Raw genomic sequence first — 123,711 nt, forward strand, 5'->3', positions numbered from 1 at the left:
CAAAACCACCATTTCAAAGATTTACCTTTGAATTTCAGTAAGATTTGTAAAAATAAATAAATAAATACTACACTTTAAATAATTTATGATGAGTATTAGACAGACTAAAATGCATCTCAAGGGAGATCAGGAGTCTACAGAAAAAAAAACCTTGCAATATTAATGCTGTTTGAATTTCCTATCAGACACTTTTTCCTGCTTGGTTCGCCTAATTAGGCACGAGATTTAAAGAAACACCTTTGTTGTCTATAAAAAACAACCTACTCACGTTAAGTTCAAAACAGGACCCCATCCCACATTGAGTGAATTTTACTGTTTTATAACCTTGTCTGATTGTTTTGGCATGAGGCAATCAAGCTCCTCTGTTGATTTCTGTCTAAATCTGCCCCATAAAGGGATCTCTGCAGAGTTTTATGCCACATAAAGATGAGCCGTTAAAAATTGAGTACCTGAAGCTGTTTCATGAGCCAAAGCACTAAGTCTTATCATAAAAAAAACATGCGGTTTGCTACCGTGTCCCATCCAGCCAGAACGGCCACAGAGACGACATTTACAATTATGCAACTGCTGCACTGCTGAATTTTTACAGCGGTTCATGCGGGGCTTATGTGGCGCCTTCATTGGAAGGTCTGTGACTGCTCTTTAATCCAAATATGTGTGTGTGAGAAAGATGTCCGAACGACTCAGAGTAAGACTTGAGCTGTGTGTGTGTGTATGCGTGTACATGTTTGACTCCCAGCATCCTCTCTTTCTCAAAAGGTGCACTGAAGGTCTGTGTATGCTCATGGATGTGTCATCTCCATCTGTTAAGCGGGAAGGACGTGCCGTCTTTAAAGCGAGCGCCTGACGGGGAGAGTCATTACCGTGGGGTGAAGTAAAATCTCATTTAACTCGCCCTGACTGCGGAAAGCGTGAGATACGGCCCCTCTTGTGACTCTTGCGTCAAGAAGCGCAGATAAAAACACAGAACTGAATCCCAAACACACACACACACACACACACACACACACACTGCATCCTAATTCACAAATAGTCTGTCCTAAACAGTATGTGAGATTAGAATTAACACATAACAAGTTATAGTTCATTGAACAGTGTGCCAAAGGTGCCTGGATGAATTTCGAAGTGTGCATTGGTGCATGTTTTGTTTGGCTAACACCCACTGCAACCTCTTGCATGAAAAGAAGAGCTTGTGACAATGCTATTTTTTTTTTTTTTGGTAGAAAAATGGCAACAAATCCTATATGTGAATGTAATATATGACATAAATTGCCTTGTATTTAGAGTGATATTGCCATATGTTACCTATAAGACGATATATCATTTTCACACACAGTACATACAGTTGAAGTCAAACTGCAAAATGTTATTTATCTTACCAAAATAAGAGGGAACATACAAAATGCATGTTATTTGTATTTAGTACTGACCTGAATAAGATATTTCACATAAAAGATGTGTACATATAGTACACGAGAGAAAATAATAGTTGCATTTATAAAAGCTACCCTGTTCAAAAGTGTACATACATTTGATTCTTATTGCTGTGTGTTGTTAACTGAATGATCCACAGCTGTGTTTTTTGTTTAATGAAAGTTGTTCATGAGTCCCTTGTTTGTCCTGAACAGTTAAACCGCCTGCTGTTCTTCATAAAAATCCTTCAGGTCCCACAAATTCTTTGGTTTTTCAGCATTTTTGTGCATTTGAACCCTTTCCAACAATGACTGTGTGATTTTGAGATCCATCTTTTCACACTGAGGACAACTGAGGGACTCATATGCAGCAATTACAGAAGGTTCAAACACTCACTGATGCTCCAGAAGGAAACAAAATGCATTAAGAGCCAGGGGTGTAAACTTTTGAACAGAATGAAGATGTGTACATTTTTCTTATTTTGCCTAAATATCATATATTTTTTCTTTTAGCACTGCCCTTCAGAAGCTACAGAAGATACTTAGATGTTCCCCAGAAGAAAAAATAAGTTAAACTGATCTTTAAATTCAAAAAGTTTTCACCCCCCAGCTCTTAATGCATCATGTTTTCTTCTGAAGCATCAGTGAGCGTTTGAACCTTCTGTTGTAGTTGCATATGTAGTCCCTCAGTTGTCCTCAGTGTGAAAAGATGGATCTCAAAATCATACAGTCATTGTTGGAAAGGGTTCAAATACACAAAAACAAAGCTGAATACGCTGAAAAACAAAGAACAACTATAGACCATGTGCTCAAGTTTGTGTAAAAATGTCTTGTCAGTGCAAAGAGTCAAAAGATAATAAAATAGATCATCCAAGTACTATATACAAATGTGTATACTGTGCATAAAATAGGGGAGACCTGGGATGAAATAACACTTTTTGTTTGAGCATCAATAACTCAGTGGTTGTTTGTGCTAAATCAAACTCAAACTGTGATATATGGTAGCCACATTTGTCTACTACATATAAAACTCAATTGGACATGTACTGCATAATCACAGATTATGTGAGTTGAGTTCGGTTCTTACAACCTCCCCACTACAGGGGTCAATTGTAACTCAGGCTGGGGATTGATGTAACAGTGTGAAGTAATTTGCTGACCCACACTTCCAATTTATGCAAAAACTTGATTAAAGAACAAAGAATAATCTTTTTTTTTTTAATAAATGAACCATTTAAAGTGACAAAAACATTTTACTGTATTCATTTTAGGACTTTACATTTAGCTCAAAAACAATTGCTGTGTGTGTTTGTTTACTGTACTCAGTCACTAGCTGTGTTGCCATCTACCTATTTGTATGTGAATTTTGGAATATCCCATAAGGAAAATGCTGGATGGAAATGTCAAGATGCGCATAAATTCTAAACATGTGCAAAAAACAAACGTATGTCCTCATTTGAGGAGGATAGTGTTTTTATCCAATAAGAAGATGCGCATAAACTATGATGGAAACACATTTTACATAAATCCCTTGATGTGCAACAAAAACCTCACATGACTTTGCCTTAATAGAGGATGTGATTGGATAACTAGACTCATTGGAATCATCATAAGGAGTTGGTTGTAAATTTTTTAATGAACTGTTACAACTATCCCCACCCCAAACAGCCATAACCTAACAAACTGTTTTAGCATGTGGGTTTTAAATTAGCATGAATGTAAAGTATCAAATTAAACTAGAGAAACAGTTACTTCAGGCTGTGTAAGTCAAATAATTGTATCTATAAGACAATGATTGCTAGGCCAAAAATAATCTTAATGAAAATGAAAAAAAAAACAAAAACACTAGTAATACAATATAACTAGTTATCACTTTTGACGACAAGGTGGCACTGTCTTAAAACATTTTGAATACTTTCAGGTCATGGTCTCGATGTTACATACAAAGTTTTGTAATGGTACACCAATGCATGGTAAAAATGTAGCATTTTATATCACAATACTCTATTTTAGTCAATGGCAATTTCATGTTTTGTTCAAGTAGAGCGCCACCAAGAGGCACAATCCCACCAAATATTTTGTGTGTCCTTAGAGTGTGCCCATACATATGTGTGCCAAATTTGGTAAAAATATCTCATTTTGTTTTGGAGTTATAGACATTTTTCTATATGAGAAGAGAAAACATGACCGATGACTGACTTTGTTTGCATTTTTTTGCCACTTACTATCAAAATTTTGGCAAATGGGCACTAATATGTAGCATGCTGATGACTCATACCGACTTTTGTAACGATACATCAATGTGGCATGATGCAATGAACCTAAAAAGGGTTTGGTCTCAATACGCCAAACCGTTGCAGAGATATAGCCTTGCATCTATTTTTGCATGCTTTTTGTAGAATTTGTTTGCATGTTATTCAACAACGGTTTGACTAATCAACTTGAATTCCATAACTTTTTGCCAGCATGGTCTGAAGATGATCTGAGCCAATTTTGGTGAAAATCAGACAAACCGTTCTATGGGCTGTCATAGTCTCAATGGCGGAAGAAACGAAAGAAGAAGTGCTTCTTGAAGCGCTTGGCCCCTAAAAATGACTTTCTTTCCTGAAAATCAGTTTTCGGTCATAAAATCTCCAATGTTGCTCACATTCATATGCCACTTCTCCTGTAACATTCACATTTGTAATGTTACAGGAGAAGTGGCATGTGAATGTGAGGCCTTTCTGACTTGTCAAACGGACAGTGTTACAACTAACCCCATGTTACAACACTCCCCAGTTTCCCTATATGCTATTGTATATACTACAGAAATAGCAAGAGTATTATGTAAGCATACAATTGCAATCATAGCCAGCATATCATTACAGTACATACTAAAAAGCATATGTTTTACAATCATTAGTGAAGTACATACTTTCAGTGCGTAGCATAAGTATGCGAATTGGGACACGTCCACAGATTCATTCCTGTCACAAAGACTCGAATAAACACAAAGAATGTCCACAAACGACAGGTGTTTGGTGTCACAGACATCAAAGAAATTTCCAGAACTCGAGCATTGTGCTCACAATCTGCCTCATGATATTTTCATGATGTTTCTGACACATCAAACACATCTTAATGATCGACTGTGTAAAAATATCAGCGAAACAACAGGCTTTTCGTATGCAAAACATGGGCTAAATGGCTGTTTGAAACTGTCCCAAGCATATTTAAACAACAAAAACATGATAAATGGAAAGAGGTGGCTGTCGAACCTTTGTCCACGCTTCAGCGAGCAATCTGTAGACTGGAATAATCACTCGCGCTGATGCTGTGCCCCTCATCATACAGACGTAAAAAGGTCCGGTTAATGAAGATCCACTGTACCTCTGCTTTTGTTCCGCATGCGTTTCAGACTTTATTCCACATGTGTTTAATTAGAGGGTTGGCTACAGACAGCTGTCCCCACAGACACAGCCTATTGTCTAACACCTTTCTGTCATTTACAACAGCACAATGGGATAACTTCCTGTGAAATTGAAATGCACTTCATCGTTTTTGTATTTTTTAAATGAAATTTGAATTTCTATGAAATCTATTTGGGAAAATTCAATAAAGAAACATTGTGAATATAGACAGAGTGAACTGATGTGAACGCTTACAATATTGTATTCTGGTGGTACCACGGTACAGTGATGGAATAAGATGGTAAAATATAATACTTTGGTATACTATGTCACTTTATTCATAATGAAGAGAGCAGAACCCCTTAGATGTAAAATATTTTAATATTTTAAGTTAATTTTTCAATATTTTAACCACACGTTTGCATGTTCACAGTTCTCTCAAGGTGATAATAGTAATAGTAGTAGCAGCAGCAGTAATTATATAAATAATAGTAAAGTTAAAAATAATAATAATTATTATTATTATTATTATTATAACAATAATAACATAATAATAATTTAAATAAATTTTAATAAATTAAAGTTTTGCATTATTTTTATTATAACAATAATAATACTCATTTAAAACGTCAATTATTATTATTATTATTGTAATTTGTGGTGGTAGTATTATTTTAAATATATTACTGTCATAATAATAATAATAAAAACAATAATATTAATAATAACTATTATTATATTTTTAATATAACTATTATTATTATTATAACAATAATAACATAATAATTTAAAAAGTAAAGTATTATTATTATTATTATTGATGGTGGTAGTATTATGTTAACTCTAATAAAACAGAAATATATTACCGTCATAATTATTACTATTAATAATAATAATTTTTTATTATTATTATTATTATTATTATATCAATAATAATGTCATAATAATTAAAAAGTAAATAATAATAATTATAATTATTATTATTATTATTATTATTATTATTATTATTATTATTATTATTAGTTATGGTGGTGGTGGTTGTCACAGGGATGGTCGGAGACGAGCGGATCCATTTGCAGCATTTTATTCGTACAGACAAAGACACAGGGGCAGGCAGAAATTGTCGTCAAACACAGGCAGAAAGGTCGGGGCTGGCAGCAAGAACCAAACACGGGAGGGAGTCCAGGAATCAAAACACGGGAAAACAAAGCAGCCGGAGGAGTAGAGTCCAGAGGCGAAGGTGGGGCGACGACTGACCAGGGCGGAGCCGGAGGGATGATGGAGCCCGGTGGATCTGGTGGACCGACGGCGGAGATGAGGGAGCAGAGAGACGGGGTGGAGCCGCAGGGTCGGAGGGCCGAGGCGGAGTCCAGGACTCTGAGGCTGGAGGCAATGGTGAGGGATCCTCTAGCCAGGGCACCGATGGAGACTGGCAGTCCCACGGCAAGTCCTCTGCACTGAAGGTGGGTTGAGGGTGAGCAGAGGGACTGTCAGGAGACAGAGGTGGTGGGACTGGAGCAGTAGGGAGGGTGGGTGGGAAACTCAACAGTCCATACACGGCCTCCGTAGCTCGAATGGGGAAAATATACAGTCCATAAATGGCCTCCGTGGCCTGAACCGGGCAGACAGGAATCTCAGGACGGCTGGACGGAACCAGTGGAGGCTCTGGAAGGCTGGGCGGAACCAGCGGAGGCTCTGGAAGGCTGGACTGAACCAGCGGAGGCTCTGGAAGGCTGGACTGAACCAGCGGAGGCTCTGGAAGGCTGGACTGAACCAGCGGAGGCTCTGGAAGGCTGGGCGGAACCAGCGGAGGCTCTGGAAGGCTGGACTGAACCAGCGGAGGCTCTGGAAGGCTGGGCGGAACCAGCGGAGGCTCTGGAAGGCTGGGCGGAACCAGCGGAGGCTCTGGAAGGCTGGGCGGCACCAGCGGAGGCTCTGGAAGGCTGGGCTGAACCAGCGGAGGCTCTGGAAGGCTGGGCTGAACCAGCGGAGGCTCTGGAAGGCTGGGCGGCACCAGCGGAGGCTCTGGAAGGCTGGGCTGAACCAGCGGAGGCTCTGGAAGGCTGGGCTGAACCAGCGGAGGCTCTGGAAGGCTGGGCTGAACCAGCGGAGGCTCTGGAAGGCTGGGCGGCACCAGCGGAGGCTCTGGAAGGCTGGGCTGAACCAGCAGAGGCTCTGGAAGGCTGGGCTGAACCAGCGGAGGCTCTGGAAGGCTGGGCGGCACCAGCGGAGGCTCTGGAAGGCTGGGCTGAACCAGCGGAGGCTCTGGAAGGCTGGGCTGAACCAGAGGAGGCTCTGGAAGGCTGGACTGAACCAGCGGAGGCTCTGGAAGGCTGGACTGAACCAGCGGAGGCTCTGGAAGGCTGGACGGCACCAGCGGAGGCTCTGGAAGGCTGGACTGAACCAGCGGAGGCTCTGGAAGGCTGGACTGAACCAGCGGAGGCTCTGGAAGGCTAGACTGAACCAGCGGAGGCTCTGGAAGGCTAGACTGAACCAGCGGAGGCTCTGGAAGGCTGGACTGAACCAGCGGAGGCTCTGGAAGGCTGGACTGAACCAGCGGAGGCTCTGGAAGGCTGGACGGCACCAGCGGAGGCTCTGGAAGGCTGGGCTGAACCAGCGGAGGCTCTGGAAGGCTGGGCTGAACCAGCGGAGGCTCTGGAAGGCTGGACTGAACCAGCGGAGGCTCTGGAAGGCTGGACTGAACCAGCTGAGGCTCTGGAAGGCTGGGCTGAACCAGCGGAGGCTCTGGAAGGCTGGGCTGAACCAGCGGAGGCTCTGGAAGGCTGGGCTGAACCAGCGGAGGCTCTGGAAGGCTGGACTGAACCAGCGGAGGCTCTGGAAGGCTGGGCGGCACCAGCGGAGACTCTGGGAAGGCGGCCATCTTGCGAACAGGCTCTGGAACGGCGGCCATCTTGCGAACAGACTCTAGAAGGGAGGCCATCTTGCGTGTAGACTCTGGAAAGGCGGCCATCTTGTGAACTGACTCAGGAAGGGCGGCCATCTTGTGAACTGACTCAGGAAGGGTGTTTACTGTGGGAACATTGTTGTCTTCTTTGATTCCCACAGTAAAGGGAGAGCCACTCATTTGCAGAGCAATGTCCACGTAAGTTTGTAAAGTCCAGCTAGGTTCGAACGTGGGCATCAGTGAAGCCAATGGCTCTGAGAGTCCTCCACGGAAAAAAATCATCAGGCATACATCATCCATAGAAGTCTGCTTAGCCAATTCCACAAAGTCCATAGCATAATCCTCAATAGACCGCTCACCCTGCTTGAGACGCATGATCTGTACAGTGGGGTTCGTGCTGGAACCGGATGACACCATACTAGCTGCTGGATCCTTGTAGTGGCGAAGTCTTCTGTCACAGGGATGGTCGGAGACGAGCGGATCCATTTGCAGCATTTTATTCGTACAGACAAACACACAAGGGCAGGCAGAAATCGTCGTCAAACACAGGCAGAAAAGTCGGGGCTGGCAGCAAGAATCAAACACGGGAGGGAGTCCAGGAATCAAAACACGGGAAAACAAACACGGGAAGAAACGCTCAGAAATGCAGCCGGGGCAATACAAGACTTCGCCCAGAGCTAAGTGTGACAGTGGCTTATATGGTGTCTGTGTGATTAACTGCAGGTGTGTGTGTGTGTGTGTGTGTGTGTGTGTGTGTGTGTGTGTGTGTGTGTGTGCGTGTGCGTGCGTGTGTGTGTGTGTGTGTGTGAGAATGAGCTGCAGGTGTGAGCAGTGATGGGTGCAGTGGCTTGTGGGGGATGAAGTCCATGATGTATGGTGCAAGAGTTTGTGATCCCAGCGGGACTGAGGCTCAAATCATGACAGTAGTATTATATTTAACTCTATAAAAACTATGCCAGAAATATATTACTGTCATAATAATAATAATAATTATTATTATAACAATAATAATCATAATAATCATTACTGTCATAATATTATTTTAAAAATTTGGTTATTATAACATTAAAAACATTATAATTATTTTAAATATTAAATTATATTAATATATAACTGTTATAATAATATTAATAATACTACCCTCACCACTAATAATAATAATAATAATAATAATAATAAAACAACAATAATAAATATTATTATTATCAGTATTATTAGTGGTGGTAGTAGTTATATTATTTTTACTCTAATTATAAAAATGACGACAGGAATATTACTGTTGTAAATGACACTAGCACTGTGAAATAAAAAATGTATAATTATAATAATGAAATGCAACAGACTATACAGTTATTTAATTGATTTGCTAAACGCATTAGGATATATCGCAATTATCATGCCAATGCCATAACTACACCATCATCATGGCAAAAAGCCTTGTTTTACCAGTGCCTGATGCATTTAATTGTGATTTCTCTGGTTTGAAGGCATTTCTGACTCTCATGTTCATCAGTTTCATACCATAGTTTAATACAGCGTTAAATATGAGAATACACAGAGATGTCTTTGATATTTTGTCGTAACCAGATTATGGGATCATCTAAAAGATGTAAATATGCATTTGACAAGGGCAGAAATCAACTGAGAGGCTTAGCAATGGCCCCGTTAATGAGATTACAGCATTTCCATGACAACTGTGAACTGGAAATGCTGGATTTAGGAACAAAACAGCTGCATTTTTTCTTCGATCAATCAGGAATAAACACGCAAGTCCTCAGCATTCATGCAATTGCTTTAATCTGACATTTCACAGGTTTGTGTCCCCTGCACTGCTCCAAATGCTACTCCTAAAATTCCTTCAGAGGAATAAAAATAGACAAAGCGAGTCCATTTTTAAGTACATCAAGATTATAAAGCTGCAAAATGAATGTAGAGAGTGGAGAGCTCAGATCATTCCTCCAAATGGTTCAGATTGTATCTCTGATTGCAGACTAAGCAGAAGCGAAGCAAAAAGCTCTACAGAGAAGAATCAAATGCGATACCTTGGATTTTCCTTCCCGTGGGTCTCTCTTGAACGTTTTTGTTTTGTCAAACCAATTCTATTAAGATCAATCAGTGATCATCACGGCCTTTGTTCGCAAATGAAGTAAGGGCTCTTTTTAGCTCAATAATGCATGGCAGATGGGATACGGGGTCTCAAATTGTATTATGACATTCAAAGCAGCTTCTCTTGGGGTCTTAACCAGTCTACACCGAAGCGTAGACGGCCCTCCAACTCTGTTGTCTTGTTCCATTAGAGAAGGGCTAAAAAAAGCTTTATTAGTCTGTCATTCGGTCGACTCTCGTAAAATCAATTTCCCTTTTCGCCTTACAAAAGAGGAAAAAACTCTCAGAACAATATGCTGGCTTCTCATTTCAAACATAAGAGCCATGTAGGAAGGGATTTGAGTCCTGTGGAACCCGAGGATATAGGGAACGAGATAGCCTTCGCAAAAAAGCTTACAATAGGGGAGCAAATCACAGCATTCGTCACAGAGCTTCCTTCGTTCCCGGGTAGGGTGTCCATGCCATGTGTTCTCAGACGAGCCTAATATTGCAATATATGAGCGAGCCACCGAGTATGATCCTCTTGGGAGAAAGCTGGAGCAGTTTCAGGACGAATAAAGAATAGTTGTTTGTGCTTTTGTTTGCTTAAAGGAAAAACGTGCATGGGTAGAATTCGGATCATAAATGCTTGCGGTTGCCAATAATGGCCAATCACAACCTAGTCAGCGGCAAGCAGTTCTCGCTGTAGTTGTTTCTCTATGCTTTTGTTGTAGCAAACACACAAAAAAGCACTGATTACACAAAAGTGCTCTCTTATCTTTGTCCAAATTGAGCTTGATCCAACAATAATGTACTCGCCAGTTTTTTCAGACAAGCAAATTGGACACTGAGTCACAAGTTCACTCATGCATATGCAATATTTTGTTACAGGAAATGTTTGGTAACTATAATTGGGCTGTGATGATAAGAGGTCATGGGAGGGTTTAAAATGTACACTGGGGGTCAAAGGTTTAGATTAATGAGATTTTTAATGATTCAGTCACTAAGGCTGCGTTTGATCATTAAAATACAGTAAAAAAAAAAGTAATATTGTGAAATATTAATATTATTTAAAGTAAGAATTTTCTATTTAAATACATTTTAAAATAGAATTTATTCCTGTGATGCAGGGTCAGAAATGAACTTTTCCACTAAAGGGCAATATTTACATTTGTGAAAGCAATTTTTATAATTACCTTATTATTTTAAAAACCAAATGTTGTCTTTTTATTCAATATTTTAAACTGTTGTCAATAACAATAGACTGTTTAAAATTACACTACCAGTCAAAAGCAAAAACAGTAAAATTTTGAAATATTTTTACTATTTAAAATAACTGTTTTCTACTTGAATATATTTTGAAATGTAATTTATTCCTGTGATCAAAGCTAAATTTTCAGCATCATTACTCCAGTCTTCAGTGTCACATGATCCTTCAGAAATCTTTCTAATATGGTGATTTCCTGCTCAAGCAACATTTCTTCTTCTTATTATTATTATTATTATCAATATTTAAAACAGTTGAATACATTTTTTTAAGATTCTTTGATGAATAGAAAGTTTTCTAGAAATTACCATCTAAAATATAGAAATTAATACTTTTATTTAGCAAAGATGCTTTAAAATGATGAAACAGTGATGATAAAGACATTTATAATGTTACAAAAGATTTCTATTTCAGATAAATGTTGTTCTTCTGAACTTTCTATTCATCAAAGAAACCAGAAAAAATTCTACTCAGCTGTTTTCAACATAACAATAATAATAAATATAGCTGCAAGCAGCAATTATGGGGCCAAGTATTCAAAGGGGAAAATGAGGAGCTAAGGATGGCAGGAGCAGCAGACCAACTGCAACAATAAGTCAAAAGAAGCCATTTTAGGATGATTTTAGTCAAAATGACAGAAAAATTATGTAGAACGCCTACTGATATGATTTAATGGCTTATTAGGTTTGACCAACAGGTGGCGCTGTTATCAAATCGATGTGGTGTGTTTAGGGTGAGGTGACAAAGGCACACTCAAAGTTTGGTGTCTTTATATCAAAGATTTGCAGAGATAAAGCCTCAGAATCATTTTGGCATTAAGTCAAAATTTTTTAGAGGCACTGTACGAAAACGGTTTCATCTATCAACATGAAATCCACAACTTTTTGTCAGCACAGTCTGAAGATGATCTGACTTGATTTTGGTGAAAATCAGACGAACGGTCTAGGACTAGTTTGAAAAAGTAGGTTTTCAACATAAATCAAAATGGCGGACATGAAGATTGACCAACTGTGTCATAATTGGTATCTATGTTGTCAGCATGACCCAAGGAATATTTTGAGACTAATTTCATTACAATAGGCTAATGCTATCTAGAGTTATTAGCATTTTTGGACATCTTATAATTGATAGTTAATTAATGGTTTATTACTCTTGACCAATAGGTGGCGCTGTTACCAAATTGATGTGGTGTAATCACTGTGAGGTGACAATGCCACATACAAAATTTGGTGCAAATATCTCAAAGCTTTGCAGAGATACAGCTATAGATGTGCTCTGGCATCTTTTCAGCAAATTCGTTGATGTGTTGCGCTGCCACCAAACTTTTTGAGCACTGTCAGGGCTTGGTGCTGAAGACACATACCGAGTTTCGTAACGATATGTCAATGCGTTTGGAAAATATAGCAATTTATGACAAAATTCAAAATGGCTGACGCCCACAATGGCTGATATGGTCAGACTCAGTATGCTCCTCCGAATCTAACAAGACCAGTTTTGAAATTTTTGGCTAAACCATTGAGAAGTTATAAGCAAAAATAGACAATTTTCATATCTCCTGACCACTAGGTGGCACTGTGACGAAACACTGCAGGTAGCCTCAGGTCATGCTTGTTATGACGCAAACCAAGTTTGGTCTCAATACGACAAATCGTTGCGGAGATATGGCCTCACATCCATTTTTACACACTTTTCGTAGAATTCATTCGCGCGTTATTCGAGAACAGATTGTCCAATTAACTTGAATTCCATAACTTTTTGCCAGCATGGTCTGAAGATGATCTGAGCCAATTTTGGTGAAAATCAGACAAACCGTCTAGGACGAGTTCGAAAAAGTAGTTTTTTCAAACAATTATAATATATAGAAAAATTATAATTATAGAAAAAAAAACTAAACCTTACGATTTTTAAATTGTGGTATTCATTCGACTCGGCATGACCCAAGGAGTCAGGGAAAAAAGAATTTTGACTTTGTGGCTTACGGTTCAAAAGTTATTAGCAAAAAGAAAGTGCAACTTTGGATAAGTAGGTATTCCATATATATTCGATAGCAATCTCTCCTTTGAAAGCCACATTTCTAGCATTTGCAAAACCGCATTTTTCCATCTTAAAAATATATCAAAATTACGACATGCTATCAATGTCAAATGCTGAAACATTAATTCATGTGTTCATGACCTCAAGGGTAGATTATTGTAATGCTTTCTTGGGTGGTTGTTCTGCACGCTTAATAAACAAACTCCAGCTGGTCCAAAATGCAGCAGCTAGAGTTCTTACTAGAACTAGAAAGTATGACCATATTAGCCCGGTTCTGTCAGCACTGCATTGGCTCCCTATAAAGCATCGTATAGATTTTAAAATCTTGCTAATTACTTATAAAGCCCTCAATGGTTTAGCTCCTCAGTACTTGAGCGAGCTCCTATCGCATTATAGTCCCTCACGTCCGCTGCGTTATCAAAATTCTGGCAATTTGATAATACCTAGAATATCAAAATCAACTGCGGGCAGCAGATCATTTTCTTATCTAGCGCCTAAACTCTACCTAACACTGTTCGGGAGGCAGACACAATCTGTCAGTTTAAATCTAGATTAAAGACACATCTCTTTAACCTGGCTTACACATAAAACATTAACACATTCCTATAATTCAAATCCGTTAAAGGATTGTTAGGCTGCATTAATTAGGTCAACCGGAACCGAAAACACCTCCCATAACATCTGATGCAGTCGTTGCATCGTAAAAAGAATGGCATCTACACTAATATTAGTCTGTTACATTCTTATTCCGAGGTCACCGTAGCCTCCAGACCCAGCCTGTATCCAGATCAGATGGTCACTGCAGTCCCCCGGATCCAGTCCGTACCCAGCTTAGATCATGGATCACCACCTGGAGATGACTTCTATAGCCCTGAATGCCAGCCAGATGAGCTCCAGAGACGGATCATCAATGAAGACCTTGCCTACCTAGACGGCCATCGGTGCCACACCACGGGATCCTGACGAGTTCTCTACAATCAGACATTGTTACAAACTGCTGGTTTCGTCTGGCCAGAGGAGAACTGGTCCCCCGACTGAGTCTGGTTTCTCCCAAGGTTTTTTTCTCCATTTCTGTCACCTGTGGAGTTTTGGTTCTTTGCCGCTGTCGCCTCTGGCTTGCTTAGTTGGGGACACTTTCCAGCGATATCGTATACTATTTGAACTGAACTGGATGATGATATCACTGAATTCATTGATGAACTGCCTTTAACTGAAAATTGATTATTTACAATAATGCGTTACTTACACACTATGGTGCTGTTTAAATACTGTGCAGTTGACACAATCTGTATTGTTAAAAGCGCTATATAAATAAAGGTGACTTAACTTGACTTGACTTGACAAGTGGTGGCGCTAAAGAGTTTGAGTTAGAGACTCCAAATTGGCTATGGTGACATTTTAGACTGTCCTCTATCAGTGTGCCAAATTATACAACTTTCCCGCAAGTGGTTCTATGGGCTCCCATAGACTTCAAGAGCGGAAGAATAATAATAAGAAGAATTCTAACGGATACAATAGGTGCCTATGCACCTTCGGTGCTTGGCCCCTAATAAATGTTTTTCAGCAGCAGTGACTGAATTTTACAGTCTCTTTTATTTAATTCTTTGATGAATAGGAAGTTCAGAAGAAAAGCATTTATTTAAAATTAAAATTGTGTAACATTTGTAACATTGTCACTTTTGATCAACTGAATGCATCCTTGCTCAATAAAAGTATTTTTTTAAACATTTAAATGGTAGTGTATCACCGTTTCTACAAAAATATGAAGCGGCACAGCTGTTTTCATCGTTGATATAAATAAGAAATGTTTCTTGAGGAGCAAATCAGCATATTAGAATGATTTCTGAAGGATCAAGTGACACTGAAGACTGGAGTAATGATGCTGAAAATTTAGCTTTGATCACAGAAATACATTTTAAAATATATTCAAATAGAAAACAGTTATTCTAAATTGTAATAATACAAACCTTTGACTGCCAGTAAATACAATATTTTAAATATAAGTTAATTCAGTGATGTAAAATAAAATAGCACAGGGTTTTACAGCTCTGCATGTTTGGATTAGGATCACTGAATATGATTGTTGCTCAAAGTGAATATGATATGCAATAATCATTTTCCCCCACCATGGCAAGCATCGAGGGAGGCTGGCATTTCGAGATGCAGATGAAACATTTGTCGCCACAACACGTGGAGCTTTGTAATGCCTGCCCAGAGTCCATTTAGTCCAGTTGCAAATTATCCAAGCCTTCCCATTAAAATTCCACAAGCACAGAACACAGTATTAATGACTGGTACACGAACCTGCACAAACTATCAGAGCAACAAGATTTCAGCATTGAAAGTTTGGTAAAAACAACTGCATAGAATTAGACTTCACAGACTTCACAACTTCACAGAGGGAATAAAATCAGCCTAAATGCTTGCTGGATTTAAGACAAAGCAGAACTAATATTTAAAAGCCTATGGGATACCAGAGAGCTAGAGGCCGACAACATGATTAGCTGGTCTCTCTAATCCTCCTTGTCAATTAACGAGAGGTCTTGGCCTCTAGGCATTGAGATCCTGTCCATTTTAAAGCAGATTGGCTGGTATGGCGGGACAAACACAAATGTATAAAAGAATAAAAACTATACGGTTAATGTGAAAATCAGACAATTATACATAGTTGTCAAACTACCCGTACAATCAAAGAGAAATGACAGGTTGATGTATACCTAAAATTATTTGTAAAAAATAAAACTAAATGGCTGATTTGTTAAGCCTAGTTACAGAACCAAGGATGGTTGATGCAGAAATATGTTGCACTGAAATCACTGTTAGCGGAAGAAAATACACCTACAGTTTATACGAGGGCTGTGTCATTCAGAACTGAATTAAAAATACCTATTACATTCCAAATCAATTCTTGAATTTGAAATGAGGTTGCAAACAAGATGCAGAACTGCAATTGAAGATTGAATGTAAGGTAAGTACAATTAGCGGAAATTCAAAGAAATTCATATCAACTATTTAAAAAAAAAATTACACATATATAATCAAACTCATGGATGGAGAGAATGACAGAACAATAGACAGAACAATAAAATAGACAGACAGAATGAAACAGAATGACAGATAGAAAGACAGAACAATAGAAGGATAGATAAAATAGTAACAGAATAGTAGACAAATAATCTGATAGAGAGAACGAACAAACGAATGATAGATAGATGAAGAAATAATAATAAAAAGGATAGATAAAATGGTAGAAAGACAGAATGGTAGACAAACTGATAGAGAGAACAAATGAACAATAGACAGACAGACAGACAGACAGACAGACAGACAGACAGATAGAAAGAGATAAAACAACAGAACGACAGAATGACAGAAATAGATGGATACAATACAACAGATGGATAGATAAATTAGTAGATAGAATGGTAGACAGATAAACTGATAGATAGAGAGAACGAACAAAGGACAGACAGACAGAATGACTGAACGAACGAACGTTAGATAGATGAAGAAAGAAAAATAAAAGGATAGATAAAAGATATATTGACAGAATGAACGATAGATAGATAGATAGATAGATAGATAGATAGATAGATAGATAGATAGATAGATAGATAGATAGATAGATAGATAGATAGATAGATAGATAGATAGATAGATAGATGGGCACAGAATGGCAGACAGAGAAATAGATAGTAGATAGACTGAATGGTAGACAAACTGATAGAAAACAGAAAATTGTAGACAGAATGGTAGAGAAAGTAGAAAATGGTAGACAGAATGGTAGACATAAACTGATAGAAAGAACAGATGAAAGATAGATAGATGGTAGACAGAATGGTACAGTAGAATGGTAGACATGGTAGAAAATGGTAGACAGAATGGTAGATATGAACTGATAGAAAGAACAAATGAACGATAGATAGATGGTAGACAGAATGGTAGATATGGTAGAAAATGGTAGACAGAATGGTAGAGAAAGTAGAAAATGGTAGACAGAATGGTAGATATGAACTGATAGAAAGAACAAATGAACGATAGATAGATGGTAGACAGAATGGTAGATATGGTAGAAAATGGTAGACAGAATGGTAGACATGGTAGACAGAATGGTAGACATAAACTGATAGATAGAGAACGAACGAACAAACAAAAGATAGATAAATAGACAAACTGAACGAACGTTAGAGAATAGATTCTATTATTCTAAATTTTTCACAGCCTTGGTACCCACTCACTCACATATGTTTTAGATGAGTTCTCACCTCAAACAGCCGCAGGACATTGGCCACCATGATGGACACTGAGCTGCCTGATGCCCCGATCACACCCACCACTCGCTCAGGCTTGCGTATGATTGGTTGCTCGCCGTTGGAGCAGCGGATATCAGATGTGTCTTTCTGAATGAGAGCCTGGACAAAAGTCAGAGACTGCTCTAGAGCATAAGTGTCCCTGGAACACGTATCGAGGATCCGGGCCCCTAGTGTGATGTTGGGCAGCAGTTCTGGGTCACTGTTGATCTGGTCCAGTGCGTACAGCATGGCCTCCATCCGGTGGATTCCTTTCTCCTTCTTTATTTCTCCACACGGGATCCCTGCATGACCTCTGGCATGGACTGGGAAAAGGCCCCCCAAGGTGACGTCCCCTGGGATTTTGATGGAATGTGGGTGCGAGTGCTGGTGAACTGATGAACATGGGCTTAGCCATACCCACAGAATCCACAGGAGGCGTGACCATGTAGTAGAGTGACAGCTGCTCCAGCTTAAAACATGGAACATCCTGACCTGATGGTCCAATGGGAACAGAGGAGGATGTGACGTCATAATGGCCAGGAATCAAACACGTAAGTGTTCATCCACTATCTGAGGAACCTGTTAGAGATAAAGAAAAATATGTATATGAAAAAGAATAGGGGTGCAATTATTATTGATGATTTTTAAATGTATAAAATTAAATGAATAAAATTATTAGTAATCTTTTTTAAAACTTCTCAACAGTTTTTTTTTGTAATTTAATTAAATCGTGACTGCAGTTTAAAATGCTTTTTTTCTCTCTTTTTTGTTTTTTGGGCAGCACAATAAATATTTCTATTGTAATATTTCTATTATATTTAATATGTATTTCTAATATTGACTTAAAGTTACTTTTATTCAACCAGCAAGTTTTTTTGGATTAGAAATGACACAGACGTCTCCCAGAAGATAATAAGATGATGTACAAGAGGCATTATTGTGGAAAAAATTATTATTCATCTTTTATTTACATTAGAACAAAAAGTGACATGTCCAAAATTATTCATACCCTTCTCAATAATCAATAGAAAAGCCTTTATTGGCTATTACAGCAATCAAACTCTTCCTATGCTGATCAGATTTTTGCATGTCTCCACTTGTATTTTTGCCCATTCATCTTTAGCGATGAGCTCCAACTCTTTCAGGTTGGAGGGTCTCCTTGCCATCACCCTGATCTTTAGCTCCCTCCACAGATTCTCAATTGGATTTAAGTCAGGACTCTGGCTGGGCCACTGCAAAATGTTAATGTTTTTGTCTGCTAACCATTTCTTTACCACTTTTGCTGTGTGTTTTGGGTCGTTGATGCTGAAATGTCCACTGGTGCCCAAGGCCAAGTTTCTCTGCAGACTGCCTGATGTTGAGAATTTTGATGTATTGCTCCTTTTTCATGATGCCGTTTACTGTAATTAGGTTCCCTGGTCCACAGGCTGAAAAACACCCCCAAAACATTAGGTTCCCACCACCATGTTTGACAGTGGGGATGGTGTTCTTAGGGTTGAAGGCTTCTCCTTTTTTACACCAAATGAAGGCTACATCATTGTGGCCAAACAATTCAATTTTTGTTTTATCTGACCATAAAACAGAAGACCAGAAGTCTTCTTCTTTGTCCAGATGAGCATTTGCAAAGGCCAAGCGGTGGTGGAAGTGGTGTCCTCCTTGGTCTGCATCTGTGGAACCCAGCGGTGTGCAGTGTCCGTTGGACTGTCTGCCTTGAGATGTTGCCACCAGCAGAGCCCAGATTCAACAGGATGGCCTTGGTGGTGATCCTTGGATTCTTTTTTTACCTCTCTCACTATCGTCCTGGCCAGCACAGGTGTCACTTTTGGCTTCCGACCACATCCTCTGAGATTTTTCACAGTGCGGAACCTGAATCAGGGTAATTAGGATGCTTTAGAACAGCTTGGACTATTTGGAATGGTATAGAACTTTGGATTTTCCCATAGACTGTGACAGTTTGCAAAGGGTATGAATAATTTTGAACATGCCACTTTTTGTTTAAATGTAAATAAAAGCTGAGAAATATTTTTTTCCACAATGATGCCTCTTGTACATCGTCTTATTATCTTTTGGGAGAAGCCCATGTAATTTCCAATAAAAAAAAAATAAATAAAAAATAAAAATGCTGGTTGAATAAAAGTAACTTTAAGTCAGAATTTGCCAGGGGTATGAATAATTTCGGGCTTGACTGTATATATAATATTTAAGAAAACTAATATAATGCCTGTTTTTTACAAAACAATTATTACTATTATAAAATTACACTGTAATATACATTTTTCAATATATATATCTAAATATTAAATATAAATTAAATAAAAATATATATTCAAGAAAAATAATATAATAATACATTTTGTTTACAGAACAATTATTATTACCATTTTTAAATAAAATAATAAATATGACTATTATAAAATTCCACTGTAATACAAATTTGTGAATATATATCTAAATATTAAATATAAACATATTAAATACAATATATATTCAAGAAAAATAATACAACAACACTTTTTGATTTTAAAGTACAGCTGCAAAATTACAAATTTTTAATATCTAGTCTTAATATTTAATCTTAATTTCTTTATTGCAATTTTGGTTTTATTTCCAAAAATTATGCAGCCCTAATCCTAAATATTAAACTCTTGCACATATGTTTGCATTTACTTTATGTCTTGGGCCAGTAAATAACCGCCTAGCAACACATTAAAAATACATAAGAACACCTTAGTAACCATACAGAATCACCTCATGTCGGAAGAATGAAACTTTTTCGTTTTTGTTTTGTTTTTTTACTTTTGCAAACCTTTGAGTTTTAACTTCTTGGAATGCATATTTTCTACTGAATTCAGTGGATTCAAACGTTCTCATGACAATGATTCTACAATAGTGTTTTGTGGAAAAAGTGTTGGAACACTAAAAAACACTTTAAAAGAGTCATTTGAATTTCTAGCAGTCTCTAACTATTCATGCACAGTGGATAACACATCATAAACAAGACCAGATACAATGTGCTTTAAAGACGCAGGTTTCATTCTCAAAGCGTCTGCTGGGAACGGCGCCGCACTGAAACACTGTGAATGGAGAGTGATATAGGCTGGCGTGTGGTGAAGCTCCGGGGAATGGAGCCCAACTGCTCTGATGTGTCGTGATTGTAAGACCAGCTGTGGAATGAGTGGCTCTCTGAAGGGTTCAGGGGTCAATGAAAGACTGGATTTGTTCAGAAAGCACAGAGAGAAAAGATGGAACTGAGCTAAGAATGAGAGAGACCATAGCCAGCAGCTAAAACTTCAATACAAGAAAAGTTAACTTTGATGTCAAGAGTGTATAGAATAAGGCTCTCGACTATAGGATGATCACACGGCTATAGAGATGCAAAAAGAGATGCATTGGGGAAAGACAAAACAGACCTGTACATGAATAAAAAGACAGGATGAATCACCATGAGACTCAAGATGGAGTTGTTTCGATGTTTTTCAAATACTTTGTTCCTGTAGACATTCAGTGGTCATACATGCTTGTCTTCCAGAATCAACAAATGTCATATTTAGCATGAAACCAAAACCTTTACTTATTTGTTCACTTATCTGTATGCCAAATGTGACCCTGGACCACAAAACCAGCCATAAGGGTCAGTTTTTTGAAATTGAGATTTAATCCAACTGAAAGCTGAATAAATAAGCTTTCCATTGATATTTCAAAATCAAAATATTGAGAAAATCACCTTTAGGAGTTGTCCAAATTAAGTTCTTAGCAATGCATATTATAATCAAAAATTAAGTTTTGATATATTTACAGTAGGAAATTTACAAATTATCTTCATGGAACATGATCTTTACTTAATATCCTAATGATTTTTGGCATAAAAAAAAACGATAATTTTGAACCATACAATGTATTGTTGGCTATTGCGACAAATATACCCGTGCTACTTAAGACTGGTTTTGTGGTCCAGGGTCGCAAATATGTTGAAAACACAAACGTATCTGGTCACATTCAGTTAGGAATTACATAATTCACAACAATGATACCATATTTTTACTTATAGGAGACCTAATATTGCCCTTTTTACAATATGTAATGTAAGTCCCAGGTGTCCCCAAAAGACGTCTGTGAAGTTTCAGCTCAAAATACCCCCCAGATCATTTATTATATAATTGTGAAAATGCTCATTTTTAGTGGAAGCAGAAACACACCCTGTTCCAGAATAGGGCTGTGCCTTTACAGCTCATACCTCAGATACTCTGCCAGAAACATCTGTTTGGTTTTGATTATGATGTCTGTCGCACAGAAATCATGCGTTTTTTAAAGCCATATTGGTTTAAACTTTTGATATAGGGTTTTCTGAGCGCACACATCCGACGCATGCATACAGACGCATGCATACAGAAAGTACTTCTTTTTCATGTCGTATTGCGCTTAAACTGTCAAATACACAGAAGTTTATGTTAAAACTAAATGATGTGATTAATCAGTGCATTTTTTCTACGATACCATAACAGTACAATGTGAACATTTTGTTGTGCTTATCATTTTACCGAGAACTGCTTCTCTAATCTTGGCTTTTATATTCTATGACTTCTAATCCTCTTTATTTGAACCAACAAGTGTCTCCGAACCACAACCTATAAATATGATTGATACGTTATGTGTACATTTTCAAGTGAGTGCTCAAAATATCAAGGTTTTTGTGCTAATATGTGATGTATCCCTATTGCAGCTTTAGGTTTCCAAGTAAGCCATGATTTACTGTCTTACTGAAATATGTCTATGATAATTCTCTGTGAACCCACTATGTCCTAAGAATGTGTAGATTAATGTAGACTGCCGTTGTTCTAATTACTTAGTTTAATAATAAAGAATGTAACTTAGACATATTTGGTTTACAAACTGTGTTAACTTAGGCTAACTTATTCACCATTGTTTTATGTGTTACAGTTCATCAGCTAAACTTTAGCTGTGGGCACGATTCACTTGCATAAGTATTAAACAAAATGTTTTTATGTCATTATTTTAAAAATGAATTGGAGCACTATATTATTGTTTTATGTAAACGTGCAGGGTTGCCAGGTTTTCACAACAAAACCTGCCCAACAGCTATTCGAAACTAGCCCAATCACATTTTGAGGGATATCCCCATTAAAAATTGCGTCCTGGGGTGCAAAATACATGTTTTGTCGCTTCAACCCGCGGACATCAATAACTCAACACAGATGGTAGCACTCAGTAACTTGCTCAAGTACTTCTTTCTGTGCCAATCACAACAGGCTTGGCCATCAAACCAATCAGAGCAGAGTAGGCTTATGGAAGAGAAGGGTATACAGACATTGCGCTCAAAGCTGATTCAGACGAACCATTTCAAAATCACTGACAAATAACTCTATGTATAAATATATATAATGTAGGGGACTCCAACACAATATTAGGACACTTAAAAAAAACATATGACCTGCTCTTTAAGACAGCTGAGGCAGACCAGCCTAACAAACTTTTTTGAGGGGATGTCTATGGTGGTTATTTAAGTAAAAAATAGGCAGTACACGCTACATATTGTGCAGCATGCAGTCAACAGTATACAAGAATTCCATTCCGAACACAAGCCATGGTTTATGTACGAGACTGGAAGGATAAATCATTGGAGCTGCATCTGACAGCTTTCAGAACCTCTTAGTAGCCAGGCACTACATTTTGATGAAAATTTTACATCACACTCCAGAGCACACCGGCGTAGCGGCGGCATCTGCTTTTTGCTGCAGTTGCTCGAAACTGCAACATCTACTCAGTGACAGGTGTTCAGCAGCAACTTCAGATATTGAGCGCTGCTGTTCCAGTTCCTTATGAGCCCTGATTGCATTTACAGTAGGAACTGGATATTGAATTTGCTTCGAATGGCCTAATCAAATCCTAGACCATTCACACGCTCTTTTCGCCAGCTTCTCGGCCTGGCTGCCAAAGGGTTACCCTTTAAATTCATTCATCTAGCACAAATCAGATTGAATATCTAGTACAAAGAAATAAGTCTCCCTTACTGTTATCGACAGTTTTTTTTGTGCCTTATAAGATCTGGAGATGTGCGTGCTTGGGTGTACCAAAGCACCCCACTGCTATTTCTGAGATTAAAAGACTTATTTAATATTGCAAACTAATTGTTTTGAAAGTGGGTTCATTTCCTCAAGAGAAGTAATTTGATTCTGGGTTGGCACTAAAGTGGCAGTGGCACAACGTCAGATGTTAATCGAAGGAGACAAGCTCTTCCCTGCACTCTCTCTGGTAAATATCATTTTCACGGTGATAAAACATCATTTGAGGCTGTTAAACATAATGGGCTGTTTCAATAATCCATGGTGGCATCAACTAATCTCAGTAATCACTGTTTGTGAAGGGCTGTGTATGGATGGCGAGGGGTAATGTGGCATTAAAGTAAACGCGAGATCGCTTTGTGCATTCAGATGGTTTTCACAGGACACTTCCCAATGGTGATCCCAAACGAACCTGTAAACAAGCAATAAAAGCCACCAATGAAAAGCCCACCCCAAGCGAATGATAAAAAGCAGCATGTTTATGAGGCATTTCAAAGGGAGAGGAAAGCACTTTCTAAATCATTTGCACATCAGAGACAGCTAATATGCAGTCAATAAGAGCAGTCTGCAGACTATTATACTGGATTTCTGTCATTCACTGCAAGTTTCTTTGCTTTTCCTTCAATATAAGCAATTAACTTAAGTATTATATGACTCTACGGACTTGACTTAAAGTAGAAATCTAATTACTAGGATTGGCCTTTGCTACAAAAAAATCATTTCTTATCACAATTTCTTTAATCCCTCTGCCAAAAACATGATATTTTCATATCATGTTCAACCAAAATCCCAATTTCATTCCGTAGTCTGCGAACAGAGGCTCTGTTAATGCTTTTTAAAATTCATCAGCTGAAACTATTAATGCCCATTCGGGTGTCTGGGCTGGTGACAAATGGTGAGGTCATTCCCAGCGTGACATACTTACTCAAGATAATGTGATCACTCTTCAGAAATGAAGGACTGGAATAATGGATAATACAACAAATCATCGGGGGGCTTTTTTCCTTCGTATTAGACCTAAATCTTGCAGCTGATATCCATTAGGAGCCATTGGACAGAAGTTTGAGAGAACTCGTTCCGAAATGATAGACTAGATGGAGTCAAAGTGACCCGGCACAAAAAAGACTGTCACTGTACCTGGATTAAGATGGACCACTCTGCAACAATAAGGTCAGCGGTTCAGAAATAAGCGGCAATAGACTGTCCATAATAGTTGTAACGGACACAGGGAGTATTTTGAAACCCCATTCATCTTCTTGTTACCTGGATATGTGGATTCATTCAGGATACAATGGACACGAGGAGATTCAGCAAATCCGCATTGTGCAGCAAACAAGCAAGAGGCGCAGCAAAATACAGCCCAGTCTTAAACGCCACACACTTTGGTGACGTAATGGCGCATAAAATGGCAGGTAATAGTCTGCATCAGGCAAAAGAGCGCATTGAGGGGTGCTGCGGCCTTAAAGAGATCAGAATCACAAAATGGCAAATGAGCAGTGGATTCACTGACACATACAAAAGGCAACCTTCGTAAGAAATAAACATCAAGTGCGCAATTTGGGACATTGTCTATGTCAAGCAATTGATACATGCACAGCTTTTTGGTTGCAGAAAAATGTAATTCGTGAACCATGATAAAATTATAAGGATGTGTAATATTTAGGGTTTTCTGATTGCCACCTAGTCAGCATTAAGGAAAAGCAAAATATAGAGTGGTGCAGCAATTACATATTTGTGTAAGCCAACCCAGAAGTTACCATCACCCTGGTTCCCTAGACAAAAACTAGTTTTTAAGTAGCACAGGTATATTTGTAGCAAAAACACATTCACTGCAAAAAATGCTTTTCTAGCTTACATTTTTTGTCTTGTTTCCAGCCAAAATATCTAAAAACTCTTAAATCAAGAAGGATTAAGTCAAAATTAAGTGAGTTTTTGCTTAGAACAAGGACAATAATCTGCCAATGGGGTAAGCAAAAAAATCTTATTTCAAACAGAAAACAAGATTATTTTTCTTACCCCATTGGCAGATTATTTTGCTTGTTTCAAGCAAAAATACACTTAATTTTGACTTTTTTTCCTGAAAACAAGACAATAATTTTTACTCATCTAGAAAATCCTTCTTGTACATTTCCTACTGTAAATACATCAAAATGTAATTTTTGATTAGTAATATGCATTGCTAACCATGTTATTTGGACAACTATAAAGGTGATTTTTGTTTCAATTTTTTTTTTTTTTTTTTTTTGCACCCTCAGATTCCAGATTTTCAAATAGTTGTATCTCAGCCAAATACTGTCCTATCCTAACAAACCATACATCAATGGAAAGCTTATTTCAAATTTTAACTGACCCTTATGACTGTTTTTGTGGTCCAGGGTCACATTTAAAAACATTTTATTTGAAAGTTTGTGTTAGAATAGTTCACAAGAGCATGATTATAAGCACAATGAGGCTGTAAAAGGAGACTAGTAAATAGACTAATAGACTAACTTTTAATGTCTCTGACAGCCTCTTCCTTTTTCAAAACAGCTAAAAGCATTTTTTACAAAATGAAAAGGGGGTATTACTGATGTATTTTATAATGTTAAATAAAACATGACACTATTTTGAGCTTGTGTTAACCAGAGGCCTTATATCAGGCATTTACCTAACATTTACATGACTTCAGGACGATGGAACCAGAAGTGTTAAAATGCAAACTTGTTTCTTGTTTTGGCCTTCAAAAACACATCATCTCTTGCAGAACTCTATTACAGCCCAGGTTTGGCTAGTTAGCTTGGCCCAGTTAGCCCTATAGTTATACCGTTGGGCACAAAAATCATCTTTCTTCATTATAAATTTAAAAGTAGCTATGCATTCTGATAAAGTAATCTTTTGTAAGCCATGTATTAACTGCACTATAGGATATCAGATGTTTACCATTGGCTCTTAACAGCTTATAAGAAATTAAATGCTTTGTTGAATGCTATATGTTACTGTATATAATTGGAGGGTATACTTTTTTGGAGGCCAACTTACATTATCAAACTCTCTGGCAGCACTTTCTAGATTTCTTCAAGTCATCCTTTGCTGGGAGTTTGACTGACAGGCAATCTGACCAATCATAACACTGAATCTGCCATTTGTCCAACAAGCATATCAGACAGAAGAGTAGATTAACGTCAGCGCAAAAACTTAAAAAATGTTGCGTATAGATGTCTTTCATTCATGTTTATTTCATGCTATAACTAGTAATGAGTGCCACTTGAACTGAGGCACTACATTAAAGAGCTACAAAAATGGTATTTATTGTCTGAATTTCCTAAAAATTACTAAATTTGAGAACTGAGACTTTGTTTCATACCAAAAATAACCTGCTCTGTCTTTTGTCTGTTGGCGTGTTGTCAGTTACCTCTTTGCTCTGCGATGTATTTTTCACTGCATGAAAACGTGTGAGATGTCAATTGAGTTCTTACTGTAACTCTTTTTTACTACCTGACCTCATGACGAAAACATACCTGTGGAAACTTTTTCTCAAGATGTGAAATACCTACCAATAAGTACATATCACTGCAGTTTCCAACAGAAATGAACACTAGAGGCCGAACTGAGCGCCACACATTTGACATCGAATATGTCACCAAATGTACATGGCAGTATGTATTTTGCAATTAGCAAAAACGTTCCCACAGGTATGTTTTCGTCATGAGATCAGGTTTCAAAGATTTTCAAAGTTGGAAATAAAGATTAGTCTTTCTATTGTAAAATTTCATGATTAATTCAGTGTGTTGCTTGCTGTTTCTTTGTTATATTTGTGAATTTTACTAGCCATTTCTGAGCGAAATCAAAGTCATTTTTCAGTGTTTAATATCACATTTTGTAAAATATATACAAAATATAAACAAAAGCATTACATTTTCTCTTCTGCCTTATGTCATGATTCACTTTTGAGGAGACCATATGCATACTCCTTGTGCCATCCGCCAATCAGTGTTGTCATTACGTAATTTTCTTGCAGTTAAAGAGTAATTAGTCTCACCATATATGGCTTTTATGGCTCAGGTGAAAAAAAAATCTCCTGCATAGGGAACTAAGCACTTATGATGTGCAAAAAAAAATCACTTCCATCACAAAGGATTTCACATGAACACTTGCTGATTTTTCTAGGGCGATCTCACATTATCAGACGAAGATCACACACTGAGAATCCTTGACATTATGTGAGAGGGCACAGGGAACATCTACAACGCTTTTGCAAACATCCCTGACGACATGTGACATTGTTCACACAAACGGAAGACTTTTAAATGCTGACCTCTCGTGCACAGAAGCATGACACAGCCGACAGGGGGTTCAGTGTTGCAATGATAATTCAAAGAGACTCGACAGACCTCATAGCGTGGATTAAGAAACTAGGGATTCATCCTACAGGACATGGAAAGCAGATAAAAGGAGCTCCAAGACAAACGAACAAAAGAGCTCAAAAGTCATCTACACTGCAATGGGTGTCAAAGCCTTACAAGTGCTACTTAACTCCTCTTTTGTGTAATCACGATGGACATGTCAAGGCCTATATGATCATCTACATTATGCATTAATGTTAATGCAAACCTTTAATACTTCAAAACTACATTTTGTGTCAGTAGTACCCACTAGTTTTTGCATGATAGAGGCACATAAATTAAACTCAAGCCAAACAGGATTGAAAATGCATTAAATCACACATTATTAAATGACATAAAAAACACATTATTAAATGACATAAAAAAAACATATTCTCAATCCCAGGCTATCTTGAGATATATATATGCAAACAGTGTTACTTCAGCAGTATTTGACTGACAGTTTCATTTACAGTCACTATTAAGATAGGCGCATGTCACATTTCAGCATAAAATACATTTAAAACATGATGGGAATGACAAAAAAAATGAAAGCCGTTGAATAAAGGGTAAAACTTATTAACAATGACCATTAATCTCAACAGCCATTGTTACATTACATAATGCTCATCATCTTTGATTTATATTCAGATTTGGAAAAAAGGTCAACTTTGACTCATATTGATGCACCTTTACAAAAAAATACAATGATACAGTGATAATATATAACATTGTACTGAATGACTATCATATTCAAGGTATGTATATTGGACTTCAAAGAATACCATAGTATAACCTCAACATAAATATGTTGGTAAATATGGTGGTATCAGATGGCATTACCATAGTACTTTGATACACCATGATACTAAATACTTAGTACTATATATTCATTTAGCATTTACATTGTATTCCAAGGCTTTTAAGGATTACTATAGTATTATAATCACATTAGTGTCCAAAACCATGGTACAATGATATATACCATGGTACTGTATGATTAATATTCATCATAGTAGGCTACTGCATTTACAACGGGTTTTAAACATAAGATAAAACATGAAAATAAAAACACCGTAATACCATGGTACTTTTTGGTATAGATGTAGAAAAAAGGCTACAGAAAACCGTATAAACTTCGTGGAAACAAACGACACATTGTAAACACACTGCAAGACACAAATATAAATATTATACTCCGTTTTTTTACCTGTTCATCCTGATGTTGAACTTTCTCCAGGAGTCTGTCGAGATATCCACGACCTCTCCTCAAACCCTCGAAGACATTTCTACTCGTTCCAACCACCTGAGGCTTTTGCCAACAGTTTAGCCTACCTATGATCTATCGAGATAACCTATGACCTGCGTGAGATCACCTCTGACCTGTTTACAGAAAGCCCGGAGCTCTTCTTCGTCCTTTTCATTCATTCAGTCGCGCGTTCCGCAGTTCCGTCCGCGTCCACGGGCGCGCGCTCTGCCTTTTCACCATGAAATGAGATTCGTATCGAACATATAATATTTCTCAACACTGTGCCGCTTCTAATCTCTATCAAATCTCTTAAAAGCTCGATTCCCCTCCCCTCCCTCTTCTGTTCTAGCTCTGTCGCTCTCTCAACGTGTCTCTCTCTCTCTTTTCACTCCATGTGTGCTGTCATGCAGTTTGTGCTGGTCATTCTAGCCCTAATGCTCTGTTTGGGGTGTGCAGCTGTTTATTTTCATCTCTTTTGTTGTACTTTTCTACCATATATGTGACCCTGGACCACAAAACCAGCCATAAGGTTAAATTTTACAAAACTGAGATATATACATCATATGAAAGCTCAATAAATAAGCTTTCTATTGATGTATGGTTTGTTAGTATAGGACAATATTTGGCCGAAATACATCTATTTGAAAATCTGGAATTGGAGGGTGCAAAAAAAATCAAAATACTGAGAAAATCACCTTTAAAGTTGTCCAAAATAAGTTCCTAACAATGCATATTACTAATCAAAAATTACATTTTGATATGTTTACAGTGGGAATTTTACAAAAAATCTTCTTGGAACATGATCTTTACTTAATTTCCTAATGATTTTTGGCATAAAAGAAAAATCAATAATTTTGACCCATACAATGTATTTTTGGCTATTGCTACAAATATACCCCAGCAACTTAAGACTGGTTTTGTGGTCCAGGGTCACATATTTAGCTGGGGACCCCAAACACCATACCGTTATGGAGTCACATTTCTGAAAAGTGCAGAAGTAGGCTACTTTGTGGTAAAAAAAAAACAGTGGGGATGAAGCTGGGTTTTAATTAGCTCAGCCTCAGACAAGCCTATTGAAATATTTTTAATGGAAAAAGTCTAGTTTAAAACTTGCACTAAGGTCTTTAAAATGTACATTTGCATTTTTTGTACACTTTAGATTATGGAACACTATTCACTATTAACTAGTTGCTTATTAGCATGAGTATTACTAGCATATTGGCTGTTTATTTGTACTTATAAATCACATATTAACTAAACCCAATAAGAAATTAGGAGTTTATTGAGGGAAAACTAGTTAATATGTTCTCTAAACTTTTGCAAAATATGTCTTTTCACAACAGATCAAAATATATTTGCTATTCACTCATTTGCATCCTCTCTGCTGTATAATTTTTTTTGTCAAATTACAATAAAGTGGCATATACTTTGCATTTTAATGCATAGTATAGTGCATACACCTTACAGAATCTGCAAAGTGTTCATTAATTGACCAAAAGAAGAGAGTTCATACAAAATGCATTTTATTTTTTATTTAGTACTGACCAAGATATTTCACATAAAAAATGAGTTAAATGTATAAAAATGACCCTGTTCAACCCTGATTCTTAATATTATGTTGTTACCTGAATGAGAAACAGCTGTTTTTAGTTGTTAAAACTGCCTGCTGTTCTTTAAAAAAAATCCTTCAGGTTCACAAATTCTTTGGTTTTCCAACATTTTTGTGTATTTGAACCCTTTCCAACAATGACTGTATGATTTGAGATCCATTTTTTTTCACACTGAGGACAACTGAGCGACTCATATGCAACTATTACAAAAAGTTAAAATGCTCAGAAGGAAACACAATGCATTAAGAGCTGAGGGTGAAAACTTTTGAACTGAATGAAGATGGGTTAATTTTTCTTATTTTGCCTAATGATCTTTTTTTTCTTCATTTAGCACTGCCCTTCAGAAGCTACAGAAGATACTTACATGTTTCCCAGAAGGGAAACTCAAGAAATTCAACTATTATTTTCTGTTGTGGACTATATGTAAACGTCTGTTATGTGAAATATTCAGGTCAGTACTAAATAAAAAATAACATGCATTTTGTATGATCCCTCTTTTTTTTTTTTTTTTTGGTAAAATAATTAACATTTTAACATTTTAAAAGGCGTATGTAAACTTTTAACCTCAACTGTACAGTATATACAGGTGCTGGTCATATAATTAGAATACTAATTCCATTCAAGAAGTAAAACTTGTATAATGTATACATTCATTCCACACAGACTGATATATTTCATGTGTTTATTTCTTTTAATTTTGATGATTATAACTGACAACTAATAAAAACCCCAAATTCAGTATCTCAGAAAATTTGAATATTACTTAAGACCAATACAAAGAAAGGATTTTTAGAAATCTTGGCCAACTGAAAAGTATGAACATGAAAAGCATGAGCATGTACAGCACTCAATACTTAGTTCCTCCTTTTGCCTGAATTACTGCAGCAATGCGGCGTGGCATGGAGTCGATCAGTCTGTGGCACTGCTCAGGTGTTATGAGAGCCCAGATTTCCTATGGGGTTAAGGTCAGGCGAGTTTACTGGCCAATTAAGAACAGGGACACCATGGTCCTTAAACCTGGTACTGGTAGCTTTGGCACTGTGCGCAGGTGCCAAGTCCTGTTGGAAAATGAAATCTGCATCTCCATAAAGTTGGTCAGCAGCAGGAAGCATGAAGTGCTCTAAAACGTCCTGGTATACAGCTGCATTGACCTTGCACCTCAGAAAACACAGTGGACCAACACCAGCAGATGACATGGCACCCCAAACCATCACTGACTGTGGAAACTTTACATTGGACCTCAAGCAACGTGGATTCTGTGCCTCTCCTCTCTTCCTCCAGACTCTGGGACCCTGATTTCCAAAGGAAATGCAAAGTCTACTTTCATCAGAGAACAGAACTTTGGACCACTCAGCAGCAATCCAGTCCTTTTTGTCTTTAGCCCAGGAGAGACGCTTCTGACACTGTCTGTTGTTCAAGAGTGGCTTGACACAAGGAATGCGACAGCTGAAACCCATGTCTTGCATACGTCTGTGCGTAGTGGTTCTTGAAGCACTCCAGGTGCAGTCCACTCTTTGTAAATCTCCCCCACATTTTTGAATGGGTTTTGTTTCACAATTCTCTCCAGGGTGCGGTTATACCTATTGCTTGTACACTTTTTTCTACCACATCTTTTCCTTCCCTTCGCCTCTCTATTAATGTGCTTGGACACAGAGCTCTGTGAACAGCCAGCCTCTTTTGCAATGACCTTTTGTGTCTTGCCCTCCTTGTGCAAGGTGTCACTGGTCGCCTTTTGGACAACTGTCAAATCAGCAGTCTTCCCCATGATTGTGTAGCCTACAGAACTAGACTGAGAGACCATTTAAAGGCCTTTGCAGGTGTTTTGAGTTAATTAGCTGATTAGAGTGTGGCACCACGTGTCTTCAATACTGAACCTTTTCACAATATTCTAATTTCCTGAGATACTGAATTGGGGTTTTCATTAGTTGTCAGTTATAATCAACAAAATTAAAAAAAAATAAACACTTGAAATATATAAGTATATGTGGAATGAATGTATACATTATACAAGTTTCACTTCTTGAATGGAATTAGTGAAATAAATCAACTTTTTGAAGATATTCCTATGACCAGCACCTGTATAGCTATAGATAGATCTTTGTCAAAAGATATTCCCAAAGAACAATCTTTCCTAATTTGGAACTAATCAAATACGAATCCTCTAAGAATAAGATCCTGCTGCAGGATAACATTAAATTATTTAATAATTTATTCAGTAAACATCTGCTATACTATTACACGTTATGTAAGTAGATAATATTTGGCATATGTACATTTACATATGTGCCAGTTGAATGGGCTCCCCAAACTCTGTCTTCATTCCTCTCAAGGTTTCTCTCCCTGCGCACCTGCACATCTTAAGGAGATTTTTCCTTGCCTCTACCACCTTAGACTTGTTGACTGGGGTCATTGGGCTTTGTAAAGCTGCTTTAAAAGAATATATTTTGTAAAAAGCTGACTTTGACATGTCAAATTATAATAAAAAATCCATTAGCATTCCCTTTAGGATTGTCTTTTTTGTGATTCAGTACCTTTAACAACACCCACCTTCTGTTCGCTTCAACCTTACAGGTGTGACATCCTGTCAAAAGCAGAACAATCTCTCACCTAGTGGCTCCAGCTAGAACAAATACACAGAGCTGAATAAAAACCATCTGTTTTTTTTGTGTCTAAAAACTGAATTGATCACTTTAAAACAAACAACACTGCATCATAAGCCTGAAAGCATCCGTTTGTCATCCAAAAGCTAATTTAAGGTTTAAATGTTGATGGTTATTAGAACATTTGCATAAAAAGATACAATTCAGAAGGCAGGCTAGAACACATTACTTAATTTAAAAGACATATATGCAGGTCAAAACTCACAATGTCAGTATTTTGTCCTGTCCCGTTCTGTTTTCCTAGTGTTTTTCCCCCTCTGTTTCCAGTACTTTTGGTTTGTCCCATTTGCTCCCCCTTTCGGTTTAGTGTTTTTGGTTCTATCCATGCCCATATTTGTATTTCCCCCTCGTTATCCTGTTGTCTCGTTTGTAGCCACGCCTTATGTTCTGTGTATTTAAGTCGGTGTCTGATCACTCCCAGCTGTCCGTCGTTAATGTTACTTATGTTTCATGTGCTTCTTCTTGCTCCTGGTTTTTGTTTGTATTGTATTCATTTGCAGTATTTTATTTAATAAACTTTTTTATATTCATCTACTCCGGTTATCCTGCTCCATCTCCACTCCTCAACCCAGCCAGACTGTGACACATGGGATGTTATCTGATGCTTATTGTCTATACAAAGCTTGTCAATTAAATATATTGAAGATAATTTAAAAGATTTTTGGATATACATGCTTCGCTTATTTGTAATTAAATTCATTTGGGGACATTTTGGAGATGCCTTTATTTGAAATAATGATTAATAATTTAATATTGCTTTTTAAAACTTTAAAAATGTTTAAGTCAATGGCATGTCCTCATTTAGCTCATTAAGAAAACATGAGTGTGTTTATAATTTGGCTTCCTGAGCCCCCAGATCCGCCATGGCCACCTGGACTGTTTACTCGGCCATGGCTTCCTGAGCCCCCAGATCCGCCATGGCCACCTGGACTGGTTACCCGGCCATGGCTTCCTGAGCCCCCAGATCCGCCATGGCCACCTGGACTGGTTACCCGGCCATGGCCCCCTGAGCTCCCAGATCCGCCATGGCCACCTGGACTGGTTACCCGGCCATGGCTTCCTGAGCCCCCAGATCCGCCATGGCCACCTGGACTGTTTACTCGGCCATGGCTTCCTGAGCCCCCAGATCCACCATGGCCTCTTGGACTGTCTGCCCTGGAGACCGCCCTGTATCCTGTGTTCCCTGTATCCCTGTCTAGCGGTCTCCAGGGCGCCCACCCTCCCTCCCTTATGGATGTTAGACGGCGCGAGACGCGCCTTTTGGGGAGGGGGGTGTAATGTCAGTATTTTGTCCTGTCCCGTTCTGTTTTCCTAGTGTTTTTCCCCCTCTGTTTCCAGTACTTTTGGTTTGTCCCATTTGCTCCCCCTTTCGGTTTAGTGTTTTTTGGTTCTATCCATGCCCATATTTGTATTTTCCCCCTCGTTATCCTGTTATCTCGTTTGTAGCCACGCCTTATGTTCTGTGTATTTAAGTCGGTGTCTGATCACTCCCAGCTGTCCGTCGTTAATGTTACTTATGTTTCATGTGCTTCTTCTTGCTCCCGGTTTTTGTTTGTTTGTATTAATTTGCAGTATTTTATTTAATAAACTTCTTTATATTCATCTACTCCGGTTATCCTGCTCCATCTCCACTCCTCAACCCAGCCAGACTGTGACACATGGGATGTAATTTGATGCTTATTGTCTATACAAAGCTTGTCAATTAAATATATTGAAGATAATTTAAAAGATTTTTGGATATACATGCTTCGCTTATTTGTAATTAAATTCATTTGGGGACATTTTGGAGATGCCTTTATTTGAAATAATGATTAATAATTTAATATTGCTTTTTAAAACTTTAAAAATGTTTAAGTCAATGGCATGTCCTCATTTAGCTCATTAAGAAAACATGAGTGTGTTTATAATTTCAGGCTGTTTTAGAGAGGTTGTCAGCTGTAGGAAATTCACTGTAAATCCATTTAGAAAAAGCATATGCTAAATGGCATCTTGCTGTTTACTTTCCTACTAAATATACTGTACATTTGAGCATGGACATTGTAGTTAATGCCTATAACATAACATTTTCAGATGGAAAATTAACTATTTTTAAAGTTTTATTTTTTTTTTTATATAAAATGGAGAACCAAATATTAAAATGTTTACATGACCAAAAAGGATGAAAAAGAACACTTAATGTGAACAAAACAGCAAGGGTTAAAGTAGAGATCAGCATTCTTTTGTGAGTTCATGCATAAGTGATTCCAGTGCTGTATTTTTAGTGCAATAGAGAAACTGTGCAGGGTCTGGAGATATTAAAGTTGCATAAACTCAGGGGGGATGTTCCACGACCTGGAACCACCTGCTTAACACGAAAGCAGCCGTTCACGGTTTACTGCGATTAAAAATCTGTTACTGAAATATAGCACAAACACTTTTCAAGTGAAACATTTCAGCAAATAATCATAAATTGTATTTTACAGCTGATAAACAATTGCTAATAAATGTTTTGGGATAAACGAAACCTGTGGTTTATCTGTTTTAAACATGAGGAAAACTGACTTCATACATCCACAAAAACACATCCAAGTTAATACAAAAGAAAAAAATTGTCCTTCTGAGAAAAGCTCAAGCAGCATTTATTTGCACATGTCATTTTAAAATACAGTTAAAAATGTATATGTTTTTAAGTGAAACTTCAGTGTCTAAATACTTTTTGGAGCTTGTGTACATCAAACCTAATGAATAAGCACACGAAAGGTGTTTTAAGATACATGTCCTGACTCTGAAATGTGGTTATTCCAGGTTTGTGAGTTAAACTGGGTTCAATGTAGGACTCAAGACCTTCACCCTCAGCTCTCTGAACAGGCCAACGGAGAGTCTGAATTATTCAGTGGCGATTAGAGCACCAAACCAGTGCCGAACAAGATCCAGATCAGTTCACACTCTTTATTTTCACTGATAACCAGTGCGTGAAATGGAAATAAAATAACTTCTGGTGGCCTGCTTCTTGTTGTTTGCATATTTCCCTTGTCATTTTACTGAAAGCTAAAAGACCAGCAAGTACAATTCTTGTGATACTGTAGCCCAAACTTGGCTTCCTAGAGACGTTTTTTGGCCTAGAAATAATAAACAGTTAAGATGCTGAACATGTCTGAGAGACCCAGTGGGTATGCATGAGAGAGATGTGAATTTTATTGGAGAAATACCACTAGCGTTCCAAACAAACTTGTTTTATTTATTACATTAGCATAATTGTTTCGCCAACAAAGCAATTTCAGAATTCACAACAAAGCAAAGCCAATGTAATCATCACATATATATATATATATATATATATATATATATATATATATATATATATATATATATACGTGTGTGTGTTTACAGTTGGACAGATAACCAACTGTATGATATTAATTTCATTAATTTTTTTTTTTTACATTTTTTATATTTCCCATTCATTTCCTATGTTATTTTCCTATTATTTTCATCTCTTTAAAATATCCCAATAATGTCAATGATACTTTTGTGTATTCACAGAAGTCAAACGTTTACACGCATCTTGCAGAATCTGCAAAATGTTAATTATTTTACCCAAAATAAGAGGGATCATACACAATGCATGTTTTTTATTTAGTACTGACCTGAGTAACATATTTCACGTTAAAGTTCACATATAGTTCACAAGAAAAAATAATAGCTGAATTTATCCAAATTTATCCAAAAGTTTACATACACTTTCTTCTTAATACTGTGTTGTTACCTGAATGATCCACAGCTGTGCTTTTTGTTTTAGTCAGAGTTGTTCATGAGTCCCTTGTTTGTCTTGAACAGTTAAACTGCCCTCTGTTCTTCAGAAAAATCCTTCAGGTCCCACAAATTCTCAGAAGGAAACAAGATGCATTTAGAGCTGGGTGTGAAAACTTTTTGAAGTTGAAGATCAGGGTAAATGTAACTTATTTTCTTCTGGGAAACATGTACATAATCTGTAGCTTCTGAAGGGCAGTACTAAATGAAAAAAATAAAAATAAAAAAGTACACATCTTCAATCTGTTCAAAAGTTTTCACCCCCTGGTTCTTAATGCATTTCCTTCTGAAGTGAGCATTTTAACATTCTGTAATAGTTACATATGAGTTTCTCAGTTGTCCTTAGTGTGAAAAGATGGATCTCAAAATCATACATGTGTAAACAATAATAAGATTTACCTACTAAATTCAGCAGAATCTCCAGCAATATCTGAATGAAAGTGATTTTGCATGTGGAAATTCACACACGCACAAAAAAAAAAAACATTAAATGTGAGTGCACTTGAGTAGGCTTTTTGCGTTAGTAAAAAAAAAAAAAAAAAGATCCCTATCATCACGTATTGACTCATTACTGTTACTCAATTTTGACTTCAAGTTCTGTTCTGCATAACAATCATGCCCAATTTTCATTATCAACAATTAGTACTCATGTCAAAGAAAATAATTTATAAAAGTGTACAAGAGACATGCAAAGCATCATCTTTTTTCAAAGTTAATACTTTTTTTGCTACCCCCCAACGGCACCCCCGCCCCCTTTGAACGTCAAGTTCATTTTATTTTCGATGTAGCGCCAGATCACAATAGAAGACATTTAAGGTTAGCTTTCCTATAGAACAGGTCTATACATTGTTCTTTTATTAAACAAACTAAATTGCCTTATGTTATTTATCTTATTTACACGAAGGCATGTCATTTCTGTCTCTACATGGTTGCACGTTTATGTCTCCTCCGCGAAAACACGGACTGGATCGCGGACTCCATTCATAAAAACTGAATTTACTAATACTATAGCGCGGAATGCCACGGAATTCGTCGATTTTTGGATTAATAAATCAAAAGTTGGTCTGTCACTTAATTCAAATCGCGATATGGACTAGTGTCTGTGAAAACTGAAATGCAAAAAGACCGTTTTAATATGAATCCTGCATGTTCCGTTTGCCTCTGTATGTATGAATGGCGGAGGCGTAAAAATGAATGTAAAAAATACATAGAGTCTCTAAAATGTTTATCCAAAGATAATCAACCCCTTGGTGAATTGTGTAAAACCATGTATGAGTCTCTTTTCTTTTAGGAATGGTAACATTTTGTATATTTTTATTTGTTTATTTTCCTTGCAACCCCCGAAAATGTTTGTTTTGTTTGTTGTTTAATTTGTGGAGATTTATATATATACACATGGATTTTTTTGTATAATTGGAAATTTAATTATGGTCAAGTGTATATTTTTCATATGCATAATTGTTTTCCCCACTTTGAGTTTGTAAATTGTTATTGAGCAAAAAAAAAAAAAAAAAAAATGAATGGCGGAGGCGCGTTTGTTTTTACAACAGGCATACTGAAGCACACGTGACGCTCCCGCTAATTGCATTTGAATCTCACATGAACAGGAACAATCAATTTCCAAAGCTGCTGTGAGTGTCACTTTTACCGTTTCACACAGTACAGTACGGCATCCTGTCAAAATAAAAGTACGGTTTAACATGAAACAGAACAATATTAGTCTTGTAGGTGTTCATATATTCCTATTTAAATAATTTACATAAAACAATATATGATAAAAAATAAATATTACAACAAGATTAACCACTTAACTGTAGAAAAAATACTACAATTATTATTTAAACGTGTTAAACTGAATGTATTGATTTTAACAGTAAACCTCTGTTTGTTTGACATTAAAAGGGTTTATTTTTCATTTGATTAAAAATAAATAAATGTTTATGCTTTCATTTGATTATCAGAAAAATTAAAACACATAAGAATTTCTTTAAAAAAATAAATAAAAAAAAAGCAAAAGATTGTAGAGCCCTATTGTTTAAAATGTTAAAATAGAGAGCTTTGGACTTATTTTTTCACTGAAATAAATGTTTTAGTTATTACACAAAGTAGGCTAAAGTACCGGGGGAAAAAAGTAACGGCTACCGACAATGGATAACCCCCCTATCCCTAGACGTATGCTTGTGATCGACCAGTAACTGTAAAGTAAATAAATAAAACACGAACCAATGCAGAGAAATAGATGAATGCCACAGGCATGACCAGCTGCAACCTGCGGGCTACTAACCACTGACCACCGCATGTGATCATGCAGCATTTGTTGGTTTTCTTACCAATTGCAATTACGTTAAATAAGGCAACAGCTAGTACACATTGTCTGCACTCGTTCAAAATGCAAAGCGTGTTTGGCCTGCGATCAGCAGCCTTTTAAAGCGCAAGAGTTCGACTCACACTGAGATAAAACCTCATGTCGTGGCACATTTCGCATTTATCTCAGAGTGAACAGAACCTCCTGCCGTTCAATTGCACATTTGCTTTCCCCCCCATCTGATCAATATTTAAAACGTGTAAATAAATCATTAACGTACAGAGCCCCTCAGGTGCTGCAGAGTTCGTTTGGTGATGTTGTTAGTGTCCACATTTGTGCTTGTGTTGCTTTGCGACTTCACCTTTGTGTGGAGTGTAAGTAGGGCTTAGAAGGTCAATGCACCTTGAAGTATGTTAAATGCACAGGGTGCTTTGATTATTGTGTGTGTGTTTGTGTGTGACTCTAACTAGTGTTGTCACAGGGGCCCAGACAGATGGCTCTGTGTTTTATTCTCTCTGGTTCTTGCTGCAGTTATGGATGCTGTTTGAAGTTTGCGGTAACAAAGTCATAGCTTGCAATCCCATTTCATTAAACTCTCAGATTCTTTGCATTAAATGATGTGGTCTGCTTTGGTTTCTTTGGGGTTTTGGAACATTAACAAGACATGGTACAGAAGACAGATCAGAAGATAGGCCTATTAGAAGAAGGTAATTTACTAAATGAAATGTTTTTTTTTTACAAATTGGACTACAGCTTTTGTTACATTTTGCATGATTTTTAGTTATGCAACAGACAGTGTTTTTTCTTGCTTATATATGATGTATCAAACAGATGCACTGGGGGTTTGAGCTGCAAATAACATTGGCTGAGTTTTCTTTGTTCTGCTACATTGCTCGTCTGTGTTTGTTGCCTGTCGCAATCTATCCACACCATCGAGAACCATCGGTCGTTTGGTGTGCGTGTAAATTTAGTGGACAGTGTACTGTCAGAAACATGTCTTTAGTTGTCAGTCACCCTTTGCATAAAACAAACACTCGCAAATGTGGTCCACAAGGGATTTCACATCTGTCAAGCGGTTCTGTGCGTTTCAGCTGGCCAGGACCCAAATGGACCATGAAGATGAATCGTTACATAAAATCAAGTTGGTTTTAAAAATGTCAGATTAGGTTATTCAGTCCATACTGTATGTGTATCACATCACCTCTGTTTTAATCTTCTTCCCCACTTCTGTAGGGATTGTCATGTTAATGATCATTCCCATGTGCAATGGCTCGATAAGATAATATGGCTGCAAACTCTACCCGAATATGTCTATTCTCGTTTGCCTTTGTGTACATTATACTTTTTCCACTTAGGATTTTCATCCGTGCCTGACAGTGAAAACATTTGACACAGTTTTTAATATTCATCAAAACACTCTGCTGGTGTTTTTTTTTTATGATCAAAGCCAAAAAAAAAAGTCTATAAGTTAGAATTAGATTAAAAAAAAAAATACAGACTAAAAGGAATTCATAAGTCTAACAGCTAAGGAAGTCTCTAATGCTCACCCAGGCTTGATCAGAAATACAGTAAAAAAAAAAAAAGAGAAATATTATTACAATTTAAAAATTAGAGTTTTCTGTACCATAAATTAGAGTAAAGACATTTACAATGTTACTACACTACAAAATGTTTACATTTTTTTGTGTAATTTTATATTTATTAAAAGGAAGAAAGAGAAAGAAATTAATTATGAATTAGCAATGAATTAATTATAAAAATAAAAAATATTATATCATTTGGAGCACAGAGTTCACTCAAACACAATTTAGGATTTTCAGGAATGCTATAGGGAGTAGGGAGATATCTCTACCAATATCCAGCAACTAAATTGTCCCTAGCAATAATTTTGATAAAACAGTTAAGTATATGTGTATGCAACAACTGTTGTAATTTCTGTCGCATCTGCAAAAGGACATGGCATTGATATTACCTGAGAAGTTTAAGATACGCTAAAAAAAACTGTGCACTTCAAGGACACACATTCAATACATGGACAGAGTAAAAACATATCAAAAAAACTAACTAACACTAGCTTCTCTGTTCTTGTTGTATTCTATCTATGTATAGGCTTCTAACACTAGCTTGCTTTTTCTTTTTTTATCTTTTTTTTATTATATAATTAAAAAAAATGTGTAGCTTACTGCGTTAGGCTAAATGAGTCTTGTCATTGCACTTGCATGTTATTGCTCTTTTGTTGTTTTTGATTGCTTCCATTGTCCTCTTTTGTAAGTCGCTTTGGATAAAAGCGTCTGCTAAATGTCTAAATGTATATGTTGCTATGCTGTTTTGTGTTCATCGCTTCTCCCATTTGCTCTTTTTACACTGACTATCACTCTATATAGACTAATCAGATACAACAACAATTTCTCAAATAATTATTACAATATATACTGATAAATTCAACATTCATTTAAATGGTATGAGATGACTGGGTGCTTACAACCGATTTCCTATTGAACTGTCAGCAACTGAACTGCATAATCAAGGACTACAAAAATTGAAAGGGGACTTTGCTATAATATCAATAAAGCTTGCAAGCAATTAAGCACACCTCGGAGTGTGTATCGAGAATCATTGGATTTGAATAGGGAACTTTAAAGAAGGTTAGTGAATCTTTTGATTCAGACCGGAACCCGGTTCGGATCGCAAATCTTTTAATTCAAATCGGAGCTTCGATCTGATCAGAGCGGGTAGCTAATAATCATTTGATCCAGATTGGAACCTTGCATCTGAATTTCGGATTGGGTTTGTAAATCTTTTGATTCAGATTGAAACTTAATCTACTTAATTCACAAACCCAATCTGAAGTTCCAATCTAAATTTGGAGCAGGTTCGCTAATCATTTCTCGAATTTAATGATGTAAATCGAATAATTTTCCCGAATTCCCTATCTGAAATCACTATTGATCTGAATACCTATTCAGATTGGATCTTCGGGGATCGCAAATCTTTTAATTCGCTTATCAAACTTTGCTTATGGCAAAGCACTTGACTCAAGTCGAAACTTAAGAACGCGTATCTCGAATCATTTGATTTCGATTCGAACTTCAGAGTGGGTTTGTGAATCTTTTTGTTTCAGATCGAAACTTTGGAGCGGTTTCGCTCGTTCGGTGGGGGTTCGTAAATCTTTTGATTCAGATTTGGACTTTGAGCATGTATTGCAAATATTTTTTTTCTGAAGAAAGAAGGCTAGTAGTGGTTTTACTACTAGTAAAACTTTATTCTTGTCTAGATCAATTTTGAATAAAGAACAGAGAGGTTTAGAGCCAGATTTTTGTTTATGTTTATGTTAAATTTAGCTAGGAGGAAATAAATGAATAGGTTATATTTTCCTATATTCTTTTTTTGAATAGTTAAACAATCCAAAGAAAACATCTTTAAAACAGAAAGAAAAGTCACTTACAAAATGAGATTGGATGAACATTAAACAAATCTGACCAAAATTTCTCTTTGTGGGTTCATTGCTGAAACAAGTGAATGACATCTTTCTCAGAAGAGTGACAAAAACAGCATCTCACTTCAATGCCTGAGTTATATTATAAATATGTCCATAAACTTTTTGTGAAATTTGGATTAACCCATTAATCTGTAGCTTGCCTTCTCAAGTAGAGAACTATATATAGTTTCCAAAAACAGACATTGCTTGTTATATTTTTCAAGAGTGTAGAATTTAATACGGATGCTATAATTAATTAATAATGCCGTTATGTCCCCACCAATGGCAAAATCAAACCTACATCCTTGTGTGAAATCTTCCATGACAACTAGCCCCACTCTCCTGTAATACATGGGCTTGAAAAAAAAAAATGCTCTTTTCGTCCTGCTGAAAAAAACACCATATGCTGGTTAGGTATGTTTTGGTGCTGGGATGCTGGTTTTAGCTGGTTTATGCTGGTCCTTTGCTGGTTAATGCTGGTCCTTAGCTGGTTAATGCTGGTCTTTTGCTGGTTAATGCTGGTCTTTTGCTGGTTAATGCTGGTCCTTTGCTGGTTAATGCTGGTCTTTTGCTGGTTTATGCTGGTCCTTTGCTGGTTAATGCGGGTCCTTTGCTGGTTAATGCTGGTCTTTTGCTGGTTTATGCTGGTCCTTTGCTGGTTTATGCTGGTCCTTTGCTGGTTAATGCTGGTCTTTTGCTGGTTAATGCTGGTCCTTTGCTGGTTTATGCTGGTCCTTTGCTGGTTAATGCTGGTCCTTTGCTGGTTTATGCTGGTCTTTTGCTGGTTTATGCTGGTCCTTTGCTGGTTTATGCTGGTCCTTTGCTGGTTTATGCTGGTCCTTTGCTGGTTTATGCTGGTCCTTTGCTGGTTTATGCTGGTCCTTTGCTGGTTTATGCTGGTCCTTTGCTGGTTTATGCTGGTCCTTTGCTGGTTTATGCTGGTCCTTTGCTGGTTTATGCTGGTCCTTTGCTGGTTTATGCTGGTCCTTTGCTGGTTTATGCTGGTCCTTTGCTGGTTTATGCTGGTCCTTTGCTGGTTAATGCTGGCCCTTTGCTGGTTAATGCTGGTCTTTTGCTGGTTTATGCTGGTCCTTTGCTGGTTTATGCTGGTCCTTTGCTGGTTTATGCTGGTCCTTTGCTGGTTAATGCTGGCCCTTTGCTGGTTAATGCTGGTCTTTTGCTGGTTTATGCTGGTCCTTTGCTGGTTTATGCTGGTCTTTTGCTGGTTTATGCTGGTCCTTTGCTGGTTTATGCTGGTCCTTTGCTGGTTAATGCTGGCCCTTTGCTGGTTAATGCTGGTCTTTTGCTGGTTTATGCTGGTCCTTTGCTGGTTTATGCTGGTCCTTTGCTGGTTTATGCTGGTCCTTTGCTGGTTTATGCTGGTCCTTTGCTGGTTAATGCTGGTCCTTTGCTGGTTAATGCTGGTCTTTTGCTGGTTTATGCTGGTCATTTGCTGGTTTATGCTGGTCCTTTGCTGGTTAATGCTGGTCCTTTGCTGGTTTATGCTGGTCCTTTGCTGGTTTATGCTGGTCCTTTGCTGGTTAATGCTGGTCCTTTGCTGGTTAATGCTGGTCTTTTGCTGGTTTATGCTAGTCCTTTGCTGGTTTATGCTGGTCCTTTGCTGGTTAATGCTGGTCCTTTGCTGGTTAATGCTGGTCTTTTGCTGGTTTATGCTGGTCCTTTGCTGGTTAATGCTGGTCCTTTGCTGGTTTATGCTGGTCCTTTGCTGGTTAATGCTGGTCCTTTGCTGGTTTATGCTGGTCCTTTGCTGGTTTATGCTGGTCCTTTGCTGGTTAATGCTGGTCCTTTGCTGGTTAATGCTGGTCTTTTGCTGGTTAATGCTGGTCTTTTGCTGGTTTATGCTGGTCCTTTGCTGGTTAATGCTGGTCCTTTGCTGGTTAATGCTGGTCTTTTGCTGGTTTATGCTGGTCCTTTGCTGGTTTATGCTGGTCCTTTGCTGGTTAATGCTGGTCCTTTGCTGGTTTATGCTGGTCTTTTGCTGGTTTATGCTGGTCCTTTGCTGGTTTATGCTGGTCTTTTGCTGGTTAATGCTGGTCCTTTGCTGGTTAATGCTGGTCCTTTGCTGGTTTATGCTGGTCCTTTGCTGGTTTATGCTGGTCCTTTGCTGGTTAATGCTGGTCCTTTGCTGGTTTATGCTGGTCCTTTGCTGGTTTATGCTGGTCCTTTGCTGGTTTATGCTGGTCCTTTGCTGGTTAATGCTGGTCTTTTGCTGGTTTATGCTGGTCCTTTGCTGGTTTATGCTGGTCCTTTGCTGGTTAATGCTGGTCCTTTGCTGGTTTATGCTGGTCCTTTGCTGGTTTATGCTGGTCCTTTGCTGGTTAATGCTGGTCCTTTGCTGGTTAATGCTGGTCTTTTGCTGGTTTATGCTGGTCCTTTGCTGGTTTATGCTGGTCCTTTGCTGGTTAATGCTGGTCCTTTGCTGGTTAATGCTGGTCTTTTGCTGGTTTATGCTGGTCCTTTGCTGGTTAATGCTGGTCCTTTGCTGGTTTATGCTGGTCCTTTGCTGGTTAATGCTGGTCCTTTGCTGGTTTATGCTGGTCCTTTGCTGGTTTATGCTGGTCCTTTGCTGGTTAATGCTGGTCCTTTGCTGGTTAATGCTGGTCTTTTGCTGGTTTATGCTGGTCCTTTGCTGGTTTATGCTGGTCCTTTGCTGGTTAATGCTGGTCCTTTGCTGGTTAATGCTGGTCTTTTGCTGGTTAATGCTGGTCTTTTGCTGGTTTATGCTGGTCCTTTGCTGGTTAATGCTGGTCCTTTGCTGGTTAATGCTGGTCTTTTGCTGGTTTATGCTGGTCCTTTGCTGGTTTATGCTGGTCCTTTGCTGGTTAATGCTGGTCCTTTGCTGGTTTATGCTGGTCTTTTGCTGGTTTATGCTGGTCCTTTGCTGGTTTATGCTGGTCCTTTGCTGGTTTATGCTGGTCCTTTGCTGGTTAATGCTGGTCCTTTGCTGGTTTATGCTGGTCTTTTGCTGGTTTATGCTGGTCCTTTGCTGGTTTATGCTGGTCTTTTGCTGGTTAATGCTGGTCCTTTGCTGGTTAATGCTGGTCCTTTGCTGGTTTATGCTGGTCCTTTGCTGGTTAATGCTGGTCCTTTGCTGGTTTATGCTGGTCCTTTGCTGGTTAATGCTGGTCCTTTGCTGGTTTATGCTGGTCTTTTGCTGGTTTATGCTGGTCCTTTGCTGGTTTATGCTGGTCCTTTGCTGGTTAATGCTGGTCCTTTGCTGGTTAATGCTGGTCTTTTGCTGGTTTATGCTGGTCCTTTGCTGGTTAATGCTGGTCCTTTGCTGGTTAATGCTGGTCCTTTGCTGGTTTATGCTGGTCCTTTGCTGGTTTATGCTGGTCCTTTGCTGGTTAATGCTGGTCCTTTGCTGGTTTATGCTGGTCCTTTGCTGGTTTATGCTGGTCCTTTGCTGGTTAATGCTGGTCCTTTGCTGGTTTATGCTGGTCTTTTGCTGGTTTATGCTGGTCCTTTGCTGGTTTATGCTGGTCCTTTGCTGGTTTATGCTGGTCCTTTGCTGGTTAATGCTGGTCCTTTGCTGGTTAATGCTGGTCTTGCTGGTTTATGCTGGTCCTTTGCTGGTTAATGCTGGTCCTTTGCTGGTTTATGCTGGTCCTTTGCTGGTTAATGCTGGTCCTTTGCTGGTTAATGCGCTGGTTAATGCTGGTCTTTTGCTGGTCCTTTGCTGGTTAATGCTGGACCTTTGCTGGTTAATGCTGGTCTTTTGCTGGTTTATGCTGGTCCTTTGCTGGTTAATGCTGGTCCTTTGCTGGTTAATGTGCTGGTTAATGCTGGTCTTTTGCTGGTCCTTTGCTGGTTAATGCTGGACCTTTGCTGGTTAATGCTGGTCTTTTGCTGGTTTATGCTGGTCCTTTGCTGGTTAATGCTGGTCCTTTGCTGGTTAATGCTGGTCCTTAGCTGGTTAATGCTGGTCTTTTGCTGGTTTATGCTGGTCCTTTGCTGGTTTATGCTGGTCCTTTGCTTGTTAATGCTGGTCCTTTGCTGGTTTATGCTGGTCATGTAGCTGGTCAAGGACCAGCATAAACCAGCAAAGGACCAGCATAAACCAGCTAAAACCAGCATCCCAGCACCAAAACATACTGTTGGTTTTTTCAGCAGGGCGTGAGCACAGGAAGTGTCTTATTTAGGGAGGCGATGGTTTATTCTTCCCCTTAGTGATGATGCCATTTCAGATGAATCCCTTGAGCCGGTTGCCCTGGGGGTTAAATTTGAATAGGCAGATGTGCCAAAGTCAGAACTGCAGCAGAGCTCTCTGTAAACCCAAGTCATCCTCTTCAATAATGCAAGAACCCACATGTGACAGGCACATGGCCATGCATACAGCAGAGCATTCCTGCAGGGAGGAACACACTCCTAGGGATAATAGTGGACAAGCGAGTCTTTACTCCCTTTGTATGCTTCTAAATGTCCCTCTGTTTTCATTGTGCCATTATTTAACAGGTTTTTATTTATACAAGTTATGCAGTCATGAATTTTTGATACTTGTTTTGAAGTTTGCAGTGGCTGAAAGATAAATTAGTAGAAAAGACCTCAGGCAATTGTGACACTTTTCTTCATAAACTGAGGCTCATAAAATGAACTGCTTTTTTATTTTTTTGGTATAGGAAACATTTACATGTCCCAGCAGTAATAATACCAATACATATGTTATATTTCACAGCTATTGTTTCAACTGATCCATACCCAAGTTACATTTTTACATGGTAAGTTCAAAACTTTCTGATCAGACTTTCACTACAAAAATGTATTGTGTTACAGTTGTGTTGCAGTATTTATACATTACCGACCATTACTATCCTGCAGTTTATTCTTAAAAGTGTGCTATGCGTTTAAACAAATTGCAGACCATAATACATGCTGTTCAAATTGCGTGGGTTCAAATATTACCTTGTGTTTGTCTCCCTCTACTGTTTATTATAAGTCTACAATAACAGAGTGCTTAAAAATTGTCCTTTCCCTGAGGATTCCCTCGGTACTGTTTGAAGTATATGAAATTCACATAAAATTAGAACGTTATATAATAACATATGGTACATTAGGGCTATAATAAAACGAAATTTATAATATAATAGAAAGAATTGAGGTCGCGCTGTAAAAAAATAGTTCTGTCTCTTTAAGAAAGTCCTTGACGCTTGATTTTGACGTCAGAGTCGCTTTCCGTGCCATGTGTTGAAGAAGTCGATCTTTCTAGATAAAGACAGCATTTTTCGTGGGAATATACTGGTCACTCTTTTAAAGTAAGATCACCGCAGAGTTTATCGGTTCATTAAATCTGTTTTATGAGATTTTGCAAGGTTTCTAATACGCTGTTTTGCTCGTTTTACCCTGTAATAGCGGTCGCATCTAATTATGGCTCTTCTGGAGAAGAATGAAGTTACAGCAGACTTAGAAACACAACCTTTGGTCAATGAAGAAGAGTCAAATGACTCTAAACAGGAGGAAGATGAAAAGCAACAGCAGCAGGAGGAGGAGGATAATGCAGATGGCGTTAAAGATGCTGACCAGGAGATGAAACTTGAAGATGACAATGATGATGATAAAGCTCTTGATCTTTATATGAATAAAGATGATGATCCTAAGAAACCAAAGGGTAAGAAATGTATTCCGGGTATCGTGTATTTGGGACACATTCCTCCGAGTTTGAGACCAAGACACTTGCGGACTATGCTGGGTGTGTACGGAGAGATCGGGAGGATCTTCCTACAGCCTAAAGGTAAAACTACAGTCCTTTACAATAATAAACCTGTTTACTAGTCAGACAGTAACTTAATAGACATGTATACTGTCTTATTTACAGTAACAATCTGTCAAAAGTAACATTTCTGACGTTAAAATCGTTGTTTTGTGGCTTTTAGTTGTCTGTTAGCTCTGGGGTTATCTATTAATTGTTTAGTCCTCAATCTGAATACGTCTCTTATTCTTATGAAGTCTGCATTTATTTGATCAAAAATAGAGTAAACTGTAATTTTGTGAAATATTGTTACTATTTAAAAGAACTCTTTTCTATTTGAATGTATTTGAAAATGGTATTTATTCCTGTGAGGCAAAGCTGAATTTTCAGTAGCCATTACTCAAGTCTTCAGTGTCACATGAAACATTTTTATTATTATCGTTTTTGAAAACAGTTGTGCTGTTTAATGTTTTTGTGGAAAACCATTTTGGGGTACAATACTTTGGGTAAGTAAGCTTTTGTCAAGCAATTAATCAAAAGTGACAGTGAAGACATTTAGGACTACCAGTCAAAAGTTTTCAAACAGTAAGATTTTTAATGTTTTAAACGAAGTGTCTTCTGCTCACCAAACCTGTATTTATTTGATCCAAAATACAGTACTAGCAGTAATATAGTGAAATATTTTTACTATTTAAAATAACTGCTTTCTGTTTGAATATATTTTAAAATGTGATTTATTCCTGTGATCAAAGCTAAATTTTCAGCATCATTACTCTAGTCTTCAGTGTCACACAATCCTTCAGAAATCAGTCTAATATTCTGATTTGCTGTTTAAGAAACATTTATTGTTATTATCATTATTATTATCAATATTTAAAACAGTTGAGTACGTTTTTTTCAGGATTCTTTGATGAATAGAAAGATCCAAAGCCCAGCATTTATTTGAAATAAAAAGCTTTTGTAACATTATACACTATAACATTCAGTCAGTAAATAAATGAATACTTTTATTTAGCGAGGATGCTTTAAATTGATCAAAAGTGATGATAAAGACATTTATACTGTTACAAAATATTTCTATTTCAGATCAATGCTGTTCTTCTGAACTTTCTATTAATCAAAGAAAGCTGAAAAAATCTACTCGGCTGTTTTCAACATAAGAAATGTTTTTGACCAAGAATTGAAATATTAGAATGATTTCTGAAAGATCATGCATGTGACTGGAGTAATGATGCTAACAATTCAGCTTTGAAATAACAGGAATAAATTACATTTTAAAACATATTCAAATAAAAACAGTTGTATTAAATGGTACAAATATAAAAAAAATTGCACTGTTTTTGATGTACTTCGGATAAAAAAAAATGCAGGTTAGCAAAAGAGACTTCTTTAAAAACATTAAAAATCTTACTGTTCAAAAACGTTTGACTGGTAGGGTATATATTAAAAGGATTTCTGTTTAAAAGAAAATTCTGTTTTTCTATTAATCAAAGGATCCTGAAATGATGTGGCACTGAAGACTGGAGTAATGATGCTGAAAATCCCTGTACAAAAATAATACCTTTTATCAAAGTGCATGTTTCCTGTTTGTCCAACATATGACATTTTTTGTGACTCTCTTTTAGATCATTGTGTGATCAAAAAGAAAAAGAAAAAGAAGGCAGAACGTAAATTATCCACTTACACAGAAGGCTGGGTGGAGTTCAGAGACAAGCGCATCGCTAAGCGAATTGCAGCCAGTCTGCACAACACACCCATGACCCACAAGAAGAAGAGCCGCTTCGTCAGTGACCTGTGGTCTATAAAGGTACACATACTACAGATATACGACCATTTAAAAGTTTGGGGTCAGTAAGCAATTTTTTAAAGAATTTAACACTTTCATTCAAACTGATCAAAGGTGAATATTAGAATGATTTCTTAAGTATGGTGTGACACTGAAGACTGGAGTTACGATGCTGAAAATTTAAATTTACACCACAGAAATAAAGTACTTTAAAATATATTAAAATAGAAAGTGATTATTTTAAATTGTAACAATAAACTTTTCTTATACAATGTAAAATTGATCATGATGCTATTTAGTTACTTTTTTCTCTCTCTTTCATCAAGTATCTGCACAGGTTCCACTGGTGCCATCTCAACGAACGTTTGGTTTATGAGCAGACGGTGTATAGATCGCGTATGAGAACAGAAATCTCCCAGGCGAAGAAGGAGACCAACTTCTACCTGGCTAGTGTGGAAAAGAGCCAGAGGCTGGAGAACTTAAAGAAGAAGAAGGAGAAGAAGGGAGAGGTCGTCGAGCAGAAGACATGGCACTACAAACAGCGACCTACAGAAGATGAAATACAACTGAAACGGTTTAAGAACAAAAGCTTGTCTAAGAAGAACCTCCAGAAGGCACAAGAGAAGAGCAAAAACATCCAGGAACAAGCTCAGTCGAACGTTTCCCTCCTGGCCAAGATCTTCAGCAGTGGAAAGTCTTAGGATTGATATGCTGAGATGTGTATTTTTTCAACATACAATCTTTGAACAAACAAAAAGTTCTGAAAAGTTCTACTTTTCAACACACAAGATTGTTCTGATTTACTGTTTCATACATTCAAAATAAAACACTTGCACAAAAATAGCCCACCATTGTAAAATCAGTGCTTTGTTTTCCCACGAAAAGAGGCTTAGCGTCTTCTAAAAGCATAATTCATTGTTCATTCATTAAATTATGTCATTCTTATAAATCTCATGCCTGTTTGCAAAAGTAATTCTTTAATTATTTTTAGTCATTTGAACATAGAAATTGTTAATAGGTGAGTTTTTGGGACTCAAAGTAATCAGTTATGTTATTTTCATATTAATCATATTAATAAAATAGTCTTTATACATATTATCATATGTACTGAATCTCAACTTTAATTTTATTAATACAATATCAATATAAACACTGCAAAAAAGTTTTTTGTCTTGTTTTCCAGCAAAAAATATCTAAAAACAATGTTTTATCAAGAATAAAAGGCAAACAAGAAACCCAATTTCCAGACTTTATTTCTTGTTTTAAGCAAAGATTCAATTTTGAAACATTTTTCAGAAAACTAAACTAAATATTTAATGTCATTTTGTTAAAAATGTTTAGATATTTGTACTGGAAAAACTTAAAATATGGGGGGAAAATTGAAAATAATTACATTCAATGACCTCTGTGACATTTTTAGAAAAAACTAAAAGAATTTTTAAAAGATTAAATTTTGTAGATTTATTAAACAATACAATCACTCTCCAGAAAAATCCAATACAAGATATCAGAAGGTTGTGTTGTACAATTTTTTTTAAAACCATAGATCAGCAGACATGGTGTATTTAAGGGGATTTCACAGCAATACATTGTTGCAAGTGGGTTTGGTTACGGACAAAAACATCAGTTTGTCTGATTTAGTAAACAAGGCATCACAAGGCTCAGACACTGGGTATTTTAGAGCAAGTGGCTTGTTTTTTTTCCCCTTTTACCACCCTGTTTTCATGTAGACCCTACATCTGCATGTAAAATAAGACCTTTCTCATCCTAAGAACACAGATTTCTCCAGGCCATCTTCGACTTTGGTGTACTCCAGGTTGGACTTGTAGTATCGGCTTTCATAGCGTGGACTATTCCTCACATATTTCAGATATTCTGGGGTTCCAGGACAAATGACGTTGTCAGCCAACAGGACAGTGCCTTTTTTCAGCAGACCACAGTCCTGCAACATTATAAAATAAATATGTTTGTAATTTTCCATATGTTAGAATAAACATAAACAATAGTGTATTTTGGGCTTCTTACCTCGAGAAGTTTAGCATCTGGTTCATAACGATCTTTCCAGTGGTCCAAAAACACAAAATCAAAAGATTTGATTCCAAATCGTTCCTTCAGTTTGGGGATCAAGTCACCAGAGGGTCCCTCCACTACAGTAACCTTTAAAAACAAAACAGAGAAAGCGTTTTTACATTTAAAATACATCTTTAGTCGTTTTGTGTCCTCTGGATAATTTCAACTGATTTCCTATTGCACTCACCTGCAGTGGTCGAACTATTTCAAATATAGTGAATTAAGCTGCAAACTCGATCATAATGCCAACTGCTCAGACTATAACAAAAAACTATGTTAGATACATAGTTGATTTGTGAATTAAAATATGTATTTACTAACCAATGATGATGCAAAAAAATCCCCCATTGAGAAGAAATGTACAGAAATGAGTTTAACACCACTATTTCTGGAGCACATTAACAGGTGTCCTCCATGTGAGGGTGACGTGGGAGAACATGGGTGTTTTGGAGGAACATGCAAATGTCATTTGACTTTAAAACAGCACATCAGTTGTTGCATATACAGTCAAGATCGAAATTATTCATACCCCTTGCAAATTCTGACTTTTTTTTTTTTAGAAATGACACAGACGTCTCCCAGCAGATAATAAGACATTGTACAAGAGGCATCATTGAAAAAATTACTACTCATCTTTTATTTACATTTGAACAAAAAGTGGCATGTCCAGAATTATTCATACCCTTCTCAATAATCACTAGAAAAGCCTTTATTGGCTATTACATCAATCAAATGCTTCCTGTAATTGCTGAGCAGCTTTTTGCATGTCTCCACTGGTATTTTTGCCAATTCATCTTTAGCGATGAGCTCCAACTCTTTCAGGTTGGAGGGTCTCCTTGCCATCACCCTGATCTTTAGCTCCCTCCACAGATTCTCAATTGGATTTAAGTCAGGACTCTGGCAGGGACCACTGAAAATCATTATTGTTTTTGTCTGCTAACCTTTTATTCACCACTTTTGCTGTGTTTTGGGTCGTTGTCATGCTGAAAACATTTCAACGTGTCCACTGGTGCCCAAGGCCAATGATGTTGTTGTTGTTGAGAATTTTGATGTATTGCTCCTTTTTCATGGTGCTGTTTACTGTGATTAGGTTCCCTGGTCCACTGGCTGAAAAACACCCCCAAAACATTATGTTCCCACCACCATGTTTGACAGTGAGGATGGTGTTCTTAGGGTTGAAGGCTTCTCCTTTTTTACGCCAAATGTAGGCTACATCATTTTGGCCAAACAATTAAATTTTTGTTTCATCTGACCATAAAACAAAAGACCAGAAGTCGTCTTTTTTGTCCAGATGAGCATTTGCAAAGGCCAAGCAGGCTTTTGTGTGCCTTATGTGGAGAAGTGGTGTCCTCCTTGGTCTGCGTTTGTGGAACCCAGCGGTGTGCAGTGTCTGTTGGACTGTCTGCCTTGAGATGTTGCCACCAGCAGAGCCCAGAGTCGTCAGGATGGCTTTGGTGGTGATCCTTGGATCCTCTCACTATCCTCCTGGCCAGCACAGGTGTCACTTTTGGCTTCCGACCACGTCCTCTGAGATTTTTTACTGTGCGGAACGTCTTGTATTTTTTAATAATATTTTGCCCTGTAGCCACTGGAACTTCATAACATTTCGATATGGTCTTATAGCCCTTTCCTGACTTGTGAGCAGCCACAATGCGTAGCCGCAGGTCCTCAGTGAGCTCCTTTGTCTTAGCCATGACTGTCCACAAACCAACAGCAGACAGCTTCTGTTTTTCACCTGTTGAGTTGATTAAAACAGCTGTTTCTAAGGAATCAGAGTAATTAGGATGCTTTAGAACAGCTTGGACTATTTGGAATGGTATAGAACTTTGGATTTCCCCATAGACTGTGACAGTTTGCAAAGGGTATGAATAATTTTGGACATGCCACTTTTTGTTCAAATGTAAATAAAAGCGGAGAAATATTTCTTTCCACAATGATGCCTCTTGTACATCGTCTTATTATCTTTTGGGAAAAGCCTCTGTCATTTGAATAATATGAATGACTTTGAATAATTTTGGGCTTGACTGTACATACTACTCATGCTAATAATCGTAGGCAGTAAGCAATGCGGAAACATTTTATACCAAATATACACGGTAAAAAAAAAGATTATTGTTGTAAATAAAGATTTTTAAAGTATATCTTTCTACTTCTAATTTTCACCATTAATATGTACTTTATAAGTACTAATAGACAGCCAGTATGCTAGTAATATGCATGCTAATAAGCAGCTAGTTAATAGTGAAAATTGGTCCTTAATATAACGTTACCATATGTTTTAATTCATTTTTTTGTAATTATTTGTAAAATTAACTAGCAGTTTCTAAGTGAAAACTGTTATGTAAAGCCAATTTTTTAGTGTAGTCTTTGCATACCAGCTCTTTTTCTCACCTTGTCCTGAAGGCCGGCATAGGCAATGATCTGTCGAGCTACTGTGGCAAAGGCTGGGTTGAATTCAACTGTAATGAGTTTGGAGCCAGGGGACATCAGTCGAGCGATCCGAACGGTGGAGTAGCCGCAGTACGTGCCAAGCTCCAGAGCCATGCTGGGGTTAACCTCCGTCAACACTGAATCCAGTATGAGCCCTTCGGAGAGACACACAGAACTCAACCAAAGGATAACTGACGAAACTAATCAATGAGGTGGCTAATGACAGCGCCGAAATATCATTAGAGCCTTTCTGCCCCATTAGCAGCTTCATGCCATTGTTTATTCATCAGTGCCTGTTGTCACACATGAAATTGAGCTGCTAATAGGAACAAGATCACACTGATGTTTGTTGTTTGGTGTCAAATTGGGACACTAAAAAAATTCCCCTCGAATTCAAATTATGGCCATGTTTCACTAATGTCTGTTAACAGCCAACAATCAAAATATAATAACTTTGTATATGCCGCACATTAGGGGAACACATCAGAAATGAATCCATTCTCAGTCCCATAATGCATCAGTGCACGTGATTGCTGTTTTTGATTGTGGTGCATGCAATGGCTGCACATTGTGCACATGCAACTAGTGTGCATTTGTGCAGCCATGCGGAGAGCATATTGACCCAGTAGACAGGAGACTGCCACTTCTCATTCAGAACAGCCGGCTGTGAGCAGCCCTAAAGCCATTTACTCAAGAGCAGAAAAGAGCAAAAAAAAAAAAAAATTTAAGCTAATGCCGAGAAAATTAGAAAGGGAGCAGAAGAGGAAAAGGGAATAGAAAACAAGTTGCCACCTTTATCATCGCCCACATTCATGGCCCATTCTTTGTGCCGGCAGTAATAGTCAATGGCTGAGATGACGCTTTCAGGGTCTCCTTTTGTGGCGTTCTTCTGAACAGCTTTTAGCATGCGCTGTGTACATAAAAAGCAGCCATTATCAACAATGTTCCTTGGCAAAGCATTAGTTGAAAAATAAAGACACATAAGAGGAGGCCATTAATTACACTTGCTTTCAAAATGTTCTATTGTAAAATCCTGTTTACTCACGAGTCTCTTAAAAATTTATAGAAAAAAAAAAAAAAAAAAAAAAAAAAATATATATATATATATATATATATATATATATTAATTTTGATTTATTGTCTTAAAGGAGTAGTTCACTTTCAGAACAAATATGTTCATGTGTTTCTTCAATCGTAAAGAAATTATGTTTTTTGAGCAAAACTCAAGGGCACCATAGAAGTCCATTATATGGAGAGAAATCCTGAAATGTTTTCCTCAAAAACCAAATTTTCTTACAACTGAAGAAAAAAGACATCTTGGGTGACAAGGGGGTGAGTACATTAGCTGTAAATTTTTGTTCTGAAAGTGAACTACTCCTTTAATACAAAAACTGTCTGAGGAACAAAAGGAGTTTGTGGTTGGCCAAACTGAACCAGGATTTCCAGGGTAAGAATCTTGACAACATTCGTGTTTGTTCCTATCATTTCCTGGCAGGTAGGTGAAATATTAGACTAATATCGTAAATAATCCTGCTTGAATGTGTCTTTTCCACCTGTTAACTTTAGTTAGTCAAAATATTACACCCTTTCCTGCTTACTAAGTCCAGCTCTATATGATTTAACAGCTTCCACATGTTTTTATTTGTGTTTTAGACAGCATAAATGTGCAGAACAATGTATTCAGTAGTATATTAACCCTTCAATCCATGCTGATGTTTACAACCGAATATAGCCAATATGACTGTGCATCCGGGTAACTGACCAAAATTTTGAGATAAGTGCAAACTGTATTGTCTTCTTAAGGCTTAAGGCTTTACTTTTATAATACATATAATTAGGTCTAAATATTTTTGATATTTTTTGATTTAGGTACCACAAACAAAGACATCAACGCAACGTAAAAACAACAAAAACAAACATACGCAAGCACAAGGTAAAAGATCTAAACTCATCTACAGTACCTTTTTCCTGAGTAACCGGTGAGCGCCGCCATGATGGATAGTCAAGTTAAATACTGTGTGTGTGACATAATAAAATAATGTGTTCTCTTATCATTTTGTGGACAAAATCCCAAGAACTTCACCCTGAATGGGAGCTGTATAATGTTTTATGTGCCTTCATCTGTTTTTAATGCAGCTAATATTGCGTTTCATGTCATCTTTCCACTCATTAAAGTGAGTTACTGCAAAAAGGCCGTTGTTGTAACACTGCAAAGTGTTGAAAGAAACTAACGTGTGCTTTTAAAAGCAATTTTCATACTTTTATTGTATTGGCTTGGAAAATACGTTAATTTGACTAGAAACTGTAAATATCCTTCCAGTCGGCAAAAATATTGCATTCAGGAAAAAGGTAGATAATTAAACACACACATGTGTACATATACAATTAATGTGCCTACATATCTACGTTTACTCTTATTTTTTGTCCAAACATATAATTAGGGTGACCATATTTTAGTTTTCAAAAAAGAGGACATTTTGGTATCAAACTTTGTCATTTCCATACCAAAACTACATATTTTACAGTCGTCGTTATGCAGATTGATTATAAACACAGCTAAAAAAGCTTCTTACCACAGTGGCCATCCTTCACAAAACTAATATCTACCACAGTTTTATCACAGGTAGACTGCACAATGTTTCAATACAAGCATTTCAGTCAAATGGAATTTATGCAATATTTCAAACTTTTAACCCACGGGAGAAAATCTTTTTGGACTTAAAAAAATGTGTTTCCTAAATTGCACAAAAATGTCCGGAATTCGGTTTTTGCTTTCTACAGTCACCATTCATTGTTTTCTTAATCCCGCTCATGCAAACATTCTAATATTGAATATAATTTTCGCACAACAAAGTCGCTATCAATTTGCTTCGGATGCAGCTCATTTTTTTCCATGGAATTGGGATGATTTTAAAGGAGTAGTTCACTTTCAGAACAAAAATATACAGATAATGTACTCACCCCCTTTCTTTCTTCAGTCGTAAGGAAATTATGTTTTTTGAGTACAAACCCGATTCCAAAAAAGTTGGGACACTATACAAATTGCGAATAAAAACATAATGCAATGATGTGGAAGTTTCAAATTTCAATATTTTATTCAGAATACAACATGGATGACATATCAAATGTTTAAACTGAGAAAATGTATAATTTTAAGGGAAAAAATAAGTTGATTTTAAATTTCATGGCATCAACACATCTCAAAAAAGTTGGGACAAGGCCATGTGTACCACTGTGTGGAATCCCCTCTTCTTTTTATAACAGTCTGCAAACGACTGGGGACTGAGGAGACAAGTTGCTCAAGTTTAGGAATAGGAATGTTGTCCCATTCTTGTCTAATACAGGCTTCTAGTTGCTCAACTGTTTTAGGTCTTCTTTGTTGCATCTTCCTCTTTATGATGCGCCAAATGCTTTCTATGGGTGAAAGATCTGGACTGCAGGCTGGCCATTTCAGTACCCGGATCCTTCTTCTACGCAGCCATGATGTTGTAATTGATGCAGTTGGAAAAATGTTGGAAAATGCAAGGTCTTCCCTGAAAGAGATGAAGTCTGGTTGGGAGCATATGTTGTTCTAGAACTTGGATATACCTTTCAGCATTGATGGTGCCTTTCCAGATGTGTAAGCTGCCCATGCCACACGCACTCATGCAGCCCCATTACCATCACAGATGCAGGCTTCTGAACGGAGCGCTGATAACAACTTGGGTTATCCTTGTCCTCTTTAGTCCGGATGACATGGCGTCCCAGTTTTCCGAAAAGAACATCAAATTTTGATTCGTCTGACCACAGAACAGTTTTCCACTTAGCCACAGTCCATTTTAAATGAGCATTGGCCCAGAGAAAGCGCCTGCGCTTCTGGATCATGTTTAGATATGGCTTCTTTTTTGACCTATAGAGTTTTAGCTGGCAACAGCGAATGGCATGGTGGACTGTGTTCACCGACAATGTTTTCTGGAAGTATTCCTGAGCCCATGTTGTGATTTCCATTACAGTAGCATTACTGTATGCGATGCAGTGCCATCTAAGGGCCCGAAGATCACGGGCATCCAGTATGGTCTTCCGGCCTTGACCCTGACGCACAGAGATTGTTCCAGATTCTCTGAATCTTTGGATGATATTATGTACTGTAGATGATGATAACTTCAAACTCTTTGTAATTTTTCTCTGAGAAACTCCTTTCTGATATTGCTCCATTTTTCACCGCAGCATTGGGGGAATTGGTGATCCTCTGCCCATCTTGACTTGTGAGAGACACTGCCACTCTGAGAGGCTCTTTTTACACCCAATCATGTTGCCAATTGACCTAATAAGTTGCAAATTGGTCCTCCTGCTGTTCCTTATATGTACATTTAACTTTTACAGCCTCTTATTGCTACCTGTCCCAACTTTTTTGGAATGTGTAGCTCTCATGAAATCCAAAATGAGCCAATATATTTGGCATGTCATTTCAAAATGTCTCACTTTCAACATTTGATTTGTTATCTATATTCTATTCTGAATAAAATATTGAAATTTGAAACTTCCACATCATCGCTTTCTGTTTTTAATCACAATTTGTACAGTGCCCTAACTTTTTTGGAATCGGGTTTGTAAAACATTTCAGGATTTCTCTCCATATAATGGACTTCTATGGTGCCCCTGAGTTTGAGCTTCCAAAATGTAGCTTCAAAAGGCTCTAAACGATCACAGCCAAGAAAAAAAGAGTCTTATCTAGCAAAATGCTGGGTTATTTTCTGAAAAAAAAAAAACATACAATTTAAATACTTTTTAACTTCAAATGCTCATCTTGTCTAGCTCAGCAAGACGAGCGTTCGAGATTAAAAACTATATAAGTGTAAATGTTTTAAGAAAATAACCGATTGTTTGGTAGATAAGACCATTCTTCCTTGGCTGGGATCATTTAGAGCCCTTTGAAGCTGCATTTAAACTGCATTTTGGAATTTCAAACTCAGGGGCACCATAGAAGTCCATTATATGGAGAGAAATCCTGAAACGTTTTCCTCAAAAAACACCATTTTTTTAACGACTGAAGAAATAAAGACGTGAACATCTTGGATGACAAGGGGGTGAGTAAAAAAAAAAGTGCCCACCTAGGATATCTGCCAGCCCACCCTTCTATAGCCATCAAGTTCCGGCCCTGGAGCAAATCAACCCGCCGCAACAGTTGAGAATTAGCCAAAATCAGTTGAAAAATGCAGTTTTAGCAACCCTACATCCAACACGAGCTGCATCCAAAGCGATTTAAATACTCTGCATATTAATAGCGACTCTGTGATGCGCGAAAATTATATCCAACATTAGAATGTTGGCAGGAGCAGAATTAAGAAAACAGTTCCCGCGCAAAGCTTTAATACAAAAATGCACACAATGAATGGTGACTTTAGAAAGCAAAAGCCAAATCCCGGACATTTTGGTCCATTTTTTAAATCCAAAAAGAGGACATGTCCGGGAAAAAGAGGACTTATGGTCACCCTAATTTAATATTCTAAGGCCAGTTGTCACAAATTACTAATCGCAAACTTGCCCCAGGACAGGTTGTTTAAATCATTTCCTTGAATTGAATTCCAGAGTGTAAGGGAGGAGATGAATCCTCTATAACAACAACACTTTATTCAACCCAGACATGTTCTTTGGCTTTGTTAGATTCACGGAAAAACAGTATTTTCACTATATTTTTATGTTCAAAACATCATGGTAATAGCATGTTTTTTCTCCATATGGACTTTCTGGCCTTGAACATCATAAACCTGCATCAAATCCCACCAGCTTAAACCCTGCATGATATGAGGGTCACCTGAGGTCGTGATGATCCTGTCACAAAGTCAAGGACCCGCTCAAAGATGAATGCATGCCATAGAAGTGCCAGCCAGCCACTTCTCTGCATAGCTGCAGGGATGAGCCAGTGATAGAGGACGTACAGGACAGCTGCTGAACCCGCCGTCACTGCCAACAAACTCCACAGCATCCTGTGAAAGACAGACAGAGACGTTCACAAAGAGAATAAATGATTAAGGTCAGTGAAAAAAAGGCATTAACAGCAGCACAATTTACCAAGGGTGAGACTTCAAAGCAATGTCAGAAAGAGTTACGCAAAATCAGATATGGAATCAGTGTAAGCCAGGGGAAACATAGGTGAAGGTCAAAGGATAAATCTCACAAATCCGTTAAGAACAAGTTTGCTTTTCATATTTCACTCTTTAATCAAAAGTAAGAAATAATATATTGCTGATAGAAAATGAATTGTGTCTTAGAGTAATTATTTTATTTTCATTTATTTTTCTTTCAATATTTTCATGAAAATGTAAGCATAGTTTTTATTTTCAGTCATGTTTTCTATTTTATATTACATTTATTTCTTTATTAATCATAAACAGTATGAGGAAAAAAGAAAAAACAAATAACAAACAAACAAATAAAAGAAAGAAAGAAAAAACTACATGATGACCAGTTACTTACAATTCATAATGTACACGTTTAGAGATACATGAAATACCCAATATATAAAATCATGCCTTGAATATTATTAGTATAAGTATATAAAATATTGATTTACATTTTTTTTTATGTATGTGGATCAGGGTTATTATGTAAAATAGTATAACTAAAACAAAACAAAACAAAAAATTAAATTAACATAAACGTTAACTTAAATAAAATAAAATTAAACATTAAAAACCTAGCTAGTTTTGTTAGTTGCACAAAGTCCCCAGAGGCAGAATTTCTCATTTGAATGTGGCTTAACTTGGTGTACTAAAATAAATAAAAATGAAATAAAAATGACTAAAAATGATATAAACATATAAAAAACAAAAACACATTTACTAAAATGACAAATAAACATTTTATATATAAAATCCAAACTGATTCAAAATATTAATAAAAACTATAATAGTATATGAGTTATACTAAAATAACACTGTTAAAGATGTTTTATATCGATAATTCTCATTATTCTAATTAATGATTCTAATTAGATTTGCATTAACTTCATTAAGCAATGAGTGTGTAAAATATCATACCCCCCCCCCCCCCCCCAAAAAAAAAAACGGACTCCAAGCCTTTGAATGGTATAGTGTACATATGATGTTACAAAAGTTTTATATTCCAGATAAATGCTGATCTTTAGATCTTTCTATTCATCAAAGAATCCTGAAAAAAAGGGTACTCAAATGTTTAAAAATTGATGAAAATAATAATAAACAGCAAATCAGCATATTAAAATAATGACACTGAAGACTGGAGTAATGATGCTGAAAATTTAGCTTTGATCATAGGAATAAATTACATTTTAAAATATATTCAAATAGAAAACGGTTATTTTTAATTGTAAAAATATTTGTTTTTGCTGTACTTTGAATCAAATAAACGCAGGCTTGGTGAGCAGAAGATACTTATTTAAAATTAAAAAAACATTAAAAATCAAAAACTTTTGACTGGTAGTGTATATATTTAATTATGTTGATTTTAGAGCAACATACAACATGCTTTGTAATACTTATCTCAAAACTCACTGTTATTTCAATGTTGACCTTACTCCAATTCAATGCAACCCAACCTTTGGACCTAAATTATTGATTATCTCATGTGTGTTTATGACATATGGCCACACTCTATCAGCCATATTATGATGCAAGATCACATGCTAAACATATCTACAACACATGCCTAGCCATGTTTGCAAAGACATTTGAGACATTACAAATAATCACTAATATTCAGATTGGCCCCTTAAACGAAAAATGAAAAATGACACATTATAAGAAACGCGTTAAAAAAAGGGAGGATAGGGTTAAAAAACTTTAACATTCAGTGGTGTAAATGCCAAACTCTTCATCCCCCTCTCCCGTTTCAATCCAGTGGTCCTGGAAAACAGTGAAAGCTTCTTTTTCTGTGCAGTCTAAGATTTGGCCACATGCCTGGGCAAGCAAATGAATTAGCACAGCTTCATCTCCATAACTGATTTACCACTCGCATGAACAGAGTGTGCTGTATAAAGGCTTGCAAAATGATGATTCAGAAGTTTGTGTGGCTTAATGTTTATGGTTAACCTTTACCCTCATTTTCACACTTTAGTATCATATCAACTTCACCTTTTTTAGAAGATCAAATCATCATTTTAAGTGATGACCACTTGTCTGCTTTCACAGCTGTTTTTCAGACTTACACTACTTTTCAAAAGTTTTGGGTTGATAGTATTTTTAAAATGTTTAAGATGATTTACAAACCCGCACTGAAGTCTCGATCGGAATCAAATGATTTGCGATACACGGAGTCCCAACCTGAATCAAATAGTTCATGAAACTGCATTGAAGTCCCGATCTGAATCAAAAGATTTACAAACCCGCTCTGGAGTTCCGAACTGAATTAATGATTTGCGATACACAGAGTCCCGATCTGAATCAAATGATTTGCGATACACAGAGTTCAAATCTGAATCAGATGATTTGTGATATGCAGAGTCCCGATCTGAATCAAATGATTCACAAACCTGCGTTGAAGTCCCGATCTGAATCAAATGATTCACAAACCCGCTTTGAAATCCTGATCTGAATCAAATGATTCATGATACGCTTCGAAGTCCCAAACTGAATCAAATGATTGATTCCTGATCCACGCTTCGAAATCCCAATCGGAATTAAATGATTCACAATAGGGCTGGGCGATATGGCTGAAAACTATATCACGATATCAGTGTTTCATATCGGTCGATATCGATAATTATTGATTTTTTTTATGACCCATTTAAAATAAGGACCAGGAGAAAATATATTACATTCAAACATTTTTATTTTAAACTTAACCTTCCTCTGATCATAATCCCCTCATTTATTAAGACATAAATCTCAACAACCCTGGAAAACTTAAATAATTAAAATGTAAACATAAGTCTAAAGTCACAATATACACTTAATTATCTTTTAATCCTCAATTCAAACCCCATTCATTGTCGATGAAGTGAATGGTCAAGCTAATGTATGGCTCAGAAGTATGGCTTGACCACAGGTCAGAGGTTGTTGCAAAGTACTTGGCTGATAATATTTATTGCTGCACAGATTGCTGGTTGCCAGTAGCCAACGTTACTTCTTTCCCGGTACTTTAGCCTACTTTGTGTAATAACAAAAACATTTATTTCAGTGAAAAAAGTCCAAACCTTTCAACATTTTGAACAATAGGGCCCTACAATCTTTTGCTTTTTTTCAGAAATTCTTGTTTTCATTTTTCTGATAATCAAATGAAAGCAAAATCACTGATTTATTTTTTAAAATAAAAATAAAAGGAGCTTTACTGTTAAAATTAATACATAGAAGAAAAATTATATTCAGTTTAAAAAAGGTTTAATAATAATAGTATTTTTTCAACAATTAAGTGGTGACTCTTTTTTATATATTTTTTTTTATCATATATATTGTTTTATGTAAATTATTTAAATGTGAACATATAAACACCTACATTATACTGTACAGTAATACAAGACTAATATTGTTCTGTTACACGTTAAACCGCACTTTTATTTTGACAGGTTGCCGTGAAGTTTCAGTGTGTAATACAGTATGAATGATGCTAGTTTCACTAATGAAACGGTAAAACTGACAAAAAGTGACACTCACAGCAGCTTTGGAGATGTATTGGAGTTTGTCTGTTCATGTGAGATGCAAAGGCCAAAAATTAGCGCGAGCGTCACGTGTGCAGTATGCGTATAGTGAAAATAAAACGCGTCTCCTCCATTCATACATATAACGTTAGAGGCAAACGGAATATGCAGGATTCATATTGAAACGGTCTTTTTGCATTTAAGTTTTCACAGACAGTAGTCCATATCGCGATCTGAATTAATTAACAGACCAACTTTTGATTTATTGGTCCAAAAATCGACGAATTCCGCCCTATAGTAAAGTCCGTTTTTATGAATGGAGTCCGCCTTCCCGTCTGTGAGGAGACATTGTAAACGCGCGATCATGTAGAGACAGAAATCACATGCCGTCGTGTAAATAAGATAAATAACATAAGGCTATTTAGTTTGTTAATACAACAACAAGGGCCCGTTCTGTAGGAAAGATAACCTTAACTTCTATTGTGATCTGGCGCTATGAACTGAACGTTAAAGGGGGGCTGGGCGGGCCGACGAAGAATACAAAATATCGAACGTTTTATCGAACACATTTTTTATTGATATCGATCTCTTGTCTATCGCGATATATATCGTTATCGTTTTATCGCCCAGCCCTAATTCACAATACACAATACAGTCCCGGTCAAATGTTTTACGATCCACACTCCGAGGTTCTGATCTAAATCAAAAGATTTATGAACCCACTCTGGAGTCCCGATCTGAATCAAATGATTCATGATAAGTGGAGTCCCGAACTGAATTTACATTCCAAAGTCCCAATCTGAATCAAATGATTTGCGATACACATTAAAGTCCCGATCTGAATCAAATGATTTGCAATACACAGAGTCCAAATCTGAATCAGATGATTTGTGATATGCAGAGTCCCGATCTGAATCAAATGATTCACAAACCTGCGTTGAAGTCCCGATCTGAATCAACTGATTTGTGATTTACGCTCAAAGTCCCAATCTGAATCAAATGATTTGTGATTTACGCTCGAAGTCCCGATCTGAATCAAATGATTGACGTTCTACACTTCAAAGTCCTGATCTAAATCAAATGATTGATTCCTGATCCATGCTCCGAAATCCCAATCGGAATTAAATGATTCACAATACACAGAGTCGCAATCTGTATCAAATGTTTTACGATCCGCACTCCAAGGTTCAGAGATAAATCAAAAGATTTACAAACCTGCTCTGGAGTTCCGAACTGAATTAAATGATTTGCGATACACAGAGTCCCGATCTGAATCAAATGATTCACAAACCCGCACTGAAATCCCAATCTGAATCAAATGATTCACAAACCCGCTTTGAAATCCTGATCTGAATTAAATGATTCATGATCTACGCTTCAAAGTCCCGAACTGAATCAAATGATTGATTCCTGATCCACGCTTCGAAATCCCAATCGGAATTAAATGATTCACAATACACAATACAGTCCCGGTCAAATGTTTTACGATCCACACTCCGAGGTTCCGATCTAAATCAAAAGATTTACGAACCCACTCTGGAGTCCCGATCTGAATCAAATGATTCATGATAAGTGGAGTCCCGAACTGAATTTACACTCCAAAGTCCCAATCTGAATCAAATGATTTGCGATACACATTAAAGTCCCGATCTGAATCAAATGATTCACGATACACAGAGTCCTGATCTGAATCATATGATTCACGATACGCAGGGTCCTGATCTGAATCAAATGATTAAAAAAACCCACAGTGAAGTCCTGATCTGAATCAAATGACTCACAATCTCCACTCCGAAGTTTCGATCTGAATCAAAAGATTTACGAACCCACTCTGGAGTTAAATCTGGAGTTAAATAATTTACGATACTCAGAGTCCCAATCTGAATCAAATGATTCACGAAACGCTGAGTCCCGATCTGAATAAAATGATTCTTGTAACGCTGAGTCCTGATCTGAATCAAATGATTCATGATACGCTGAGTCCTGATCTGAATCAAATGATTCATGATACGCGGAGTCCCGATCTGAATCAAATGATTCATGATACGCTGAGTCCCGATCTGAATAAAATGATTCTTGTAACGCTGAGTCCCGATCTGAATCAAATGATTCATGATACGCTGAGTCCCGATCTGAATAAAATGATTCTTGTAACGCTGAGTCCTGATCTGAATCAAATGATTCATGATACGCTGAGTCCCGATCTGAATAAAATGATTCTTGTAACGCTGAGTCCTGATCTGAATCAAATGATTCATGATACGCTGAGTCCCGATCTGAATCAAATGATTCATGATACGCTGAGTCCCGATCTGAATCAAATGATTCACGATACGCTGAGTCCCGATCTGAATCAAATGATTCCCAATAAGCTGAGTCTCAATCTGAATCAAATGATTCACGATACGCTGAGTCCCGATCTGAATCAAATGATTCATGATACGCTGAGTCCTGATCTGAATCAAATGATTCATGATACGCTGAGTCCCGATCTGAATCAAATGATTCACGATACGCTGAGTCCCGATCTGAATCAAATGATTCCCAATAAGCTGAGTCTCAATCTGAATCAAATGATTCACGATACGCTGAGTCCCGATCTGAATCAAATGATTCATGATACGCTGAGTCCTGATCTGAATCAAATGATTCATGATACGCTGAGTCCCGATCTGAATCAAATGATTCCCAATAAGCTGAGTCTCAATCTGAATCAAATGATTCACGATACGCTGAGTCCCGATCTGAATCAAATGATTCACAAACCCACATTGAAGTCCCGATTCATGATACACAGAGTGACGATCTGAATCATATGATTCACGATCCGCACTCCGAAGTTATGATCTGAATCAAAAGATTACGAACCTGCTCTGAAGTTCCGAACTAAATCAAATGATTCCTGAACTACGCTCCCTATTTCAGATCTGAATATTAATTCGCAAACGGGATCGTAGTGTGGATTGCGAATCATTTAATTTGAGAAATTATGACAGAATATTTTATTCTTGGATAAACTTCTTTCCTGTAAAGAACCTTTCTTTTCAAATGTATAGAAAGTAAGTGCAATATACTGTACTAACAGTGGTTATTACAGAGCTGCCAAAATGACACTGATCCTAATACATTCCTATTAGTACAGCTCAGAATAAGAACCCTGCTTGGGCTTTCTATGCAGACACAATGGGCCGCTCATAAAGAACCCCAGGCACGATCCACTGGAGTAACATAGTGAGACGCAGTGGTGACAGTGGAAGCCTGTGCACTGTCAGAGCTTGCTTTAATTAAAGATGGTATCGCTGTGCAGACCTGCAGCTGAAAACAAAACCTCTAAAAGAACCAGACAGACGGAACGACAGAAGTGTCTCTCTTAAGCATCCAGTTTTACAGCTTCTGTCGGCTTCTCCGCACGTGCCGGTATCGACCTCGTGGCCTGCCAGAGACCTCAGGACTTTAAGCAAGACTTGAGTTCTGATTACTAGGCCACATGAATATTTAAGTCTCCTGCTTAATTATAGATTGCAGCTAGACTTTAGTAAACTGAAGTGTGTTTGTTAACACGAAAACAGCAAATTAACACATTGTGCATGGTGTGTGCGGGATGTGCGAAATCTCAATCCTGCTTATGAATAAATATTGAGGTGTGAACAATATTGGTTGATGCTGGATCATGCATGAAGTTACATAAACACAATGTGTTACGGCAAGAAAGGATTCTCACAGAATACATAATACATATGCATGCATTTCCTTGAATTTCAAAAGCCAGACAAAGAACAATCTGTTGCAATATTGTGCCAAACAACATTTCCATAATCTTACTTCCTTTTGCAGCTGTCTTCACAAACACACACAGAGACGAGCTTCCCTTTCTGTTTTACTCCGATGCCTTTATGCCTTTCTCTGACAGTCTTTCTCGCTGGCCTCTCTCTCTCTCTTTCTCTCTCTCTCCCCTCCCTCTTCTGTTTGCTCTTTCTAACCTGTTCTGCTGGTCTGCCTTGGTATGTGTTGAAAATGATGTACGACCATGGGTCACACTAGAGAGAGAGAGAGCGAGAGAGATACAAGCACACACGTGTGTAACATAAAGGCTTCCACTCATAAATACTCAGACACGCACTTACACACTGAACCTTGGCCAACTGGGCTGAGTTTTTAATCCTCCTTTAGCCAATCATGTTCTAATCTTCTCGCGCTTTCTTACACCCCCTTCCTGCCTCTCTCTCTTTCCCTTCTCTTTTCACCATTTCTCCTCCTCCTACCCTCCCCTTGCACACACTGACACATGGATAATGATGACAAAAGAGGGGCCTCAGTATCACCATTTTCCAGCATATGGAGGGAGTATAAAGCGTGGCATGCCTTCTGCAAAAAAACATGCTTAATGCAATACTAAATATATATAATTCTGAAAATATGAATATGAAAATAGGCTAAAATGTACATTATAAGTTGATACTTAGAAAAAAAAAAGTTACTAATATTGACTGATATTGGATTATTAATAACGCATTTCCCGAAAATTTTAATTACCTTTACAATCATCTGAAATTAACTTAAATTTAATAACACTATTAAATGTAAACTTTTTATATTAAATTTATATTACATATGCAAATATTTGGGCAAATAAATATGTATACATAACTATTAGTTTGCTGTATATAATTATTTAATTATTGCTTTATAAATTTTAATTACTGAGACAAAATATTACAAAATGATATAGTATTTTAGTAATAAGTCTAAAACAAAAATAGATTATTAACAATTATCAGCTAATATTGGAGACATTAATTTTTTTATATTGACTGTGTGTGTTACAATTATGAGCCAAAATCAGTCTGAATTAATATGGTCTGATATTGTATCTTAAAAACAGCTTGAAATTTATATGTAAAATATTTTTGTACCAGATTTTAAATTTAGTCAATATTACAAATTATATAGTATTTTTCTAATGTAAAAAAACAAAACATACATAATATTGACTGATATTGTATAATTAGTGCATTTCCCTAAAATCAATCTGAATTACCTTTACAAAAATCTAAAATGAACTTGAATTTAATAATATTAAATGTAATTTTAACAAATGTATATTCTTTATGCAACTATTTTTAGCAAATATATGTATACAACCATTTTTTGCTTTATATTTTTTATTATTTAGACAAATTAACATTAAATATTTACATACATATATACAGACACAGTAGGTTCATACTGTTACAATTATGAGCCAAAAATCAGTCTAAATTATTAATGCTGACTGATATTTGTCACACACAGAAGGAGGCAGAGACATGGGTAAGTATGAAACCAGAGTAATATGTTTATTGACAATGATGATATGGCAGATGGCAAATATGTAGCTGTAAAGTAGTCTTATCTGAACAGTCCTTGTGAATATCAGGTGGAGGAATCCAGGAGAGCTGGCCGGAGAAACAGTTCATGGGAACGCAAGATGGGTCTGGCAGGAACACAGGGCATGTGCACCGTAGACCAGACAAAGTGTTAGTGAACAGGCCGGGTATATATAGGGTGATGGTAATTGGGATCAGGTGAGTAATTAGTAATCAGGTGAGTTGGAACGGATGGTGGTGTGGTTTGAAGGGGTGACTGAGGTAAATGCCTGACAATATTGTACATTCAATTGTACAATAATTGTATAATAATTTTTTAATCTTAAAAACAGTTTTAAATTTAAACGTAAAACCATTTTGTACTATATTTTTAATTATTTAGACAAAATGTTTAACAATGAATTATATTTTTTCTAAATAAGTAAAAATTCTAAAAGTCTAAAACAAAATTAAATTAATATAAACAATTATCAGCTAATATTGGATCCATTTTATTTATTTAATTTAATTTTTTTATATTGACTGATATTGGATATTTAATTGTGCATGGTCTTTTAGTCATTTTTTCATTTAAATGACTGTACCATCATTTAACATTCACTTACATTTAAATTTAATAACACTATTACATATATGTGACCCTGGACCACAAAACCAGTTATAAGTAGCACAGGTATATTTGTAGCAATAGCCAAAAATACATTTTATGGGTCAAAAGTATGTTCTTGATTAGTAATACGCATTTCATTCAATTTAATATTCAACTTAATTTGGACAACTTTAAAGGTGATTTTCTCAATATTTAGAATTTATTTGCACCCTCAGATTTCAGATTTTCAAATAGTTGTATCTCGGCAAAATATTGTCCTAAATTGTCCAAACAAACCAGACATTAGGAAGCTTATTTATTCAGCTTTAGTATATATCTTAAGTAAATTAATTAATCATATTTAAGTAATTAAAGATTAAATTAATTACATTAAATTAAAATCAATAAATTATATTGTATGTTGGTACTGTTAGAAATCTTAGCCAAAATCAGTCTAAATGTATTAATATTGACTGATATTGTACATTTAATTGTGCATCCATTTTAAAAACAGCTTGAAATTCAAATGTAAAACCATTTTGTTACATGAAACATTGGGAGCACAATGTTCTAAAACCACATAAATATACACATGAGAAATTATTGTTCATTTTACATTGCTGATAAAACCAGAGATTCATACAAACACATTACATGAGCTCTGCATGTGGCTTATGAAAAAACAGAGAAAGAGAAGGAGAAAGGAAGCAAGAGGTTACAGATCCCAAGTGTATTCTCCTTAGTACATGTCATTCCCAATCTAAATCATCCACACACACAAACATAATGATACTTCCAGTCGGTGCATCCACATACACAGGTCCGTGCTGGCGCTCTGTTGTTCTGTGTTGTGTTTCTGTGAGCCTCTAATGCTGCATAATAGTGTTGCTCTCAACATGTTAAGCACTTGAATTGTGAATGTACTAATGAATGCAGCACATTACAGCATGCGTCAATGGGTTTGCCTTTTAGGTTTGCATCAGCCACTTAACTCCTCTTATCTGCATTATTGTTCTCCAGCGTAAATGAAACCTTAATAGCATGCTTATTTCTAATTAAAGCACAATCATATGTGGTCATCCTCAAGTAATAAGCATGGCATGTTGAAAGTCACCTGACCTGGCTGAACAGTGGCAACTGGTGGCTGAAAAAGGCATTTTCAGAAGTGCTCTCTTAATCAAGACAAGGTCGAACATACATGTGTGCCCTTGCCTGTGGTTAGTGTTACACATAATTAAGAGCCACTGAAAAATAACAAAAATAACACGCTTGGTGCTGTATGGATAAAAAAAGGTATAACCTTACGGTATATGAAACTCAAATGCTCATTTATGTTGCATTTTGTGTATGCAAACTTGCATTTTTTTATTTTCGGCACCAACATGCAATGCTTTTAATTTTAAGGTCAAGTCGTGTATGCGAAAAATACTAACCTGGTAAAATTCCCAGCATTCAGTTTCTCCCCTGGTGAAGTAAATTGTTGGGAACTATTAAAGGAACAAAAGAAATGTTCATTTGCACCCAAGGCACATTGACGCAACCCCCATACAGTGGGTTTCCAAGACTAAAGTAACTGCTAGGGGCTCTGATGCATGCCAGAGTGATGACTCATTGTGGGGCTCCACTGCTCTGCATCACACACACACACACACACACACACACACACACACACACACACACACACACACACACACACACACACACACACACACACACACTTCAGGTTAGGTTTCCCCCAGCTTTCCTAAACCATCCTGTTTAATTATCATATAAATCAATTCTGTCACTGCAATTATGAATCAGGCTGGATATCCAAAACACAATGCTCTAATAAGGTTACATGTGCTCAAAGTAGAAATGGCAAGATACGCTGAAATGTTAATTTAGGTTTTATTCCAAATGGATTGAATTTCATTATTTTTAATATTTTTAAAAGTGAATTTTTATATAAATATATATGAACGTGTGTAATAAATAGAAATAAATGTGTAAATTATATATTATTAAATTTATTGCTAAATATATATGTACCATAAAGTTTTTGATTTTGATGTTTTTATTTATTTTGGGTGGATTTACTTTTTTTAAATTATTTATTGGAAATACATTTTTTTTAATATTTGTGTATATATTATTATAGCACAGCATAGTTTATATTACATACAGAAATTAAAAAATATACATCTTTTAAAATGCATGAATAACAGTATACAAAACATTACAAAAAAATTATGATTTATTATTTAGATATATTTAAAAGTAGAAATTCAGAGTAGAAATAGCAAGATACACTGAAAATTTAATGTAGGTTTTTTTTAAACAGATTGGATTTTATTATTTTAAATATTTTTGTATAAAATATTTTTTTGAATATTTGTGTACATATTATTATAGCATAGCATAGTTTATATTGTGTAAACAAATTAAGAAAAAAATGCCTGAATAACAGTATACAAACCATTCTAAAAAAATTATGATTTATTATTTTGATAGATTTAGAAATTAGAAATTTAAAATGGATTGAATTTCATTATTTAAAATTTTTTGTATATTTTTAAACGTGAAAAAAAAAATATATATATATATAAATATATATATACATTTATTAATTACATATACTTAAGTACGTAAGAATATGTATCATAAAGAATTTTATTTATATGTTTTTGGGGGGTTTCCAGGTAGATTTAAGGTTTTTAATTATTTATTAAAAATATTTTATTATTATTATTAAAATATTATTATTATTATTATTATTATTATTATTATTATTATTATTATTATTATTGTTAATATTATAACATTTATTAGTATATTATTTACATTGTTTTTGGGGGGTTTCCAGGCAGATTTAATGTTAATTATTTACTCATTATATATATATATATTTTAAAAATAAATATTTTAAAATGTCTGAATACCAAATAATAAATTATTATTTATCATAGATAGATAGATAGATAGATAGATAGATAGATAGATAGATAGATAGATAGATAGATAGATAGATAGATAGATAGATAGATAGATCTAAATTTCGGTATACAAACCATTCTAATAGAATGATACACTCATAAAGCTATTTCTTAAGCTAGGGTGGAACAAAGTAGATGTACATTGAGCAGCTTTTTAACTGCTAAACCTAATCCTATTACAAGCTACTGCAATTTAACGTAATTTCGTCAACAAATAATATGTGAAATATGTAACAGCTCAGCATGACATACAGTGGCTCACAGCATTCTGCAATTGGCACTGCACTGCCACTGCCTCTCCCCTGCGCATTCCGCCTGAATGGTACAGTCTGACTTCCTCGAATGGAATTCGGGTCAGCCCACTATGCGCCAGTTTAATTTATTAGGGGTAGACGGTTTTGCTTCATAACCAAATTTAACGACTGTAGGTATGCATAATGTACTAAATCAACCTAATAAGGAAGATGTCATAATAAAACATAGATTTGTCATAAAAGCGTATTAATTACACAAGTATTTGCTCAATGACATAATGACACGTTCCCCAACCTATCCAATGAGTCCTGGTGGTGGAGTGAGTGACTCCTGAATCTATTCGCAGCTGCTCTGTCGCTTCCATGATCCACTCCAGTCCGGATTTGGCAAGGAAAGGAACAGCTGCTGTAACGTTTTAGCAATTTCAGGAGAGAAGGAGCAAGTAGTGAGACATGCGGGGTCTAGATGAGTCGCTCCAGCAGCACTGGAGACCGGACGAGCAGCAGCAGCGGCACTAGAGGATCATGGCCGAGGACTATTGGGAGCGCTCGGCGGCTTTGGGATATTATTACTGCTATTAAGATTACACGAGCAACACACACTCACTTACACAAGCACACACGGATCTCAACTCCACGGGTAAGAAAACCATCCCGAATATTGTACTGTCCCACTCTGATATTTCATCCTAAAGTGGAAAAAGCATCATAACGTGACGGGAAAAGTAAATTTAGGCCGTTTTTGTGTGAGTTAATTCGAGCCGGACAGTCTGTGTGTGTGATATCCTGCTTGGGTCGGTCGGGCTCTCTGAATGAAAACCGAGAGATTGTTTTATGTTATATGCGAATGGACCATAGGAAAACTAGAATGGAAGAGTAAAAACAAAAAGGTATCATTCTCGCATTCCTCTACAACGGCCGTTTAATGCTGGTCTTTAAAGCCAGCTAACTAGCTAACCTGGCTAGCATGTTTATGTGTGTTTACTGTGGATTAGTCGGCAATCTGGCTGTAATCAATGATTAATTTCATTATTCTTACTTATTTATTAATTGTGCTGTTCTGAAGGAGTCTTGAGTGTGTTATTCAGTCATGTTGTGCTTTCTAATAATGTCATCAGCATGTGTTTATTAAAGGTGTATGCTCATTTTGAGCAATTTTGTTTAACATTTATAACATTAAACATATTATCAAAGCTAATATTTAATTAGAAAGAGGAAATATTATATATTAATGCTATGTCGTATTTTACGCTGGCATTGGCATCTAGTGATGACAGCATAACGTCACTCATTCAAAACATGATGGGTGTTATGTAAGTCTACCTCATAGTTGTGAATCTGTAGTATTGAATTCATGTTATCTAGGGGTGTAACTACTTGAATACATATCTAGCATAAAAAGGCTATAATGGTCCGTCCAGCTCACATTGATTTCCCAGCAGGTGAAACCCCATTTGCTGCAAGTTAAACTGATGGAATGGGGAAGGAGGAAGAGCGATCCAGTCTGACTCGAATCAAAACTTGTGTGAGATGCAGTAATGAAGTCTTACCCCTTAAAGGCTCAGTTCTGCTCAGATGGAGGAGCGTGTTTGACAGTTGCCGGACTGATTCAGAATGGCACGTTGGAGGCGTGGGTGCATGTTGAGTGGGTTGGTTCGTGGGATATTATCATTAGACAGATGGTTTAAGAGTCTTTGACTTTGCTTTACTCTCCTAAATAGCCTTACACTGTTGTTGCATGAATAATTTTGATGCTTTGGTTAAATTGCGTTCGTCAGCCCAAATTTAAGTGGTGGTTTCCATTGATTGCTTATTTAAGAGAATTAGGGAAAGCACTTGACCTTTGACTTCCATGTTGAAAGTAATTGGCTTCGAGGCAGGGGTAGAATAATTCCAGAGGAACATGCGTTGCTCGCAGAATTGGTTTGTAGTCATTTTTAAGGTTTATTTTTTAGTCATGGATGGATAAATAAACTGACCGATAAACACCTCTTTGCTACAAATATACCAACATATATTTTTTTATTAAGTTGCATTGTGTAATCAGCATTATTCTGACTTTCTCTTTTGGTTTCAGTATCCTCATCAGTCATTAAAAAACCCATATTGGTCAATCATCGGCATATTTCGCTTATGTGATCTTGTTTTTAATGTTCTAGGCTGTATTTCTTTTAATACATAGCCTCAAAATACCTTCATCCCATTACCTGCTTATAATTTTCTGAAATATTTCTAGAATAATAATGAAAATTTTATTTATACAGCACCTGAAACAAAAATACTATAATTACTATATGATTACAGGTGAAACACACTATTTATTGATAATAAAAGATAAAATCAATGTACATGAAATGCATAACAACAAGTTAAATTGAAACCTGTCATAGAATTCATTTGAAAAATAATTTGCTAGCTAAAAGTAAACTGCCTTAATTAGCCCACTTTTTAATGACAAGAAAATACAAAATTATATGTATATGTAAAATGCATAACAAAAATGGAAATTAAAACCAAATAATGATAAATGACAACATAATACATAGAATTTACTAGAGAAATAATTTGCTAGTTGAAAGCTGAAATTGGGAAAATAAATAAATAAAGGTTTTTAGCTTTAATGACAAGAAAACATAAAACATATAGATAGTTAAAAGCTAAAATTTAAAATAAATAAGTAAAAAAATGAATAATAATTAACTAAATAAACATTTTTAGCTTTAATGACAATAAAATATAAAATTGGAAATAATTTGCTAGATAAAAGCTAACATTTAAATAAATAAATAAATAATATTGATTAAAGGTTTTTAGCTTTAATGATAAGAAAATATAATATTAATATACATATAACGTGCTTAACAAAAATGGACATTAAAACCAAATGATAATAAATGACAACATAATACATAGAAATAATTTACCATAAATAACTTGCTAGTTAAAAGCTACAATAATTAATAAAATAAATAGATAAATGTTTTTAGCTTTCTTTTAGAAAGATAGCAACTTACTTAACATCTACTGTGTATTCCATAACTTTGAGGTATTGATAAAACGTGCGTCTTCGACTTTCTTTCGAATATATAAAATGCATTACAAAAATGGAATTTAAAACCAAATAATAGTAACATAAATACATAGAAACATAATAAACATAATACATAGAATTTCATAGCTTTCTTTTACAAATATAGCAACTTAATATTAATTGAAAGCGTATTCCAAAGCTTTGAGGCATAATTGATAGAGCCTGCATCCTCTGCTTTCTTTCGACTTCTGTAATCGTCTTCATTATTGCTGTATTTCAAAATCTGAGAGCCCATAATGCCTCAATGAATAACAGCGTCCAATTAAAAAGTTAGTTCTGGCATGTGTCACCAGCATAATAATATTGATGAAGTGCAGCACCTTTTCTTCCACGTTTCCGGCGCCACAGAGAAATGACAGCAACACAAACACATTTGCGCTCAGAGGCTGGTTGATGTAGTGCTGTCTGGACCTGGTGTTCCAGAATCAGTCTCCATGAAGGTCACCCCCGTCGGGGTGTCACCTTGTGTTTGGATGCATGTCAGTCTGGGATATTGGGGGCCTGTGGCCAGCATAGATTGGTGCTTTGTTTAACTCTCTTGCATACGATCAAATTAAAGATGTTTTTTGCTGCACGGCTGGGCAGGTTTGTAAACTCATCCACACGGACGAAGACCAAGCTGTCACTGTCAGTCTTCCCGAACCCCATGAAGCTTTTATTGACCTATGGAGTGGATAAATGAGCCTGAGTCTGCGGCGTATCGATGCAGGTCAGTTAAAGCAACACTTTGGCTCTGAAACCGAACCCTGCCAGTCTGTTTGCAGGGTGGTTGACGGTCCTCTGTTAGCTAGCTGTTGTCCAGTATGCTGTTTTGATGGTCGACGGCTGCAGGCAGTAATGAAACGAGATAGAAAGAGTCTTAAAGAGTCATCAACCCTGATTAAGTAGCACTAAGACGTTGCCGAGAGCTGAAAACGGCCCTTAACCCAGTGTAGACCGCCTCTGGGGCCACAATCACTCATCAGGTCATGAATGAAGCCACTGTATAGCGAAAATGGTGGAGGGTAAATAGGTTAAGCTTATGTATATATAACTGTGTCTTGTTTGTCTTTTGATTAGGTAATGACTCGATTCATCTTGGCGCCGAGCAGCTGATTTGCGCTGCTTTGTCAGCCATTCAACCCAGTGCACATGGCTGATTGTTTTTCACAATGCAAAACATGATGAATATTATGCAAAGTGTCCTTTAACAGAGTTTCTCCTCTGAGCTGGTTGTCACTTTGGTTTACTGTAAACAAAAGCAAGGGTTTGTGGATTGTCCTGTATTTCCTGTTGATTGTCTGATTCAGGAGATCTGATTTGAGGCAGCTTGAAATTATGGGTTAGATAAATAAAGGACGCTTCAGATGCCTTGCCTTGATTGCCATTGGATCTGCCCTCATTTAGTTGCTCCTCTTTTCAACTTTCCGTAATTTTTGTCATCTTGGGTTTCAGGCGTGTGTTTCCTTGCTTCCCCCTCAGGGGGGAAAGGAAACACCACTCTCGCTATTTCAAGTATTTCAACTATTCATAGTATTTTTGGTGTTAACCTTCCAACGGTTTGCCTTGGAGTTCCTTAAAACCCTCTTTTCGTTATTGTGATTACCTTTTTCATCACTTGCACGATCCCAAACCTCATGCATTCTCCTTAATGTGCTTTTAAACCCCTTAAACTTGGATTTTACATTTATTTATCACCTTGAAATACTGTTTTGATATTATTTTCTTGTCTTAAATGTCTTTTTGACAAATTAAGACTGTGAAGATGTTCAGACAACTTCTATATAGGGCTTGCACGATGTTGTGATGCGCGTTTAGTCAATGAAGCCTGTACTTTGATTAGTAGTAAATCTCCATCACGTGCGTTCAGCTGCGTTCAGCTGGAGCCACTGACAAGCTACGCCAAATCGTGCTCAAAATCGAATGCGATTTTGAGCGCGATTTGGCGTAGCTTGTCAGTGATTTACGTCTCTGTGTATTAATTGCCGCTCCAGCTGAACGCACATGATGGAGATTTACTACTAATCAAAATACCGGCTTCATTGACTAAACGCGCCTCACAAAATCGTGCGATTAATCGTGCAGCCCTACTTCTATATTGAATCTGCAAGCAATATTTCTAAAGAACATGCGGTCCGTTACTTGTTTAACATGTTAAATCTCTCTTAGCATGGAGTACGATATCTATCTGCACACTGCACAGGAAACAAGTGTTTGAAAGCTTGTGCCTGAGTGGAATTCCGCTCCCAGGCAACTTGTTAGTGGGTCACATTAAGTCCAAAGACCCAAAGCTTGGATTTGCAGTCTAGATTGTTGCTCATCTTTGTGCCAAAGCATGTGATTAGTTTAAGAAAAGGCAAAACCTTCTGGCATTTTGGCTATTCCTAAAGAGAAGACCCTGTGTTCCCCATAAGCACTGAGGATAACTTTGTTTTTTTTTTCCTTGTTTAGGATGTGTGTTGAATGGAATACAGTGTGTATATATACTTGTTTTTTTAATATATAACATGTAGTATTGTAATATATTAAAACTTCAATGTAATAAATGTGACCCTGGACCACAAAACCATAGGGTTGTAAGGGTCAATTTTTTGAAATGGAGATTTACAGAATCCGAAAGCTGAATAAATAAGCTTTCCATTGATGTGTGGTTTGTTAGGACAATATTTGGCTAAGATACAACTATTTGCAAATCTGTAATCTGAGGGTGCAAAAAAACAAAATACAAGTTGTCCAAATGAAGTTCTTAGGAATATTTACTGTTGGGAATTTAGAAAATATCTTCATGGAACATGATCTTTACTTAATATCCTAATGATTTTTGGTATAAAAGAAAAATCAATAATTTTGACCCATATTGGATATTGCTGCTACAAATATACCTGTGCTACTTTACAGGGGTCACATATAATAAGTATCTTATGCAGTTTATTTAGTTTTTTTTCCCCTATTCCTAATACCTTAAATAATTTTAATATATTCTCTAATTCTATAATAAATTATTTAAAAAATGCATTTTAAATCAAATGTATGTATTCTTTTTTTTTTTCAGGTGGCTTACAAGTTTTCTCGTTAGCCTACAGTACTAATACTAATACTGTATCTTAGCCAAAAACAGTTTTTTTTTTCTGTTTTAATTTTTCTGGATTCAGTTTTTTTCTTCAGTTTAAATGGCTATAATTTAAAAAAAATATTGATCGAAAAGCATTTTTTTTTTAAAAATCTCAAATTCTGTTGTATTTTTTTACCAAATTATGTATTTTCCATTAATTTTCGAGATTCCTATTTTTCAATGTTAGTGGCTACATTAAACAAAAATAGTAATCAAAAAGCTTGTCTACTTAATCGAAGTCTACACAATTTAACAGCAGTTTATTAAAAGTTTAACAAAAATTGCATTTTTAAGGCCCTATGAAATTTTGAAGTTTTTTTTTCTCTAATTCAGTTTTATTTGTACCAAAGTATGTGTTTTCCAATCATTTTCTGGATTCCTATTTTTCCATTCTAGTGGATACATAAAAAAGTAGTAATCAAAAAGCATGTATATTTATTTGAAATTATGAAACTTACACAATTTAAAAAGTTTAGCAAAAATTGCATTTTTAATGCCCTTTTTTTAATTGCAAATTCAGTTTTATTTTTAACAAATTGTGTTTTCCTATCATTTTCTGGATTTCATTATAATTTTCATTAATTGTATTAGTTTCATTAATTTTATTCAGAAATATTTACCATATTGGTAAATATTTTCTGGTAAATATTCCTTAAAAAATAATGTTTTAATAATTTTATTAATAGTAGTCCTAGTACTATCATTACATTAAGTAATATATTTCCGTCAACTGTTAAACTGAACTTTTATTTTGACAGGTTGCTGTGAAGACCTTTATTTTTTGTTTGTACATGATATGACGATCGTTTTTTTTTTTTTTTTTATTAAAGAAATGGTAAAATGCTCATAAAGTGACTCTCAGAGCAGTTGTAGAAGTTATGTTTATGTGTTCATGTACTCATATTGAGGCGGCAGAGCGGCACATGCGTTTCAGTATGCGTATAGTAAACGAAACACACGTCTGCACATCATTCACACAGTGACACACAGAACATGCAGGATTCATATTTAAATAGTATTTTGCAGCTTAAGTCACAGACCCAAAGTGTTTTGTTTTAAGTGTACAAAATTTGGCAATTCGTGACATTCCACGCTATACAGTAAATTCTATTTTTTTTTTACAGAATTCCGCAGTCTTTTTCTGAAACCTTAGGGCCCTACAGTACATATTGTTATGCATATAGAGAAGTTGCTAAAGTACCAGTATTTATTTGTGCTATTTATTATTTGTAGCTACCATTACTGCCTAACCGGAAAGGCTCTTTTAATTACACTGTGTGAGTGAAGGAGTAGTTCTTAATGGTTTATATCACATCCAATTCTGTTGTCATATTGCAAATGGAAGGTCAAGTCGAGTGCAGTGCATTGTGGTATCTCACTCACTGTGCTTTGGTTGTGTGCTGCACATCTAGTAGGTCTTCTGGGTCTTTTGCAAAAAAGTATGAGTAATGGGCTGTTCTCAACAAATCCATAATCTCTTACTGTTCTCTGAATTTCACTGAACTGACATGAATGTTCTGTGATCATTAACATGTGTTTCTCTCTGCACATACTCTCATTTAATGGCTATGTTGTTGCAATTATTACTCTGTTTGCGCCTCTCCGAGAGCCTCCCACTTGGATTCTGTGCATTTCCGGCCTAAATACACATGATTCCGCAGCATCTGCAATCCTTTAAGCGCTTGATTTATAAATGAAAACAATCACACTTAGAATGATGAGTGTCAAAACACTGTTGCTAATCATCACTTATGTGTGCAATTACAGTTGGCTGTGTGATTTGTTTATTTTAGGTGTGATCTCTCACCGTGAACCTCTTCCAGTTACTGTCTCTCGCTTTGATGTCCACTCCGTGGAGCGCCATGCGCTCAAATAACGTTCCGTGTTTGTGAAATAAGCAGACTTGTCCTCTGAATCACCTCTCTGCTCTATGTTTGTCTTAACACATCATTTTAAGCTAATATTTATCCCGGAATATATTAACACATTCCATTAGAGTCTTAAGAGGATGGCGTCCTTGAAAATGCTTGACTTTGCTGTCTCTGGTTATCACAGAAGATATCAAATGATTCAGGAAGCAGTGTGTAACAATCTGCGTATGCATTTGTGTGTCTCCGACAGGGCGGTTGAACAGTGGCAGCCCCTCCACCCCCCTCATCTCGGCCCCCCATACCCCCACTGATGGACCGCATGAGGAAGATCAAACGGCAGCTGTCCCTGACGCTGCGAGGGGGTAACAGCGGGGACAAAACCTTGAGTGAGACCATCAGCTCTCAGGACACAGGAGCACACAGCGATTCCGGTATGGTAACGTTCACTTTTTTCTTTGCAACGCAAATACAACGCAGATGCCGTCGGTGTACAGTGGTTTATCTAACCAAACATGGATGCAATTGCATTTGACCAGTCAAGCATAGAAAAGTGCCCATTAGGCCTGCACGATTTGGAGTAAAAATTTAATTCCATTTTTCCCCCTGATAAAATTGGGTTTGAAATGTTTACCAAATAAAAATAATCTACAATAATAATAATAATAATAATAATAATAATAATAGTAATAATAATGATAATAAATAATAAATTTATTATTATTATTATTATTATTATTAAATATAAACCAGTAAAAATGTGATCAGTCTGCATTAGTACTGCATAATTTAGAGGAAAAATGTAATTGCAACCCCCCTCCCTTATGCGATTTGGTTTGAGGTTTGAAATATTTACTAAATAATAATAATAATCAACATTAATAATAATAAAAATATAAAATAAAATATAAACATTACTGAATGATAGTAATTAATAATAACATTTTTATTACTATCGCTAATATTAAAAGAGAAAAAAATAAACACTAAATGTGTAATTGAATAATTTAAAAAAATAAAACATTTACTAATGTAAGTAATTAATAATATTGTTGTTGTTGTTATAATTATATATATATATATATATATATATATATATATATATATATATATATATATATGTATATGTATATATATATATATATATATGTGTGTGTGTGTAATAATTTAGAAAAATCTATTGTAATAATATTTATTTTATTATTGGGATTATTAATACCAATACAAACTTAATGAAAGTAATTAATAATATTTATTACTGTTATTCTTAAATAAAATATAAATAATAAATAAATAATTTAATCATTTTAAATTAGATAAATGTACTAATGAAAGTTATATTATTATTAAATAAAATGAAAAATAAATGAAAACGAAACAGTTAAATAATTTTTATTTTTTAATATTTATTGTTTTTGTTTTATATTGCTATTATAAAATAAAAGACGAAAAAAAATTAAAAAACGAAATAAATCATTTAATTTTGAAATGGAAAAATTCACTAATGAAAGGAATTAATATTTATTATTATAATTGTTATTCTTAAATAAAATTTTAAAAGTAGTAATAAGATTTTTATTTTGCATTACAACTGTAAAATTACAATACTTGTGTTAATTTTCTTTCTTCATTTCCAAATGTTAAATCATCAAGCTTCTATTTTGACGGTAAACCGAATAGAGCTCTTAAGGGAACATTTCACCAAAAAAAAAAAGTACCTAAATGAGTGTCTTTCATCTGTTGAACAGCAACAGAATAGATATTTTGAAGAATGCTGACAAACAAACAGTTGATGGTAGCCATTGACTTCCATACCGTTTGGTTACCAGCATTTTTCCCCAAAAAATTGTGTGTGTGATTACCGAATTTTTGTTTTTTAGGTGAGCAATCTCTTTTAAGCATGTCTTTTTTTTTTTGTGATAAACGCAAGTATATGAAGAATGATACATTAAAGTGACCTAAATCTGAAGCAGAAGTGGAATTTGTGTTGAGCAGCATTTATTGCGAACCGAGCTGCTCTAAAACGCTACGAACACCTGTGGATAATGAGCCACTTTCGTGTAAGAATGCAGTGCCTATATTTATTAAATTAAATCACAGTTTGATAATCGCACTAAGCCATATCACAGTTTCATTTTGATTAATCATGCAGCCCTAATGCCCAAGAAGAATTGCATTATTAGCTTATCAGTAAACCTGCACGGAATCTGTATCCGCAGAATTCCGCAGAACTCAAATGCCATCTCGTCATGCATAAAATTCTTCTCTGTGTGATTGTTTATTAAATATTTAGGTTATAATGCTACATTTAACACATCATGTTTATCTCCATTCCGCTATTTTTTTTACAAAGGCAGTTGATGTAGAAAATGTACAAACTTGGCTGACTTATCTTTTTAATGATGACTAATCAGACTTAGTGTGGTTAAGCATATCTAACCAAACATTACAACGTAATTACGTTTCATCTCTAGGTCGTCCCAGTCATTCTTTCCCGATATTTGGACGTGCATGAAAACTCTGTGGCATGCAATATTTCAGACGCTCATAACCAGTGTGTGTGTGTGTGTGTGTGTGTGTGTGTGTGTGAGAGAGCATTCTTACCGGAGGGGATAAAAACAGCTCAAATTCAGCGCCATCTGTACAATCTGTTCCAGGGTTTTTATATAATGGCAGCCAGAAAGTTGCCAGAATTGTTGCTAATGACAAGACTTCAAAATGAGCATTTAGTCTGTCAACAGACCACTTTAAGTGCTGTAATTCTCAGCATGTTGAGTGTAAAATACGTAGTTTTAGTTAAATAGCCAATTTCCTCTTTGTTTATGGATTAATGTGTGGCTTTTACATCAGCTATGCTGTAAATTTGGAACTTTAGTTCTTTAGTTAGAGTAGCTATGAATTTTAACTTTACAGCAGTGTTTCCTGTCTCCGTTTAGCTAAGGTCCTGTATTTGAATTATACTTTGCCTCAGTTGTGAGCTTGCCATCTGAAATGCGACAATACAAAGACAAAAATAGCGTATCTTTTTTGTGTGTTTTCTTGACTGATAGCATGCAACAGAAAAATCTTTTAATTTATGACCAAATGACATGAATTTATTTGATGGTGTGTATTTAAGATGCTCTGTACAAAGGAGTTTTGTTATGAATGTTATTTTATAGCGATTCAGTAAAAATGTTACAAGGAATAGAGTTCTATGTCTGATTTTTATGTCTGATTTACAGACATAAAATTTCTCTTAAAGGGACGGTTCACCCTAAAATAAAAATTCTGCCTTCCTGACTGTCTGCTTTGCAACATAAAGAAAGATATTTTGAGGAATATCTCTATTTTTTGTTATTTTTAGTATTCTTTGATGAATAGAAAGATCCAAAGATCAGCATTTATCTGAAATAAAAAGCTTTTGTAACATTATACACTATACCATTGAAAAACGGTATGTTTTGTTTTGTTTTTTCTGGAAAAAGAAACTATAGAAATTAATACTTTTATTGAGCAAGGATGCTTTAAATTGATCAAAGGTGATGATGGACATTTATAATGTTGCAACAGATATCTATTTCAGATAAATGCTGTTCTTCTATACGTTCTGTTATTTCTATTTTTTCATTCTAACTTTCTATTCATCAAAGAAACCTAAAAAAAATCTGCTCAGCTGTTTTCAACATAATAATAATAAATGTTTTTAAAAAGCAAATCAGAATATTAGAATGATTTCTGAAGGATTATGTGACTGGAGTAATGATACTGAAAATTCAGCTTTAAAATCACAGATAAATTACATTTTAAAATATATTAGAAAAATGTTACTTTAAATAGTAAAAAATATTTCAAAATGTTTTGAAGATTTTCTGTTTTTGCTGTAGTTTAAGTAAAATAAATGCAGGCTTGGTGAGCCGAAGAGGCTTCTTTAAAAAGCATTAAAAAATCTTAACGTTTGACTAATAATGTATTTTCAAGATGCACAAAACAATTTTGATAGATGTTATTTGAGTTCATTTTAAGGAATGTAACAGAAATAGTGTTTTGTTTAGAAAAACTGAATTCTATAACTGATTTACAAACATAACATTTCTTTTAACAGGATAAAATAAAATAAAAAATCACAACCAGTATGAGCTTTTTATCCCTCTGTGCCATATAAAGAAAGATATTTTGAGGAATTTATTTACTTATTTTTGGTCTGTTCAGTAGAAGTCAGTGGTCTCGGATGTTGTTAGGTTCCCAATATTCTTCTGAATGTCTTTTGTTTTCTGCAGAAGGAAAAAAGTCGTACAGGTTTGGAGCAGCGAAGCAATTATGGGTAGTAAATAATGACACTATTTTTATTTTTTGGTGAACTCTCTCTTTAAGAAAGCATTAAAGACTGCATTTGCTATATGTTTAACCTCCATAATCAGATGTATTTTAAAGTGGCAAAATATTCAGCAGGAAATTATGTAGCGCAAAACATGCTTTTATCCATCCAGGATTTGATTTGATTAGGAAAATAGAAAATAAAAATAGTTTTAATTTTAGGTGGAGAGTGTTTGCTATATTTTGATGAATAATGAAAATGAATTTGAATATATGAGTAGCATGCACTGAAGAACATAGAAGACATTTGTGAAGTAAGTAAATGGGGTTGATTTTTACTTTAAAAGTCCTTAAACTTTCTAGAATTAACCAGACAGCTCAGGGATGTGCTTCAATCCATATGGTTTTAAGGGTGTGTTCACACTTGTAGTTTGATTCGTTTGGTTCATTTGGTCCGGACCAAAAAGGAAAATGATGCATTTGGTCCTGGTCCACTTAGCGTTCACACTGGCATTTTGAACAGCAAACCTAAAGATACCGAACTTAAAGGCATAGTGAATTTTTCACAACCTGATTGGTCGGGTTAAATGACGGATATTTTTTGATGGAACTCATTGAATACTCCAAACAAAAGGAAAAGGTGCGTTCGACTTAACGCGGCGTACCCGTTTACTAATAGGTCTGTCGATTGCCGCTTTAAGTCAAATACACTCAATGCCGTCTGCTGGACTAAGCGCGCTCATTGTTGCGTTCATATGATTTTATTTTCACCACCTGCAAACTCACAAAGAGCTCACAAAAAGGCATTTTACCTCCTCGTTGCTCCACGTTTGCCCTCTGCTCGTTTTGTTTTCGGATACACCATTCCCCTTATGAAATCATGTCGCATAGTGTCACATCTTGTCATTACTTTCTGTTTTTGGTTAGTTTTGAAGTATTTGGTCCGTGTTGCATTCATATTTCTTTCGAACTGCACCAGAGTTTGTTTGAAAGCGGACCAAGACCCATCTTTTTAGTGGTCTCGGTCCGATTGTTTGGTGTGCACCAGGGTTCGGATGGCAGCGTTCACACTTCAACAGAACAATCGCACCAGAGTTTGTTTTAATCGAACCAAACAAAACAAGTGTGAACACACCCTAAGAAAGTGTCTTTCAGCCATTCGTCATTGAATGCATATACATTCACCTCTGCCTCCCTTCGTGTTGCCTGCCAGTGTGATACGGGTATGCAGCATTAAAACCTCGCAATGAGTTTTAAAGCCAATCTGTCCGTTATGCCCAAGGGCTGGCTATGGCTCTGCGTGTGTTGAGCTAAGCTACTGTCTCCTGCCTGCTGTTACCCCCTCTGATCAATCAGCATGTGTCTTCTAGCATGGCTTCCCATCTCAAGCTAACCGCACTGACAGATCCTGCTCATCTCAGATCCGACAGTTTCAACGAAACAGCTTCAGTTTGACATCCACCTCCATAACCGCCTTACCCAAGTCGATAATATATATGTACATGTTGTATATTCTAATTACCATACGCAAATACATCATCGCATCGACTCTGCAAATCCATCTTGTTCTTTTGTAGTGTGTTTTGGCATTTCTCCAAACCCTGCACAAATTTGAAATGCATTTGGCTTTCGTATGCTGATGAATCGATGCCCTTGTGTGTCGTTGTAATCGCCGCCACAGTGCAGAGCGTCATTAGAAACAATTACCGGCAGAGAGAAAATGAATTGATCAGTGTCGTTGCTTAATAATTGTGGCCCTTGTACCTCATTTACTAACACTGAAGATGTTCCTTGTAAATTGATCTCTCTTTTTTTAAAATAACAGTTTTGGAAAAATGAATGCATGCTCTTAAATTTGACTTTTTCTGTTTTTAATTTAATATTTCCTCTTTTTTTTCTTCTCGTCCTGTGACCTTTCTCCCCCCCCCCCCCAAAACCTTGTTTTTCTCCCTTTTCCTTCTTCTCTGTTAATCACAAACACTTGCTACCCAACATTACCATTTCATCCAAACCATATCACTCGTTCTTTCCTTTTTTTATCTCCATAATGCACTAATATTCTTTATTCACCCCTTTTCCTTTCACTTCTGCTCCGTTTTCTTTTCCCTTCGCATAACCCTCAATTCCATTATGTGTCCCGCCACATTTACATTCTCCTTCCCGGCTCCTTCTCTGCCCTTCCCCCCTTCTCCTCGTCCTCATTTCCTCTGTGTGTCGTCCTCCTCCCCTCTCCTCCCTCCCAGAGGCCATGCCAGTTGGCGGCAGTGGTGGTCTGCGGGGTTCAGTGAGAGGTTCGGGGGGTTCCTTCAGCATGCACTCCCTCCTGCAGTCCTACAGCAGCGCCCTGCGCAGACCACGCAGCCTGGGCCGCAGTCTCAGCTCCTATCTCAACCACACCACGCGCCTCGGTACATTCACACACACGTACACGCATGCACACATAGGGCGAGAGTGTAATGTGTGTGAGGTTGCACAGTAGGGATGGGAATCGCAAGGAATTTTAACAGTTTTGCTTCCGATTCCATGTTCCTTATCACTTCTGTTAATGATTGCTGTTGCATTCACTTCCCTTGAAGGCCTGTTGTCAAACAATGAGATCATTTTAGCAGAACAATAATGACAAAGCAACTTCTCTCTCTCATTTTTTTCTCTTAAAGAGCAGGTCATATGGTATTTAAAGAGTCCTAATATTGTGTTGGAGTCCCCTACAACAGGTTTAAATGCATCTAAGGTTAGAAAACATTGTAATTTTGTCAGAATATACTTTTATACATAGTCATTTGTCAGTGATTTTGAAACAGTTCAAATCAGCTTTCATCATAATGTCTGTAAAACCCCTCCTTTTATTAATCCTACATTGTTCTGATTGGTCAGCTGGCCAAGCCTACCATCTGTGTTGCCAAGTCTGCGTTTGAAGCGACCCCAATAACGTCTGTTTTACCCCCTGAAATGCAAATTTACCAGGGGAACCCAGACAAAAAGCGTGTATTTTACACCTTAGAAAACGATTTTTAATGGGGGACCCTCCTCAAAAAAGGAAACTGCTTTTAGTAGCAGTTTAGTGGGTTTTTGTTGTGAAAACCTTGCAACCCTGATGCACCTTTACATAAAACAATAATATAGTGCCCCAATAATGACAAAAAAAACATTTTGTTTAACACTTATTCAAGTGCACCATGCCCACAGCTAAAGTTTAGCTTCTAACTAGTGATGCACCGAATATTCGGCCACCGAAAATTTTCGGCCACTAATGGCCCAAAAGTGCATTTTTGGTTTTCAGCCGAAAGATTTTTATCACCGAAACAACACGGCCGAAACAGTATGTTGATGCAAACAGAAACCGCAGCCTGCACGTGCTTGTCTGAAGCAACACGTCTGTGGTGTGGACGTATTTCAGTATATCTGAGAAAGACCCACGGACAGCGATTTGCAAAACTTGTAATTCCGAAAATTCAAGAGGGGGTGTGTCTGCAGTCTTATGTGCAGTAGCTTTCAGTGAAAAACAATGGCTTTACGTTGGTGTTACATCGCAATATTTTAAAGATATGTCTTTTCTATATACTGTATTTTTATAAGTGTTAATGTTTTAAACCATGGAGGTGAGCCAGTGGATATCACACAAGCAACGTGAAAACTGCGCAATATGTTAAAGTGAAAGTAAAACTGACAGTGCTTTCAGCATCTGACGTGCATTCTCTCAGAGACAATGAGAGACGGTTATACTTCATATGCTGATATTGATTTAGTCCCCTAATATTTTTCTTGTGCCCCGAACATAGTGGGAAAAAAATACAAAGAAACGTATTTTGTGTAAGGTTTGTTTTTGAAAGTCGGTTCTTGAAATAAAGCTCTTAATTTTCATTGATGACTGCAGTTTATTAGGGGTTAAGAAAGTCTTAATTATGATTTCAGGTGGTCTTAAATGTGGGGTCTGAAAGACAAGAATTGCGATGAAACTTCAAAAGGCTATCCATTGAATAAATATGAGCGCTGCACGTTTCAAAGTCATTTGCTGTGCTGCTTTGTGTACTAGCATTCTGAAAGCGCCTCCTGCTGGAAGAGAAACGCGTAGAGTTGTAAATGTGAACTGATGGATCCACAAGATAATGTGTTTTAAAATTTTTAACAATTAAACAATTTAAACAAAGGCAGTAAAATATATGTATGTGTTATTTAAGTAATATAATACTTGATTGATAATAATTGTTTAAATGAATATAATTGATTTATTCTTTGAAACTTTAATATTGATTTAATGCAATTGCAATGCCTTGATTTTAGTAAAATTAGTACTCAGTCATAGCCATAAATGCAATGGTACTACTAATTGGCATAATTCTTTCGGTGTTTCGGTTTTCGGTTTTCGGCCTTGGTTTCCTCTTTTTCGGTTTTCGGTTTCGGCCAAGAATTTTCATTTCGGTGCATCCCTACTTGTAACGTTTAACTGTAAATAGATAACAAAGCAATAATCGTGGATACGTTAGCCGAGTGCCGACGTGATTAACTGATGAAACAACAGTTCGTAAACCAATATATGTTAACCAATAGTTACATTCTTATTTAATAAACGAAGTACGAAGCAACGAATTATAACAACAACAGTCTACATTTATCTACACATTTTTAGGAAAAAGAGGGTTCACAGTGAATTATCAGAACTATTTCATTAAGACAGTATTATCGTGGTTTACATGGAAACCTAAAGCTGCTCTAGGTATGTATATTAGCACAAAAAAACTTGATAGCGTATCAATCGTACTTACAGGTTGTGGTTTGGAGATGCTTGTTAGTCTAAATAAAGAAGTTTAGAAGCCAAAGAAGATAGAAGCCAAGATTAAAGAAGCAGTTCTTGATAAAATGACGAGCACACAACAAAATGTTTGAATTGTATTGCTGTGGTATTGTAGATAAAATTAATTTTAACCACAGACTGTCCGTATTTCGTGGGCAGGCTGGGATTATGCTAATGTGTTACCCAGTGACGTATAGGTAGGTAGGTCAATTGCAGAAAAAGATATTTTTCGAAAAACCCATATGACTTGCTATTTAAATAAATAGTACACATAGAAATGAAATCCCTGTCATTGTTTACTCACCTTCAAGTTGATCTAAACCTGTGTGAATTTCTTTCATCTGCTTCAAAAGAAGAATGTGGGTAACCAAATAGTTGCTGGTCCTAATTGACTTCCATTAATTGGTCAGTAGGGACCAGAAACTATTTGGTTACCCACATTCTTCTTTTGAAGCAGATGAAAGAAATTCATACAGGTTTGGAACAACTTGAAGGTGAGTAAATGATAACAGAATTAAAATTTTTATTAACTACCCCATTAAATGGTTATTTTACCCAAAAATGAAAATTAGCCCATTATTTACTCACCCTCAAGGCATTCTAGGTATATATGACTTTCAACTGGATTTTGTATTCGACCTGACCTGGCTCTTCTAAGCTTTATAATGGCAGTGGGACGGTGTTTCTGTTCAACAGTTCAAAACAAGTCAGATAAAGTGCTTTCACCCATAATAAATGAATCGATGCATTTTTGTAAGAAAAATATCCATAATTAAAACATAATAATCACTAACTGTCGCACATGGAAACCGTGCCGGACGGATGATGTAGGATATATGTGTTGCAGTGGATAAGAAAGAGCAAAACAAAACACAGATCAGGAATAAAAGTACAAAAGTAGGATTTGTAAAGAAAAATGTCAGAGGATTTCGATATAAGCCAAGTGGAGACTGGTGGAGGCCTTTATTCACCCCTTGGAGCCATGTGAGGCACATTTTATAATAGATGGATGCGCTTTTTTTGGACTTCGTTTGCACTGTTGAACAGAAACACTCATCCATTACGAAGCTGAAAAGAGCTAGGACAATTTTTAATATTACACTGATTGGATTTGTCTCAAAGAAGAAAGTCATACACCTAGATGCCTTGAGGGTGAGTAAATCATGGGCTAATTTTTATTTTTGGCTGAACTATGCCATTAAACCCGTAATCTGCTAACTCCAAAGTGGGTTTAAGAGGGATAAAGACAGCGAAGCTACAATAATATACAAAGTTGTATACTTGTCTCTGATTGTGCAGTTGCTTCTGATCTGTTATTACTGTTCTGCTGAAGTGATCTCATACAAATGATGTCTGCAAAACAGCATATGTATCCTGAAAAGGTGTTATTTTGTTTATATCCCAAAAAAATCCTTAAAATTTAATAACCGCCATTTCTTTTCATGTCTCTTCAGTCGAAAAGAAAACAGATTTTTCTCCATATAGTGGACTTCGATGCCAATCAATGGGTTGAAGGTCCAAATTGCAGTTTCATCTAGTGAAACGATTGGTCATTTAAATTTTATAATAAAAAAAAACAACTTCACGCATTACGTAATCACTATGGCAAGGTCACTATGGCGGTTAGTTCTTCATCTGTGTACTCCAATTCAAAAAGGTAGGGTAGGGTGAAAAACCCTTTGAAGCTACATCGAAACTGCAATTTGCACCTTCAAACCATTGATCCCCATTGAAGTCCACTAAATGGAGAAAAATCTTGGGATGTTTTCCTCAAAAAAACGTAACTTCTTTTCGACTGGAGAAAGAAAGACATGAAAGTCATTAAAATTACGTTAATTATATTTTCTTACAAAAAAGTAACCAGTTTTTGATTCCCAACCCTGCTAAGCAACTGGACTCTCGCAAAATGTAGCATAGACACACTATTACAGTGGTTCTCAATTGGTGAATTGCAACACAGGACAGAAACAGTGTTAAATGCAAATGATAAAATGCAGCTAACCATGTAATTATGCATAAGTAGGATAGCAAAACAAGTCCGCTTATCAAGAGGAGGAGAAAGATTTCCCATATCTTTTGCTTTTGAAGGCCATGCATCCAACCAGACACTACAATATTTTTATATTTTTACCAATGTCACTTGGTTGAAGATAACAAAGTAGACAAACATGGAAAAATTATTTCTATAGCACCCTTCTAACAAATTCAATGCAGTTTGAAAGTCTAAACAAGCAGTTGAAACAAAATACATTCAATGATATTAACACAGAAATGTTGATGAAGCAAAATAGAATACAAATAAATAATAATACTCTCAGAACTATTTAGCAATGATTATAAGACACTACATAAAATCCAGACTAAGGTGGGTTTGCGTAAGTAAAATGCGTGTAAGATAAAACAGATTCATGAGATATGTGACAAATTGTCCTATTCAGTAGTTATATATGTTGCATTTTAGTATTTGATTTGTTAGGACATTTTTGTTTAAGGGGAGACACTGCAGGCAAAATCTCCAAATCAGTAGCATTTTTTTTTTAAATTTCTTTCGATATCCCGAAGGTTTTTACAGAGGGATTTGTTCATATATACTTTGCTTGATTGTAAACAACATTTTATTCCCCGCAAAATTGTAAAAAACAAAACAAAAAAATAGTTTTCTGTCTTTTCTAAGTATTTTATGAATTATGGATTGACAAAACAAGAATTTTGAAACTTGACTTCATCCAGTGTTTAGATTTTTGTACTAGAAATATATGCAACTTAGTGCATATTTCATTCATCAGTGGCTCATTTACATATTTAAACCTAACATTTTAGAAAAATTGTAATACAAAAAATTTTTGCAATTATCAATGTAATCAATCAGCTGGGTAAGTAAGGTAATAACTTTTTTTTTTTTTTCTTTTTTTTTATTATTATACCCTATTCACCTGCAGTGTCTCACCTTAATTTTGTGCTACTCATAATTCTGGTTTGCCTGCTTAGCTTGATGTCTAATGTAAAATCTGCATCCTGAAGCAAAATCAGTTGAGAACCACTGCACTATTATACAGGGATAGACCGGCTGAGTGTGTGTGTTTGTGTGTGTGGAGCAAGAGGGGGTGGGAGGTTGTGTTATGGTTTAATGGGGGGGATGGGACAGCGAGTGAATAAATGAGAGTGGAAGATAATGTCTTCTATTTTTTTTCCTTTTGTGTGGGTACGAGACGGATCTCCTTTCAGAGCAGCTAAGTAGTTCCTCAGCTGTAGCGGGGTATGAATCTCCAAGTCATATAAATGCATCAGAGACAGACAGATAAATGTGTAAGAGATGCATTTGGGGAGTGTTGCAGGCTCACAGATGATACGTCAGCATTACTTTGGTTTTAAAATAGAATAATGAAGTGGTGGAAAGACATTTAGAGACATCAAATTTGATTTATTTAAACAATTTTACTGTGACGTCAGCATAGCGTGCCAATGTTTTTGTGTGTGTGGTTGTGTCTGTAAATGCAGAAATCGTCCATGAGGATGTAAAAATGGGTTCGGATGGCGAAAGCGATCAGGCTTCGGCCACATCCTCTGATGAGGTGCACAGCCCCGTCCGTGTTCGTCTGAGAAACAACCCTGGTCGCAAAATTTCCTCAGAGGTATGTCCACGTTTCTTACTGTCACTATTTTTAACGAAATAATCTGTGCTGTGTTGAGTAATAAAAACATGCAATTTTCCACGGCTTACCTTTGTTTTTGTTTTGTTTGCTTGAATTAAACAGCGTACCACGTAATAACCATTAGCTTGTTTGTTGCTATTGAAGGTGCATCAGTTGCGTCTGACTAATGGTGCATTGTGGGTACTGAAAATGCTCCACAGCATGGTACCCATCAGTTAGATGACTAGCCTGTGGGCCAGATGGGTTATTACTGTTATGGAGTGTAACAAAACCTTTAGGCCTTAACTAATAATGGTTTTTCCCCCTCCTCCTCCCTCCCTCTCAGGACATAAACAAACGTCTGTCTCTGCCTGCCGATATCAGGCTTCCTGATGGCTACCTGGAGAAATTCAGCCTCAACAGCCCCCTGTTTGACAAACCGCTCAGCCGGAGATTACGCAGAGTATCGCTGGTAATGCCTCTCCACTGGTTTTACTTTCTGTAAACTTCTTTCCTTTTATTTTAGCCTTTGCTTGTGCCCGATTTTCTGCTTGGATCGAATTTTTTGTGAGGTGGTTCACCTTTTCAGTGTGGCCCATATCATACTAGTCTAATACTTTTTTCATAACATAATTTAATATGATAGAATATATGCATAAATAATTATGCAAAGTGAATCCAGATAGAAATATAAAATATATAAAAACATAATATATAGGACTTTTATATATCAGAAAATGTTTTACTTAAAGTCAGAAATTACCTTAATGGCCTTTTTTATTAGTTTGTGATCAGTTAGATTTTATGGTATTTTCTGGTCATCAAGGCTGCATTTATTCGGTTAAAAATACAGAAACTGTAATATTGTGAAATATTATTGCAATTTAAAATAGTGGTTTTCTATTTAAATATACTTTAAAGTAGAATTTATTCCTTAGTTGCAAAGCTGAATTTTCAGCATCATTATTTCAGTTTTCAGTGTCAAATGATCTTTCAGAAATCATTCTAATATACTGATTCATTGTCAATGTTAGAAATCTTTTTTTTTTTTTGGAACATGTGACACTGTTTTCATGATTCTTTGATGAATAAAACATTTAAAAAATATATTTTTTTTTATTAAATTTTAAATTGTAAGGTTGTATATCATTTACATTTTTTTAATCAAATGTAAATTTTTGATTGTAAAGTTTATTTTTTATCTTTTACAATATTATTCAATTATTATTCCTGTATTGTATTATTATTATAATTAGTTATTAAGGTTTAGTATTTTGGTGTATATTTTTAGTATATATAAAATTAAGTATTTACATTTTTTTAAATTAATATAAATATTTGGTATATATAAATTAAGCTAAATTAAGTATTTTAATATATTTATATATTTTAAAGAAATATATATATTTTTTTAATTACTCTTCAGTTTGGCCAAAATATAGCCTTTTATGCTGCCATAAAAATAAAGTCATTAATTTTAATTATTTATCATATTTTAATTTTACACTTTTAGACTCGTTCCCCTTATTTTTCTGTCTTTGTCTTTTGCTCGATCTTTCATTTTCTGTCTCTCTCTCTTTGAGTGTCTTTTTTCTTCTCCTTGACTTGTCTTGTTTGTTCAGGGTCACATTATCAGTGCTTTAAAAGCATTGTGAACACACAGGCAAGACAAGCTTTCACTGCGTGTCTCGCTGCTAAAACCATTCTCAAAATATTGGTGTCACAGAAAAATGAGTGAGCCTCACAAAGAAATGACCAGGTCATATTTAACCCCAAAAATCATACATATATATATATATGTATTTATATATGTATGTACTGTATGTACATTGCTGTTCAAAAATTTGAGATCAGTAAGATTTTTGTTTTTTAAAGACATCTTTTCTGCTTATCAGGGCTGTATTTATTTGATTAAACATACAGAAAAAATGGTAATATTGTGAAATATTATTGCAATTTAAAGTATGGTTTTTCTAATTTAATTTTCTAATTCCTGTGATGCAAAGCTGAATTTTTTGCATCATTACTCCAGTTTTCAGCGTCAAATGATTCTTCAGAAATCATTCTAATATGCTGATTTATTATCAATGTTGGAAACAGTGTATAAAATGTTGTTTTTTGAAACATGATACTTTTTTCTGGATTCTTTGATGAATAAAATGTTTTATAGAACAGAGCATTTATTTCAAATAGAAATTTTTGGAACAATATACACAACCGTTCAAAGTTTAGGGTCATTTTTTTCTTTCTTCTTTCTCTGAAAGAAATTAATACTTTTATTCAGCAAAGATGTGTTAAATTGATGAGAGTAAAGACTTATATTGTTAGAAAAGATTCTATTTTGAATAAATGCTGTTCTTTTAAACTTTTTATTCATCAAAGAATTCTGAAAAAGTATCATAGGTTCTAAAAAAAATATTAAGCAGCAACTGTTTAACATTGATAATAAATAAGCATATTAGAATGGTTTCTGAAGGATCATTTGACACTGAAGACTGGAATAATGTCTGATGAAAATTCAGCTTTGCATCACAGAAATAAATTATACTTTAAAGTATATTAAAATATCAAAACTCTAATTTAAATTGCAATAATATTTCATAATTGTTTTTCTGTGTTTTGATCAAATGAATGAAAATTTGATGAGCATAAGAGACCCAAACATTTGAATGGCAGTGTATGTCTATTTATTTAATGGATTTTAAATATGGATTTTTTTTTTTTCCTGAGTCCTAAATAGCTCCTGAAATTAAGACTTTTCGTATTAGGGCAAAATATAATTCAAACATGTTCTGCACAGTATTTTTGACAGAATGCTAAAATCATGTTTTTAATTAATTATTGTGATAGACTACAAGCTCAGCCGCTCTTGATATGACATATAAACCCAGAATGTAATGTTTATTCACTGCTGTTGACACACGCTTGATCTGTGATGCGTTTAAACACTTCATTTGTTACACTTCAATTGTTCCCAATTTATTTCGGGGAGGGATATTTTAGCTCATGTTGTCTGTGTGTGTTATATAAACCTCACGACCAGCCCAGCACAGCACAGCACAGCCATCTGAAATGAGAGCATTCTAATGAGTTCACATGAATGCCTTTGAAATGTTCTGCCCTGTATCACTGTGTTGTTTTAGTGATGCTTTTTAGGACCATGTTATGTCTTTGTGTGTTTGCAGTCTGAGATCGGATTTGGAAAGTTGGAGACGTACGTGAAACTGGATAAACTAGGAGAGGTAACTTATCACAGTCAGGTTATCATAGTAGCTTTGTTCCAAAACAGCATAGTCATGTTACTGTATGTTACATTGTGTTTTTCTCTCTCAGGGCACCTATGCTACAGTATATAAGGGTCGCAGTAAGTTGACGGATAACCTGGTGGCTCTGAAGGAGATTCGTTTGGAGCACGAGGAAGGAGCTCCGTGCACTGCCATTAGAGAAGGTGGGTTACAAGCATACCATAGTAGATCAGCACTAAAATTAGATCACCAAACTACTGCCCCAAATTTCCCACATGCTTACGCAGTGACAGACATTCGTACTCCTATATGTACAGTCGTGGCCAAAAGTTTTGAGAATGACACAAATATTAGTTTTCACAAAGTTTGCTGCTAAACTGCTTTTAGATCTTTGTTTCAGTTGTTTCTGTGATGTACTGAAATATAATTACAAGCACTTCATACGTTTCAAAGGCTTTTATCGACAATTACATGACATTTATGCAAAGAGTCAGTATTTGCAGTGTTGGCCCTTCTTTTTCAGGACCTCTGCAATTGGACTGGGCATGCTCTCAATCAACTTCTGGGCCAAATCCTGACTGATAGCAACCCATTCTTTCATAATCACTTCTTGGAGTTTGTCAGAATTAGTGGGTTTTTGTTTGTCCACCCGCCTCTTGAGGATTGATCACAAGTTTTAAGATTTGGGGAGTTTTCAGGCCATGGACTTAAAATATCAACGTTTTGGTCCCAGAGCCACTTAGTTATCACTTTTGCCTTATGGCACGGTGCTCCATCGTGCTGGAAAATGCATTGTTCTTCACCAAACTGTTGTTGGATTGTTGGAAGAAGTTGCTGTTGGAGGGTGTTTTGGTACCATTCTTTATTCATGGCTGTGTTTTTGGGCAAAATTGTGAGTGAGCCCACTCCCTTGGATGAGAAGCAACCCCAAACATGAATGGTCTCAGGATACTTTACTGTTGGCATGACACAGGACTGATGGTAGCGCTCACCTTTTCTTCTCCGGACAAGCCTTTTTCCAGATGCCCCAAACAATCAGAATGACTTTGCCCCAGTCCTCAGCAGTCCATTCGCCATACTTTTTGCAGAAGATCAATCTGTCCCTGATTTTTTTTTTTTGGAGAGAAGTGGCTTCTTTGCTGCCCTTCTTGACACCAGGCCATCTTCCAAAAGTCTTGGCCTCACTGTGCGTGCAGATGCGCTCACACCTGCCTGCTGCCATTCCTGAGCAAGCTCTGCACTGGTGGCACTCCGATCCCGCAGCTGAATCCTCTTTAGGAGACGATCCTGGCGCTTGCTGGACTTTCTTGGACGCCCTGAAGCCTTCTTAACAATGCAGTGGAAAGTTTTTTTCGGGATTAAGTTAATTTTCATGGCAAAGAAGGACTATGCGATTCATCTGATCACTCTTCATAACATTCTGGAGTATATGCAAATTGCTATTATAAAAACTTAAGCAGCAACTTTTCCAATATTTATGTAATTCTCAACTTTTGGCCACAACTGTACGATGTTCTAAATTAGCCAGTGCATCCCTAAATTCACCATCAATTGCTTTTTTACAATATAATTCAACTAGCTAAAAGGGTTTTATAATATGGAAAGCACCCTGATTTATAAACACTAAACAGGAAAAACAGGCTGCTTCAAATTAGCAAACCACAGCTAAGATCCTTTATACACTGCCACTCAAAAGTTTGGGATCAGTAAGATTTTTAATGGTTTTTTAAAGATGTTTCTTATGCTAATCAAGGCTGTGTTTATTTGATCAAAAATACGGAAAAAAATGAAATATTGTTTAAATTTAAAATAACTGGTTTCTATGTGAATATATTCTAAAATGAAATTTATTCCTGTGATACAAAGCTAAATTTTCAGTATCATTACTCCAGTCTTCAATGATCCTTCGGAAATCATTTTAATATGCTGATTTATTATCAATGTTGAAAACAGTTGTGCTGCTTAATATTTTTTGGAACCTGTGAACTTTTTTTTTTCCAGATTCTTTGATCAATATAAGTTTAAAAAGAAGAGCATTTATTTTAAATAGAAAGGTTTTCTAACAATATACACTACTGTTCAAAAGTTTGGGGTCAGTAAATTTTTAGTCTTTCTTTTTTGAAAGAAATTAATACTTTTATTCATCAAGGATGTGTTAAATGAATAAAAAGTGACAGCATAGATTTACATTGTTAGAAAAGTTTTATATTTTGAATAAATGCTGTTCTTTTTAACTTATTCATCGAAGAAACCTTAAAAAAAAGAATCACAGGTTCCAAAAAAATATTTGGCAGAACAACTGTTTCCAACATTGATAATTAAAGTAATAATCAGCATATGTGACCCTGGACCACAAAACCAGTCTTAAGTCGCTGGGGTATATTTGTAGCAATAGCCAAAAATACATTGCATGGGTCAAAATTTTTGATTTTTCTTTTATGCCAAAAATCATTAAGAAATTAAGTAAAGTTCATGTTCCATGAAGATTTTTTGTAAAATTCTTACTGTAAACATATCAAAATGTAATTTTTGATTTGTAATATGCATTGTTAAGAACCTAATTTGGACAACTTTAAAGGTGATTTTCTCAGTCTTTTTGATTTTTTTGCACCCTCAGATTTCTGATTTCAAATAGATGTATCTCAGTCAAATATTGTCCTATCCTAACAAACCATACATCAATAGAAAGCTTATTTATTGAGCTTTCATATGATGTATAAATCTCAGTTTTGTCAAATTTAACCTTATGACTGGTTTTGTGGTCCAGGGTCACATATTAGAATGATTTCTAAAGGATCATGTGACACTTAAGACTGAAGTAACAGCTGATGAAAATTCAGCTTTGCATCACAGGAATAAATTATATTTTAAAGCATATTAAAATAAAAAAACATTACAAATGTATCCGGATTAATGTAGACGTAGCCTAAATTAGCCAGTGCATCCCTAAATTCACTATCAATTGCTTTTTTACAATATAATTCAACTAGCTAAAAGGGTTTTATAATATGGAAAACACCCTAACCATTTAAAAAAAACTAAACAGGCCGCTTCAGATTAGCAAACCACAGCTAAGATCTTTTATACACAGCCGCACAAAAGTTTGGGATCAGTACGATTTTTAATGGTTTTTAAAGACGTTTCGTATGCTCATCAAGGCTGCATTTATTTGATACAGAAAAAATGTAATATTGTGAAATATTATTTTAATTTAAAATAACTGTTTTCTATGTGAATATATTTTAAAATGTAATTTATTCCTTTGATACAAAGCTACATTTTTAGCATCATTTTCTAACATTGATTTATTATCAATTTTGAAAACAGTTGTGCTGCCTAATATTTTTTTTCTTAATATTTTTTTTACTTTTTTTCAGGATTCTTTGATCAATAAAAGGTTAAAAAGAGCAGCATTTATTTCAAATAGAAAGGTTTTCTAACAATATAGACTATTGTTCAAAAGTTTGGGGTCAGTCAATTTTTATTCTTTCTTTTTTGAAAGAAACTAATACTTTTATTAACCAAGGATGTGTTTAATTAATAAAAAAAAAAAGTGATAGCATAGATTTACATTGTTAGACAAGATTTATATTTTGAATATATACTGCTGCTCTTTTAAGGGAAAGCATAGGAAAGGAGGTGATGTGAGGCCAAGTATGGTGACCCATACTAGGAATTTGTGCTCTGCATTTAACCCATCCAAGTGCACACACACAGTAGTGAACACACACACACACCGTGAACACACACCCGGAGCAGTGGGCAGCCATTGCTGTGGCGCACGGGGAGCAGTTGGGGGTTCGGTGCCTTGCTCAAGGGACTCACCTCAGTCGTGGTATTGAGGGTGGAGAGAGCGCTGGTAATTCACTCCCCCACCTACAATCCCTGCCGGACCTGAGACTCGAACCTGCAACCTTTGGGTTACAAGTCTGACTCTCTAACCATTAGGCCATGGCTGCCCCCGTTTAACATGTTATTCATCAAAGAATCCTGAGAAAACGTATCACAGTTTCCAAAAAAATATTTGGCAGCACAACTGTTTCCAACATTGATAATTCTAATAATCATCAGCATATTAGAATGATTTCTTAAGGATCTTAAGATTGGAGTTACATCTGATGAAAATTCAGCTTTTATTTTAAAGTATATTCAAATAAAAAACATTATTTTATATTGTAATAACATTTTACGATATTACTGTTTTATTCTGTATTTTTGATCAAATAAATGCAGCTTATTGCTTACTAATCCCAAACTTTTGAGAGGCAGGGTATATTAAAGTCTTAAAGGTACAGTAGCAAAAATGTGTATAAGGTTGATTTCATTTAACAAGAAATTATATTTTGCAACTATTTTTGCAGTAACGTTTGCTTCAGGCAAACTTTGTCCAGCTTGTCTTTCGTCCTTATCATTTACTGAATATTCATAAAGGTGTGTGAAGTACAAAAGGTCATGTGTTGAGTGTTAATCTGTCTCTTTCTGTGTCTCTCTAGTGTCTCTTTTGAAGGACCTGAAACACGCCAATATTGTGACTCTTCATGACATCATCCACACTCAGAAGTCTCTTACGCTCGTGTTCGAGTACTTGGTGAGTCACTCACATGTGTAGTATTTCACTGTACTTTGTACACTTTCGTAACTGTACTTATGATCTCACACACAGTCATCTACACAGTGTTTGAGAAGCTATTTGGAAACTGTAGCTTGCCAAGTTGCATGCTGTTCATAATATGAAGTAGTTAATCTACAGTCAAATTACTCTTGTCTGAACAAACATAGTTTGTTAAATCAAAATTATTTATGGATGGCATATCTATCCACTGAATAGCTTAAAATTAAGTAAAATTAAAGCAGATTTATCTGGCACAAAAACAAAGATCTTAAACTGACAACAATGTCAAAGCTAAATGAATAAATCATAAATAAACAAATAATTTAATCAGGGTTCATACAAGGTGCTTGAAGTACTTGAATTTGACTTGAAAATAGAAATATTTCTGAATAGGTATTTGAAAAGTGCCTAAATTATTGAAAGACAATGTATCTATGAAACAAGTGTTTATTTTTTTCAATAAGCAGATATCTTTTCAAAAACATCATACAGGGTGTCCGCGGGTCCTTAAAAAGTCTTAAAATGTTTTAAATAATGTTTTCCTGATAAAAGGCCTTAAAAAGTCTTAAAATGTTGTAAATTCAGATTTGATGGGTTAAGATATTTTAGCGATAATGTGACCAAAAATATTGAAGTCTGACGGACCAAATGACTGTTTACAATCATTGGACAAACCGAAGATTTTTTTTTTTCTAAATTTTTCAGAATACAGGTCAAACTAGTTTTTTACTGTATATAATGTTCTCAATAATTATAATAATAAATATAATTTTTTTTATTCTTTTACTTGCCCAACCAGACAAACAGCCTAATTAAAACTTAAATGACAAAAAATAACCAGCAAGGCATTGAAACTCAAAAATCATTCTTCTGATTTGAATACATGCAACATAAATAGCGATAGATAATGGATAGTGTATTTCTGGTACCAAGATGAAGAAACTCAGATGAAACACAAAGGTAAAATTTATAAAATGATATAGTTCAGTAACATACCAAGGGAGCTATTTTGCTGAATATTCTCATGATTGCAAATGTTACATTCATTTTCAGTTCAATAAACATGTAGTTAGTCATGTAGTTATTAAGTTACTTACATTTTAGACACATTTTTTTTGTTCTGTTTCACCAACGAAAATAGCTCCAAACAAGGATCACAGTAGAAGTATAGCACATTCTCCAAGCAACACTGAATGATTTTACTGAATGATTCTGTGTTTTTTGAAGGAATCAGTTGTATGAATCACTTAATGCTCATTCGTTAAGTGACTTACCGCCACCTACTGGAAGTTTGGTACATTTAAAAGTATGCCCCCCCCCAACAGTTCTTATTTGTATATTCATAAATGTACTCAAAATATTAATCTCATAACAGTATTTATTGCAGTTGTAATTTTGCAGTGTAAATTATTTAATCTTACTGGTAACCGCTCTACTGAATTTATTAATAAATTGTAATAATTTGACATGAAAGGTGAAGCATACATTTAAAAAGTAAAAAAATCTAATTTATGTATGTAAAAGCTGATAGAACACTGATGAAAATATTGCTTCAGAATAAATTGTTTACACCATTAAAATTTTGGTGATGTGGCACTTTTGTAAGGATATTTTGTGTGGAATATTGTCTCCTGATATGAAAAGTTCACTGTTCACTTGTAGTAATAAATGTCATTCATGACAACGATGAAATTTAGTTTTCTTCTTTTCAAACACATTAAATATTATATGTAATATAAGGTGTATTTACATTACAGGTTTAGGTCTTAAATTTTGTATAAGGTGAACTTCGGAGCGCTGATCGCAAATCATTTTATTCAGTTCGGGCTTTTAGAGCTCGTATTGTAAATCTTTTGTTTCAGATCAGGATTTCGGAGCAATTTTTACAAATCATTTTTTCTTTCTTAAACCGTAGAAAACATCAAATCATAAACGCAGTAGAGTTATAAAAACAAAAAAAAAGTATACACAAATCCCTTAAGAATAGTACTTTGCATGTGCTTTATTTTTATATTAGTATGTTTTTATGTATCTAGTTATCTTTTTTTTAGACTTAAAAAAACCACAATGTTTGACATATGAGAACTCTGATTTAAGTCCTTGAAAATCAAAATACATATTTTAGTGGGTTTGGCTACAAAATATAAGTTTGTCAATTCCTTCCCTAACACACTTCAATATTAGGTTTATATAAGTTACATAATTTTTATATAATAAGTTTTGTTTATTCATCTATCACTTTAATGACTTCCTTTTTCTCCTAGGATAAAGATCTGAAACAGTACCTAGATGACTGTGGAAATTGCATTCATATGCACAATGTCAAGGTAAGGCCTCTTTGACAAATGTCTTTCATTTTCCGTTTCTCATAATAGCTCTGCTGCATATGGCAATCATAGACGTTGTTCTTATTATTCACCTTTGTTTTTTCCATCTCAGCTGTTCCTGTTTCAGCTGTTGCGAGGTCTGAACTACTGTCATAGACGTAAAGTCCTTCACCGAGACCTCAAGCCCCAAAATCTTCTGATCAACGACCGCGGGGAGCTAAAGCTGGCTGACTTTGGTCTGTACCATACAAACCTGCTGTAACTAGCTCATCCTTGCTCTTACTGTGTACTTATGGTGTGGGTGGTGTAACCTGGTGGTTAATGAAAACCAGCTGCCCACTTACCTACTCGAAAAAACTTAACCTCTGGTTGCTCCAGTTGCATTGTCTCTGTAATCATTGTGCTGTTGCTTTGGCTAAAAGCATCTAGTCTACTAAGCGTCTGGTAGGGATTAAAGGATTAGTTCACTTCCAAAATAAAAATTCCTTAATAATTTACTCACCCCCATGCCATCAAAGATATTCATGTCTTTCTTTCTTTAGTTGCAAAGAAAACATTCCAGGATTTTTCTCCATATAGTGGACTTTAATAGTGGCCAACGGGTTGAAGGTCCAAATTGCAGTTTTAGTCCAGCTTCAAAGGGCTCTACATGATCCCAGCCAAGGAATAAGGGTCTTCTATAGCAACACGATCAGTCAAAAAAAAAAAAAATACAAATTTATATACTTTTTAACCACAAATGCTAGTAAGACCCTTATTCCTCATCTGGGATCGTGTAGAGCCCTTTGAGGCTGCATTGAAACTGCAATTTAGACCTTCAACCTGTTGGCTGCTATTTAAGTCCATTATATGGGGAAAAAACATGAACATCTTGGATGACATGAGGGTGAGTAAATTATCAGGAAATTTTTATTCTGGAAGTGAACTAATCGTTTAAGTGGAAATGTGTATTATCTTGTAAAGCTCTACAAAGCTTGCTAAAACTGGCCAAACTGCTTTTGAATTATTTGCATTTTGTTTGGCTTTCAGGTCTGGCACGAGCAAAGTCGATTCCCACCAAGACCTACTCCAATGAGGTGGTGACGCTCTGGTATCGACCCCCTGACATCTTAATGGGCAGCACAGACTATTCCACTCAGATTGACATGTGGTGAGCATCCACCTGATGAATAATCTTACTTGGTTTGTTTGTGGTATCAGTGTTATTTTAGTATTTTTTTTATACACTACCAGTCAAAAGTTTTTGAACAGGGAGATTTCTAATGTTTTTTAAAGAAGTCTCTTGTGCTCACCAAGCCTGCATTTATTTAATCCAAAGTACAGCAAAAACAGTTTTAATATTTTTACTATTTAAAAGAATTGTTTTCTATTTGAATATATTTTTAAGAGTAATTTATTCCTGTGATCGAAACTGAATTTCGCGTAATTAATCCATTCTTCAGTGTCACATGATTCTTCTGAAATCATTCTAATATGCTGATTTGCTGTTCAAGAAACATTTTATTGTTATTATTATTATTACTATTATTTTTATTATCAATATTTAAAACAATACATTTTTTTTCTGAATTCTTTGATTAATAGAAAGATCCAAATATCAGCAATTGAAATAAAAAAGCATTTGTAGCATTATACACTATAACATTCAAAAGATTTGAGTCAGTATATATTTTTTGTGGGGGGGGAGAAATTATAGAAATAATACTTTCATTTAGTAAGAATGCTTTAAATTGATCAAAAGTGATGATAAAGATTTCTATTTCAGATAAATGCTGTTCTTCTGAACTTTCTATTCATCAACCTTCTACTTGGCTGTTTTCAACATCATAATAATAAAAATAAATGATTTTTGAGCAGCAAATCAGAATATTAGAATGATATCTGAAGGATCATGTGACTGGAATAATGATGCTAAAAATTCAGGTTTGAAATCACAGGAATAAATTACATTTTAAAATATATTCAAATAGAAAACATTTATTTTAAATAGTAAAAATATATATATTTTTAATTATGTTTTTGCTGTATTTTAAAAACAGGCTTGGTGAGCAGAAAATACCTCTTTAAAAAACATTACAGATCTTACTGTTCAAAAACTTTTGACTGGTAGTGTGTATTAAAATATTTTTTAATTAAAGTATTTTTAAAAATATTTATATATATAGCTTTAATATTATGTTTTATTTTAGTACTACAACTAAAATGGCCAGGCAACGTTTCTAGTTTCCATCTAAGGATTTTTTGTCTAATATTTTTAATGTATTTTATTTTACATTTTATTTATTTTTAATTTTTTATTGCTATTGCTGCCGTGTGTGCCATGTGTTACAGCATGCGTTCTTACAAAACAGCTAGATGTACTACAGCAGATGTCAAAGACATTTTGAACTTCTTTTAACTTGACAGCCTCTGAAGAACGCAACAAGACGTGATGCAACGGCCAAAAGCAATCATCTAACACATGACGTACATGACGGCAATAGCACAGGGATTTGTCCATAAAAAAAAAATATTAACTGTAACTGGCAAGTAACTGAAATAAGTTTAAGCGGAAGTACTTAAATTACTAAAACTACAATTAAATTATGAAATAATAGTAATAATAGTATGCAAACAATTCTAAAGTAACATTTTATGATTTAAAATACTTCTTTTTACTTTTTAATTCAGTTCAAATTGCAAGCTCACATCTCTACAAAATTATTTCTTGTACCATGGTGCTGTCGATTCAAATAGTGAGCTAATAATTGGACTATTATGTCATAGCTTCTGTGGGGGTGAACTTGCATTGAGGTTTAATGACTCTCATTGCAGGGGTGTTGGCTGTATCTTCTACGAGATGTCTACAGGTCGACCCTTGTTCCCGGGCTCCACGGTGGAGGAGGAGCTGCACTTTATCTTCAAACTGCTCGGTATCACTCTCTCACCCACTCTCTCCTCCTCTCCCATTCGCCTCTCTCTGGCTCTAGATCTGACAGTTTGTCTCCGTGTGTGTCACTGTGATATTTATAAACCCTCCTGCGTCTTTTCATAGGTACGCCCACAGAGGAGACCTGGCCCGGAATAACCTCCAACGAGGAATTCATCTCCTATAACTACCCCCGTTATCGTGCCGACTGTCTCCACAACCACACTCCACGGTAACGACAGCTGTCCTCTGGGCCTGATGCCTGACACGATCACCGCTACTGCTGTATAAAAAAATGACACACTGTTGGAGGTCATTTAATGAAGTTGCATTATTTTCTCTTGTAGGTTGGACAATGATGGAGTTGAACTTCTGTCGAAACTGCTGCAGGTGATTTGTGTATTATTTAATCTACTAATTACACAGTGCTTTATATAATAAAGACAGTTTCAAAGCAGCTTCACAGGTAAAAATAACAAGCAATGATGTAAACTTCAGATATGAGATAAATTCTGCTCTAAAGCAGCTCTACAGACAGCAACACTGTGGCTCAAACACAAGCATCCCACTTGAGCAGAATAAATGACACTATTTGCACTTTTTGGAAATCTCACCTATGAATACCTTGCTTAAAGTATGATACTCATTAGGCAGGTATAAGAGGAAGTATTTTAGTAATGACATTGAAAAAATGACACTTTTAATATATGGCTGTTCTCATTAATAAATAGTTATGCTCAGGTGACAAATGTTACATTAAGTCAACATACAATCAAAATTCGCTTTAGTACATGTTCCTGGTTCATTTATCAGCGTGTGCTATACTATAAAATTCTTTGTCTTTGTGGTTTACTTTTTATATTTACTCCATCTGAAAGAACTTTTCATAGTCAATTTTATAGTGTTATCCAGCAACCAAATAGCTACTAAAATTTTTAGGCTACTATTGTAATTTTATGTTGAATTATAAAAATATACTACAGTTCATAAATGTTAGGTCGTGGAATGTTTTTTTTTTTTTTTTTTTAAAGACATCTGTTAAAAAATAGAAAAGGAAAGAGAAAAAAATATATATATATACAGTAAAACACTAATATTATCAAATATTTTTAGCATTTAAAATAACTGTTTTTAAAGAAGTTTCTTCTGCTCACCAAGCCTGCATTTATTTGATCCAAAATACAGCAAAACTGTAATTTTGTGAAATATTTTTACTATTTAAAATAACTGTTTTCTGTTTGAACATATTTTAAAATGTAATTTATTCCGGTGATCAAAGACAAATGTTCAGCATCATTACTCCAGTGTCACATGATCCTTTAGAAATCTTTCTAATATGCAGATTTTATTAATATTATAATTATTATTAATAATAATATTTAAAACAGTTGAGATTTTTTTTTCAGGATTCTTTGATGAATAGAAAGATTCTGAAAGATACTTTTTTGGGGGAAATAAATTATAGAAATAAATACTTTTATTTAGCAAGGATGCTTTAAATTGATAAAGTGATGATACAGACATTTAATTTCAGATAAATGTTCTTCTTCTGAACATTCTATTCATAAAAAAAACACAAAAATAATACAAAAATTACACTCAACTGTTTTTTACATTATAATGATAATTATATATTATATAAATGTTTTTTGAGCAGCAAATCAGAATATTAGAATGATTTTTGAATGATCATGTGACTGGAGTAATCATGCTAAAAATTCAGCTTTAAAATCACATGAATGAATTTCATTTTAAAATATATTCAGTTAGAAAACAGTTATTTTGAATGTTAAAAAATGTTTTATATTCAAACATTTTATTGTTTTTGCTGTACTTTGGAACAAATAAATGCAGCCTCAGTGAGCAGAAGAGACTTCTTTAAGAAACATTACAAATCTTTTGACTGGTGGATTTCTGAAAAAAACATATAATGCTTCCCATTAACATTTATAATAAGAAGTGTTTTAAACCAGCATCTTAGAATGATTTCTGAAGGATCATGTGACACTGAAGATGATGCTGAAAATTCAGCTTTGCATCACAGAAATAAATTGCATTTTAACATGCACTCTTTTGCAACAATGTCTTATTCATGTATTAATGTCACTTTTGATCCATTTAACACATCCCTGATGAAAAAAAAATCTTACTACCCCTAACTTTTGAATAATACTGTATGATAATATTGTGTTTTTAGTTTGCTGGTTAGTGAGTGTTTTACATGTGCTTGACTAACAATGAACTTTGTATCAGTTTGAGGGGAAGAAACGGATTGCAGCAGATGAAGCCATGAGACACCCATACTTCCACTGCCTGGGAGAGAGAATTCTCACACTGCCAGACAGTGAGTTCACACACACACACACACACACACACACACACACACACACACACACACACACACACACACACCTCTCTCCACCGAGGAGATTTATGACGGTGCCAGATAACCGATGCGTGCACGCACACCTCACACTGACGGATAGAATTATTAAAGTGCCAGACAGAAGTCTTGCGCATACACACACTTTACTTTCGAAAGACATTTAATTCTACCGAGCCGCCATGAGCTGTTCTGTATTTGCACTGAATCAAGTCAGTGTGTGCTGAAACAAGCTTGCACAGATCCTCTGACCCTTAACGTTATATATCAGCTCTAGTTTTAGTTCAGCGTGTTAACATAACTGTTTAATTTCTTCCTGCCAGCTACGTCAATATTTGCACTTCAAGAAGTTCAGCTGGAGAAGGAGCCCGGAATGAGGACGAATTCCCTGTCAGAATCAGGTAAAGCCACAAAACACAAATGGCTGATGAGTTTTAAGCTTCATCCATCAGTGTACCATGCGTTACTGACCTCTCTGTGTATGGCACAACGTCAACTGGCTTTGCTCTCAAAACAGTCAGAATTGAAATAGTTGTGAAAATCTGGCCAACATTCATCTTAATCTGGCCAAAGAAAGACCTATAAAGTGATCAGCTATGTTTTTCTGGGGGATAAACCTGAAATCAGACAAAAGAATATTTTAGAAGATATTTTATGTACTTTTTGTCTCAAACAAAACTGAATTAACATTGTTTTTTTGATCACAGCTTCAATTAGTTTTTCCTAGGATTGATTTTAGCTGCTGTGTATTTGTTTTCTGGCAGACTGACACTACTAGTTAAATGTTTGGACAAAAACAAAAGTTTTTGAACTCTAAGATTTTTTTATGTTACCAAACCTGCATTTTCTGTTTGAATATATTTTAAAATGTAATTTATTCCTGTGATCAAAGATACATTTTTAGCATCATTACTCCAGACTTCAGTGTCACGTGATCCTTCATAAATCATTCTAATATGCTGATTTGCTGTTCAATAAACATTTTCTGTTGTTAATATCATCAGTATTTATTGTATAAATTAATTACTTTTATTTAGCAAGGATGCTTTAAATTGGTCAAAAGTGATAAGGACATTTATAATATTACAAAAAAATTGTTTCAGATAAATGCTGTTCTTCTGAACTTTCTATTCATTAAAGAAACCTGGAAAAAATCTACTCATGTTTTCAGCATTATGATAATAATAATAAATAAATCAGAAATAAATCAGAATATTAGAATGATTTCTGAAGGGTCATGTCACTGGAGTAATGATGCTAAAAATTCAGCTTTGAAATCACAGGAATAAATTACATTTTAAAATATATTCAAATAGAAAACCGTTAAATAGTAACAATATTTTTGTTGTACTTCGGATCAAATGAATACAGGCTTGGTGAGCAAAAGAGACTTTAAAAAACATTACAAATCTTTTTTTTTTTTTTCAGCAAAAAATATATTTAATTGATCAAAAATTTTACATTTTTGTGATATTAAAATGATTTCTTCACTCACTGTCCCAACAAATAAATGTAAATCAAAAAATGAAAAAATAAAAAATAATAAAAGATAATTTATTATTAAAAAAAAATCGTCATCAACACAACTGCTTTCAAGCATTTAAGCGGAAGTCTACATATGTATTAATTTGTGTTTATTTATTTTTTATATAATGATAGAAAGGAGCATTCAGTCTAGTGTGCCCAAATCTAGTAGTGTAAACCTGTATTCCCCGAATCCCAAAAATTGTGTAAAACCAACCAATCAGATTGAGATGTATGTTTTCAGCCAGTTTTTGCTATATTTTTTGTGTGCAGTATACATTAAATGATCCAACTAAGGCAGTCTATAATTTATGACTTGGCTGAGCAAACTGATCCCATACCATCATCTCAGTTATATTCCTCCAGAATATTAATCATGTTCATCAAGTGAGAAATGAACTCTATTGTTCCTCATGACACAGCTCATATTCTGTGCTCGCTAATGCTTCTCGCATTGCTCATCTTCTCCCCTAATAGTTTCTCCTCACCATGCTGTAGTCGAAGACACTGGTTTACTCATCTCGCTCCCTTTCATTCTTTCCTTTTTTCTTACTGTCCTTCTACATGGGCTGCCTCACTTCGATTTGGTTTACACCTGGTATTAAGATCCATCTCAGATGGTGAAATCACCAATAGTGATTCCCCGAAATGGATTTCAATGCCATACAGTTGAGGTCAAAAGTTTGATCTGAATCTGCAAAATGTTAATTATTTGACCAAAATAAGAGGGATCATACAAAATGCATGTTACACGATGAAGAGTTGGGGGTGAACAAATTTTGAATTTGAAGATCAGGGTAAATGTAACTTATTTTATCTTCTGTAGCTTCTGAAGGCCAGTACTAAATGAAAAAAAAAAAAGATATTTAGGCAGAATAAGAAAAATGTACACATCTTCAGCCGGTTTAAGTGTTTTCACCTCTGGCTCTTAAAGCATTGTTTTTCCTTCTGGTGCATCGGTGAGTGTTTGAACTTTCTGTAATAGATGCATATGAGTCCCTCAGTTGTCCTCAGTTTGAAAAGATGGATCTCAAAATCATACAGTCATTGGAAAGGGTTCAAATACACAAAAATGCTGAAAAACCAAAGAATTTGTGGGACCTGAAGGACTTTTCTGAAGAACAGCGGGCAGTTTAACTGTTCAGGACAAACAAGGCACCCATGAACGACTATCACTAAACAAAAAACACAGCTGTGGATCATTCAGGTAACAAGAATCAACTGTATGTAAACTTTTGAACGTGGTAATTTTTATAGACTATTTTTTTTTTCTTGTGGGAAATGTGTAAACGTTTTTTTTTTATGTGAAATATCTTATTCAGGTCAGTACTAAATAAAAAATAACATGCATTTTGTATGATCCCTCTTATTTTGCTAAAATTTGCAGATTTTGCAAGGGGTATGTAAACTTTTGACTTCAACTGACTTTATCCATCCTTTTCTCTTTATTCTCCATCTGCTTTTCTAAGTTTGTTTCGCATATTAAGACACCGTTACGATCATGCTGTTGCGTTAGACATTCTCAGGAGGAAGTTCTTGTTAAGCTCCATGTATTATGCTGCTCACACACCACTAACTTTGCTCTGTCTTTCCCACGGTCTCTCTGTCTCTTTTCTCTCCCTGCCTATTTGTATGTGCTTTGATGTTTTTTTGTTTTTTTTGATTTACACCACTGCTTCACTGCGCTCCAGAGCTTTTGCAAAGATGTCTAAGGTTCCGGCATACCTTAGGTACATATTTGTCGCCCTCTGCTCAAGGCAGGAGGTCACAAACAACAAAACCGTATTTCTTCCCTCGAATTTCCTGTTCATCTGTACTGTCCAGATGTAGGCCTACCCTACAGGAATCAATCACATCTGAATCATTTCTCAGATATTTCAAAAAGACATTTTCTCTCTTAAAGGAACACTCCACCTTTTTTGGAAATAGGCTCATTCTCCAACTCCCCCCGAGTTAATAAGTTGATTTTTACCGTTTTGAAATCCATTCAGCCATTCTCCTGTTCTGGCGATATCACTTTTAGCATAGCTTAGCATAGATCATTGAATCCTATTAGACCAATAGCATCACGTTCAAAAATGACCAACGAGTTTCCATATTTGTCCTATTTAAAACTTGACTCTTCTGTAGTTATATCGTGTACTAAAACCGGTGGAAATGCAAAGCTGCAAGTTTCTAGGCTGATAAGATTAGGAACTACACTCCCATTCCGGTGTAATAGTCAAGGAAGTTTGCTGCCGTAATATGGCCGAAGCAGGCGGAGTATTATCAGAAATGAGTTCCCAGCTAGTTTAGCATTTGCACATGTGCTGCGTGGTATTACTGCTCCTGCTTCAGCCTTATTATGGCAGCAAACTTCCTTGACTATTTCGCCGGAATGGGAGTGTAGTTCCTAATCTTATCAACCTAGAAAATTGAAGCTTTGCATCTCCACCGGTCTTAGTACACGATATAACTACAGAAGAGTCAAGTTTTAAATAGGACAAATATCGAAACTCGTTGGTCGTTTTTGAACGTGATGCTACTGGTCTAATAGGATTCAGTGATCTATGCTAAGCTATGCTAAAAGTGATATCGCCAGAACAGGAGAACGGCTGAATGGATTACAAAACGGTAAAACTCAACTTATTAACTCGGGGGGGGAGTTGGAGAATGAGCCTATTTCCAAAAAAAGTGGAGTGTTCCTTTAACAGAGTGCATATATAGACGTAATGAATTCATGAACATCTTGAAATAAATCAGTTTATAGTAAATTAGTAAATAAGAACATACAGACAAAACATTGACACTTGCAGAAACAATTAGTGATGTTTTTGGCATTGATTTAGAGCAAAGACCCCATACTAACTTCATTCTTAGTTGTTTGAATAGTTAAATTTTTTAATTTACTGAAATCAAACCCTCTCATCTGTCACCTTTTTCCTTTTCTGTGAATGATATGATCAGCTCATCACAATTAAAATGTGCACAAACTTCCACTGTCCGTTATGGCAATCTTGTGCATGTCAAAACCAGGGTTGCCATGTGGGTTTTCAGCAAATGATTGTTTCAGCAAACATTTGCAAAATCAAAGTCAAAGTCAGCTTTATTGTCAATTCTGCCACATGTACAGGACACACAGAGAATTGAAATTGCGTTACTCTCAGACCCTTGGTGGATAACAGATAACATTAAATACAAAAAGTAGAAATTTAAAAATACAAATAAAGAAAATATGAATAAATACAATTATACATATGTGACCCTGGACCACAAAACCAGTCATAAGTGTAAATTTGTCGAAATTGACATTCTTACGTCATCTGAAAGCTGAGTATTTAAGCTTTTCATTGATATATTGTTTGACTTGTATATTGTATTGTTTAAAATAGGACAATGTTTGTCTGAGATACAACTACTTGAAAATCTGGAATCTGAGGGTGCAAAAAAATCCAAATATTGAGAAAATCGCCTTAAAAGTTGTCCAAATGAAGTTCTTAGCAATGCATATTACCGATCAAAAATTAAGTTTTTATATATTTATGGTAGAAAATTTACAAAATATCTTCATGGAACATGATCTTTACTTAATATGCTAAAGAATTTTGGCATAAAAGAAAAATCGATCATTTTGACCCATACAATGTATTTTTGGCCATTGCTACAAATATACCTGTGCTACTTATGACTGGTTTTGTGGTCCAGGGTCACATATAATATAAAAAACAACAACAAATACAATATACAAGTAAGAGTCATTTTCAATATACAAGAGTAAATGAGTCATTTTCCTATTTATTGTTGATTGTGAAACAAACCAACACCAGAATGTTTTGGTGGTCTAACAATATTGGCAATTATGGGCTGAGGTTACATAATTCAGCTGAGAAACATTTAATGAGACATTTATCCTCATTAAGCATCTATGTTCATAGGAAGGTTCTCTTGTGATAGTTTGAAAAAACGATCATCCTCCACTCAGACCTCATATGTATTCATTTCACGAATTGATGAAGCTGTCAGGCCACAGCTTATAATTATTCAGCGTTTATACAAAGCACTGAAGTCAGTGCTAAATATGAATATTAATCGATGCGCTCAGCATTGAAATCACTGATGAAATGCCAAAAGCTGGTGCCGTTCCACCTGTGTATAATAATACATTATGGTTGAAATGATAATTTTTATTATAAGGAAATTAATACTTTTATTGAGCAAGGAAGCATTAAATTGATTAAAAGTGGCAGTAAAGACATTTTATAATGCAAAAGATTTCTATTTCCAATAAATGATGTTCTTTTTAACTTTCTATTTATCAAAGAATACTGGAAAAAAGGTATCACAGTTTCCACAAAAATATTAAGCAGCATAACTGTATTCAACATTGATAATAAGTGTTTCTTGAACAGGAAATCAGCATATTTAAATGATTTCTGAAGTATCATGTGACACTAAAGACTGGAGTAATGATGCTAAAAATTCTGAAAAAAGAATTTTAAATTTTAAAATACACTCCTGTCCAAAAGTTTGGGTTTCTTTTATGCTCCTCAAGGCTGCATTTACTTAATCAAAACTACAGAAAAACTGTAATATTTTGAAATATTATTGCATTTTAAAATTACAGTTTTCTATTTTAATATATTCTAAAATTTAATTTATTCATGCGATGCAAAGCTGAATTTTCGGCATCATTACTCCAGTCTTCAGTGTCTCATGATCCTTCAGACATCATTCTAATATGCTGATTTATTACTTGAATTTTGGATTTCCATTTTGGAAACAGTAAATATTTTTTGGAACCTGTGATTCTTTTTTCAGGATTTTTTGAAAAATAAAACGTAAAAAAATAACAGCATTTATTGATAGAAATAGAAATCTTTTCTAACACTATCCCCCGGTTTCACAGACAAGGCTTAAGCTTAGTCTTAGACTAAAATGTAAGTCTGAGCTGTTTCAACTGAAATAAAATTGCGTTGATTGATCTTAAAATACATCAGTGCCTTTGTTTTGTCTCAAGATGCACACCAGTAATGTTTTTTTTTCTAAGCATGTATATAAAAATTACTTAAATAATCCTAATTGAACTATGGCCTAATCCTGGCTTAGTCTAAGCCCTGTCTGTGAAACCGGGCCTATAAGTCTTTGCTTTTTATCACTTTTTATCAATTTAAAACATCCTTGCTGAATAAAACTATTAATTTCTTTCAAAAATAGAAAGAATAAATATTTACTGACCGCAAACTTTTAAATGGTAGTTTATTGATTTATTGTTCGTATTGTATGTATTTTAAATAAATGCTGTTACTTTTAACTTTTTATTTTTTAAAGAATCCTTAAAAAAAGTCACGTTCCAACAAAATATTTAGCAGCACAATGGTTTTCAACATTAATAATAAATCAGAATATTACAACGATTTCTGAAATATTATGTGACGTAATGATGCCGAAAATTCAGCTTTGCATCACAGGAATAAATTACCGTTTTAAAAATATTTCAATAGTAAAGAAATATTTGAAATTTGTAATATTATTTCACAATATTACTGATTTTACTGCATTTTTGATCAAATAAATGCTTGGCATAAGAAACTTAATTTAAATAAAAACAGCTATTGTAATAATATTTCACAATATACTGTTAAATGATTAAGTTTAGAGGCGTGATTAAAAGTTTATAATTTATTCACCATTTCATAAGACAAAAACAGACTCTCCTGTCTGTCTACTACATTTACTAGCAGTAAAACTTTAAGATAGCCTTAAATCAGAGCCAGAGAGGGAAATAAAGTGATATGGGTCGTTTCTCTCCAATGTTTTTTTAGCATTGAAGCCATAAAATGCAAAAACAGAGGAGAATAGCTTTCTGTGCGCTTAGCCCTCGTCCCTCACCAAATAAGAAAACAGCCCCGGCTTCTCTAGAGCTTCAAACTGAGCATGTGTGGGTGGCTGTGTGTTTGGGTGCACATTGACGTGTGTTTGGGTTTGGTAATCTCGCCTACTCTCATGCCCAGTGCTCTAAATGAAGTAAGCGCTGATTTTCTTTCTCTCTCTTTCTCCCTGTCTGTCCCACTTGTGACCCTTTATACCCTCTGACGGTCCTGACAAGTGGTTTTATCGTGCACAATGTTGCATGCATCATTTACCCACTGAACGCTGTGTGTTTATGTAGCCTAAACTTCCTCTTTTTCTTTTTCTCCAGTCAACAGCATATCTCAACGGCAGAGTCTGCTCTTCTGAGGGCGCGTGGGGCGGCTCGGGACGGGGAAGGACGGAGGAGGACGCGTTGAGACGCTTCCTGTCGCGAAGATGAAGGGATATCTGTTTTTCATTTCTCCGTCTAAGTCCTGTGGCATTATGTGTTTAGAAGGGGTCACTGTAGTTGTTTACATGGAGAGGCTGAGGATGTTGATTTGTGTATTGTTTCCTTTGTTTCGAATAATGCACTTCCCCTTCCCTGTTCGCATTACAAACATGTTCTTCCTGTTTTGCCGCGGTTGCGTCAATCCAGCCGCCGTATTTAACCAATCAGACGCAGAATGTTATCGGATGACCTGACTCTTCATCCTTTGACTGAAACCAATCAACCTGTTTTCTTTGCAATACTTCTAAATTGTAATGTAAAAAGGAAGGCCAGTTTATGAAGGAACGCGTCATGCTGTTAATACCCAGAAGCCAAGTCACTCTAGTCTTCCAGAAAACGATCCCCTTCATTAGTCTCATCAGCCCTCCCATCCAAAGACGAACATTTAGTACTATGCCAACACAATGGTTCATCATGATTATCCTGTTGTTTGTATTCATAAGGACATTGACGACATGCTGTACTTTGTTTTTGTTTGCAAAAGCATTTCACCTTTTAAGTTGTTTACATGCTTTTTTTGCCGTGCAATACGGTATGATAATCTCGAAACAAACGGTTTCACCAAAGACCCTCCATGCCGTCTCTCTATCCCTTTTGGTTTGACTTACAAGCTTCCATTTCCATCATCATGTTCAAGTGAACCCTCGATCAGCTACACTGTGTCAAGGATGAATTATTTGTGCAAAGCAACTTGAGGAAAGCCTCCGATAATCTCAGCGCAGCCTTGTTGATAATTCTTCCATTACTGCAGCTCTTACGGCTGTCACTCCGGTTGAAAACCGAGCCGATTTCTATGTCGGTTCAGTCAGGGCGATGAGAACTCATAATGGGATGCCCGGGCGCATGCGGAGAACCGGTCGACTTGTATAGGGCTCAGGTTTCTGTCACTCTGCAGAACAGCTGAGTGCGGTGGATAATGTTCAGCATCTCGGCCCGGTTGTTCATACTCCGCAGGTTTTGGAGCGCATCGGTGTCGCATAACACACCGCAGATTCGAAACGCTACCGTCCCCTGGCGTGTACGATTCGGGGTCTCTCTGCACAATGTCTGCGATTATACAGTCCCACAAATGTGATTATTGAGTGAATCTCTGGGGAAAAAATCAAGGTGAAGTTTTATCCTGAAATTAAGAGAAAAAGAATGCATTTTTGTTTTTGCATTGTGACATTTTCATTGCATTTTAATAATAAAAAAAATTAATGGCGTAAAAATTTTGTAAATTGTTAAAATACAGTGTATTTGATATATTGTATTTTTAAAGCATATATGCATGGCAATATTTGTTATACTGTTTGTGATGCTGTATTATGAGAAATGCAAAAACTCAAGTCAAATTTCTCAACATATTACAGTAGTGAGGAGGAAAATGTGCTTAATTTTCCAATAATAAAGATAAAAAACAAAAACAAAAATATGAATAAGTAAAATAAAAGTCACAATGCAAAAGAAAAAAAATTAAAAAGTGCATTTATTTTAAAGTATTTTTTATACACTACCAGTCAAATGTTTTTGAACAGTAAGAAGTCTCTTCTCGTCACCAAGGCTGCATTTATTTTATCCGAAGTACAGCAAAAACAGTAAAAAAAAGTAATATTTTTACTATTTAAAATAACTGTTTTCTATTTGAACATATTTTAAAGCGTAATTTATTCCTGTGATTTCAAAGCTAAATTTTTAGCACTAAAAATTAATGAATCATCAGTCACAGGATCTTTTAGAAAATCATTCTAATTTGCTTCTCAAAAAACATTTATTATTATTATCATGTTAAAAACAGCTAAGTGTTTTTCAGGCGTCTTTGATAAATATATAAAGTTCAGAAAAACAGCATTTATCTGAAACACTTTTGATCAATTTAAAGCTAAATAAAAGTATTAATTTCTATCATTTCTTTCCCAAAACATACAGACTCAGAGCTTTTGAGTGAATGATATAATGTATAATTTTACAAAAGCTTTTTATTTCAGATAAAGGCTGATCTTTTAAAAATGTACTCGACTGTTTTAATAATTGATCATAATAATAAAAATGTTTCTTGAACAGCAAATCAGCATGTTAGATCGATTTCTGAAAGATCGTGTGACACTGAAGAATGGAGTAATGATGCTGAAAATTCAGCTTTGAAATCACAGGAATAACTTACATTTGAAAATATATTCAAGTTATTTTTAAAAATAAAAATATTTCAAAAATGCACTGTTTTTGCTGTACTTTAGATCAAATGAATGCAGGCTTGGTGAGCCAAAGAGAGTTTAAAAACATCAAAAATCTTACTGTTCAAAAACTTTTGACTGGTAGTGTATATTGTCTCTTTGTTTCAGGGTGAAATGTGACTAGATATTTTTTTTTGCAAAATTCACCCCATTAGAGCTGAATGCAGAGGTGATTAAGACTTGTTCTCAGTTTCCATCGATGTTACTAGATGGATGATATTTTAGTAAATATCTAATTTTTTAAAATTAATTCAAGCAATCCCAAAACGTTTGGTCTGGTGTTAGATTGTGACTTCCCTTCCTCCCAGTTGGAGATGACCTGTGTGTGTGAGAGAGAAAGAGAGAGACGCTCTCGACGAGGGGAATGCAGACTTGCATGGCAGTGTTGTATAGTTGAAGACTGTGGTACTTTGTAAATAGCCTTAGAATGTTTTTTGCAGATCAGAAGCGTGGAGAGTGCAATGAGAAGATCCTCCTAACAATGTATAATTTTTCAAGCAAAGAAGAATATCGTTTTTGTTATACTTATCATTGATGACATTGTTCATTGTGTTCTATCTTTTTTTTAATAAGTAGTAACCAGATGTTACTATCATAGGAGACCAGGTGGTGTAGATATTTGGTTTTGATGTTTGCTAGATCATAAGGATGAAAACGGCTCATCTAATTTTAAAGCTTTCGTTTGGAACGAGGATGGGTTGCGGTGAAAGGGCTTCAATGGATAAACGTGGTTGTGAGGTAGTCATTACTGCGCAATAATTGATAATTTACGCAATAACTTTATTTGATTTGAAATTAATTTGGTTTGGATTTTAGCATTGCATATAATTAAATATAAAAGCAAATAATGTCCTGCAAAACTCTAAAAGCCCATTTTATGTGGAAATTTTAATAAGTGAGGTTTTGATATGATTACAGGTGAAATGCATTTATACGAGCAAATAATACGGTTTTCAGTATGTTTCTTTTCTACAACTTGGCCTTTTTAAACGGGCATTTTATTCTAAGCAAAACTTGATCATCGATCAGTACAGTATTATTTTCTTCGCTCTTTTTATTTTGCAAAAAAGCCCAAAGTTTTAGGATTTTCAGCCATTTTAACTGCTCTTCTCCAGATGGTGTTTGTCCCTACGTGAAGGCAAGAATTGAACGATGCGGTCTGCTGTTATATAAATATGTTAAAAGCGGTTTAGACACATTAAGCAATACTCACTGTTAATGTGCATTTCACATCTCATGGATATCTAATGCAGGAAATCCTCTCAGATGGCCATAGTATATTTTCTGATCGACCGTAAGTAAATAATTATGCATATATGAGTGGTCACTTGTTCTGTTTGCGTCTGGGGATGTTAACCACCAACAACAATTGTAAAATGTTTGATGCAATGTTGAAAATCCCTTTTCCTGTTCTATTTTTGTTTTTTAATCTTTGAGTTCTTGCAGTTGCAATAGTCACCCAAGAATACGTGGATCAGAAGTGAAAATTATACAGTACACAAATATGACTGTTACTTCTTGTTGCTTGTATGAATGCTGAACTCGTTTCCAAACAACTTGATCCATCTCTGTTCATTATGAAGCGGGAAGTGGACTCATTGGCACGAACAAGCTGTAACACATTCAGGTGGAGCAGAACAAATGTGAATAATATTTGCTGGCAATATAATCAATGTCCCAAACTTGAATTTTGTTCTTTTTATTTTGTTTAAATTTGTCTCATATTTAAAGGTAATAGTATATATTTATACATTTGCATGTTCATTACATATTAAAAATAATTCCCAATATATACTGCACACATACTCAGATCGGTCACTACAGTAACCTGAAACGATTTTATAATGTTGACTACAGTATGTTAATGAGACTCACTACAACAAGTGTTTTGGTCAGCTTGTGGTTTTATCTTAAAATAACCAGAAAACTAAATTTACAGTTGAAGTCAAAAGTTTACATACACCTTGCAGAATCTACAAAATGTTCATTCTTTGACCAAAAAAGAGGGATCATACAAAATGTTATTTTTTTATTTAGCACTGACCTGAATGAGATATTTCACATAAAAGGTATTTACATATAGTTGAATTTTTAAAAATCACCCTATTCAAAAGTTTACATACACTTGATTCTTAATACATTGTTGTTATTTGAATGATCCACGACAGTTTTTTGTTTAGTGATAGATGTTCACGACTCCCTTGTTTGTCCTGAACAGTTAAACTGCCAAATGTTCTTTAGAAAAATCCTTCAGGGCCCACATATTTTTTGGTTTTCCAGCATTTTTGTGTATTTGAGCCCTTTCCAGCAATGACTGTGTGAAAATCTGGATCTCAAAATCATACAGAGGACAACTGAAGATGCATATTACAGAAGGTTCAAACGTTCATTGATGCTCCAGAAGGAAACGCGACAAATTAATTTTTTTGAATTTGAAGATCAGGGTAAATTTAACTTTTGTCCTCTGGGAAACTTGTAGGTATCTTCTGTAGCTTCTAAAGGGCAGTACTAAGTGAAAAAAATATGATATTTAGGCAAAATATCACTTTTCTTCATTCTGTTTCAAAGTTTTCACCCCCGGCTCTTAATGCATAGTTTTTCCTTCTGGAGCATCAGTGAGTGTTTGAACCTTCTGTAATAGTTGCATATGAGTCCCTTAGTTGTCCTCAGTGTGAAAAGATGGATCTCAAAATCATACAGTCATTGATGGAAAGGGTTCAAATACACAAAAATGATGAAAAAACAAAGAATTGGGACCTGAAGGATTTTTATGAAGAACAGTGGGCAGTTTAACTGTTCAGAACAAACAAGGGACTAAAAAAAACAGCTGTGGATCATTTACGGAACAACACAGAATCATTTTTATAAATTCCACAATTATTTTCTCTTGTGGACTATATGTAAACATCTTTAATGTGAAATAGTTTATTCAGGTCAGTACTAAATAAAAAATAACATGCAATTTGTATGATCCCTCTTATTTTGTTAAAATAATTAACATTTAGCAGGTTCTAGAAGGTGTATGTAAACTTTTGACTTCAACTGTATACATCACCCATAGTTCATTAATATTCCACTACTGAAGATGGTTTAATATTGATTAGGTTTATGCATGAGGTTTATGTATTCAGACACTGAATGAGTCTGTAAACTCTATAAGATTTATGTGCAAATCCAATGTGGTTTTGGAGCAACATTGAAAAAAGAAATAATACAATTTTGCATTGTCAACACATTCGGCACAAATGGCACCAAACTGACTCCAATATGAAATATGACCCATCAGTATGAACATTTGCATATGAAACACAAGTTTGAGGATGGTTTATATTTTTAACAGTGCAGGAAATCATATATTTATGATTACACTCACACACGGCTCACAATGACCACAGTTGGACACCAGAATGAAGCTGAAGTGACAGAAGAACTGCTTTTAACTTCATATTGTTATTTCAAATCCATAAAATCCACGTTACGCATTGACAATGTTTTTGTGACATTTTTAGCAGCTATATATTTCAAATGAGAATTTCAGACTTGTGTTCCTTGATATAAATCAACGCAGTTCTTTTTCATTTTCAAGATTTCTGAGAAGTAAATATGCGCCTCAACATGTATAATACAGCAGCTTGGTTTGTCGACTGCTTTTTCGCTTTCGCTATTGGTCAATGCCAAAGTTATCCGAAGCCTTGCATGGGTTG

General features: G+C 35.6%; 4 protein-coding genes across 5 annotated transcripts in view; 2 read left to right on the plus strand and 2 right to left on the minus strand.

Annotated features, from left to right (window-relative positions):
- Window positions 1–29,395, minus strand: part of LOC141287743 (metabotropic glutamate receptor 8-like) — a 51,903-nt gene extending 22,508 nt beyond the window's left edge. Inside the window, exons 1-2 of the mRNA XM_073819877.1 lie at window positions 29,036–29,395; window positions 17,358–17,963 (exon numbers count right to left, since the gene is read on the minus strand). Coding sequence (XP_073675978.1) covers window positions 17,358–17,915 — 558 coding nt within the window. The 5' untranslated portion in view covers window positions 17,916–17,963; window positions 29,036–29,395. The remainder of the gene's footprint in view (window positions 1–17,357; window positions 17,964–29,035) is intronic.
- Window positions 29,396–48,099: 18,704 nt separating this feature from the next.
- On the plus strand, window positions 48,100–51,649 carry abt1 (activator of basal transcription 1). Its single transcript, XM_073819600.1, has 4 exons — window positions 48,100–48,189; window positions 48,287–48,665; window positions 50,249–50,430; window positions 50,736–51,649. Exons 2-4 carry the CDS (start codon window positions 48,302–48,304, stop codon window positions 51,108–51,110), a joined length of 921 nt encoding a protein of 306 aa, XP_073675701.1. The 5' UTR covers window positions 48,100–48,189; window positions 48,287–48,301; the 3' UTR covers window positions 51,111–51,649.
- Window positions 51,650–51,855: 206 nt separating this feature from the next.
- Window positions 51,856–68,558, minus strand: comta (catechol-O-methyltransferase a). Its single transcript, XM_073819601.1, has 6 exons — window positions 68,324–68,558; window positions 60,704–60,875; window positions 55,702–55,819; window positions 54,871–55,064; window positions 52,435–52,566; window positions 51,856–52,351 (listed from the first exon to the last, which is right to left on the minus strand). The coding sequence occupies exons 2-6, from the start codon at window positions 60,872–60,874 to the stop codon at window positions 52,172–52,174; spliced, it is 795 nt and encodes a 264-aa protein (XP_073675702.1). The 5' UTR covers window position 60,875; window positions 68,324–68,558; the 3' UTR covers window positions 51,856–52,171.
- Window positions 68,559–74,015: 5,457 nt separating this feature from the next.
- On the plus strand, window positions 74,016–121,695 carry cdk16 (cyclin dependent kinase 16). 2 transcript variants are annotated; one of them, XM_073819699.1, is made up of 17 exons: window positions 74,016–74,325; window positions 81,989–82,169; window positions 88,275–88,439; window positions 94,322–94,455; window positions 94,802–94,927; window positions 97,641–97,697; window positions 97,789–97,903; window positions 102,194–102,288; window positions 104,577–104,639; window positions 104,752–104,875; window positions 105,669–105,789; window positions 107,454–107,551; window positions 107,674–107,779; window positions 107,895–107,937; window positions 109,801–109,891; window positions 110,254–110,331; window positions 117,633–121,695. In XM_073819699.1, exons 2-17 carry the CDS (start codon window positions 82,049–82,051, stop codon window positions 117,668–117,670), a joined length of 1,575 nt encoding a protein of 524 aa, XP_073675800.1. In that variant the 5' UTR covers window positions 74,016–74,325; window positions 81,989–82,048; the 3' UTR covers window positions 117,671–121,695. The 2 variants fall into 2 exon arrangements, with proteins under 2 accessions (XP_073675800.1, XP_073675801.1); XM_073819700.1 differs by lacking the exon at window positions 88,275–88,439.
- The last annotated feature ends 2,016 nt before the right edge of the window (window positions 121,696–123,711 follow it).

The sequence above is a fragment of the Garra rufa genome, chromosome 15 (genome assembly GCF_049309525.1).
Source record: "Garra rufa chromosome 15, GarRuf1.0, whole genome shotgun sequence".
Lineage (NCBI taxonomy): Eukaryota > Metazoa > Chordata > Actinopteri > Cypriniformes > Cyprinidae > Garra > Garra rufa.

Excerpts from the sequence above, each read along its gene's own strand:
- abt1 (XM_073819600.1), top strand. The coding sequence starts at position 48,302 with ATGGCTCTTCTGGAGAAGAATGAAGTTACAGCAGACTTAGAAACACAA. Across the intron at positions 48,666-50,248 it reads GATCTTCCTACAGCCTAAAG|ATCATTGTGTGATCAAAAAG; the intron begins GTAAAACTACAG and ends ACTCTCTTTTAG. Across the intron at positions 50,431-50,735 it reads GTGACCTGTGGTCTATAAAG|TATCTGCACAGGTTCCACTG; the intron begins GTACACATACTA and ends TCTTTCATCAAG.
- comta (XM_073819601.1), bottom strand. The coding sequence starts at position 60,874 with ATGCTGTGGAGTTTGTTGGCAGTGACGGCGGGTTCAGCAGCTGTCCTG. Across the intron at positions 52,567-54,870 it reads ATGCCGGCCTTCAGGACAAG|GTTACTGTAGTGGAGGGACC; the intron begins GTGAGAAAAAGA and ends TTGTTTTTAAAG. Across the intron at positions 52,352-52,434 it reads CAGATGCTAAACTTCTCGAG|GACTGTGGTCTGCTGAAAAA; the intron begins GTAAGAAGCCCA and ends ATAATGTTGCAG.
- cdk16 (XM_073819699.1), top strand. The coding sequence starts at position 82,049 with ATGGACCGCATGAGGAAGATCAAACGGCAGCTGTCCCTGACGCTGCGA. Across the intron at positions 97,904-102,193 it reads GTGCACTGCCATTAGAGAAG|TGTCTCTTTTGAAGGACCTG; the intron begins GTGGGTTACAAG and ends GTGTCTCTCTAG. Across the intron at positions 110,332-117,632 it reads GAATTCCCTGTCAGAATCAG|TCAACAGCATATCTCAACGG; the intron begins GTAAAGCCACAA and ends CTTTTTCTCCAG.